Source organism: Oenanthe melanoleuca, chromosome 10 (assembly GCF_029582105.1).
Source record: "Oenanthe melanoleuca isolate GR-GAL-2019-014 chromosome 10, OMel1.0, whole genome shotgun sequence".
NCBI lineage: Eukaryota > Metazoa > Chordata > Aves > Passeriformes > Muscicapidae > Oenanthe > Oenanthe melanoleuca.
The window spans coordinates 18,926,330-19,065,755 of NC_079344.1; the positions used below are offsets into that span (position 1 = coordinate 18,926,330).

General features: G+C 42.1%; 7 protein-coding genes across 9 annotated transcripts; 2 read left to right on the forward strand and 5 right to left on the reverse strand.

The window, feature by feature from the left end:
• Positions 1-1,958: 1,958 nt before the first annotated feature.
• On the forward strand, positions 1,959-15,086 carry CHRNB4 (cholinergic receptor nicotinic beta 4 subunit). Its single transcript, XM_056499788.1, has 6 exons — positions 1,959-2,128; positions 6,781-6,926; positions 8,687-8,731; positions 8,854-8,963; positions 11,525-12,497; positions 14,482-15,086. The coding sequence occupies exons 1-6, from the start codon at positions 2,074-2,076 to the stop codon at positions 14,620-14,622; spliced, it is 1,470 nt and encodes a 489-aa protein (XP_056355763.1). The 5' UTR covers positions 1,959-2,073; the 3' UTR covers positions 14,623-15,086.
• A 4,667-nt stretch (positions 15,087-19,753) lies between these two features.
• CHRNA3 (cholinergic receptor nicotinic alpha 3 subunit) lies at positions 19,754-28,775 on the forward strand. The gene is made up of 6 exons (XM_056500016.1): positions 19,754-20,178; positions 22,149-22,288; positions 22,356-22,400; positions 23,551-23,660; positions 24,764-25,775; positions 27,203-28,775. Exons 1-6 carry the CDS (start codon positions 20,124-20,126, stop codon positions 27,329-27,331), a joined length of 1,491 nt encoding a protein of 496 aa, XP_056355991.1. The 5' UTR covers positions 19,754-20,123; the 3' UTR covers positions 27,332-28,775.
• On the reverse strand, positions 28,389-45,211 carry CHRNA5 (cholinergic receptor nicotinic alpha 5 subunit). Its single transcript, XM_056500017.1, has 6 exons — positions 45,028-45,211; positions 36,272-36,423; positions 35,948-35,992; positions 34,603-34,712; positions 32,832-33,663; positions 28,389-30,871 (listed from the first exon to the last, which is right to left on the reverse strand). The coding sequence occupies exons 1-6, from the start codon at positions 45,131-45,133 to the stop codon at positions 30,710-30,712; spliced, it is 1,407 nt and encodes a 468-aa protein (XP_056355992.1). The 5' UTR covers positions 45,134-45,211; the 3' UTR covers positions 28,389-30,709.
• A 5,930-nt stretch (positions 45,212-51,141) lies between these two features.
• PSMA4 (proteasome 20S subunit alpha 4) lies at positions 51,142-56,600 on the reverse strand. Of its 2 annotated transcripts, XM_056500020.1 has the most exons (9): positions 56,386-56,600; positions 56,109-56,179; positions 55,882-55,924; positions 54,984-55,146; positions 53,593-53,670; positions 53,274-53,362; positions 52,292-52,422; positions 51,928-52,051; positions 51,142-51,545 (listed from the first exon to the last, which is right to left on the reverse strand). In XM_056500020.1, exons 2-9 carry the CDS (start codon positions 56,109-56,111, stop codon positions 51,391-51,393), a joined length of 786 nt encoding a protein of 261 aa, XP_056355995.1. In that variant the 5' UTR covers positions 56,112-56,179; positions 56,386-56,600; the 3' UTR covers positions 51,142-51,390. The 2 variants fall into 2 exon arrangements, with proteins under 2 accessions (XP_056355995.1, XP_056355996.1); XM_056500021.1 differs by lacking the exon at positions 55,882-55,924 and having other exon boundaries at positions 56,386-56,558.
• Positions 56,601-57,068: 468 nt separating this feature from the next.
• Positions 57,069-62,216, reverse strand: HYKK (hydroxylysine kinase). Its single transcript, XM_056500018.1, has 6 exons — positions 61,876-62,216; positions 61,688-61,767; positions 61,067-61,404; positions 60,164-60,306; positions 58,117-58,300; positions 57,069-57,587 (listed from the first exon to the last, which is right to left on the reverse strand). Exons 3-6 carry the CDS (start codon positions 61,395-61,397, stop codon positions 57,118-57,120), a joined length of 1,128 nt encoding a protein of 375 aa, XP_056355993.1. The 5' UTR covers positions 61,398-61,404; positions 61,688-61,767; positions 61,876-62,216; the 3' UTR covers positions 57,069-57,117.
• A 4,126-nt stretch (positions 62,217-66,342) lies between these two features.
• Positions 66,343-86,530, reverse strand: IREB2 (iron responsive element binding protein 2). The gene is made up of 22 exons (XM_056500022.1): positions 86,305-86,530; positions 85,611-85,700; positions 82,407-82,572; positions 81,250-81,387; positions 78,891-79,124; positions 77,220-77,289; positions 76,017-76,200; positions 75,334-75,473; positions 74,795-74,966; positions 73,613-73,713; positions 73,072-73,188; positions 72,360-72,519; positions 71,410-71,545; positions 70,749-70,833; positions 69,992-70,148; positions 69,558-69,682; positions 69,152-69,256; positions 68,786-68,928; positions 68,179-68,326; positions 67,968-68,090; positions 67,284-67,469; positions 66,343-66,751 (listed from the first exon to the last, which is right to left on the reverse strand). The coding sequence occupies exons 1-22, from the start codon at positions 86,321-86,323 to the stop codon at positions 66,641-66,643; spliced, it is 2,910 nt and encodes a 969-aa protein (XP_056355997.1). The 5' UTR covers positions 86,324-86,530; the 3' UTR covers positions 66,343-66,640.
• Positions 86,531-109,423: 22,893 nt separating this feature from the next.
• CRABP1 (cellular retinoic acid binding protein 1) lies at positions 109,424-122,729 on the reverse strand. Of its 2 annotated transcripts, XM_056499642.1 has the most exons (4): positions 122,470-122,729; positions 121,699-121,877; positions 118,868-118,981; positions 109,424-109,752 (listed from the first exon to the last, which is right to left on the reverse strand). In XM_056499642.1, exons 1-4 carry the CDS (start codon positions 122,537-122,539, stop codon positions 109,702-109,704), a joined length of 414 nt encoding a protein of 137 aa, XP_056355617.1. In that variant the 5' UTR covers positions 122,540-122,729; the 3' UTR covers positions 109,424-109,701. The 2 variants fall into 2 exon arrangements, with proteins under 2 accessions (XP_056355617.1, XP_056355616.1); XM_056499641.1 differs by lacking the exon at positions 122,470-122,729 and having other exon boundaries at positions 121,699-122,434.
• Positions 122,730-139,426: the final 16,697 nt, after the last annotated feature.

Genomic DNA, 139,426 nt, shown 5'->3' on the forward strand with positions numbered 1-139,426 from the left:
ATCAGAAAGTAACAACTGAGAAACAGATGCAGTCTTTCTTCCCCATCACCCCGGTGATTTACTCAAACACACCCTATTAACTGAAGGTTCAGCTCTGTGAAAGCAACTCCCTGCACATGAGGAGAGACAATCATGCCCAGCAGGCTCAGGAGTGTAGCCAGGTCTCCATGTAGCAGCCTCTGACAAGGCACATGACAATCACTGTTGAGAGAAGCATGAAGTGGAAGGCTGGGGTAAGGACTTTACTGGGGACACACCGCCTAGGTTTTTTGACTGTTGCAAGAGAACAATTTTCTAAGGTCTCTTTTTACATGCTGTTGATTAAACATAAGAAAAACAGAGAAACACTGTTATATTTTCATGCAGTTAGTCTATTTACAGGTACTCACTGGGACTGCACTGTTTTTTTAGATTTCCCTACCGTGACTGTTCTGTTTGTCTTACTGAAACCACTCATAACCCCCCTCGGGTCCCATACTATTTAGAATCACAGAATAATTTCAGCTGGAAGGGACCTTTAAAGGTCATCTAGTCCAACTCCACCCTGCAATACGCTGAGACATCTCCAACTAGACCAAGTTGCTCAGAGCCTTGTCCAATCTGACTCTGTCTCCTTGGATGGGGTCTCTACCATCCACCACTTTTCTGGGCAACCAATGCCAGTGCTCCAACACCGTCATTGTAAAAAATTAATTCCTTATACCTAGGCTGAATCTGCTTCTCTCAGTTTAAAAACATCACCCCTTGCTCTATTAAAACATATCCTCATCTTTCTTACAAGCGCCTTGAAGTACTCAAAGGCCACATTAAGGTCCCCCAGAGCCTTCTCTTCTCCAGGTTAAACATTCCCAATTTAAACCAATTCTTGCTAATGGACAGTGAATAAGAGAGAAAAGGAAGAGAGGAAAGCAGAAAAAAAGACTGCAAATAACAGGCAGGAACTTGCACAGGTAACCCCTGACACCAGGCTCAACTCACTAAGATCTGCAGCAAACCCAGCACACTAATGTTAGTATGCTTAACAACAAGGCAAGAGTGTGCTGAGAATTTTTTTTTAGTACACAGAAGTCATCAACCATCAATTCCACTAACAGTCCACAGGACTTGTTACCATCTGAGACATTTTCATAGCATAAATACAATAAATGCACCTCTAAACAAAATTGATTACATGTATGTAATCAAAGTTTAGAAGTTACAGGGGATCAAAGCTGGTTTGGTTTCTTTTGTGTATGGTCTTCAGCCTGTCCTACAGAGCTTGCAAAGGGCACATAAGGTCTTCTTGCCCCCTCCTTCTAGGCAAATCTTCCCACAAGTGCCAAAACACAAGAGACTCTGCAATCTGCTAAATGCTTCAGCTCTAAAAGATGAACTCCACAGAATTTCTCTAATGCTCCTCTGGAGTGTCTTTATCCCTGCTACTACTTCACCACAGATTGCTTTAGCTTTCTTTTAAAAATCCTATCAGATGCTAATGACAATTTTTCTGTTCCTCTCTTGGTGCTCCCAAGAAGTTTTTGGAGTTTGCAGAGATCACATGCACGGGCCTTGGAGTGGAAAAGGGCTGGCAGGAGGTAATAAACTTTCTCTAGACACAGAAAATAACCCTCTGCTGGGGCTATAATTTATTGACACTGAGAGGTTTTATGGCACAAAGTTATAACCAGCACTCCCCACACAGCTATTCCCACCCACTGCACTCATTAATCAGAAAGCCTTTTAAATGTTATCTAGTAGCAAGAATTAAGCAGTTGTGTTTTGCACATCATGTCCCTTAGCTTGCTCGTTCATTACCTCTTTTTCAACGTTATCACATTATGTTCACTCTTCTTATTTGCTTTTCCTCTTCACAAAGCTCTTTAAACAGCTGCAAAGGGGGAGGGACCACTATGCTCACGAAAATTCCCCTTTGCAGAACGCTTCTGTCAGGTCCTACTGTCTGTCTCTTTCCAGGCATTTCATACCTCCAAGATTCAGGTTTGCTTTTCCATCTCTTCCCTGAGCATCCCTGCCAGCAGAGCCCACTGCCAGCTGTCTAAGCTGAAGGACAGCAAGCCACATCTTCCTAATGCCATGAGGAAAATGTACACTCTCGTTCTCTTTGTGGTGGGCTCCTTTTGTCTGAACGGTAAGTGACCTTTTCTTTCTCACTCAGTTCCAGAACAGGGAGAGCTTCTGGGGGTACAAGGTGGGACAGTGACATGAGCTCACAGACAATTCATAGCCATCACCTCGGGAGGCTACTGACTTTAGGAGGATGTACAAAATTGATTATTTTAGTGTTGTTTTGGGCTTGCTTGGTATCAGCACATGCACTACGTTGGATACGGACAGACAGATTGGATATAAAATTATATAACTGTAGGAGATGACAATGATAATAACTAAGTAATATCCCTTTAGATGCTCCCAGGATCATCTGTGCTAGGAAAAGCAGATATTGTGCTGAAGGTGAAAAAAACGAACCATGACACGATCCATAAATATGACAGATCTCATCCCTCTACCATTATTTTCTCAAGTTCCTGTATTTTACAAAGTTCATACTTCCTAATTTTTAAAATTAGAATGGAAGCAGTTTAAATTAAGTTGTCATACATAAATATATGCTACAAAAAGCATATATTTATGCTTTTTATGCAAGAACATTTTCCTCAGTCTGTCAGGATTTCTTCCATATGTTTTAGCCAACACAAACAGCCTGACAGCAGCATGAAATAATGCATTTAGCATGGGAGCTTCTTCCCATGGAGAGGCTCCACTGAAGTGCTCTGAGAGAGCACTGGCTGAAACTGAACCAAGATGAGATCACACATTTCCCATTATTACCTATTCATTCCACACTTGTTTTGTTTCTTCTGTCTCTGAAAGGCAACTTTGGAAAACATCTGATTGTAACAAAAGGAGAGTGAGGGCCCACTTTAGATTTTTAAATTGTACACTTCTAAACCCCCGAGTATCTCCTTTTTTATTTGCATTAATTGCAGTGTAAAAATTAGAAGTCTTTAAAATACAGTAAATTCACTGCTACTTCCATTGGAACAATGAGCATTCCAAATCAGCATGTGTTCTTCTAAGAGATTATGAAAACCTTTTTGCTTGAGAGTATGTTGAGAAGTATGTTGACAACACCATGAAGTAATTTCAGAGAAGATAATGGGACTGTTTGTTGCTGCTTTTTACTTGCTCTTTGCTAATTACAGATGGGAACTTATTTGTGAGAAAATAAAGGACTAAAATGGTAACATGCTACAACATTACTTCTAAACAAATATTATTTTACTAATAAGTGAAATATACTAATATTTCACATTTATTACTATAACTGGATTCAGAGAAACACTAGAAATATGTTTTATGTTACATTTTGAAATGCAGACGGTGATAGCACTGAACTTGCCTGTATCTCACAGCATTGCTCCTTATTCTTTTTGGTAGAAATCACTCCAACAAATTTGTCCTTACACTGAAATCAAACAGAATAACCCAGGATGTCTAGTTACTTCATTTTATGTATTTAAATTAGGCCATGCTAAAAGGAAAGTCTCCACAGCAGAGTGAATGAAACCTGTGGTTTAATTTCCTCTGCTGTAAAATCAGAAGCATCTTGGTGCAATTTTTTTTAAAATGCTCATAGTCCCACAAAGAAAACAAACTTATTGAGGAATGTGCACTGCAAGTTATGTGGCAATTGCTCTCCTTGTCACAGAGCAGATGTGTAGCATGTTCAGTGAAGCTGAAATAATTTCCCCAGCTCAGGATCCACCCCAGTGGGCTTTATTTATTACTGCTTTCAGTACCCAAAGATACTCCACTCCCAAATTAGGACTGCTGGATCATTGTTGTTAAATTCATTTGTTAAAAGCATCAGTCTACCCTCTGCAACATCTCTGGTGATTACTGCTATTTGGAAAAAAAAAGAGTTTGTGGGGAAACTGCACTCCCATTTCTTCTAGCCCTGAGAGGAAAAAGAGACATTTCAAAGGCCTGGCTACTGACACACAATGCACATAAAAATGAAACTGGATGCCTGGTAACTTTGTTCTCATTAAGTGCCATCTGGTTTATATGTAGATTGTTAATAGAAAGTAGACTATAAAAATTGGACAAGAAACACTCATTTTCCCCCCGTATGTACAGAGATTGGTTTTAATAAGTTTTAAGGCAGTGCAGGGCTGACATCTAGTGGTGTGTGATACAGGCTTCTGAGTGAGGTGAGCCCCTTTATTTCTGATTACTAAATTCCAAATGCTGGAATGGAATGGCAATTTTGTTAAGGATTATCCCTAGTGAAGGAATTCCTTCACTAAGAACAGGTAATAATTTCTCAAATGGACTCATTGTTGAATAAGTATTTTTTATAATTAAAGTCATGGCTTGTCATTTATTCCATAAAGTTTTCTAACAGTTAGTACTGGGAAATCTGAGCTGTTCTCATCAGACATGCAGACCCCACACCATGTTTGGATTTGCAGACCAGACAACTGTAATTGCTAAACACAGGTTTCAGAGTCAAAACTAATTACAAATCCAGAATTAGCTTTGTGCAAATATTCTACAGTTCCTACTTCTTACTGCCTGTTTAGCAGATACTCCCTGTGCTGGAATATTCACAGACAAAGGCAGCAATGCAGTGAAAACATAGTTACCAATTCAAACAAGAACTCACATCTTTGCTCACAGTTTCATTCACTGAATGAAACAAACCAACTGACAATTTATTTATATTTGAATTATAGCCATGTGCTTACATCACTCACATATGCAACAGTGGGAAAAAAATCTACTACAAAGAAACCCAACTTAAAACTCCACCAAACCACACAACAAAATAACTTTAACAAAGATTCTGTCTTGAACTACCATAGGACTTCTAACCTATCCTTATAACCACAAGAAGATTCGTTCCTAGAACATGGCCCTCAAATTTAGCTTTTCCTTGATTGCTATACACAAAAAAAACACCCACCCCAGAATCTGAAGCTTAGCAAGACTCAGCATAGCTCTAGCTTGAAATACTTTTGATTAGGCACCTTGCATTGAGAAGAAATGTCATGTTAAAATATCACATGGTATAGGGCTTTTATAATGACTTGCAGGGAGGTACAAAGCAAGTATGAATCAAAAAACAAACTGACCCAACAAGCACATCCATTCATCCAGATTTGTTTTCCCAAATGCCTTGGAAAGTATTTGAAAAGCCTGCTGAAGAACAATGTAATTGTTAAGTATAAGTGATAAATTTGGGCTATGAGGCCACAGCCCATGCTGGCCTTACAAGAATTAAATCAGGCCTGGTGTTTGCCTCAATCTTTCCACAGAACTTGAGTGAAAGTTTTTCTTAGATGTGAAATCTCTGTTTGGTAATCTCTGCGTTTACCTCACTCCATTTCTCACTGCATCAGAAACAAGAAGGTCTTCGGATTTTTTTTAACCTGAGCTGGATTCAGAAGAATGTCAAGTTTCAAGAGAGACTTCTTCAGCCCAGTAACTTGCAGCCCAGTTCACAAGGAAATGTAGCACCTTCCAGACATGCACACAAAATTGGCTGCTAATTTGATCCTGGCCTTTTGGTGTCTGTCTTTCCCCAAGCTTCATGGATATACATAAAAAAAAAAAAAAAAAAAAAAAAAAAAAAAAACCCAGAAAAATGAATGTACCACAGATTTAAAATACTTGCATGGCCAGTGTTTTTAACTGTGTGGAATTGTTATGGGAAATAATGAAGCAAGTATGTTATTAGGGCACTACCCCATTTCTACAATATCTACAGCTGAATTAGGTGAACTGAATTAGGCGAGCTTTTCTATGGAAGAGACATTCTGTCAATTGCATTGGAACCTGCTTTCACTAACACTGTGATTTCATCAGCATCTCAACACAGAACTGCCCAACAAACAGCACAGTGTCTCAGGTTCAGTTCTGCTGGCAGGATGTTACCAGGACCTTGCTCATCAGTATTGTCAGGTGGTCAACACTGGTTTGAAAAGTCCACAGGGATGACTTTAAAAAGCACACAAAGAACATGAGAAGAGAATAAACAACCCTGGGGTTGTGCCAGAAGCTACTCTGCTCCAACGGGAATGTTCAGGCTTGTTTAATACTAGTCTGTAGATACTATATTTTGTAGTCACTGGACTCCAGCTTTGGCAATCAAAGATTTACAGTATCTTTACTAGTCCACAAGTCAGGTTTTACTTCCAAATAAAATAAATCTAACATACTGCCTTGTGTTTTCAAATTTTGAAACATAAACATCAGTAGTTACTAGAGAATCCCCAGTCATTAAAAAATCCTTTATGACTCCTACAACTTATGCCCTGGTTTTCTCTACATAAATCAGAGTCTTTACATTTGTATGTGTAGCTGCAACTCTGTCTCCTACAGCACTAAAGAGAGAAATCACAGCTGGACCCCTCCCTTTGGATCATAGAATAATTCTTCTCCTGCTATTAAGAGGGTGGTTTGCTCCCAGTTTCTATTTCTTAGTGTAATCCCAAAAGTATCTACCAATTTGAGCTTCACATTTTATTGCAAAAAACCCCAAAAAGGGTTCTGATTGATCTACTTTGATCTGTGCTCTGTGAAAGGCAGTCAACTTCAGCAGAACAGATATCAGTGCAAGCACCATATCCTCCTGTTCACACAAACCTACAGCCTTTAGAAAATCAAAAGCTGTCATTATTTACCAAAGATGATCTGATGCACAGGTATTCTGTGACTCCTACCTCATGTCACTTTAGTCACCCTTCCATAATGCTGTTTTGTGATGCTTTCCAGGAATCATGGCAGCAGATGCTGAAGAAAAGCTAATGAATCACCTACTGAGTCCTGACAGATACAATAAGTTAATTCGACCAGCAGTCAACTCCTCCCAGCTGGTATCCATAGAGCTGCAGGTGTCCCTGGCACAGCTCATCAGTGTGGTAAGTTCAAATTAGGCTCTGCCCTTACATTCACTACTACCTGCACAGCACTCTAAGTCACAGTTGTACTGGTATTGCTACATCTCTGCTCTTTTCCCATTTGTGTAACACTGTTAATAGGCAGAGCCCTTACATGCAATTTTTATACTTCATATACTGGAGATACAGTGGCAAAATCAGTCTATGCCTAAGCATCAAAGGACTGGGGCCAGATCTCCGTCCAACAGAATTCCATCTAGCTAAAATCCAAAATCATTCCACTTATTTCAGTACAGCTACAGTAAGTTAACCCAGGTCAGGGCCTACCCTGGACTGTGCACACCACCTACCATCAATGCAATGCTAATCCATCTTCCTCTGAAGTGGTCCAATGGCCTGAAAACAAGCTACAAAGCTACTTCCAAATCACATGACATCAAGCATATCAATAAATAATACTGGAATGTTGTAAAGAAAAACACACATTAGTTCTGGCTGGAATAGCTTAACATGGTTAAAACAATCCTCATGAAAGCAACTCCTCATATTCAATAAAAACTACTTCAGTGGGTCTAAAAGACACTTTCACCCACCAGGTTAGTGAGTTTTGACAGTTATTCCAAGGTATAAACACCTCATTATTAAGAGAGGTTAACATTAACTGCAGTGGGAACAAGAGCCAGTATGTAAGTGGGAATAATTTCCTGAACTGGGCCTTTCAACTGTGCTGCTCTCTCCCTGGATAAAAAAGAATACAGATGACTGCCTCCCTGTCAGAACTGATGTAAAGGCTAGGGACTGGACTGCTGAAAACTTTTAGAGACATAGAGAATTTATGTTCTGAAATTCCAGAGGAAATGAGAGACACTGTTGGAATTAAAGGCAAACTGTACAAAGAGCTGAGGTTCCATACACATATGCAGACTAGATATAACATATATAGAGATACAGAGATCCATACATGTATACACACATGATTCAATGCCATGTGTACCAGTTGAGTCTGGTTAAGTGCTCTCTCTCTCTCCTGGGGAATGCCAGGACACAGACATGCCTCTGTATCTCCTGCATTACCACCACGAGCACAGTGTCCCCCCAAACTGAGGAGTCTGGGCACAAAAAGGGAGGTATCTTGCTCCAGAGGCCCCAGTGATCAACAACAGTGATCAAGCAAGGTGGATGAATGAGCCAGGGTCAGGACCAGCACAGCTCACTCCCTATCCCTCTATAGTTTCACTCTTCCAGCAGAATAAAATTAGGTATCTTGTAGGCTCCAACCACCTCAAGCATCTTCAGGATCAGAGAATTAACTAATTTTCCTGCAGAAATCCTCCTGACAGATCTTCTACAGGGAGGTTATTCTTCTGGACTGCTGTCCAAAGACAGTAGTTCATGAAGCAGAGCCTGCCAGCTGAGAGATTACATGGCAAACGTTACACAACCCCATGACGGTCAAATGTCCCTCCTGTTTCAAATCAAAGGTGGAGAAGTGGAGTGGGGTGGGGGAGGAAACCAGCTTAGTAAGGTGGTCATTGTTTCCAAACAATTACACTCGCTCCTGCCACAACTGTTCTTATTAAAAGGCATTTGGAATTCTGTGTTTATGGGGTTACTATTTATCATCACTATGTGTACAAGACTGGCCATCTTACCTCAGAAAAATGTCTGTCTTGAAATTACACTAGACAAAATCATGCTCAAAACCCCACTGAATAAATCTAACTACTGCAATAAGGTGAAACATTTTAGAGGCCAGTTCTTGTCTCCATTTTTCTCTGCAGAATGAACGGGAGCAGATCATGACCACGAACGTCTGGCTGAACCAGGTAACAAACCCACAGAGTAATGGCTCTTGCAAAGCACAGATATGACTGCTTTAACTCCATCACATTGTTTTGTCAGTGTTGCTCTGGAACACCCCCATCACTGCTGTAAATTCTTCTCTTAGGAGTGGATTGATTACCGGCTGGCTTGGAAGCCCTCTGACTATGAAGGAATAAATAAGCTAAGAATACCTGCAAAACACATCTGGTTGCCAGACATTGTGCTTTACAATAAGTAAGTAAAACTAGTGTCATTTAGGCAGACAATAAACAAAATTTTAACCAAGGAACACACATTAGAAACAGCGAAGTAGGTCTGGAAAAAAATTAAAACTGAATTTTGTCACTTTTAGATAGCAGCAAGTGTATCTGACTGGGCTACTGGGCTCAAAGGTAATTTTAGTAACATCAGCGCTCCAGTTGAAGAAATTCCAGCAGAGCTGGAAAATGTCTGCAGTGTGAGCAGTTACAGCAGAGGATCCATGATGAGGCTCACAACTGAGACAGATTTATATGAAAATAGGCTTTATGGAAAGAATAAATTGTATGTCCAAGTGCAGTTGCAAGAAGACATCTGAAATCCTATCAGACATCTTAGGGTCTGAGGTACAGTTTTGTCTTCTTCTTCCCCCACTCCTTCTACCACAGAGCCTAGGACATAAATCTCTTATAAAGTTCACACATACCATAACTCCAGGAGCTCATATTCATGTAGAAAACCAAATTACATTCCATTTTCATAAAGCATTGAAAAAAATCCATTCTGTGAATACATAATAAGTCTGTCAACATTTGACGCTGTTGCTTTATAGTGCTGAGAAAAATATCGTACTTCAGTTCCTCTTTCAAACAAACAGCTAACTGACAGTTTTGTTTTGCTTTGGTTTAAGTCTCTAGCAAAAGCTTGAAGTGGATTATAAACTTTAAAAAAAAAAATCAACATTTATACTTTTATGATACTTTGAAAACCAATGGATTCATGAACACATGATGATTTATGAACATATACAGATGGGAAACCCAGGAAGTTTATATATAACTGAGTTAAGTCCTTGGAATCCTACTACTGGAAACCAGATTTGATGAACACTTAAAACTAATGTATTAGTCACAAAATAACTCAGCCAGTGGATTAGGATGTACTTTGCCTGCTCAAAGCTTGTTCTGGTAAATTGTGCCTTTGCCCTCTGCTTCTTTTTGCTACTGGCCAAGTGATACCATTAAATAGTTTGCAAAAAATAGAAAAACTTTCAAAAGGTTTCTTAAATGCAGAGGATCAAGCCTCGCTGTACTGGATTTATACATTAGTGCAAAGCTTCAATTAAATTTTAGCTGAAGGACAGCTCTGTGTAACTTTCTGCTGCTGAAGCAGAGTTTCATAGGCATCAGTCAGTTCAAGGTGCTCAGGAAAACATAAACCATGTCCCCATGCCCACAGCTCTATCTGTGATTCTGCAGAAGGCTCTGAGACTGCAGCCCAGCCTCTGCCCACAGCCAAGACAGGGCACTCAGCACCAGAATTCACACATTCCCAGCTAGGAGTGTGCCCAGCACGTGGCATGGCAGGATGGCAAAGCTTACTCAGGAAGTACAGATATGTCACAACTCAGATCCAATTCATTTCTCAAAAATAGCTGTTTTATTGGCAGTGAACTAATGACCTTATTAGTGGCTGTAGCTATTCACACTTCTGGATCTGGTTGTTTCACTCTCTGCATGAATTAGCTGCAAAGGTCCCAGCTCGGTGCCAGGTACTCATTGTCTCACCCAGGTGAGCCCTTCCCTGAGCCAAACCTAAGTGATCCAGACACATGTGCCAATCCTTAGATATTTGTAGCATTTCCTGCTTAGGAGAAACAAAAACAAAAACAAAAACAAAAGCAAAAACAAAAACAAAAACAAAAACAAAAACAAAAACAAAAACAAACAAACAAACAAACAAACAAAAAACAAAAAAAAAAACCAAAAACCCTTAGCACTGAAATAACTCTATTTTCCATGATGTCTTGTCAACAAACACAAATACTACATTGGGATACTTAACGGCTTAAACAGCCCTACCTTGTTTGCCCAGAGTGCTGGGCAGGAGAAGATGCTGCTGACTGATACTGATCTTCTCCCTGAGTTAAAGGGCCCATCACAACACAGAAGACTCCCCTGGTGGAAGTTCAGCAGTTGGAAGAGATACAAAGCCAAGATTAATTGTGGGCACTAAGAACACCGTGGCTTGTCTGTTCTGGTTTTATAAGAAGTAAACATTAACTGGAGTGATGCAATAAATTAAAATATAATTATATTTCCTCTGCCTACACTCTCCCTGCATTGCTAACTAATGCTGCTCATCCTTCTCTCCTTGTCCAAGTCATTTAGGAGTGTTGCTCTGTGTTCTTAGCAGTGGCTATGTTCCAGATCAAAGGTACCTCTGTTTTCACATGGTATGATCTCATTTTTGCTCAGCCTTCAGAGATGTAGGAAGCTTTAATTACTTGAGCAAACATTTACAAAATACATTGATTTCTTTGGATGAAATGGAGGTGTGCGCTTGGTATTTAATAATAATTTTATAACTTTTTTTCTGTAATTTTTGGACCATAAATGAACTCTCTGATTGGGAGAAATGTATACTTTGATCTCCCTATCAAGTTATAATTCACTACAGCATAGATTTCAGAATGAATTGTTACTAAAGTTTGATTCTTGGAACAACTGGGGCCTACAAGACCAAAAGTTTTCTGGTTTAAACTATGTTTTTCCTCCTAATATTTCATCACTTTCCCCCTTCTCCCCTGTGGTTAGTGCGGACGGCACGTACGAAGTCTCGCTGTACACAAACGCCATTGTAAAGAACAACGGGAGCATTCTCTGGTTGCCCCCTGCCATTTACAAGAGTGCCTGCAAGATTGAGGTGAAGCATTTCCCTTTTGACCAACAGAACTGCACGCTGAAGTTCCGCTCCTGGACGTACGACCACACAGAAATTGATATGGTGCTTAAGACTTCCATGGCAAGCATGGACGACTTCACACCGAGTGGTGAGTGGGACATCGTAGCGCTCCCAGGAAGGAGGACTGTGAATCCTCTGGACCCCACTTACGTTGATGTGACATATGACTTCATTATTAAAAGGAAACCACTTTTTTATACCATCAATCTTATCATTCCTTGTGTGCTAATTACATCCCTAGCCATACTAGTATTCTACTTGCCTTCAGACTGTGGTGAAAAAATGACCTTGTGCATATCTGTGCTGCTTGCCTTGACTGTATTCTTGCTGCTGATCTCCAAAATTGTCCCTCCAACATCTCTAGATGTTCCACTGATCGGGAAGTATCTCATGTTTACAATGGTGCTGGTGACCTTCTCAATAGTTACCAGTGTGTGTGTACTCAATGTGCACCACAGATCTCCAAGTACTCACACCATGCCCCCCTGGGTAAAGCTGGTTTTCCTTGAAAGGCTCCCAGCCTATCTGTTCATGAAGCGCCCAGAAAATCATTCTCCACGGCAAAAGCCATGCAACTGCAAAAAGACAAAGGCAGAGAATCCTTGTATGGAGCCATCGGACTTCTACAAGAACTCCACCTATTTTTTGAATACAGCTTCTGCCAAAAGATATGAGATGAAAGCCTCTGAGACACTTGACAATGTCAGCAGTCACCGAGATTTTAGGTTAAGAACAGGCACGAAATTTTCTCCTGAAGTGCAAGAAGCGATCGATGGAGTCAGTTTTATAGCAGAGCACATGAAAAGCGATGACAACGACCAGAGTGTAAGTAAAAATGAGAAATCCCTGTCCTTCCAAACTCCATCTCCTGACCTCCTCTGTAACATGCTGCTCCTCAGAAAGCATATTTGAACTCTCTAGCTATTGTCAAGATTTTAGAGAGATTCTAGATATAGCTCATAAGAGGAAACAATTGATGCCATTAATGAACAGCAACTTGGTAACTGCAAATACTCTCCTGATAAATAGCATGGCTATTTCTACAAGAAGAGCTTGCTGATTGCCCAGTAAGTCATGAAACACTCTTAAAAAAAGCTTCGTTGTCACATTCAAGTGCTGATTGGCAGGGGAAGAAAACAATATTCAGTTCAAGGTTAGAAATAGAATATTTTTCACCACTGGGAATCAGTAAGACTACGATTCAACCCATGGCCAGGCCAAGTTAACCAGAAACAAGTAGTACCTGCAGCTTATATATTTATTCACCTAAATGAGCACAGCAGGAGGATTTAGCAAAATTGGCAGAAGGCCTTTGCAAACACCCTCTCTGGGCTAAGACACCTGTATATGGCAAACACCATGGGTAGGATTAAAATCCTCAGCAGGGCTGACACTTCTTGCATGTGAGTTATTTATTTATTTATTTATATATATGTATATATACCAGACTCATAACTGGTTAGGAGAAATACTTCATTTAAGCAGTGCTGCTGCTGCTGCTGTATTCCCCTGCCCTACTCACAGGCCACTAGCTAGCACAATAAAGCTGATAGAAACATGCTGTGAATAATGCTTGCAAAACTCAGGTGGGTTACCACAGGGTTTTTTAGACAAGCACCCAGAGTTGGAAAAACCATCCTCATACCCACCATTGTCCTCTCTCTAATCCAGACCCCAGTGAGACTCCAGGCTCTCTATTCCTGTTGTGCTTCCTCTCCCTCAGCCAAGCACATTAAATTAAATCTGGTTTCTGATGTTGCACCAGTTCCCTAGAGGAGCATGCTGCTGAGTAGTAAATGTTTTCTATTAGCTGAAATTACTGTCAATATAAATAAAGAAGTTCAGCTATTAACATTAGACATGAGCTTGTAAACATTGACTGAACAGAAGCCGACTTCATAGGGCAGGAAAAGGTTTTCTAATAGCTCAGAAATTCTTGCAAGGATGTGTTCACATAGGATCCTCTGATATTACATATAATTTTTCTAGATTCATAACTTTATTCTCTGCTTCCTTCCCCCTTCACAATGATCTGGTAACAACAGTTCATGCACATTTAAATGGACTGACTGCAGAAGCATTCAATTCCTGTTAGCAGCAGTGGGAATTAAAAGTGTGCAAAGGAGGAAAAGTATGTAAAAATCTAATATCAGACATGATTCAAGTGACAAGGATGATAAAGTCACCGATGTGAGGACATCCCACAGGCAACTAGAAACAATGAGAGAGGAAAAATTATTCCTGAAATGCAAATGAAGATTGATACATTTCCCCTTTACAATAATAGCCCAATTAGTCACTTCAATCTGAGACAGAATCTAAGGCCATGACTTGCACAGACAACACATGCAGGGCAAAAAGGGATTTTAATAAAAACAACACTATTAATATGCACTAAACCCCATGGATAAGATGACTGCTGATAAGAACTCTGAAGCTAACCTTGTTTAACAGCAGTAAACACCATCTATTTTTGCCCACTGAGATTAATAGCATTTACAAACTAAATTGAAGAAAAAAAGGCCCTAATTAGATTATAGTGTGGATCCTTCAGGGCTGGCACCACACCAGGCAGCCACACTCAGTATCTGATGTATCCAAGAAAGCTAAGAAATATTTCCTGTATTTTTCTCCACTGCTCAGACGGGTTGTAGGAGAAAAATTCCTTACCGATCCTAAAGCCAGTTCATTCCCTGAACCTTGAGATCCGTTTCCTTTTATTTTGATAAACAAAACCTCAGCATTAGCAAGAGGAAGACCAAAATAATATAGCAAATTGCTAATATCTTTAATTGGCTTTTTCTTTCAGGTCATTGAAGATTGGAAGTATGTTGCCATGGTAGTGGACAGGCTGTTTCTCTGGATATTTGTCCTTGTTTGTGTCCTGGGGACTGTTGGATTATTTCTGCAACCACTTTTTCAAAACCACACTGCCGCCATAAACCCTTAGGTATTATTGGAAATTGTCAATACTTACACAGACATTTGGTCTCATTCTACTCTCAGTTCCCCTTTGTTAACTCCACAGAGATGCCAAGTGAGTTGCACTTACATCCCTTGGAGTAGGAAAAAGGAAAGCAGAACCTGACTTACTAGGATAGGAAGAAAAAACAAAACAAAACTTTTTTTTTTCCCCCCGTGAGTCCAGTACTTCTGGTGATATCTTGCCCTTTTTTAAATAATTTGAAGTCTGAACATTACAGTGAAATATTTTTACTTGATGAAAGATGTCATCCTGGCATCATCATCATCATAATATTATTATTATTATTATTATTATTATTATTATTAGGTATTTAAAATGTATTACCTTAGGAAAGATATTTTCTTTCCTTAGAATACTGCAATTTCCCTGTTGTAAAGAAGGTACTGCTGTGAAGTTTACTTCATTCAAATGCATCAAAACTATTTGTGTCTGAATTACAAAGAGCTTTGCAAGTGGGTTTGATGCTTAAATCTGAAGTGAGAAACAAAAACACTTCTGAGGTAACCACTGAAAGGTTTCTCACCTTGCCATCTATGGTAGCCAATGGATCAACAAAGGCCAAATTAATGTATCATAAACAAACATGCATATAATATTCTGTTTGATGATGAAATGAAAATAAAACATAAAATTTTCCTTTATACAGATTTAGTCCTCAATTTCCTGCAAGTTTAACAGCTCATGTATATGGGGCACAAACACACTTTAATGAGTCTAAGACTACGCACGAGAGCAACGGGAGAACACAGGTGAAAGGCAACAAGAATGAGAGGACACCTGAGCACACATAGACCTGGGTGTTTTTCTAGGGATATTTTAATGTGGATTTAAGTATAACCCTCAACAGATCAGCTAGGGAAACATGCAGAGTCTTAAAGCCTTTGGCAAAGGACAGATCGAGGCCCCAGACCCCCACCACAGGACAATCCCACCACAGTTTGTTCCAGGTAACCTGCAAAAAGAGAAGTGGCCTCCTGACACTTTTCAAGTTAAACCAACCTCAGTTTTTCCTTGCGGACTGTGAAGACACACAACAATTGTACCACTACTGGTAAGTATAACTAATGCCTGGTGAACAAACTTGAAATCCACTATTACTTGTGAAGTGGATTTGAGGCTCACCTGTCCCAGGGGGATTAGCTGACACCTGAACCTGTGTTCTTCAACAACCCACAGCTGAAGACAGTTCCAGCTCTACTTGCCTTCATCAAGACCAAGCTACGTTTCTGCTTGATTGCCATTCCCAGTTAGCCCTGGATAAGTTCACAAATTTAACTGTGCCAGAACAGCCGCATCCACAGCTTTGCAATAGTTCAGAGCAGCTGCAGGACTGCACTCTCCCTCCCAGCCTGTGGCTGAATGCCCCTGCACCAGTGGCACCCCTGAGGTCTGGGAGGGCTCCCCAGGAGCCTGAGCACTGAGCAGGGCTGGGTCCCAAGCAGTCTGAGGAGGTGAGGAAAAGTATCACAAGAGGGATGGGTGGGGCTGTCTTCAGTCCCACTTTAGAAGAAGGAACTGCTCACACTGCCACCCTCCCTTCATTCCCTTTCCTCTGAGCACTGTAATGTTCCTCTCAGGGCAGGGAGGTGAGGGATAACTGTAGCACTGCCTGCCCTCCTGATGCAGGTACACCTTGGGATCACCATATGCTCCTCTCACAGAAGGGGCAGTCCCTGGCCATCTCCCCAGACATTAACTATTCGGGACACTCTCATGGTGTGTAAAGTTTAAATGGGTCAAACAGGCTTTCCCCAGCTAAATATTCCTTTTCCTATTCAGACCTAGAGAGCAGAGCAACTCCGAGAGAGCAGGCAGCTGTAACAACAGCTGTGAGGTGAGATGGGGCACAGCCAGCCCCTGAGCAGAGAGCTGCCTTCCCCAAACAAGGAGATGCTGCTGTATGTTAGGTACATCCCCACCACAGGTGCACACACTGCCCTGCTGCTGAGCAGCTTTTTCTGCTTGCAGAGAAGACACACAGAAGCCAGAGAAGCTGCCAGCACTGTGCAGGCAGTGTAAAGGTGAAGGCCCTTTAAATATCAAAATAACCCTGAACAGGGAATCTGACAGAGGCAGTGCAGACCTTAACGCTGTGAGAGCTGCTGCACACCCTTCAGGGCAGGCGGGACAGGGACTTACCCAGCCAAGCAGCAGTGGATGCAGCAGGGCAGCTGCAGCCCCCCTGACTGAGCACACACCCCCTTTCTATCGTCTTCACCCAGCAGCAACAGCACTTTGGACTCTGTCCCACTCTGACCCTCACTCCTCTCCCACCCTTCTCCCTGTATCCTCCCCACCATTACCTGAATGCAGCTGAAATGAGCCCCCAGGTGCTCCCATCTCAGAATTGGCCTTATCTTTATAAGCAGTAAAGACTGATAATGCTTGGCTCTGTAACTCCAGCCTTCAGCTGAATTATCCTCAGCATAGACAAAAGTTTTAGAAAGGATTTGGCAGCTCAGTTAGCAGCTATCACAGAGCCCAGGCAGATGAAGGCCTCAGACTTGACAAACCCAGAAAAAGCTTTCAAGAGGCACATTGCTGGCCCCAGGGAGATCCCTGCACAACCAGAGCTCCTCATCTAGGAAATGCTGGGCTCTGGTGCTTTCCATACACTGTGGACTCCTTACTCCTTTTGTAATAATGAGTGAAACAATATACTCCTTCCTAGTTATGTTCTTGGAAACCATCCCTTCAGCATTTCCAGATATCATTTAATCCATAGCAAACTTCAGAATGAAAAATTTCACCCAAAGTCCTAAAATTCTGAAAAATCTGACCTCCTAAAACTGCATTTTCCAATTGGCAAATGCTGTTTTTGCCTAATCCTCAGCAGCTCCACCTACATAATAGATAGAACTGCTCCCAGTTTAACTTGTCAAAGAATTACAGGGTTTCCAGCTTTGATTTTTTTTGCAAAATTTTAAAACTGGAGAAAAGGAAATATCAAAAATGTCTTCTTGCAGGCAAATACAAATATGATAACATCCCAGCTCGTTGAACAAAATAAACTTCAATATTTCTATTTTTCAGGGGTTTTACCAAGTTTTAATGCTTTCCATTAAAAAAAGTGAACATTCAGAATGTATTTTACACTAAAATTGTTTTTGAATGGTAGTGTGCAACCAGCCTTGGCTTCCCTACCACTGAGGAAAAACCTCTTTTTGGTTTCTCTCCATTTCCCACCATTATAAAATGCTTTAATCCTGAACCAATTTTGCCTTCCATGGGAACACATAGGGATTTCAACACCACCACTCACATGCACCACCTGCACTCAGGTGAGTTACTGGGGATCCTTTCTGTACCTCTGCAGCCACAACAAACTGGGAACAACTGGGAGCATCAATACCTCAGACCAAAGGTGGGAGAACATTCTTTTCTTCATCACCTGAGCTGATTAAGATTTGATCTCACCAAATCTTAACATACCAAAACCCCTCTAGTAGCAGCATGTTTACTAAATATGAAAGGCTGCACAGTTTATCATTGCAGATCTTCCTGGGCAGATCTGCTTCTCCATACCCAGACAAATTCTTCTTCTGTGTAGTTCTGCAATGCAGTCATGGTGACGTGTTCTCACCACATCACCCTCCCCAGCCATAAAAATAATTCTACAACAATTCTGAGCTGATTTCATCAAGAGATCCAGCATGGGATGTCAGAAACAAAACATCTGTGCCATAAAAACACCACTGAAAATTTCAGTAACTAGGCACATTAAGCTAAAATACCTGTATCTCTTGATGCTATGGCTCTTTGCTTCCTCTGCAGACCAGTGTTTCCAAATTATTCAGGTTAAACACTGACTTTTGGGGAACACAGATTATGATCTGATCTTTGAGCTTTAACTCATTTCTAGTTGGGATTAAGAAGAACAAACAAAATTCTCAGTTGTAATGCTGCCTGTAGCAAGGAGACAGAAAGGGAAAACATTTAGCCTCAATGCCCTGGAAATGCAAAACCAAACGTATCCACAAAGGGTTAAGCTAAAAATCCAAGCAGCCGAGTTCTCTGGAAAAAAAGAGAAATAAAATCAAATGGACAGTAAAGCCTATTTCCTCCATGCTAATAGAATTACAGAAATTATCATAAGAGCATGTGTCTGGGGACAAAGTGAATGATGCTCTGAGAGATAGGGCTAAGAGGATAAACAAGCTCAGTGCCAAGAACTGAACGCAGCCTGGTGCACTTTCTCCCACTGCTCTCTCCTAACACAGCACCAAATGGGGTCACTGCTGATCATTCCCTAAGGGCAGGCAGTGAAGCACCCATTGGTGCACTCCTGTCCCACAGGTTCTAAACATGAGGGTAGAATCCCATATTTCTCTCTCCCCCCTTCCTCCTTGTACACAGATGTAATGTACACCACTGCATGAGCCTTGCATCACCTAGTCATTCCAAATGGGGAGGGCAGTGCAGAAGGTGACATGTGAGTTAACAAGGAAGATGATGGGCACCTAGGAAATGCCTCACTTTGCAAGTCATGATTTTATGGTTAAACTTCAACTCCTCTTTCTTTCTAGTACTTTCCCATGAACAGTAAGGTTTTGTGGGATCAAGTTGAGATCCTGTGCTCATATTCCCCTTCTCAAATTTCACCTTTCTGATCTACAAAATAGGAATGGTCCAAAGACAGTTATTCTCAAGGGTTTGGTCAACTCTGATTTCCATTGAAAGCCACAGATTCTTGCCAGATCCCAGCTGCTATGTTTACCACTCTGGGCTCCAATCCCATCAACAATTGTACATACCTTTAATTACTCCTTGGGAATAGCCACACCCTTTTTTCATGGTCAAGCACCCAGCACATGCTCTTGTGAGATGAGACACAAGCAGGAAAAAAATCTCAACAGCATAATTGGAAATCAGGTCCCACCATCTCAGTTCACTGCTAAATCAGGCATCCCTAATGTCAATATTCATTTCAGAACAATTCAATTACAATATTTGTATTAATTAAGCTTTCCCTAGCAGATTGGCATGAGCTTCTGATAGATAAGGATCCTGTATAGCAGCTGGCTGGAAAACTCTTAAGCGTTGTCAGATTAGCTGGGCTCATTTAAGCACCATTTTAAGGACTCTTGCCCACTATCTGCGCCAGAAGACTGCTCTTTGCCTACAACAACATCTGTTTTCGCTACACTTTATTTGCCGTTTCCAAAGCTCTGACAGCCCGGGTAGCTGGAAAGGGGGCAGCACAGCAGAGCTGATGGGAGCTGAGTGCGCAGAGCCGCGCTCAGGGTCCTGCCGGCTGCTACTTGCAGGCGTTTCACGCACCGCAGCAGCCGAGCCTTCCCCGCTCACTGCGCTCCTACAGTCCTGACAGCAGCCGAGCCTTCCCCGCTCCCTGCGCTCCTACAGTCCTGACAGCAGCCGAGCCTTCTCCGCTCCCTGCGCTCCTACAGTCCTGGCAGCGAAGCTCAGCAACAGCCCCTGGCCAACAGGCAGTCATCCATAACACTATGAAGAGCCTGAGCACTCTCCTTCTACCTGCTGCTGTCTGCTTGCTCTGTCAAGGTGAGTGATCCTTAATTTGTTATTCTTTGAGGGTGAAGGGAGGGTTGGAAAGGGGAGCAGGAGATGGTTTTGGTGCAAATTATTTTTAAGAAATGCAGAAGCGCTCTCCAACCTAAGGGGCAAATGTACAAAATGTACAGCTCTTTCTGCTACGTAGCTTGTTGTTCAAGGGTTGGGGGGGGGGGGTGGTTAAGTTTATCCTGGCAAATCTTTAATCAGGTAGTCCTGATTAAAGATGCCAAACAGGCCATATAAAGCCATTTTAACAGAAAGGAAAAACACCTCACACATAAAGGTTTCATATATTGCAGAGAAGACAAGGAAGCGAGAATGTTAAAGATCTTTAAGTACGTGCTGCAAACAGCACGTCCTCTCTCTGCAGATATGGAAAGCACAAAATATTAAAAAAAAAAAACACATTAATGCACTTCTCTAGAAACAGTGGATGCTAAATTTAATTAGAATGCTAGTGACATGTATAAAAGCTGGCAGCTTGGGATTGACTAGAATAGTTGTTAAAATACAGGTTTAAAATTATTTACCTAAAAGATTGGGATGTATTTACTCCAGGAAATCTATCTAAGAGATAGAAGATATCAAGAAATATTATGGGCAAGACTAGCAGTTAAAAAGTATTCATTTTTTAGTTAGGAAGTTGGCGTGAATGATTTCACTAATCTGAAAACAAAATTGCACTCCAAGTGAACAAGAGAAGGCACAAGGGGTAAAAATCAACCAAACAAAACCAAAGAAGGGAACCCTTGTCTTAGGGAGAGTTGAGGTCTCACAGATTTGACAGTAACACCTGCTTTATGTAGTCTGTCACCTGCACTTCTGCCTCGTCCCTTTCTCTACTAAAAAACAACTGGCAGAAAATAAACATATCCTTACAAATATTCATATTTCATATCCATCCATATTTCTTTTTCAAAGGAACTCTAGAATATATTCAACAGACTTCAGTTTGTGCCTTTACCAAATTTGCATAGTGCTATCCATTAAAACTGACCTTTTCTGGTGTTTCAGTTGGAATTCATGAGGATGTGCTGTCCAGAAGAGTTTAAGAGACAGCCCTCTAAAAATAAAAGGCCACTGGCTTCTAAGAGTGTTAGGATGGTTATTGCCTAGATAGTTTGATAGTAAAATGGCAGTATAAAACACAGGCTCACACCTCATCCTGAAACAGGTGAAGGACCTTGTCGTTTAAGAATTTCAGTTTGAAGGTTTTGTATTGGCCACATGGTACCATGAACTGCACTTACGAGTGGCAAAAGGACAATAGGAATCTATTATTAAAAAAAAACTATTTAGAACAACAGAGGGGTAATTAGCACATTTCTTTGAGTGTGCCGAAAAGTGTTTGAATATAGCAGTTAATAAAATTTTAATCCTATTTTTAAAAATATATATTTTAAGAAGCAGGCTGTTATCCTCACTGTAATCATGCCATCATGACTCAGACTACAAAACAGACTTCTCATTTCCTGGGACTCTTCCTATTGCCAGGTGTTCTGACCCCTTACCAGAGGCCTGCTCTGTTGGCTACACTTTCCTTTTCCTCTGCTCCACAGCCCTGTAGCCTTGCCAGGTCTGGGGGACTGTGAGGTGAAAGGGCTTTTGCACACCTAGTTCTTCAGTAATCCCCTAAAACTGTTTTTTAACTCATTTGCAGGCAGATGCGTGTTAGAAAGCCTCTGTGGTAGCATTACCTTTCACTGCTGTCCCTCTGGCGGCCCAAGCGAATGTCCCCAGGGCACACTTGGCAGGGCTCCTGCAAAGAGGGGGCTGGGGCTCTGCTGAGCTCATGCTGAGCTGTCCGGGCAGTACCGGGGCTGTGCCCAGCACTGTCCGGGCAGTACCGGGGCTGTGCCCAGAGCTGTCCGGGCAGTATCGGGGCTGTGCCCAGCACTGTCCGGGCAGTATCGAGCCGGCCCTGTGCCCACCCTGTGCTCACCCCGTGCCCTCCGCAGGCTGCGGCGGTTCCGAGGCCGAGCACCGGCTCTACTCGGCCCTCTTCGAGAGCTACAACCAGTTCGTACGCCCCGTGAAGAACGTGTCGGACCCCGTCATCGTCCAGTTCGAGGTGTCCATGTCGCAGCTGGTGAAGGTGGTGAGTACCGCCCCGCTGGACACCGCGCCAGGCCAAGCGCCTCTCCCGACACATCTCTCTTTTCCAGGACGAAGTCAACCAGATAATGGAAACCAACTTGTGGCTGAAGCACGTAAGTAGCGCTCAGTGACAGCCCAGACGCACCGGCTCACTTCCCTCCGGGGCGGGGAGAGCCGACCGCGCAGCCGGGCCGTCTGCGGGCACCGGGATCCAGGCTCAGGTCCTCGGGGCACAGAACCATCCCGGGACGGCATGCGGGGAGAGCAGCCCTAGACAGGATCCCTGGACAGCACCCCGGGACAGCAGCTCTAGACAGGATCCCAGGACAGGATCTCTGGACAGCATCCCCGGACAGGATCTCTAGACAGAATCCCCGTACAGCATCCCAGGACAGCAGCCCCGTCCGCCCCGCTCCGCGCCGGCGGAGCCGCCCGAGCCCTTCCCCGGGGCGCTGCCGCCCCCCAGCGGCCGCCGCACAGCCCGGCAGGCAGGGACAGAGCGGGAGCGGAGCGGTGGGAACGGGAAGGGAGGGGACAGGAGCAGACGAAGGCCGCTACACTTACTGCAGACGCTAAATACAAGATTTTGCAAACGCGCTGCCTTAGCAGACACCAACGCAAGGGAAGCACCGCGGCACGGAAGTCCCGCACAGCTGCTTAGTTCTGGTAAAGTCACAAACCAAAAACGTGTACTTTATGTTAAAAAAGCTTTGTAAAAATGCAGTTACTCACTGTTGCAGTCAGCTTAGTAAGCAACTTAGCTCCCATCTTTAGCCCGATATTCAAAATTGGGTTTAACAAGCGCTAGTGCCCATGTTACCTGAGCCATAACATGCTGGAGCTCTCTCTGACCCTCGACTGATGCTCACTTGCACCTCAGCCTCTAGGAACTTGCTTTCACTGTCCCACTGATACCTGTTTATTTGAGATCAAAGTTATTCCAATCTTACATTCTCTGAAAAGAGAATGGCTTATTCCTTCTTCCAGCTCATTCCAGCTACTGACTAGGCATTCTCGGGACAGAGTCACGTATATTTAAGTCATATATGTCTATGACCAACAAGGTCTAGATAGCTAGGCCCACCTACAAGCTGCATAGGAACAAACACCATACATATGTGTTTGCTAAAGAAACATCTAAACACTGTAGTATCCAAAATAAATCAACCCAGGAAGTGAAATGACAGCACTGGGTTCAGATCTAGTCCACTGAATTTCAGTTTCTTCACAAACCTAACACAGACTCATTTCTACTATAATTAGATCTGGAATGATTACAAGCTTCGGTGGAATCCAGCAGACTATGGAGGTGCTGAATTCATCCGAGTTCCATCTGGCCAGATCTGGAAGCCAGATATTGTTTTATATAACAAGTAAGGCTCTTGCATATTTAACTTCTTAACTCAGGGAGACAGGGGTGATGTTATCAGTTCTTAAAAGACCAGCAGCAGAAAGTTCACAGGATGCACTGAAAAGCAGCCTTTAACACACCTGTGTCCTGCATCCTCCACTGCTGTTCTCACCTTCATGCCAGATGTCAGCATCACTGGGCTGGAGCCAGCTCTAACCTGGAGCTGCAAGTGATCAGGCCAAAGGGAAATTGGCTTTTCCCCTTCACAAGTCCCTGCGAGTCACAACTTTAACTGAAATAAATGCAAATTCTAGCCTTTCAGCAGTCAAATTCACAATTTGACACCTTCAACAAATAAAAGCCACAGATAAAGTTTACTTTAGATGTCAATTTCTGAGACTGTAAAGAGCCAAACCATAACTAAATGGATCTGTAAGAAAGCAATTCTCAATGAAATGGACTCAGCTACACAGATCCAAAACTCAGGTATATGGATCAATAGTGATGACACTCCTATTCTAACTGAGGCCTTAAAACTTCAAATTACCCTTTAATTTTACTTTTTCATATACTCAGCTGGATCATATACGTTAGCAAAGTGGGACTTAAAAAAACCTCTTACCAAATACATTCCTTATGCAAAGATACACCCCAACCCTAACCCCTCCTTCCATAGTTACTACCTGCACTGTTCACGGAAAAGGTGGAAATATCAGTAATATTCTTATCATCCCTTGAGTTCTGATGTGCTTGATCAATCTAGAATAAAACAGAATTAAATAATTCAGTTGGGAGGGGCTTACAAAACTCATCTAGTTTGGACTGCCATTTGCAATCTGCTATTTGCCAACTTGAATATTGATTGCACTGAACCATGCTATTAGTAAGGGAGAATATTTACTTTTAACTCCTCCCTGGTGAGTTTATAGAGCTGTTTGTTTCAGCTTAACCATGCAAATTTATGATGGTCACTGACTCAGTCTTGCATGAGCAATTCAGCTCCAAGTAAACAAGTAATTGCTGACTTCCCCAAAACAGATTAAAGAGTTAATGTATAAAATCTGAATGCATGAATTTACCTGGAGTAGATCACTCTAATTTTTGTTATTTTTACTTGCTTTACAGTGCAGTTGGGGATTTCCAGGTTGATGACAAGACAAAGGCCCTTTTAAAATACACGGGTGATGTGACATGGATACCTCCAGCAATATTTAAAAGTTCATGTAAAATAGATGTAACCTACTTCCCATTTGATAATCAGAACTGCACCATGAAGTTTGGCTCCTGGTCTTACGACAAAGCCAAAATTGACTTAGTTCTAATTGGCTCTACAATGAACCTGAAGGATTACTGGGAGAGTGGAGAATGGGCTATAATTAAAGCTCCTGGTTATAAACATGATATCAAATACAACTGTTGTGAAGAGATATATACAGACATCACATATTCTCTTTACATTAGGCGTTTACCTTTGTTTTACACTATCAATATGATTATTCCCTGTCTGCTGATTTCTTTTCTGACTGTATTAGTTTTCTATTTGCCTTCAGACTGTGGTGAGAAGGTGACACTCTGCATATCAGTGCTTCTCTCTTTAACAGTGTTCCTTCTTGTTATCACAGAAACTATACCTTCCACTTCCCTGGTAATTCCCCTTATTGGGGAGTACCTCCTTTTCACCATGATCTTTGTGACTCTATCAATTGTCATCACAGTATTTGTACTCAATGTGCACTACAGAACACCCAAGACACACACAATGCCCGTGTGGGTGAGAACCATTTTCTTGAACTTACTTCCTCGGATCATGTTCATGACAAGGCCTGCCAGTGATGAGGAGAACAATCAGAAGCCAAAACCATTATTCACTTCTGAGTTTTCAAACTTGAATTGCATCAACGGTTCTGAAACCAAATGCTGCAAAGATGGCTTTGTTTGTCAAGACATGGCATGCAGCTGCTGTCAGTGTCAGCGCACCAAGTTCTCGGATTTCAGTGGCAATCTCACTAGAAGTTCAAGCTCTGAATCTGTAGATCCTAGGCTTTCCTTTTCAGTTCTGTCACCAGAAATGAGGGATGCTATTGAAAGTGTGAAATACATTGCAGAAAATATGAAAATGCAGAATGAAGCAAAAGAGGTAAGAACATATTTTACTGTTACTCAAACTGTAGATACCTTCTTGCCATTAGAGTGTTTGGTAAGAAAAAGATTTCAAACAAACGATAAAAGAGACCATTATTTTATGCAATTACATAAGCTGTATTACAAATATGTACAATTTTGAACTTGCATAATTGACAAGCAGCTCTGCTGCACAGTGATCTCTTTATTGACAATACACATACTGAGTGAGGCACGTTAAGGTAACCACTGCTGGGGAACATACCAAAGCACCCATCCCATGAGAGCTGAAGCTAGGATTTTCCAAGTTATAATCTTAATAGTGTAATTTGCTGACCCTATGGCCTTTAGAAAGTTACATTCTCCCTCCCACAGCTTACCATTAGTAACAGAAATGTCAGAGCAAATGTCCCTGACAGTGATGATGGTGCTCATTCTGTTGCTGCTGCACAGTGAAGTGCTAGAGCTAAATGAGGCAACTACTGCAAGACAGGGACCAGCATCTTTCATAAAGCTGCATCTTAATACAAGAAAGGAGAAAAAAAATGAAAAGGTGTTTTTCTACCATGTTCCTCAAACATACTATGAGCAGTAGCCACACCATCACAATTTTTATATCCCCAAACCATGACACTTCATTCTAACTTCACTTTGTTAATATTGAAACCAGAACTCTACTTAGATTTAGTTGGTACAGAAAATACGGGATGCTTTGGGTTTCCCTTAACAAACAAGTTCTAAGCTAAAAAGAACAAATTTCAAAAACAACAAATGCATTATTCATTTCTTATCATTCTTGAAGAAAAAGAAAATATTGGAATTATCTCAACAGTAACTAAAATGATCACTGAGTTACTATTAGTACATAACATACAGAATAGTTCATTGTCCCTCTTGCTATAAAATTCACTGTAAAAAAAAAAAGAAAATTAGAAAAATCAGGCATTTTTTGAAACTTGGTTTCCTTTTTACATGAAAGGTACAGAGATGAATTTTACATCATACATGGAAACAGTCAAATTTCAGTACTACATTGTAAAATAACAAATAATTATATACCAATTAATCTTTGCTTTTTATATACTACCTAAAGACCAGTAGGAACAGTCTGTTTCAGTAATGTTTTCTGGAAAAACCCATTCACCTAAGAATGCAAAGCTTTATTTTTGGAATAGAGAAGTTGTGTCTCCTCAAGTCCAGTGTCTTGGTGAGCAACCTTTTGGATTTGAAGCAGCAGCTTTTGGCATTGCTGCAAAGAGCATATTCAAATAAAGCTTCTTCAAGATGAATTCATCTGTCAGTGAAAACAGACATCTAAGTTGTGTATTCATAAGGATATTTACATACAGAAAAAACTGTTTCTTATATGAAATGGTATTATTGCTAATGCAACTTATTCACCTAATAAACATGCCAATTTGCTATTCTTTTTTGTCTTTTCAGATTCAGGATGATTGGAAATATGTTGCCATGGTCATTGATCGTATTTTTCTATGGGTTTTCATCCTGGTATGTATTCTAGGAACAGCAGGATTGTTTTTACAACCTCTGATGGCTGGAGATGAAATGTAAAGATTAAATAAAATGTTGTGAAATCAAATAAAACTGCCAACTAACTCTGCACCCTCCTCCCAGCACCTCATGTCTCTTCCATGTGTAGTAGAACAAGGATCTCTCTTGGCTTCAACTTTGCTTGACCAAGGCAACTTTGTTCAAAATGTGGAAAAAGAAATTATTTGGAACCTTTATGACAGCTAATCTCAGAGTAATACAAGCTATGCTTTACAGCTACTTCCTGCAATAACTGGAGAAGATGGAGGCAGTTAAACTTTATAGGAATTATTTAAGAAGGGGTTAATAAAGAAATGGAAAATTACATGAATATTCAGAAAGTCAGCATGGGTTCAGTGCTTTGGACTGCTAGGTTTGTTTCATAGTCTGGTGCCTAGCCTCCTCAGAGCACGACAGGATCTTCTGGAAGGAGATCCTAGTGAGTTCCATGAATGCCCTCTTGAGGATGGAAGTGGGAAGCACAAGTACCAAAGCACTGGAATGCAGACATGGCCACCTGCTGGACAAACTGACCCACACAGAGGCAAGAAAGGACTCAGGAGAGGTTTATTACGAAAGGAAAACAAATAGGTAAATAAGAGATGATGATAATAAAGCAGTCATAAAGCAAACTGTGTGTGTCCCCAGGCTACAATGTATGTAAAGGATGTCAAGAAACAAAGCTACTCAAACCGGATGATGTTTAGAATTGTGTACAAGTAAAACAAGCAACAAGCTGATCTGCAAGTGATGCAAAGAATCAAAAGACTCTGACAGGATAGTTCGGATACAGAGGCATCCTGCTGTAGTGAAGTGTTTCATGCCAGGGGAAGGCAGGTAGACAAAAATAGTCCTGTAAAGTGTGCTTAAATTGTTGCTTAGACATATATATCTTCTCTTTTTCTTTAATCAGTAACTGCAGATCATTTAAGAGCATGAATAAATAATACAACACAACACTGTAATCTGATCCCATTTTGTAAAAATATGAACTGTTCTCTCTGTACCAAACTGAAAACTTTGTGGAAATACAGTGTACCAAGTGATGTAATATTTATGAAAATAAAGAGAATCAAACTGTTGAAAATTGTGCCTTTTTTTTAATTTATTTTGAGCAAGTGACAGAAATCTAGATAAGGTAGCATGACCTACAGTTCAGTACATTCAGCATAAGTTACAGAAGTAAAAGTCCATGCTTCTGAGTATATTAACGTTCTTTTGTTTCAGACACACCTGATAAGCAGAAGACTCCAACGATTCCAGTGTCCAGCAGTGTTATGTGAATCTATCATGATCAGACTAGAAGTCACTAAAAGAAATCCATGCATTTGCAAAAACTGTGAGTTACTGTAGTAAAGAGAGTGACTCCACTGGGCAATGTGCTGCCCATCATGATATAACTGGGCACCCTGGAGACACCATTTAACAGGGGGAAAGAGATTAAATGGAAAGTTAAAAAAAAAAATATATATATCTAATCTACAGTTGTACTCTGCTTTCTCTTCAGGTAAATCTCAGTAATTCAAACCTGTGAAAGACTTTCAAAAGAAATGTTGTATTTGAAGAGGAAACAAGCTATCTGAAGTACTTCTACAACTTGAACAGAGAGAGAGTCATTGATGCATTGTTTAACCCAAGTAATACTAAGAAGTTAAAGCTCTTATATTAATTAATTAAATTAGATAATCTTTGCAAATTCACCTTTAAAGTTATGATGGGAATAGAGGAAACATGGATATCCAATGTCAGATGCAATTGTCTAACTGAAGAAGAGTGACTACCCAACTGCTGTTAAAAAAAAAAATTTAAAAAGAGGCCTGCCTGACATAATTTCCTTACCTGTGAGGCTTTAAAAGCTATGCAAAGCCATGAATATCCTGCAGATTAAAGCACTTTGAAATAAATGATTCAATTATATATAAGTTATGACATAAGCAATCACTATTATGATCAGTGCAGGGCTATTCTAAAGGAGATCTGGAAGGGGGTGTGGGAGAAATATGTATCTGTTGTTCAAATTTATAATCACTATAAAAACATAAAACCATTGAAGATATCATGGTTTACAGTAAAAATTGTCACCTAAACATGTTATTATTCATGTAGTAATTTAAGCAAACAAAAACTTCCTAAGATTTTCTCTAGCCTGGCACTCCTGTATTAGGCCTACAGGATGTAATTATATTAAGAACAAAACTGAAAAAACTTTAGTGTAGGAAAACACCCAACTTTTTACAGTCTTTTCCAGAAATAGCTACTAAGAAAGGAAGAAAGGTGGCATTGGAATCGATGTAAAAATATATCTTAATGGAATAACTGAAAAATGGCAAGTTTGATTTCAGTGCTCTTAGGAAAAAGGAAATATCAAAAACTTTGAGTCCTTGCTACTGAGAGTTATATGTGATTTTATAAGTGAAAGAACTAATCCAAGGTAGCTCTCTTAAATTCAGTTTAACAAATATGAAAATCTTTGATCATCTCCATTTGGTTCCACAGCAAAATAATCTATAACCCATTTCCTTCAGAAAGACGCGCCACAAGTTCCTTCTGCCTGTGCTTAAAATCTTAATTCTGAGAAGCACCCAAAGACAGGAAATATTGAACATGTCTGCAAACTTGCATACTGTATCAAATTCTTTATCAAGAGAAAAGAAATCTGAATGTTCCAGCCTCTTAGAATACTTATGCAATTTGGGAACTTTGCCTTCCTTTCCAAAGCTGATGGAGACATCAATCTGCACACATGCTTTAGGCATTTTAAGGCTTATTAAATGCTCATGTTGGTATCATATAATTAAAAAGCTTGAAAATTTAGCGGCAAATTCCACCGAAAATTTATAAAGGACAAACATGGCCAAATTGCTGTTCTTACTTGTATATTACATACACAGGAAGTTTAACTTGTATTTTTATTATTATTTTAAATTATTCTGGCAAAATTTCAGACTTCTACAACACACTGAAGAGAACTGATAAAAATTCTCCTTTGTATACTAAATTGAAATAAGCAACTCTACTGTGTAACTGCAAATATTTAATATTCAGTATAACAATTTATACAGTAATTTAATAATTCGACTACAGTGATCATCATTAAAAAATTGAAATCCTTCTGTATCACAGTAGGTGTCAGTGTATGCTTTTTTGATAAATCATACATGCCATGGCTTCAGCAGGTTCTTTTAATTCTGACCTGGCTTAGCAGTAGCTCAGTAGACTGGCAATAAGCAAATTGACTTCTTTGTGTCCTGGGAATGCCATGCTTTAAGAAAAACCTAATTTTCTAGTTTAGGAATTCTTTTTCTCTCTATCAGAAACATGCCTACAAAGAACATGCATGGAAACAGAGCTACTGCAAAACTTAGAGCCAGATCACTAGGACATTGCTCCAAAAATATTTTATGCATTTGTACTGCCTATATGGGAAGGTACTATTATACTTGCCCATTTATGAATTACAGGAATAAATAACACAAGTGATCCAATTATTGAAACCAGAAGAAAAGCCCATAGGAACATTCGATCAAGCACCTGAGCAATGTATTTCCAGTCTTCAACAACCTAAGACACAAAGAGCACAAGAGTTGGTCAGTGTGTGCAAGTGCAGGTAAAAACACAGCACCAAATCCTGCAATTCTTAGTTATTTCACAGTATGCTTTTTTCAACCACGTCCATATGATAACCCTCTTGAACAACATTTTTTAATTATACTGTGAGTTAGAACAGAAGCAAGCTTCCCTCTGTGAAGATTGATAAGCAATGTAGATTTTGATGCAGAAATTAACCCCAAACATCCTCATCTCTAGAGATGAGACTGGCTTGCCATTTTCTAACATACTGCAGGATTCATGGCACATGACATCAAAACGTGGAATTCCCAAGCAGGAGTTGGAAGCAAAAGTTGTAAAAAAACTCCAACCAACCAAAAACAGCAAACCGCAACAAAAAACTAACAAGAAAACCAAAACAAAACCTCTCAAATTGTAATAATAATTTTTTTTTTTTTAAATCATTAGTACAGAGCAGCTGCTGTGTTACAATCGCTGAAAGCTGCACAGAATTGCACACTGGGGAGAATACTCCCAGTAGTTTCAAGACTACTTTCCTTTTCGATAAAATTATTCCCATCTATACACAGTTTTGCAAGTACTGCAGATATAATTGTGCAAGCAAATTAAAACCTTGCCAAACAATTGTCTTGGATTTGAACTGGAGCTCTCCACATTTCCCAAGCCTAATGCTTCCTAAGATGTAAGGCTACAACAGCACTAGCTGTCTAGTGTTAATACCAACTTTTGCAATTAAAGCTTGCTTTCTCTGGAGCCCAGTAATAATAAAACAAGTGAATCCCCAGTCAGCTGTATATTAATTTCCAAGGTTTATAGTAACAACATTACACTTGAAAAACAAAATGCTTACTACTTGTCACTCAAGTCAACCCTCAATTTACAAGAAATGATATATTTAATAGCAAAGGATTCTTGATTCTGTTGTTCATACAATGCAGGGGTATTAGATGCTGCTTTAACAGTACAGCAGATACAGTTATTACAAATCTAGGCCGTGTCCCTTGTGACAATGTCAGAATCAAATCCTGAGAAGGCACATTAGAGGAGGCACATCACTCCTAGTCTTGTATGGGAGAACACTCTCAGCAACCAGAGCCTTCTGAAGACAGCAATTCCCACATAGACTGAAAGAGGCTCAGGCTTTGCCATCAGAAACAGTACACAACAAACTTCTGTATTTCTACAAACTTCTGCGCTAGACTGGAAACTGCATTTCAGCCTCTGATGCAATGGTGCTAGCTTAAAAAGCATGTAAAGAACACAGATTTCTAATGCTCTTACACAAATGTTGTAAATGTTCATTAAGGATAACTCAAGAGTGCAAATGCACAGACTGAAAAAAATCCTCTGACATCTTTTGCTAAATCCTAGGGACAAGTAACCTAGGGTGGAAGAGAACCCTTAGGAAGTCACTGAGTCCATATTCCATCTGAGCACAAAATGATCAACATATGGCTATAGCCTGTATTTAAACTAACTCAAGTTAGAGCACTGAAACTGTTTCTATTTGGAATTGAAAGCTGCAAGATAAATTTTGGCAGTATTTAATCAGAAATGTAAAGCAAATGCATTTTTCAAGATAGCCTTCAAGTACAACATTAAAGTGAAAAAAGAGCTGCTTCTCCTGTCATCTCAGCAGTGCTGTAGGGAACAGTTACGCATGCTCTTGTCACAGACAATGTATAACTAATGACAAGATCTTCTAGAAGAAAGCAAAAGACTTTTAAAGACTCCAAATACTGCACTGTATCAGGTGAATATTCTCAGTATTGTACCATATTTGCACATTTTTTCCAGTGGAAACAACTACACAGCTCTGCAGCACATCTGTAATATGCAACTGTATATTACACTATTTATACACATATTACATATTACTGCACTTGTAATTTTTTCAATCTTGCTAACTCCCACATGCATAAAAGCAGTGCAGCAGGACTAACACACCCACCTCGCGAACCTCATTCTCCTTCATGACATGTCTTGTGATGTAGCGGATGGAGTCCAGAGCTGCTTCCAAGGTGTTCCTGGATGACTCTGACCCGTTCATATTTGCTGTCTCCTCCTTCTGAGCAAAGTACCTGTCGACATGGCTCCTCATGCAGAGCAGCTTGGGCAGCTTGTGCAGGAATATCTTGCGGACCCAGGGAGCCATGGCATTGTGCGTGGACGAGGAGCGGTGGTGGATATTGATAGCAAAGACAGTGATCACGATGGACAAGGTCACAAATATCATTGTGAACACTAAGTACTCTCCTATGAGCGGGATAACTTTAGAGGATGATGGAATGATTTCTTCAATAACGAGGAGAAAAACAGTCAAAGATACAAGTACTGAAGTGCAGAGTGAAATTTTTTCACCTTCATTTGAAGGAAGATAGAAGACAAGGACAGTTAGAAATGAAAGCCCAATACAAGGAATAATGAGAAACAAAGTGTAAAAAAGTGGCAAACGTCTAATTATAAAGGAATATGTAACAAAAGGATACCAGCAGCATCCATCAGTCCTGTTTCCTTTGCTCCCTGTTGCAGTCACTATTTCCCATTCTCCATTATCAAAAAAATCTCTTTTGTCAACGTCATAATCTTCAAGAATTAGATCAACCTGTGAGCCATCGTAAGTCCAGGAACCAAATTTCATTGAGCAATTTTGAAGGTCAAAGGGGAAGAATGTTACATCAATAGTACAAGAGCTTTTGTAGTTTGCTGGTGGAGTCCAAGCAATGGTGCCATCATATTTGACCACCGTTTTTGTAGATGTTCCCTCAAAACGTCCATCTGCACTGAAGGAAGAGAGAGAAATGCAGGGAATTATAGTGGGGTGTGGGGCTGTATTTAAAGAAGATATGCTCTGTTATTGTCATTCCAGCTGTCTATCTCTTGATAGCCAAAATTTTGTATTGTCTCCATAGCCAACTTTCTTCCTTCAAATCTGAATCTCACACAGGTAAACAGCTTTGGAAGACTGAAGAATATTTTCAAGTCCTGAAAAGATCCATGCAACTTTCTATGGTTCCAACAATTTATGAAAGGATTGTAAAATCCTGATCTTCAACAGCATGACCCAGCTCTCGTGTTTCCATTAGTAAGACAGAGCAAGTACTTTTAAATTTGGCCAAATCATAATTATTGGAGAAAAAGAGTCAGGAAACAGGTAAAATAATACCTGTGTGCAAACTTAAATTTACTGCAACAACCTTTTATCCTGACTCAACGAGTCAGGAAATGTAAAAGCACATTGTATGTGCATCTGAGCTGTGCAGAAGGGCTAATTCAAAAGTTATTGTTCCTGAGGTTTGTTAATTTTCCAAAGGAAAAAACCAAAACCAATCCAACCCCTCCTTACAGTTAAATGTATCTGACTTTAATTCTATGCTGAATATGACCTACAACAGCATAAATCAGTTGCTTCCCTCCCATCACTCTACACTATTTATACCCAGCTTTGTGCAGGATATTTTTTTCCAATTAATAAAAACATTTGCGCAACAAAATGCAAATAACCTTTTCAAAGGGGCTAGAAATCCCATTCAGAAGTGAAGCAAAACATTTGAGCATTTAACATGGCAACAAAGTCCATTTGCATTCAGAGGCAAGTTCTTCCACAGGTTCTTAGCCCACTCAATGTAAACATTATGTCTGTCCCATGAGCCTCCTAGAAGCAGTTTGGTCAGTGAAGTTATAGAGCAAATGCATTTTGTATTAAATTATTCAAATCTTACTTGTCATACAGCACAATATCTGGAATCCAAATAGAATCGGATGGGACACGGATAGATGTTATTCCAGCATAGTCTTCAGGATTCCACCTTAGTTTTACATCTATCCATTCCTGTGGATATGTGAGATGTAAAAATCATTATTATTGGGACTTGGATTTTAGCAAGGTGATACCAGATGAAAACAGATAACAAGGCAATTAACAGCAATCAAACTGGTTTCTAAAATTTGCATAAAACAATGAATTTGCTGAACAGGCACATAGTTACCTCACTCAGCATTTGTTTTCTGTTATAAGAGCTATTTGATACTGTTTCTGTACAGAACTTAAGATATGAGGTTCCTTTTTCAGAGCATGTATTTATAAGTAAGAGCTATTATAATGTAATTTAATTGTATAAATTAAATTTTAAGAAAGCTTGTTCTGGATGAATACCAATGACTGGAAGCTAATCAGAAGCAATTTAGATATTTTCATTACACAAAAAAACCCATCATGCTCCAACTCTCAAATCTGGTTCAACTTCAAGAAGATATGCAGAAATTATTAAAGAGGGCACAAAGAATCATCAACCCACATGGCCATCTTGTATTTGCTGACTAGTCTCAAAGTTTTCCTAAAAATAAAAACTTGGCCTAAAATTACAGTTACTGAAAAGAAGGCAATGGGAAGCAAAAAGAAAAAAAAATCAAATAAACAAACAGAAAGGAATTAGCCTTAACAAAAATAATTCCATAAGCTAGTAAATACACCCAGCACCTGCAAAGATACTTCTCAGTTAAATCAAGAATGACTTGTGAGCAGCATTATACAAGTAAATAGTGGCAATTAAGTTTAGCACTGGACTCTTACAATTACAAAGCTTGAGGCTTTTTCCTGCCCAAACCCAAATAATCTCTATAGAAAAAGGTATTTTCTTCTAGCAAGAGTATTTAAGTTTGAAACTGGAATTCTTCAGCAATATACATCCAGTAATTTCAAATATCCCACAGGAAAAAGGCCTCAAAACTATTATACAGAAGAATACACCAACCATGCTTTCCTTAATAAAGCTTTTGAATGAAAACTTTTGTACTGAAGCAGCAATTTATAGTTGGATATATACACCTTGGTATATTAAATGGCCATGAAATGCTATATCAGATTTCTTTTAATTTGGTGAATTTTTATTTACCTTGTTGTTATTTTTAAGAGGTTTATCACAATTCTGTAAAAATACTATGTGAAATAAACTTTCATGCAAGAACTAAGTTTTTTTGAATATACAATTAACTAGAAAAATTTCTCCCAAATTTTGATTTGCAGTTATGAAGCTTCAGAATTCTTCATCAATATTTTACACATACCTGTTTCAACCATACATTTGTTGTCATCAACTGATTTTTCTCATCCTGTAAAACAAAGCACATATCACAAAAAATTATCTACCTATAGGAAATAGCTGCTTTAGTTCAGAGAGGTCTGTAACTAAAAATACAAAACACACTGTTGAACGCATTCCAATCACTATGTATGTTTATATGAAAACATTAAATAGCCATCTACAGGCCATTTTTATTACACAGAAAATAATTTAAGATGTTTCACCTATTGTGTTTAACAGGCATAATTATTTCATACAAAATTATGCGCCTTTTAAAGTTAATGGAAAAAAGAATTACTAAACATACCACATCTACCAGCTGAGAGATTGCAAGGCCAAACTTGATTTTTATTGTGTCATTCAGGCGTTCCACTGGACGAACCCATCTTTGATAGTCTTCAAATAAATGCTTAAACAAACGATCTTCACTTTTAGCAATAAAAGAAGGCTCAGATACAGCTATATTAAAAAGAATAAAAATATTAATATTTATTCAAATGAGCAGTGTTCATCTGCATTCTTGTGTCCAAACAGTTACAGCATTTTTTTATGCTGAGTTCCATTTCTCATCTCAGCCCCTTCTCTCTAGAATTTTATAAAGTCACTTGGTTTTATTAGCATCCTCATACCATTATCACGCTTTTAAAATTGATGACTCAAGAACATTAACCTAATCTCAGTAGGCAAAAAGCTCTTATATCATTTACCCACTGCCACACAACTATGGAACTCCTCAAAAACTGACAGCTGATCTATATGGGACTGAAGTTCTGTCGAACTGTATATACCGCATAACTTGCAATCCAGTTTGAAACTTCAGTCTCTCCATGTTTAATGAATTTCTTCTAATGTTTGCGCACATTTATCATGTACAAATTTTGCTGCACTTGTGGAGCACTTTTTCTCACACTGCTTTGTGTCTTAGATGCATCTGCCAAACTATTTAGCAGTCAACTCTACCCATTCTAATGTTTCACTGACTGGAATGTACCTTTCTAGTTCTTTTTCATAGCTCTCAAGGGGTATGTTTTGGGGAAGACGGAGAGAGAGGGGAGGGAAAAAGGGAAGATCTGTGTATAGCTAAACAACTTGAGCAATAACAGCTTTCAAAGGAGGTGTTAAAGTCCTGAAGATGGCTGCTGCCTGAGAAGCACAAACTACACATATCACCTTGCATGGAAGAGTCTCCAATTCCCAGACACAAGATGGGATGACCACCAGAAAAAACCGTCATATGTTCTAGACAAAGATTTTTACTACTTATCAACGAAATTTGAAAGGGAACTACTGCCAAAAAAAGATCTAGCAACTATTATCATCATTTTAAGCGACAGCATAAACAAAAGAAAGGAGCTCATCATCATTTCTTTTTAATGCAGACTTAAAATATTATGCTATTACATAAATCTGTGGCATGACCTCTCTAGAAATCATGTGCTCACTAACGGCACCCATCTAAAAAAAGATATATCAGAAGCAGAAAATCACCAGAGAATGTCATAAACAGATTAAAACCACACACAGTCATCCATACAAGCAAAGATTTAAAAGATTAACATTACTTTGTTTGGAGAGGATGTGAATTTAGTCAACATAACAGAAGTAGATCAGCTAGAAATGACACAAGCAGAAAAAACATTGGTGGTGTTTAATCATTCTCATAAAAGAAGCTAAAGGAAAGAAAGTATCAATTAAAGGCAGCATAAAGAACATCTAGTTGAAGTTCATTACCACCAACATGCAGTAAATCACCGATCCACAGGTACTGAAGAGGACTAGGATTTTAGAATCGCCTGGGATGACCCAGTGTGTCAGTGTCACACCTATACAGGGGACCAGTTCTCATTCCCACAAAACTTGCAAAGCTGCCTCAGAGCTGACATGACTTGGCATTTGTGGCAGAGGCTTGGCTGACACCACTTAAGCCATTAACTAGAATGGAACTAAACCAGGCCCACATGACTGCAGCCTAGACAATTAACACGGGCAGCCTAAGGTTTAAGTTCCTTTCCATTCATGAGTGGATCCCTGCTTTATGGCAACAGGCTTCATGAACAGGTCCTTTGGACAAATACCCAAAGCACTGCAGAGCCCATCAAGGCAGCTCCCTGCCTCTGGCACTGCAGGTGTGGGCCAGTACAGTAGAATTATTATTATTATTATTATTATTATTATTATTATTATTATTATTATTATTATTATTATTGTTGTTGTTGTTGTTGTTGTTATTATTATTACTATTATTATTACTATTATTATTACTATTATTATTATTGCTATTAATATTACTATTATTACTATTTTACACACTCACTAGTTTTCTCTGAAGTGCCACAGTAGCAGCAAAAGCAGAACGTAGCTTAAGAAATAGGATCAGCAAAGTGGGAGCAGCAGGACCCCCTTTTTCCTTCAAGTCTTACCCTACATCAACATACTGCTGAGTGGTTCTTGCTGTGGGCCAAATCAACATTTGGGGTGTAAGACAGGTCACACTCTGTTTCAAAATACAGATCTTTCTGTCTAGAGTGCATTTCATTTGCTCACAAACCTACTGTTCTTTGAGATTCGTTATTTATACGTGTTCTACAATTTGACACATCTCCATTTCAAGACTGGGGATTTGTGGGGTGTGCAGAGGGGCCACTTATACTGTACTGCTGGGAGAGCTCAGCTGGATACAGGAAAATTCCCATCACATAAGAATTGCTGCCAAAAAGGATCCAGCAACAGAATGCTGCACATGTCAAGTTATCTTGTAAATCTACAAGTGCCAAAAACATATTTAACAGCTCCAGTATATCCTCATTAGACAAGGATTTTTTCTTGTTTGTAACTATACACAGATTTGCCAAGCCCTACGTTTTACAGACATCCAAAAGAATGCTTCCTGAAGACACAACTTAATTTCTCTATTTATATATCCCTATTTCCTGAATTATGAATGGCTTTGTGTATATTTCAGCCTAATATTTCATAAATACTTGATTTTTATATTAGCATTAATTACATTTCCCTCCTCCAGTTACAGCCCTCAACTGAATTTTTCGTATAATTTAAGACTGACAATGCAGCTGGATATTATCTCTCCATTAATTGACCTTGAAGCAATGCAGAGGCAAAATTGCACTTTCACCATTCCTGTGTTCCTGTAAGATGACCTCCTATGCAAAGATTCAGCATCTTCAGGGTATATGCTGTTTCCACATCAGGCTTCTCTTAAAGCACATTTCCTCTGCTGTGCTTTTATATACTTACAGATTATTTTTCAAACATTTCATACTCAGACCTATAGTATACTCACTAATCTATTACAGTGACTGTTATTTACTAACAATATAGTTCAATTATTTATTTTTTTTTTTTCTGATCACACATGTATCCACACTTTTCAGTAATTCTAGTTTATTCTGTTTATTAATACACTGGGGTAAACTGGTATAGAAAACACATCTTCAACAAAGGAGAGCTCCATGAGGAGGCTGGGAATAGTAACAGTATATTAAGACTTGGCAAAAACAAAGCAAGTAATCATCACTACCTTGTACATTTAAGTTAATAGAGCCATCCAAATAATTTGCTACACAGACTGCACATGTTTTCTATCTCTTTTCCACATTTCTATGATTTTAAGATTGCAACAAGGGGCTGTGATTCTTAGTTACTCCTTGTATTAACATCAATAAAAAAAATTGTGAAGAGCAGGTAACAAGTGGAAAAAATGCAAAGAGAAGAAAACAGGTAAAACAGTTTTAGTGGCTTAAGGCAGCAGAGTAGCTGTGCTGGCTGGAGAAAATCAGAAAGAGGTTAAAACCTGTGACTAGCAAGATTAACAAACAAACAGCTCTGAGTACAATCTCATACTAAATCAGATGGCAAGAGATTATGGCAACACTCCCCCCTGCCACTACCCAGTGTACTAAAAAATACTTAGAGGATCTGCAGCCTTTGAAGGGCAGTTCTGAGCTTGACTGTATTTGTGTCTTCATTTTTATTGACGCCAGGTAAGCTCTGCAGTTTTAACCAAAGGTAGCTCTCTGCACTGTTCAGTGGTAACTCCCAATGGCGATGTTTATTTTATTATTTGTACCTTAAACTCTTCTCACTGCCACTCAGTGTGCTGGGTTTAGACTCAGTACGAGTCCATATTAAGCAGCAAAAAACCCCAAAAAAACCACACCTAAATCACATTATGATGATGGATGGCCTAAATTTTAATTCTGCACAAAGGAGGCAAATGCTTATGCACAAAGCAAAGATTTTTTTAAACTCTGAAGTAGCCGGAGAACACTTCTGACAAAAGGCTAAGTAAAAATTCTAATGAAACACTTGACCTTGAAAACATTGTATTTAAAAATTCAGTTCTACCATTTGCTTAGTAAGTGTGTAACAAATTTTTTTATTAAAGAACTTTGGAAGAACTAGTTAGAAAATAGGATGAAACATTGCATGGGGCTCAGATGCATGAATAGCATGAGGAAACATGTACATGTCTATTTATCTCCTTAACATTCTCAAGTCAAAATTCTGCATGGGCTGCCAATGGCTAACTTTTAAAATGTTGTAGATAAGAAACAAAAGATGGGTTCTACAAAAGAATAACACCGTACCATTATGGAATTAAATTTCCTCCATCTTAATATGATTTAGCAACATTATTCCTCTTATAAGAATTACCAGTGAAATGCTTAGTGTTACAGGCTTGACCCCAGATACATTTTCATAAATCTTTGTTTTCAAAAAATAGGAGAACATCACAGTCCATGTTTCTCCAAATAACAAGCTGTGGGAATCCAGGATATTCCCCTGGCTTCCCTGGACGCCTTGAGACCCAGGCAGGGGGGTCAGAGGCCTTGGCACAGTGCCCAAGACCCCTGTGGGTTTGATTTCAATCCCTGGGAAATATTACCATCATTACGGGAAGAATTACAAGTCACAAAAACTAAGTAGAGCATAAATTAGATTGTTAGAAGGTAGAAAAGTGAATTTATAAAATTGTTTATAATAAGAGGTCCAGAGCTAAGATGGCAGAATTTGGGCATGGTATGTCTTTCTTTCCTCTTCTTCGTGGCATACATCTTTTGGGTTAGGATGGCACTTTTGGATTGGTTTGGGAGAAAGCTGGACAGTGCAATGTAAGAGTCACGTATTGGAAAGTAATTGTAAACATAATTTGTGTAATTTATAGTACAAAAGATAAGACCTGCTCAGAGGGCAGGCAGTATGCCTCCAACTGACCTGCTGGACAGACCTCTGTTGGTCAGAGAAAGAATTCCTTAGATAAGAAAAAAGAAACAACCTTGGAAACCTCAGAAAATTACTTCTGACTCTTCCTTCGGTGCTCAAGCTGGAAAAACATGAAGTCTAAGACCACCAAATACTGTGCGGTGAGTGATCTCAGACTCAAAGAGATGCCACCAATCTCAACAACAAGCTTTCTTGGAACTATGTATTCCTCTGCACTTCCTTAGATAAAGTCTAAGAGCCAGACTGGCAGTGCAGGTGTAACACTGGTCCTTACACATTAAACAGTTCAAAGCATTTCCTAAATTAAACAGAGCAACTCAAAGCATTTTCTAATTGACAGAGCTGAGTGTTAATGATTTCAGGTTTTCTTCATCTCACTACAGGGTGCAGTTTCAAAGGAGGCCCATGGGGAAAGGGTCACTTTTTAGAAGTGTAATGTTAAGGTGTTATTACTAATCCCTGTTTATAATCATACACCATTATAAAAAAACAAAAAAAAAACCCCACTACTAAGGACAATAAACATTGCAAAATATCCATACTTTGCAGTTAACATTATATTCTTTAACTCTGGGCTGTTATAACACAAACTGTTATCCACAAATCTAACTGCTACATACTACAACTAAGAACTTCCTTACAAATCTGGAAGGTGAATGAACATATGCAGTACATCTGCCTTCAATACTCTAGATTTATTAAGATGATCTCCCATCATTATTTCATTAGGTAGAAAAGACAGTTAATGTATTAAATTGTAGTTTTATTTTTATAGAGATTCCTCTGACCCTTTGAAAAGGATCATGAGTCATACTTCCTGCGTAGTCTTTAATTTTTTGGCCTACTTTTCCTCTATGCATTAGCAATTGCCCAGAATCCAATCACAGTCAAGCCTTTAATTAACAGCAAGCATTTAGAAAGATCACAATCATCTTAACTAGGGTGTCTGTAAGTCAAAGCAGCAATACTAACACTATTCCATTTACTGAATAGAGTCAGAAAAACCAGTTATTACATTCTGAACTGTCCAGAACTCTCTTTTCCTCCTCTGTTTAGAAAACAAAGGTAAACCCCGCCACCACACCTACGAGCACGGAAAAGGTGTCTTTAAAGTTACTGGGAGGATTTGTGCCTTCTCTCTTACCTAGCACATCAACCAGTAGCAAAATGAAATAACATAAATTGGGCATGAAACTGTGAGGAATTTTGAACTGCAATAGTGCTTAGCACTTACCAATACACACAAAAGTACAAGAGCTGCCCACAGAAAACAGGGAAGGTGTTTCTTACATCCAACTCAAATTTAAAATGGTAAAGTTATAACTTGATAGCTGTAAAGGAGAATGAAACTATCCCCTAACAGCTGAGCAACAAGGCATAATTATGGTACATATTTGTGAATACAAATTTGGTTAGTAGCCATAAGAGACTGCCATGGGGTTTGTAAACTAACCAAGAAATAGATGTGAACTGGCACTTTTTAAATTAAGAGCTAATTGGGCCACAACTCCTTCCTTTCTGAGCATCTATGGATAGCTTTAATAGAGCCATTCAAATAATTTGTTACACAGGCTGCATAAGTTTTCTCTTTTCCACATATCTTTGATTTTAAGATTGCAACAAGGGGCTGTGATTCTTAGTTAGTCCTTGTATTAACATCAATAAAAAAATTGTGAAGAGATGGTGACAAGTGGAAAAAATGTAAAGAGAAGAAAACAGGTGAATGGAAGTGCAGATTGCACAAGGAGCACAAGTATGTAAATCTGATAGGTAGAACCATATATAAATTTAGAGGCTATGTGTCATGGAATTAAACAGAAATCTGAAATGTACCTAAAAAAACCTTATGGAAATAAGAAACAGGCCAGGGCTTCTCACAAGCTGCCAGTGCAGCCCCGGGTGCTGCAGACATTGGGCTCTGGCCTTACCTTCTGCCTCAGGAGCATTTTGTCCACCCAGCACCATTCCAGGCTTGGATACACTGGAGCACAGAACCCTACAGCTCACAGAAATCAACTACATTGCTCAAAACCAGACAAACAGTAGGAGATTTCAAAACTTATAATATCACATAAACCCCAGGCTCTATCATTCTAAAAAGTAGGAACTGTGCAAGTACTTTCTTCTACAAATCAACACAGACATTTCTCCACGAATCAATGCTCACATTTATCCCCTTAAGGATCTCTAAAGAAAGTATAAAATATCTCAAGAGAAAAACCATAAGAAAGTACAAGCAGGAAGGTTTGCAGCTTTCTGTTGGGTAGGGAGAAGGATTTGATCCATTAAACTGAAAGGAAAGCTTGGGTGGAAAACTTATACTCTGACTGTGTTTAAAATCAGCAAGTATTTTCTCCTGACAATTCAGAGTTACCCAAGATAAAATACTAGCTACTATTAACTGAATGAAACACCAAATTAATTTACAAGCACTCTTATAGCAAATTTCATTTTATTTTAGAAAAAACAAGCTGTGAAAAGAAAACTTTAGCCTCACTATATATGATCAGCTCTCAGTAAAGTCACACTGCTTTTGGCTTGTGCCAAAAAGGCAAAACTTGGCTTACCCTGATGCAGGTAATTCCATGCAGTCATATAAATCATGCAATGTAACACTGTGATATTTCATCTTCTGTCACGAAAACATGAAAAACACTACTTTTCCAAATACTGAGATGAAGAATAATCTTTTAAATCACATTCAGCAATAATAGACTGATAATTTGTAGGCTGAATTAAAACATAGATGTCAATACAATAAACTTTCCATAAACCATATTTACAACCACTTTTCCAATTTTCAGTTAATATAAAAAAAGAAAATTAATGAAAGATAAATTTGACCTTTCTGCCTGTAATTATTGCAGTTACGGTTTCAAGACATTCTGCAAAACTCTTGGCAATGTACTTACAAATTATGTAAGTGCGACGTTTTGAAACAACCATTTCCAAATAAATCTGTGGAAGAGCAGTGATTTTGCTCCTTTAATCTTCGTGTAATTCTATAAATACTCCAGCTTAACATGCTATTTTACATCCTTCAACTGAGAAAGTCAAATCCTGATTTAATTATCAGACTGCCTCTTTTGAAGCAAATAACGCATGATCAAACTAAAGAGAGATCTGTTATAAATTCTTAAGAGGGCTGTTTTCATGTGCAGTCACACCCATACGCGAAATTACAGTTATTAAAATATATTCTGCAAGTTTACCTCTGTAGCAGGTGCAGATGCAGCGCACGCACCACAAACCTACGACTGTACCTCCTCTCAAAAAGTGAGCAAAAACTGAAAGCTGCCGGCAGCTGAGATCTCTAAAGCGTTGTATATACACACACATTTGGAAGTGTATGTAATGCAATGAAATGTGAGGCAGTCAAGATGATAATGCACCTAAAAAGCTGTAATTTAGCAAAGACATTTTCCCCCTCCTGTGTGAGGCGGCAGCCCTGGTGAGCCTGTCTGACAGCGGCCTCCGGAGGTCCCGCTCTTTCCTCAAAGCCCTGCGATGCTCCCTCAGGAGCCACCACAGGACCCGGCACCAGCCTTACCTTCACCTCGTCCAGGAAAAAGTTGCTGGTGCTGAGGACGAAGCCGGTGGGCTTAGGGAGCCTATGGCCGGCAGCGCTCTCCTCTCCCCGCAGCACCCCGCCTCACCTCCCTTCGCGAACCGCTCCCGCTGCCCGCGGCACCACCGCTCCATCCTCGGCGGCCGAGCCCTGCCCTCCCCCGGCTCCTCACGGAGCGCCTCTCACCCTTCGCTCTTCTACCCAGCGGCCCCGCCGACCCTCATCCCCGCGGCTGCCCCGAACCGCCTTACCCGCGTGTGAGGCTGCGGGCCGGCCGAGCAGGGGCGCGCAGAGCCAGGTGAGGAGGAGCAGGGACGGGGGGCGGCCGCAGCGCAGCCGCTCTCTGCTCGCGACCATGGCTGGGGCACGGCCCCCGCTGCCTGCGAGCCCCGCGGCAGCGGCGTACGGCAGCGGCAGGAGCCGGGAGCAGGGGGAGCCGGGGGAGCCGGGTGAAGCTGGCCCCGCCCCGCGGGGGCCGTGAGGGGAGAGGGCGGGAAGCTCGGGCAGCGCGGGGATGTGAGGGGAGAGGGGCGGGAAGCTCGGGCAGCGCGGGGCCGTCAGGGGACCGGGGGCGGGAAGCTCGGGGCCCGGTGCCCACCGCGGAGCAGGAGCAGGTGCCGCCCAAGGGGCTCCCGGCAGCGCCGCGGGGAGGAGGCGGCAGCGCCCAGCCGCAGGCTCGGCCCCCGTGGGTGTCCCGGGCCCGGGAGCCGCTCCCGGCGAGGCCGGGCAGGGTGCGCCCGACGGGCCGGGTTCCTGTCCCACGCGGCTGCAGCGCTCGGTCACTCCGGCATATCCAGTCGGGCAACGCCTGCTGCTGCGCCGTACTTTTGGGAGGGTGCACATGTAAATGACTGCTGGGGGAAAAAACAACTTCTGATTTCCATTGCATTTGAAACACTCGGTAGGTGTTTAAGTTTCTACATCAGTACGATTTTTTTAAAGTTTCTAACTCGGAATAATTTGGAACTTTTAATCTAAAATAGGTGAACTGATGGAAGCTAAAGACTTGGGATATTTGCACATCTTTAGGTATATTATAGATATGCAACATATATAATAAATACAAAACACCACTCTTTTCTTTATCAGATAAATAAAATCTGTTACAAAAGACAGCTTTCAACACACAAACTGTGAAATTTAATCAGTGATTTTTTCCTAAATCATCCTAATGGAAATGTACAGTGTACACATTGCCACAAAAAATAGAAGCATCTGGCACTAATGCATTTTTTACATCTATGACAGTGTTTAATATTTTATAGAGAGAGGAGACTTTGAAAGAAGGGCTAAATGACTTTACAGTGTTAATCAGCTTTTACATGAAAAGTTCTGGATACTGGATTATTCAGGAAAATGGTCCTTATTTAACTCAAATAATTTGAGCAACTTTATAACTTTCTAAAATGAGCACTACCTAAACAGAAATTTCATTAAGCATGTTGTCAATTGTCAAAATTCTTTTATATCAATTGTTTATTTTACAGAAAAACTGCATCTCTCTGTGTAATCGCTGATTCTTTTCAATGACCAAAGCAGAATACTGGAGCATTTCAATCCTTTTCTTAATTTTTAAACTGGTGTTTTTCTGTATTACCTTTCCCTGCAGCCATATTTGGATTGTGCAAGACGTAATGCAATCTGCACGAGCACACAAAGAGCACAGGAGTTTCTTCCAGCATGCTTTTAGTGACAGGCTCTATTGATCTGAATGCTCTGCAGTAAATACGGTCATTTGATATATTGAGAATCCATTTGTGTATGGCATATCTTCCACAATCAAAATACTTGTGTAAAGGATGCAGCATGGCTCTTACTTTGAAATGCTCAGTGTGGATGCAGTGGCCAAGATTTTATAGCAAATGAAAAATATATTTTAGCCCAAAACAGGGCACAAACCCTCACTTTTTCTCTTTTTTTTTTTTTTTTTTTTTTTTTGGTAACACTCTGTAGCTCTGGTATTTTCTGAGTACTTCAAGAATTACAGGGCAATACTTGAACTGAGATTCCAGCTCTGTAGTTTTTCATGCAAGCTGGTTCCCTACTGTACCTGGTGTTCTTAACATGAGTTTATCAGGTAAGAACTGTATTTCTGTGCAGTGCAGTAGATGCATTTTGGAGCCATAATGTGTCACTCCTAATGTTGAACATAGCTGCCACTAGAACGTGCAGGACATGAGAAACTGTTTTTATTACATAACTGTGGATTTGTGTGCAGTTGGGTCCTAACGAGGCAAAACAGATGCTGTAGGCTATAAAAGGATTAAACTGTCTGGGTTACATGCCTAACATTTTGCTAAATATTTTATGTAGCATCATCTGGCACATGTTAATTATGTTGTATTATTAGTGCTTTAGAAAACAGTAGTTATAAATAAGAAGCTGCTTTTTCCTGCTGCTTTGAACTTGGAGCAAAATGATAATAGTATCAGCAGCGTGTCAAGTTTAATATTTACCATTGAGTGAAAGCCTAAACAATTCCGTGAGTAATGCTGTCTTTCAGAGGACCCTTGTCTGCAGGAGGTGACATCTGAATGTCCCTGCTAAAGCACGCTCTGAGAATCTGCCATAAATTGGCTGATGGCAGCTTTTGCTGTGCACTCAAGGGTATTGGAAACTGGAAAGCCAAATGCCAAATTAAACCCGGATAAAAATAGCCAGCTCCTCAGTTCTATTTGTAAAATGAGAAATAGTCTAAAAACTTTATGAAGCTGAATTTCCTCCAGATTAAAGCCAGTGAAGGGTACTCTTAGATCCAGTAACTTTAGTGGGTTTTTATATTGCAGTAGAAATAACTGCAATTAGAACTTGAAAATGAGGATATTTTTTACTGCAGAACTGTGGTGGGAAATACTCTTTAAAGAAAATGAAAGACTAAGTCTTAAATAAGTCTTTTCTTAAATAAGTCTTAGAATCTCCTCCAGTCTGAAACTACACGTTTTGTCTCATGTATGAAGCATTTGAGTGCATCAGCTTCTTGGACTTACATGTCTTGGGTACTTAACTGTGTTATCTGTGTATCACATACAGTCCTGAGCCTCTGAAACCACTGGACACCATTCAACCATTACATTCATTTTCACAACACAGTGAAGAAGTACTTTTCCCTAATTTTAAGGTTATGAACAGAAAGAATAAATAATTACTTGGAAAATACTTAACAAACCAGAAGCAGCTGTCAAATGTAACATCAGGAGTCTTTTGCTGTCTTTTAATTTGGGTGCTTTTGTAACTGACAAATAAAAAGGGACGCATACCTAAAGGAGGTCATATAAGAAGCAGTATTGGAAGTTAATTTGACTTTATTTGAACAGAATACAGCCACCTAGAAAACAAGCTAACTACTTTTAAAACACTGACAGATGCAACAGACAACACAGGTAATTATTGGAGAAGCAGTAGTTTCATTATCTCTTAAGCTACTTAGAATAACAAACCACGTTACAGTTTCTTAGGACAATCTATTTGTGAATATTTGCATATTTGCCCTAACAAGTTCTATCATGCACTCAAGTGAGATATAAGCTATCCAGGTTTTTAAGTTTCCAAACATTATATTATGCAAACAACTTTAAGTAAATACTTTTACCTAATTTGAAAAATCTGTCACCTTCCACAGCACCACATGAAGTTCTTATTTTAAAATAACATTAAATCCACAGCAATAGCTAAATATTTTAAATACTTATGTAATACACTGTAAACTCTACGTAAACACCACATACACCAAAAAAAAAAAACCAAACCCAAAAAAACCCATACAAAGAACAGGAAGATCATTTTGATTAGCAAAGATACCTCAAATGTATCGCCAGAATAATTTTTCTGTTCTTACGACTTATCCCCAAACCACTCCCAGGAAAGGCACAGTTGGTGGTGATTTTTTTTTAATTTTTTTTAAACACACAAAGCCAGAATCAACACAATAGGCCAATGCAGTCAGACACTGCTCTTGTTTCTAGGAGGAACAGGTAAAAAACTTGCAGTAGTGTCCAGGTGGCTCAGGAAGATTCTATGATGAAAGATCTCCAGCATGTGCTTACTGCCCTAGGCTCAATGCAGAATGAATCACAAATGAAATTTTGGTTAGGAGAACTCAGCTGTACATCTTGGACATGACTGCTAGCTAGAGTTACTTGCCTATTCCAAGGCAGTGCTGAGGCTCAGCTCACAATCAGCAATTAATGGCACTCAAGAGAGATGATGATTTTTTAAATCTAATTGGTAATTACTGTTCAAAGATTATACTCATGAAGTATTAGACAATATTTCTTCCACTTTGTGCAGACAAAACCTTTAAATAAATATTTTTAAACTTATCACAATGACTCAATGCATTTATTAAAGTAATTCCAGCTTTTTATTATTACAGTATCTAAAAAAATTCTCCTTTACCAGCAAATGATGCCATGTTTGGCAAAGAAATGATATTGGTAATTCTTTAAACCAAGATATGCATATATGAGTTATCCCCATTTTTTTAGAAAAAAAGATGCTTCTAAGAAAAATATTTTAGTCAGTCTATATTCTAAGCTCTCTGATAATACTTACACTATTACACTAAACAAACTGCCTTTTATGAACTATATACATTGATGAACATAAGCTCAGATGCTCTAACAGTTTCCTAGAAGACAGAAAGCATTGCTGGAATCAATCATGGATTGTTGCAAGTAATCTTTGAGAAGTGAGAAAAAACTCCATTTTGGCATTGCTGTTTTTAGAGCACATTCCAAGTACTTGTATACCAATCATCAGCAATCCAGAAATCTGCAAAAGATGCTGATATATTGCATACATGGTATCAAAAAATAGAAAGATTGAGCACTGAATTTCTACATAAAATGGAGCTTGAGGTATTTATACAATCCTTTGTAATGAAGATTAAATATTGCCCATTGCATAGTTGCATGTTGTCTGCAACTATTCAGGACTTGTTACATGAAATACCATTCCTATAGTTATTTGGAAGACCTACTGTTGCACAAGGTGTAAATTAAAGTCAGTTGAACTTTCATTAGGTATAGAATTCGAGTATTAACAAAATGCTAAGTTCAGTGCTAAAGACTAAAGGAAATAGTGTGCACCAAGACTCAGGGAATGAGCAGTCAGGTCATGCAGAGAACCCACAGCCTCCCCCCTCTCTGTACAGAGACTGCCAGAGTGAGTGCAGGACAACTACACAAGCTGCAGCACAGACATCTTGAGTCAGATTCCTTCCCTCTTCTCAACAGTGACTCTTACAGCAGTGAGCTCAAAAATGGGTTTACTCGAGAGGAAGGGTAATTTCTGGCCATGTTGACAAAGTACATTTTAGTCAAAAATGTCTGAGAAGGATTAAAACCAACAAAACACTGTATGGATTCACTCAGTTTCTTTAAACGGTCATATTAAATCATGTACACATCAGATATCCTTTGGGGTAAGAAAACCAAACCAATCCAGGGTGGGCACAAGTGGGCTGGATCACCACTGTCATAGTTAGAAACTGAGCAAGGCCTCACTTTTAAGCAGGTCCCTCAGGCTTTTCACTTCACTTTTGATATATGAATGGGTGCACAGTAATCTTCAGTAACTTGTTTTCAGTTCTTTTGCTCACTCCAGACTACTTTTTTTTTCAGAAGAGATTTTTGCTAATCTGACAATCATACCCCTATACTGAGTGCAAAAAAGTATGCTGGACAAAAATGACTATGATTCCTAATTCATACAGTTATGATTTCTTACTGGTTAACTGATTCATTTTCTTGACCATTGTGTGTCAGAGAAAGGCACCAAATTCACTGGGGAAGTAGCAGCAACACTAAACTAAACACAAAGCATCTCAATTTCCTTACACGATAAAATGTGAAAGAGCCAACATGGCCTAAGAATCATGCACTATTTTACTTACCTATTTGTACTTTGACAAGATAGATAAAGGATTTTCACATGGCCTTAATAAAATGTCTTTCTAGTTTGTGTCAATATAACTAGTGTTGTATGGTTAATTCCTTAGAAAACACATGCACTTGTGAAGGCTATGATAAACTGAACACATTTGCTACAGGGCATTTTTAAAACACTACTGCTTGCAAGACCATCAGTTTGACAGAGCCTGTTATAGAACAAAATAGGCCAGAACTAAAACTTGGCATGCCAGCACACTTTAATTCTGTATTTGTGAAATGACTTTTCAAACTTAGGAGCTCTTTTCACTACCTTAAAAGGAAAACCCACACATACACACTAAATTCTAACAATTCTAACACCATATTTGCTCTTTACCAACTAGCATATACCTTGTTTGAATGGTTTAAAGCAATTAAAATTCCTCAAGGTTGTGAATATCCACGCATTACTGAGGAAATAAAGACACTCATCACTATTCTTCTTAAATTTTATTCCATAATAAAAAATAGAAGATGAAAGAAAGAGTGTTCAAGAATTAAAGCAATTATTGGTCAATGTAAGGAGCAGTAAACTAATTATCTAAATGATGACTAAGGACCTGGTTCATCAAAAGTACTTCTGGGTCCTCCATGCATAGCTGCAGGCTTCTACAGCACAGAAATGCAGATTATCTTTTGCTGAAGCAGGTCCTTTATTATCTAGAGAACGCTTGATTTCATATTCTATTTATCCTTCTCTTTTTGTTCCTTCTCCTTCTTTTCACGTTCAGCTTTTGCTTCCTCCTCCTCATGTTGTTTTATCAATTGTTCCACCTCCTTTTGCTTCAGAACCCTTATTACTGTCTTTCCGTTCTCTCTGGTCAGTGTTGCAATTTCAACTGAAACACATGGAACAGACAGCAGTGTTTAGGCAGAGCAATCATCAGCAGGGCAAGGTGTGAGATGACAGGTGAGGGTGAGGCAGGAGGCTACAGTGCTCCCTGTGCCCCGCAGTCCCCTCCTGCAGCAGGGGAGCTCCTCTCAGCTTCTGCTCCCACACAAGCAGGCACTTCAATCCCCAAACTGCAGCCTCGCCTCTAGCAGGGATCAGCCTGCACTGAGCTATCTGAATGCCCCTTGGGCTAAGGCTGACAACTGCTGCATCTTCTGAAAACATTTCTGGTGACAACTAATGCTCCAGTGAGCCACATCTGGAGTATATGCACTCACTGTTCCCTTGGTTTAAGCAGAGGGTGCTGTCCCGTGTCAGCCAACGCTCACCTTTCTCGGCAGAGAGCTTGCTGACATCCATGGTTTTGTTTAGAACCTTAATGGCCAAAGCCAGGGCAGTCTTTAACGTCATCTCCCCTTCTTTGTAGTCTTGCTTCAGCATTGACACAGCTGCCTGTAAATTCCACAGAAATTAAAATGGTGTCTTTGGGCAATCAACAACTCAGTTGGGGTTTTGCCAGATAATGAGTTAATAACATGAGTTATTAATAATGAGTTATTAACATGAGTTAATAGCAGCATTTCTACAATTACCTGTAAATCTCTCCCACACTAAGAATCAGCAACTCAATTAATACAGTACCATTTACACTTTTTAACTTGTTTTTTTGAGAAGAAAAAACCCAGAACTTACAGCGCTATTATTCCCAATGCATGTGGCTTTCCACCCTCCATAATTTCCACTAGGATCACTTTGATACAGCTGAAATCCATAATGCTTATCCCAGCCAATATAGAGCAATGAAACACCAAAAGGACGTTTTCCTGTTGAAAAGAAGGCTATTAGCAACCTAAATTTAGTAACAAGATTGGTCATGAGTGACAATTATTTTCTTTGATTTCATTTTTCAATCTATTCTGTGAAGTAGGATTTAATAGACAGTTCTACACTTCTGTTGCTGAGATAAGCTCACCAGCATTTCCTTCTAAGTCATGGGGTGGGAGCTGCAGAGGTTTATTCCATTTAACCTTAAGAGCAGTTCATCTGTGTCTCCACAAATTGTAATCTTATCATCTCAGGACTTTAAATCAAAATTTAATATTTCAAGTATGTAGCTTAGCTGTTAAGCAATTAACTTAGCAGTGTCAAAAGCTAGGTAATTTAAAAGGTAATTCCCTCCCACCACATACACGTAAAACAACAGAATCATCGGTTCTAAGGAACACTGCTTACAATATCATTTTCTAACATGTTCCTTGAACCACACAAACAGTACTTTTTTCAAGTGTTACAATACTGATACCCCTACATACAGCCCTGGTTTTGACTACTGTGCCAATGTGCTGGATGGGCCCAAAATGTTGAAAGGGTGCCTAAACAATTCCCTGCTGGTCTTTTGAAGGCAATCATTAAATGCAAGAGCACTCAAAGCATTCTATGCAATAGGCCAGCATCTCAGTCATCAATTTCCCACGCCATAAGAAGTAGAAGCCTCAGCAACAAAAAACAGTAACCATGACTACCCATTCTCCTCTTAAATTAGGCTATTTTTTCCCTAAGTATTACTTTTTAAGAGAATTCGGTAGAACTGTCCACAGACTTAGATTCTTCATATTACGTAAGAGAATTGTTCTTGAGACACTTAGTAACACAATGATTCATCATAATTCATTACCTCCAAACTGTGTATAAGCCTGCTTGATATCACACAGTGCTGTCACAAGTTGTTCACAAGGAATGGGCTCTTGATACTGTAACAAATACCTAATATCACAGAGGGAAAAAAAAACAGTTTTCAAAACCTGTTTTGCTGACCATATCATGCACAATATTTAAGAGGAAACAAGTTCCCAAGTTAGAGCCTCTGTGATCTAGCTGTTATATTTCAACCTACTTCTGATCAACTAAATGCATGTTCATTTTGATCTAATGCACAAAGAGCTGAATGTGACAGCACAGGTGAGTAAAACCACATTAGCTGTCAGCACACCTACCTCTGTGCAATCAGTCTCAGCTCATTGGTTAGAACATTGGCATCTGAAGTTATTCCTGCAACGCTGCACGCCATATCCCTGTGAGAAAAGCATACAAATTAACTGAATTCCTGTCAATCTCCAACCAGCACTCACATCTTCATACAGGGGTTCCAGCAGAGCACCTGCTGTCAGGCTTTTCTGATCAAAACCACAAATGGGTTCATCAGCTCCTGCCTCTAGGGTGTACCCAGAAGTATGAGTAACCATTTGCTGAGAATAAAGGTGGACAGCAGAAGTCAGCGAGTCAGTATGTTAGTTACACATCTAGCTCCAAGACGAGGGTCATGCCAAGGATGATTAAGTTCTGAGTGGTTTTACCAGAGCCATTTTAGGCACATACATAGAAGTGCCTCTCAGGAGGCTGCCTGACACAGCACACCCTGCACTGCAGGAGCCACACAGTGACAGGCCTTCAGTGGGAGCTGCTGGCTGACACATGGCATCTGTGTGACTGAAATTTCGTGGTCTTCATACGACCCTAGGAAAAGTAAACACTTCAATCCTTGATTTTTCTCTTCGATCTTAATTTAGTACCTCTTCAGCTCAATCTGATATGCTACAAACCTTTTGCTGCACAAAAAGGATTTGTGAAAAGATGGAAGGGCTATTCTAGGTGACTACTCCATTGTGCTGTTACACTGCTTCCTTGAAAATCCAGTAGTTCCTACCACTCCAGGGGCTTTCAGGGTCAACATGGAATGGGAGGCAGACAGAATGGAAAACTATTTGTGTTTATGTGCAGCTTCTGTCAAGGATGAAGCTCTACCTCTCTTGCAACAAGAAAAATCCATAAAACTCTTTGCTCTGACATCACAAATTTAACTTCCAGAAGTTAAAATGAAAATGGTAATAGAAGGATGTTTCATCTCTGCTGCAATTGTGGCAAAGAAGCTCAAGGCATGTTTTACCCAGTTATCTCATACTTTTCAAGGCACAAAGAAAAACAGAGATGTGGAAGGGGATCTGAAATAGCACAGTAATTTTCGTATGCATTCTTTATTCTGCCTTGCCCCCCCCTCCCCGCCCCATGGTATTTTGTAAAACTGAGATTTCACAGTTCTCTTAACTGCTACAATACCATTACTTTGTGTGGTCTAGTACCAACAAACAGGCTATTCCACCTAGAAAATTATCGTAGAGATTAAAAAAAAAAAAAAAAACAACAAAAATCAATACTTCTACTTTAGAAGGGGAACTACTAAAGTGAAAAATGACAGAATAATCATACTTGTCAAAACACCAAGCAAAAGGATTATTTACACTTCCAACAAAGTAAGACCAGGTTATGTGCGAATCAGCACTTTGTGATTAGTAACATCATTGGACATTTAATCACCATTTCAACTTACTCATTAAGTTTGTATATTTTCTCAGAGAAGAATACTTCATCAAGAAGCTTGTGAATGTTGCGCCGCTCTGCTGCCAGCAGAACTCCATCGTTTGCTAGAATTCCCAGGCAGGTGCCTGCGTGGCCGATGGCCTCCATGGCATACTCCACCTGGTACAGGCGACCTGCAGGATGGAATTCCTACCATCAACAAATAACACTGAGCAACATCAGCCACACAAGGTGACCTAAAGTTCTGACAAGAATCTGACAAGTGCTTGTTGTCCCCTCTACTCCTTCAGTCTCTTACCAGTCAATTGTAAATTAATTGGCTGAAAAGGAGGAAGGAGTCAGAGAAGGAAAATAAGGTAATACTGGACATGGCCACTGAGGGGGGGAACCCTTCTATTAAAAGAAAAATAATTTAAAAAATTAAAGAACTCTCTGCTGCAGTAGAATAAACCAAGACAAATTTTCAATAGACAAAATATTTTATACTGTGTTTCTTGGGTTCAATCCATCTAAGAAGTAAGAAAATGTGGTTTGTACGTACTTTTTTCAGCATGTGCAAGAATAACAAGGAGAGGTGTGACTGCACCAGCAGGATATTATCCATTCTCAGGGGATAGTGACAAAATCTAACCATACTCAAACGAGAGATAAATGGTTATTTCAAAAACATGGCAAGTGATATTACTCACTAATAGGACTCAGTCTCATTATTGCTTCAATTAGAATTAATTTGAAGGTGTCCACTTTGGACCCTTGCTGTTCCTACAGAACTGGGCGTGGGTATAATGTGATTTTTGTAACTCAGACAGAAACATGCAACTAACAATCACCCTCTGTGCAAGTATTTTGCTAGTTTTGAGAAGACAGAACAGTCAGAGTTTACTTGAAAGTCCCGGGTTAAAAAATACCTTCCGGAGAAAATATGGTAGTTCTGGAGTCGTATCTTCGAGACTGTAAAAGGAATAGCTCAGTAAGTATCACCAGTCTCTTGTCACCAACGCCCTAAAGACCCTGTACAACAGAGGCAGCCACTCGGTGCCCTCGGGCTGGTGCCCGGCGCCCGGCGCCCCTGCCCGGGCCGTGACTCGGCAGGAGCCACGGCTCAGCACGGCTCCGGGGAAGGCGGGTCACTCACCATGGTGCCGGGGACGAGCCGCGGGCAGCGAGCCGGCAGGACGGCACAGGGCACGGGAAGCGGCAGCGGGCCTGCAAGAGAGCACAGGGCACGTGAACCGGGAACCCCGGGCAGCGGCACCGAGCGCGCCCCGGCACGGCCCCAGGGGGCGCTGCGGCGGCGCCCGCACTGCACAGTCATCCTCAGCGCGGCACAACGCGCGGGCCGCGCCGCCTCCCGCGCCCCGCACACACGCGTCCCGCGCCCCGCCGCCTGCCCGCCGCCCGTCCTCACTCACGGCGCGCCGCAGGGAATCGCTGCGCCGGGCGGGGGGCGGCGAGGCCCGGCCTGCGGGCAGCAACCGGGCGCTGCTGCCGCGCCCGAACCTTCACCGCCGCGTCGGAAATGGCCGCCGCGCCTGCGCGGTGCCGCGGGCCGGCCTGGGGCGGGGCCTGCGCCCTTTCCTACCGCCGCGTCGGAAATGGCCGCCGCGCCTGCGCGGTGCCGCGGGCCGGCCTGGGGCGGGGCCTGCGCCCTTTCCTGCCGCCGCGGGGCGGGGCTGGCGCGCTCGGCCCGCAGCGTCACGTGCGCGTGCCCGCGCTCCGCCGAGAGGAGCGTGAAACGGCCACGCCCACCGTGAGGGCAGCGAACTGTCGGAACACATCGCCTTCGTGTGAGAGCAAGGAATGGTCACAGCTCATCCCTGCGGTGTTGAGGGGGAGGTAATGGTCACACCAACATCCACTCCGTCTCAGGGCAGGGAATGGTCACACCAACATCCACTCCGTCTCAGGGCAGGGAATGGTCACACCCTGTGGCTGTTGTGAGGGTAGGTGATGGTCAAACCTCAGCAGTAATGGCCGCACCCTGTACCGTGAGGGCGGCAATCCATGAGGGAGGAAACCATGAGGGTTTTTTCTCCCCGGAGATGAGCCTGGTCCCGGCCCTGCCCGCGGACGCCCCATGCAGCCCAGGCAGCGCTGCCTTCGTTGCTTTATTCAGTGCATGTCACCCCGGCCCCTCAGCAGTCTTACACCGACAGGACAGGGCTGTGCTGTGTGTACGCCTGGGCAGTCTCAAACCACGTCCTCTCCACAGCTTCCTGGCCCATCTCGAACATCATCATTAAGTGTTTCCAGCCAGTTTTGGCTGTGATTGTGAGGTACTCCTTGTTCTCTGGGTAGAGCAGAGCTGTGTGGGCGGCGATGACAAGGGACTGTGCAAACCTCCCACCGACCAGGAGAAAGAGGGCACCTCTCTCCTCGGCAGTGAGTGGCAGGACGCTCTCAAACCCTGCGAGAACGTGTCCCCCAACACCCAGAGGCTCTGGGCTCTCAATCATCATGTACATGATGGCTATCGCGACCTCAAACACATAATAGCCGTAACTCATGTCACTGAAGTCCAGGATGCCAGACACTCTGTACTGGGGACTTTCCAGGGAAGCACAACTGGAGTCTACTAGAATGTTGTGGTCATTAAGGTCTCCATGATTGATACCTAAACACAAAAGAAATAGAAACAGCAGTTAATAATTATTAAATGGCTGAAACATGTCAAACTAACACTCAGCTGCAAAACCCCACTAGTCCCCTGCAGCATCAAGTGCTGCCTTTCCAAGAGGGAGCATTCCAAGACTGTGCTCCAGGCTGCTGGGACCTGCCATACACTGCATATTTGCAAACACACAACAACTACAGAACTGTCACATCATCAATGTCAATGTCAACTGAATTCCAAAAACTGGAGTAAGTACTTGTTTGGGCCTTTATGAAAGGTAGTACTGTACTCCATACATATTTAGGAAGCATGAAAATCATAGACTTAACTAGGAACAAACCCATGAGAAAGATAAAGAACTGACTCTGACTGGACAGCACATGCAGCACAGTATTTGTCCATGTCTAGGCTAGGGAAAAGAAATTTACTTTTTTGGCTATTTTTATTTTCCTTCTCTACAGAGTCAAACTCCTATAAGAAATTTCTGCGTCTCAGTTCAACATAATAACAGTGAGAATAAAATACTCACAGGCTCGGAAGCTGCTTAGCTTGGGTATTACTTTGCCTTTAAACTGCTCAATAACTTGCTCCACCACTGCACGCTGTTTGTTCTGGCCCAAGGCATAAATGTACTGATCCAGAAGAGGAACATTTGCCAGGTTCCAAATGAACTGACCTCGGTGCAGACTTTTTACTGATGGATGCTGGAATTTCTTTGGAAAAAGCACACAATAATATATAGGCATAAGAAAAATTGCTGACTTTATGATTAAAGGACTTGATTCAAAACCCCTATTAATTTTAACAGGTTTCTAATAAGACTCACTGAAAAGCTCCATGACTTGGACTGTTGTTTTATATCAAGTAAAAAATACCTGAAGAATGATTAAGGCAAGCATCTTAGTATCTACATACAGCCTGAATGTTTTTCTCCCATATTTCAGGTACAAAGATTACCTTAAGTCATTTGTCACTTCAATAGTGTAAAATTGCTGTTGCCTGTCCACAGGGTGACATTAGTAGCAACTTTGAGCCTCTGCCAAGGCCAGAGTCCTTCTCTGGCAGAGCTTAGCCTGCATAGCTGGTGCTGCAGAAAGCTGTGGGAGCACCAGAGACACAAACCCTGCCAGCAGGCTGGGAGCAGGCACACTCTGTGCTTTTAAAGGTGAGACCTCTGGAGGACAAGCCTCAGGAACAGCTGGTGTGTGAAAAATCCTGAGCACAGAAGTTTATGGAGACCCTGAGCATGGCTTTATGCCCATGAAAATGTGCCTTTGTACACCCAGGCCTCACTACTTTAAACATACAAGGTCCTTAACCCCTCTGTCACTAGCAAAGGGAAGGGCTGGCTTGGAAAGTGACGTTCAGGGAGGAAAAGCACCTCTGCCACTGCACACCCCATGCTTATCTTGCACTCCCCAAATGCTTATCAAGGTCACCTCTGGGCCAGATTGGATTAGTGCATAGGGAAAATTAAATAACAAAGAAAAACCTTCCCGAAAGAATACCTGGCTTCCTTTTAATAAAAAAAACTAAAAAAAACCCCAAAATTTATGCTTGTCATTAAGGCTCTTAAAGATAGTCAAATAGCCAGATAGCCAGATATATGACAGTCAAAAATGGATGGTGCATAAACAAGTAAAGAACAAGATCAAGCCTAAACCACCTTGGTGGATGATAATCCATATGTTAAGGGAATAAAGAGCCTTTTCCATCAGAATTGCTTCTCATTAACTACTTCCTCCTTAGCAGGATCAGTCAGAGATGTATTTTGAGACTAGCTTATTTTAATCATACTACAAGAGTGTGACTAGTGTGTCAGAAGGAAACAGTAAGTTATATTTCACAACTGAAAAATGCTCTTGTGATTTAAGAATGTGCTTAGTAAAACTGGCTATTCACATTTCATAACTGAAGCTGGTAGCTTGAACATGAGAAGGAAAGGTTAATGAAAGGTTAATAAATAATGTGAGTTCTTTCATGCATCAAACTTACTTACTGGCTGATTGATCAGGTTTATTATCCTGTGTAACTACAGAGTAAAGATAGAACTTGCTTTGCATTAAGACTGAGTGGCAGTGGTGCAAATGAGAAGTGTCACAGATCTGTTTGTTGGCACAGCTGGCACTGCAGGGAGGGTACCAATGTGAAATGCTCACAGTGCTAATGACAAGAAGAAAGTCAGCAAGTCAAAAGGAATTCAAAATAATGGATCAGCCAGCTGTGCACTACACAAAAATCCTTTAAAATGAGCTTGGCACTCTTCTAATTCGGGAACCCTAGGGTTTATTCTCCTTTATTTGCCAGGTTTGAAACATTAACAGTGAGCTTTGCAGAAGTGAAAAGAACTCCTTATCTCCCTGTTCGTGGTACAAAAATGCCTTGCAGAAAGATCACCAGTACCATGTTACTTTAAAGGCTTTCGTAGCAGCCAGCTTGGAGCCATGAGTCCAACTGACATCTGCAGTCACCAGCTTGCATTTTGCAGGTCAGAAAAGCAGGCACTGAAATGCAGTGAGCAGATGCTGAAGACATTAATTAAGAGAGAAATCTGCGGCTGAAGAACGAGAACTCACCTCTGAGAGCACTTTATCCATGCTGGCAGCGAGCCTCCCAATCTCATAGAGAATCTGAGCATTGGTAGTGATTTTTGCTACTGGTGTACCTGGCAGGTAAGTCAGCAGTCTGACCATGTACTTCTTGCTCCCAGGTCTAGTATCTGACAAGAAGAGATGCAGTCAGTCACTCTGCTATATGCTATTGAGTATTAGTTACTGCAAGAGGCAAAAAAGGTGTATTCCAGTGCAGAAGTTGTCAGATACAGCTTGTAAAACCAATGTCATGCAAATATTTGATTTACATTGTATAATAATGTACAAACCTTAGCACACTTAGAAAATCTATGCTGGATTTTTAGTCCTGGTGTTTGGACCCACCCAAGCACCAAGCAGGGTTCCTCCTGTGCCTGCACAAACCCACATAAAGTTTTGCAGCAGAACAGGTCTCAGGAATCCTAAATGTTGTAATGAAGTTACAGTGACAGTAAAAGCTAAATGCCAACACATTTTTTCTTCCAAAGACTGTTAAAGCAATTTATTCTGGCTTCAGAGATGGGCTAGAACTGTGTTTTACACCACCCTAAAGGCAAATAATTTCAAGCACCGTGTAGTCAATGGGGCGTTTTTAGCTTTTTTCTGTGCATGGACACAGATGTCAGACAAATGTTTTCTCCAATTCCTTAAGCTGAAGTGTCTTCCTAAGAGTTTTCCTAGTTAATTATTATTCTCTCTGGGTTGCTTTGCTTCTGGTATTCTAAGTCTAGACTATGATGGCTGGAATAGAGGTCACCTGGTGCATATCCCTCCCACTGAAACACAGGCCCAGAGTCTCCCTTTAGCATACACATGGCATGCCATCCAGCAAGCTGGTGCCAAGCTGAGGGTGAGAGGGGGGCAGTGAAAGTGCCCCCAGTGGCTCACCTCCTGACTCCAGAGACATGATGTGACCATCCTTTGTCAGGTAAGGAGTAGCTGACGGGAAGCCCTCAGCACTGAGAAACATCATGGCCCGGGTCTGCGCTTCAATGAGGTCAGGCTCCTGGCTGTCTTCTGAATTGGTGATTTTGAGGACATACTCCTCAGTACCTGCAGCTGACACATGCACGTGGAAGTTCTGGTCATCGTAGCTGGGGAGTGACCTGATCCAGGACACCTTCAATCCAAACACCCTGTCAACGAGTTCAGCTGCCTCCCTCTCCCCAAGGGTGGGTTTGGTCAGGCGTTGGGACTGACAGTCATTGCCAGAAGACATCGTGTCTCTAGGAGAAAAAGAAAAGCTGCATGATCTGATCTGTATTCTCACACCAGAAACAGTAACTACTGCAAGAAAATGCATTCAGCTACTGGAGAAGAGTTTCCTACATGTATTAAACAACCACCTGTACCAGCTCAGGTTTCTTACATCATAGCTTATCAAACACGCTGCAGCCCCGGTTATTGAAGAAACATTTCTAGAGAGATGCACTCAGTCTGTTCAGAATAGCACATGTGAAGAGCTTATTAACCGAGCTTTTATTGGCTCATTCCTAGCAGCAGCCTAACCTGGTATTGTTGATAGGCAGGAATGACTCCCTCAGGACGAGAGCTGCTGAATCCCTGATCAGGAGGCCTTCAATTCGTGCCTGCAAAAGGAAAGAAATATTTTAGTAAATCAGAACGTTAAAGCAGATTAAATCTTCCCGCTTGGTCACGGCCTTCCGAATTCCTGCGCTAAGAAAGGCAGCACAAACCTGCAGACGCTGGCTCGTCTCTCGCCCGCCCAGCTGCAGGAATCTCCCGAGCCGAGCGCAACTCTTGGACTCTGCGGGAGCCGCGCCAACCTTTGACCGGCCCGGGGAGCCGAGGAGCGCCAGGGACTGCCCTGGGCCGGGGCCCGGCCAGCCCAGCTTAGCCCCGGCCAGCCCAGCCCAGCCCAGCCCTGCCCAGCTCAGCTCAGCTCAGCTCAGCCCCGGCCGGAGCTGCCCGTCGCCAGCGGAACGCGGAACGGCCGCCCCGGGCCCTGAGCTTTGTTTTCCAACTGCACCAGAGAGGAGGGGAGCTGCGACTTCCTGTTACAAAGGCAGAGCGCTTAAAATCCCTGCGCCCGCAGCGGGCAGGAGGGAAGACATCCGTTTTTATTCTTTTGTTTAAACCCTTTATCAGCACAGCACATCAAAACCTCTGCCAAATGCTTCGACTGAACACCATATATAAGTATATATAACAAACCTGAGGCGTCTTGCTTAGGATGTCCTTTAGACTGTCCCAGAGAAAATTTTTATTGGGACAATAGGTCCAGTCCTAGAAAATTTCACCCTTAATGAAAATAATAGCAAACGTCAATATTAATATAGAAATATCTTCTGAAAACTCCTAATGAAAAAATAGCAATCTGCCATAGTTGAAGTCTTGCTATGACAGAATTAGGAAACTGAAGAAAAAGGAATTTAGGAAAGGCATGCTGAAAAACACCCAAAACCCTAACAAGCCCCGCCCCCCCAACCCAAACAACACCGCCTAAATCACCTTGATTTTAAGTAAATCAGTTAAAAATCCTCTATCACAAAATTTCAGCATTGTTTGTAATATTAAGGACACAGAATTGACAACAAATGTTAATTTTAATCAAATAGGGGATTTAGAAAAAGGAAACTATTTCCCCAAGAAACAGTTTTTTTCCTCTTCAGTTTCAGAGTAGATGTTAATAAAAGTAATTGACCACCTCTTCTCACTAGAAACCACAAAATTAAGGGTTTTTTTCAAAAAGAAAATAGCTCTGTAAAATATTTAGGGCTCTCTCTCCTGGTTTCTGAAGCTTTAGCTCATTGGAATAAAATCAGTAGAGTGGGAAACCATTCTTGCTGTGGTTTGGCAACATGAGTACAGAAATGTACTCCTGCTCTCTCAAACAAGATGCCAATGGACTTTACACATCTGTACTTAGTCTTGCTTCAGCTGCCAGACTGGAGTGCAAAAATCAAAGACTATAAACTTCTGTGCTTCTCCTGCATACCTGCTACTCTGGGGAGGCTCACTGTGGTTGAAGATCGTACTTTGGTCTGTCTTACTATCTGCAGAAAGACAGACTTGGATAATTTAGTATCCACAAGTTGAACTCCAGTCTAATGCCTGTGCTGAAAGTGAGCGTTGAAGTAGGGTAGTGCTGGACATCCCCAAATCACTTCTGAAGATCCTGTCAGAGTTGTAACCTTGGCCAACAGCTTGCTTTAATACAGGATTTCATCTAGACTCTAAATTAGACATTTTTCAGAAGGGAAAGAAAAAGTTATTAAAAAAATATTGATAAAATATCCAGAGTGGTGTCTGGAGCACAGAGAATATTCTTCTACACTAAGCAGCTAAGCATGCTTTGTGAGCCCAAACTCAGTCTTCACAGGTAAATGGAACATGCATTATTATAACATAGATGATACATAATATTATCCCCTTCCCTTTATTCATCCCACCCCTTCACACACACTAACATTTTCTGTGTATTCCATCCTATCTGTTCAAAATAGACAGTAACATACAAGAACTGTGATACAATTTTCTTTATTAAAAATAATTTACAGCATTGGTAACATTGTATACACAATTTTCATCAATTGAACTTAAGATATATCTATACAATACTTACTGAACTTAAAACTTACACTGTTCTGTTGGCTTTAAACAGCAGACAATGATTTGCGGTTGCTTAAATAGGATTAATATATATAGCTTCTTGTCCTTATACTTAGATGTAAAATGTATAAACATCAACACTATCCCAAAGCTTTGTAGTTTGGGAAGGGGAAGAAGAGGGAAGCAAAAAGAGAAAACATTTACAAAAATTTCAACAAGATTCTCTCCCCAGATCCAAATGGAGAGAGGTCTAGGTTAAATACATCTAACACACCAAGTCACTTTTCAAACAGGAACATGTCCTCCTAGGCTTTAGGGTATTGAAGAGAGTCTCAGTGAAGGTTTGGTGTGTGAGCTCAGCGATCCCGAGTGCCCCGTGCCCTGCCTCTGGGCTCCTGCCACTCCTGCCCACCTGAGGCTCTCAGGGCCCCAGAGGTGTGTGCAAAGCTCAATGCCTCCAGTGCCTGCCCTGTGCCCAGGGCAGGGAGCAGGGCTGCGGCCATGGCTTAGCAGCCAGCTGTTCCCCAGCACTGAGCAGCTGGACCCAGCTGTGCTGCCCCACACAGCCGCCCCAGCCCGCAGGGCACAGCTCCAGGGCCAAGAGTCAGCCTGCACACCTGGGAGCTGCCCCTGAGTGGGGCTTGCTCACAGCTGGAGCCTCTCAGAACAGCACAGCTCAGAACCTCTCTGTGGACTACAGGACACAGCAGTGCAGCAGAACCAAAGCAGATGCTCAGGTAATGAAGCCCTCTGTGCCTCTAGAAAGAGCTGAGTTGCTTTAGGCGACAACTTGCAGGTAAGTCATGTGCCTTGAAACTGCCCTTCACCTCATCAGTCTGCTCTTACAGGATCCCTGTCTCCTGAGGCATGAAGAGGGCAGGGGGCTGTGTTTCCTTCAAGCATTAGTTGTTACACAATCTGTAAATAGGCATGAAGTTGCAGTAGTATGATTTGCATGAGGCATCATGATGTACCAGCACTGAAATCCCATTTTCTCCCCAATAACATTTGCTTGAGCTAAATCAAGAATATACATTCAAGCTAAGATAAAACAGTATTAGACACTGTTGTGCAAGAAGTGGGATGTGCCCAGTAACTCTGGATAGAAATAATGGAAGTGTACCATAGAAGCAGAACTCGCTCAGCTTTCAGTTGGAAATAACATTCAAATCTGCATTGATTTATCCCCCTTAGCAGTGGTGGGAGTCACTGGAATGGTTTTCATCTCACCTAAAAGAAAATCACATCAAACTAGTGAAATATAAAAACATTATACAGAACTTCAAGCTTTAGTGAACTCTGTCTAACAAAACAGAAAAATATGTATCAAATTTACGTCAATCAATCAGCCTTTGAACTGTCAAAACATTAATACATTGTATTGATACAATTATGCAAGAGGTTTGGGGTATTTTGGTTTTGGGGCTTTTTTAAAGGAATGTCAAACATACTTTTAAAAGATTTGAACAGTGCATCTGTTAGTTCATAAGTCAACTATCTCAGTGTCTGATTATAAATTAAACACACATGTAAATGAAGCTGATATAGTCCTCTTGAGTGTTTTAAGACAATATTTATCAACAATAAAAAAAAACCTTAAAGCAAAATCTTGACAATTTATAGGCAAGTATTGTAGTTTTGTTCTCCAGCAGAAATTAATCTCTGCACAAGCTGTCAGTGGAGTTATGAAGCTTTTCAAGACCTAGGAGCACAGGAGGAGCCTGCTGGAGCTGCAGACACCACCAAAGCTCTGGGAAGCAGGAACACAAGCCATGCTGCAGCAGCTCTGCAGCTCCTGGCACTGGGAAATATGGAACAGGGGCTGTACCCTGAGTGTGCTGACAGTGCCAGTCACAGCCAGGGCAGTGCCATGAGGGTTTGTTCAGGGCTCCAGTTCCTCCTCAGGGGGGATGCTCTGTAAGAGCCTGTGGAAAGCACTCAAAGGCAGTGAGGCCACCTGGCTTGGACATCTGACCAGTGTAACGTATTAGACAGAAGCTGTATTGAAAGCAAAGGAATTTAAACAGCTGTAGCAAGTGCTCTATAAGGTTTTTAAAGGTTAGAACACTACAAAGAGGTACTTTGATGATATTGCAGAGAGCACAATAAAACCAGGTGTCACAAATATGCATCCCTTGAAGCAGATGTGACAAACTTCAGTTGAAGGGCACGAAGAAACATGGCTTCCTCGCATGAATGAAACAACTGGGAGGCTTGTTTTTAAATGCAGAAATGTTTCCCATGTTTCTAAGCACACAGTATTTCACATATTTCATAGCTTAAGCAGTTTAAATCTGGATCCAGATGAAATATAATCCCATAAAGGTAAGGAAGTCATCATCTGTGATACAGGATACCATGGGCCTTATGTGGACTTCTTTTCTTCAGCCTATAACCTAGAGAAATTGAAAACTCAGTATCTTTTTTAAGCTCTGGATGAGAAAAATAATTAAATCTGTTTGGTCTTTAAGATTCCATGCCATCTGCTACCCTTAAACCAACTAACAGCAGTACACAGATTTACAGGTGCAAAAACTGACTGGAAACAACTGCAGGAAATCTTCTTACATAATAATCTTCAGCACAATCAGTTTCAATTTCGCATAGTTTATTTACAAAATGGTCTGATAAAACATCCCCTCCATACTTACAGCTCTCTTGTCACAATACACATGTTGATTTTAGCAATGTTTAATAGCACCATTAGAATATTATTTAAAATCAGAAAGGATTTCGTTGCAGTTACAATGATTCACAATCTTTTACATCCATGGACGAAGTAACTTTGAGCACACTAGGACTGTTTGCAGTTCCACAGTACAGATTCCTGGGTTCACACAAGGCATGGCTGAGTTACCAGTTATGCAGGGTACCCAGAGTCAGTAGCTACTATAAGAATCTTCGAGCCACAAAGTTCAGACTTCCACCATTCTTGTATAAAGTTATCTCCATACTGTTTTCAAACAAGGCAATCACGCTGAATACTTTTCCAGTGCTTGTCTTCAAAACAAAAGCAAAAAAGAGAAACCAATTAAGCTTTGCTTATTTCTCAGACAACATTCTAACGGGAAGGAAGGGAAGGAAGGGAAGGAAGGGAAGGAAGGGAAGGAAGGGAAGGAAGGGAAGGAATTGGGAGCACACCAGGGACCTGCTGGTAACCAAAGAACACCATGTCCCTAAAATGGCACCAACTGCATTATGGGCTTGTTCACAGAGCATGGAGAGCTGAAGCCTCTCTCACCTATGGAAGACAAACTCAGTTCTACCCTAAGACTGAGCCCATGAGGGGCAAAATACCACTTAGAATGATCAGAGTATCAGGCTGCACACAAAGTTGTGTACAAAGAACATGTGTCTGTATACTTTGGGAAACTACAACAGCCATGACAAAACTTCAGGCAGGACTATAAGCTTACCTTTCAAAAGAATTAAGTTTTGCCTTTCTTCACTTTGCTTCCTATCATCAGAATTAAGGTTTTTTTTCTCTGCATCAGAACATTCAACAGAGAAATTAAAAATATTGCAAAGATACCTTAACATCCAAAGTCATTCTGGGTGACAGGTCTGGAGGGAACATTATAGAGAATTGCTCTCTGCCAGTGAGTCCCAAAGTAGTTGGATTTTCCCCAGGATGAAACTGAAGAGGAGCAATGCCAATTCCAATCAGCTGACTCCTATGAACCTTCTCATAGCTCTCAGCCAGGACAGCTTTAACACCCTGCAACAATGCAAGCAAAGTGAGCACAGAAGCAACCTTCAAACACAGATCATGTCCAACATCTTGCAATTCAGACTCCAGAGCAGAGAGAGTACCCTGTTAACATCTTTCAGCTTCCCAGCTAGATGGAAGCAAATAGCCAGAGCAGGCCCCTGCAGTGTGAATGGAGCTTGTCACAGACAGTGACCATGCTGGGCTTAACAGGACATGCATCAATGGCTGACTTGGGATATATTCTCAGTATTAGTGGAAATTAAGTCTCCAACAATGAGATACTGAACACCCCATGGAGACCAAACACAGGTCAGCATAAACAAATGCCTGATTTGTCTCAAAGTCTGGTATCCAAGACAGTAAATTACACAATAAGGAAATTCAGATCTCTCCTGATCTGTGATTCTTTCCCATGAAGATTCTAACAAATAAATTATACAATGTGTTTTTAGGTATTTCCAGAAAAAACAAAACCACCCCCAAACCCAAACAAACCAGCAGTACCAGTAAAAAAGGTCCTTTTGCAGCCCAGTCTCTTGAGCTACCCAGTCCATACTTCTTTCCTGCTAGAATAATGACAGGAATGCCTTCCTTCTGGTACAGCTCCGCTGCTTCAAACACATCTAGCTGCGGATGATAAAGTAACACATCTTGAGTGAGTTCTAAACCTGCACTCCCCTCTCCAGAATAGCTGTGCAAACAAATATATTCCTACCGTTAATCCTGATGGGAAGTGAACTGTTTTAGGAGCTGGTTTTCCTATGAACTTATTCAGAAGCTTGATATTTGCAAAGGTGCCTCTTGTCATCACAGCATCATTACCTCTTCGAGCCCCATAAGAGTTGAATTCACGAGGTGTGAGTCTGGAATATGAAGAAAATTGAAATAAATCAGTTAATGATGATATGATTTAAAAGGAGGGGGGTTTTGTTATTATTGCAGCTTATCTAAATCTTCAGTGAAGATGTAAAGAACTAGACCTCCAACAAATGTCATTATTATAAATCACGAACAACATGCAAACTACTTCTAGGTTATTAATGAGAAAACCTGCAGTTTTAAATTAATTTCCTACAACTTTTTTATGAAGTGCTGCAAGCAGTGTGGTACTTAGAGAAGAATTATGGGGACACTGCTCTAGGAAACAACCCCCCCTTACTAATCCTCTTACCATTACCAAATAGCACACTTATTAACAGTGATTAAGGATTTTGCTTTTCCCCAAGCAGTGTCCCCTTTGTGCAGAGAGGCATTTCCAGAGGATGGTGCAGTTCTGCTCAGAGCTGAGCACATGCAGCAGCCCTGTGGCACAGCAGGCTCACCCTCTGCTGCTCAGGTACTTGGCAGCAGCACTGCTCCTGGCAATGCTGCCGGCGGGGGAGATGTGATCCGTGGTGACAGAGTCTCCCAGGAACAGCAGCACGTGCGCGTTCTCCACTGCTGCTGGGGGAGCTGCTTCTTTGGCCTGGTGGGGGAACAACACAGGGAGCAAAGGAACATTAAACACTTTCTGCCAGGAACAGAGACATAAAACATAGCTGCAGTATGGGAAGGGCCCACTCATTCCAGAGACACAAACAGTATTTGGGATCATTAAATCTGTCAGTTCAACATTGAAGTTTTGCTCTAATAGCTAGTCCTTTACTTAAATGCAATGCACATAATCTGGTGGATAGAACTGTACTTACAAGTTTATCAAAAAAGGAAGGACATCTAATATAAGTAGATTTCAAATCCCAGGGAAATAAAATTGACTCTGGTGCTTCCAGTAAATTCCATCGTTTGTTTCCTTTCTACAAGAAAGACAATTAATCAAAAATAACAGAAGTTAGTTTTTACTATTTTTACTCTTAAAAACTAAAGATATACTGGTGATTTTATTAATTACTATTATTTAGTAAATAATTTTCTATTACATGTTACAAGTTACAGCACTGGGTATTACTTAGGAATTGCTTTTAAATACAAGTACTCATCTCAGTTAAGCCGTCCACTACCATAACAGAAATAAATGGCAAACCATTCACATTCAACTGCAAGATATTATAAAGCTACAATGAAACGCAACCTTTAAATTACACAGATCACTCTTACCTCCATCTTTTCTTTCAACTCCCTAAACATGGATGATATCACACACTCTTCCTCCACTGTGTGAAGTTCTTGGCGGGTGGGCCAAATGTCTCGTAAGTAAATGCTTTTGCCATCAAAGCCAGTCCCTGAGTAAGATTTTAAACACAACAGTAGTTGGGAAGAATAAAATATCAGCCTTGAGATCTGTATGAGAATATAGATGTGTATATATTCAGGCCTGCAGAGATTGTAGCAGACAGGCAAAGAATCTGATCAGTTAGTGAATGCTTTGCTTTAGCCATGAGCAAACCAAATATGGCTGTGCCTTCTCTTCAAAGAGATTGGCTGTGGGTGCTGAAATCACGTGCAGCAATCTGTGCCCACATGCACAGCAGCATAGACAGGAGCTGAGGAGAACACTCACCCAAGGGCTGCAGGGGAACACTCACACTCACCCAGGGGCTCGCTGTCGAAGTCGATGCGCACGGTGCCTGCGATGGCGTAGGCCACGACCAGCGGAGGGGACGCCAGGTAGTTGGCACGGACACAGTCACACAGGCGGCCCTCAAAGTTCTTTGTGCCAGACAGCACCCCACAGGCAATGATCTCACCCTGCAAGGCACACCCAGACACACAGCTCCAGCCTCTCGGGTACTTCAACAGCTTGTGCTATTTCTGCTGACTAGCTCAGATGTGCTTTCAGCGTTCCACTTCAAGTATTTACTCTGACACTACAACTGAAAGGCATTTTGCTCTCTCTCACTACTGTTCTCATTTCCCCTTTTGACCCTCTGATGTGGTCTCCTGTCACTTCAGTTAACTCCTCTCCTGCCATTTCTTTCTTTTATTTTCCTTCTGCTTCAAAAGAGAAAAAAGCTATAGCTGTTTAGACACAGCTGGTTAAAATCATTCAAGACCGTAGCTCTTTAAAACCCTCCTCTTCACTTATGATACAAAATCTACACATTGCACCCTCTGCAAGATTAATCATATGTATTTATCTTGTAATTTATAATTGTATTCTATAAGTACAACTTATTACATTTATTTTACATGGCAATGAGTTGGCATGGTCTACCTCTAACAAGCAAAGATGCCAACAACATCAAGTTCCAAACCAAATCTGAAGTGCATTTTGCATGGATTACTGTATTTCTTGACTGTGTAACTGGGTGAGAAATACATTTCTGTGTTCAACAGTTAGAGCTGTACCTGTTTTATTGCATTCCTGATGGCTTCTGGCAAAGGGGCTGTGTTCCCAACACAGGTGGAACATCCATAACCAACAACCTCAAACCTACAGTGGAAAAACAATCGAGTCACACGTGGTCAACAAGCAATTTGTCAGCATAACTGCTTTTTCTTTTATGAATAATCCCCAATAATTTTTTTGTCCCTTGACAGTTAAGACTTTTTAAAAAATTAACAGCAGAAACTAGATGTCACTGATGCAAACCATAGCTGGGCACTGTTACAGAATATTGAACATATTCTGTTACTGCTCCAGAGCAGCTAAGAACATACTAAACACCCTTGACAGCAGCAATAATAACAAAAGACTAATACAGACTGTCCTGACAAATTTGAACCCAGCTTCCACTTTTAAAATAAATCACCAAGTACATCCTGTCCTGCAAGTCACTGAAAATGAAGTAATTTGTGACTGGAAAAACAGCTCTGATGTATTAGAGCTACACATCATAAATGCTGAAGTGGGAATACAATGAAGCAGAATAATTTTAAGCCAGCAAGTAAATTATCAGTCTATGAAGGCAGGAATTAGCTAACCCCAAACAAACAGCAATCCTGTCTAGCAGCCTGCACAACCCCCTGTGCACTGCCTGCCCAGAACCAGCCTAAAGCCAGGCCTTACCCGAGCTTGCTGAGGTATGGCAGCACTCCACTGGAACTGAGGTAATGTGTAACCATGCCACTGCCAGGGGACAGACTTGTTCTGATGTAGGGCTTCACTGCCAGGCCAGCCTCAACAGCTTTCTTGGCCAGCAGTCCTACCAAACAAAAAGGAAAGGACACAGATTATGATTTGTATATCCCTTCATAGGACATCCGTATGCTTCTACCTTAGTTAAACGAAGCATAAAAAAACCCAGAGGATTAGACAACTTTCAGTTTATTAAACTATTCAAGCAATCACTGGCCTGAATAAAGTTTCTTAACTCATAACAATACCATGCATGGTTTTATTCCCATTCCTGGAAGGCAGACACCCATTTTACTTTCCCTAAGATAAATCTCTCTGCCATGGTCTAGCTTACGCTGCCAATCCATTCAGTCTCCAGAGATAGAAAAAAGGCCACAGAGCTCTAAGGGGAAGCTCACCTTGGCCACAGAGGATCTTAAAAAGAGGAGAGCAATGTCTGACAGGTGAGCTGTTCCAGCAAAACTATCTGCAGCTTGTGAAGGTGTGGCAGATACTCCTGAAGCAGTAACAGACCAACTGCTTAGCAGTGCAGAGTTTCTGTCCTGGATGTGGCACCACAGCTTGTCCTCCAGGACAGGCTGGAAGCTAAAGCTCACCTCCTGTATCAGCTGTGTGCATCCACCTGACAGAAGCCCTAAAACTGCTTGCCTGCTGTCAGACTACAAGTGTAAAGATTTTATAATGACTCCTCTTAATTACTGCTGTATGGGACAAACTTAGATTGTATTATGGAAAAGCAACTTTCCCTATGTAACCTCCAGAACCTACAAGCTAAGGATACAAGTCTACAGTTTCAAGCCTGTAAAGAGAACCTACAGAAGCAAAGGTGAGGGCTGTGGAGCATGGGAGCACCACTCAGATGCTGCCTGGTCCCAACATACCTGCAGCAAGCATGACAGATGGATTGCAATTGTTTGTACAGCTGATGACTGCAGCAATGACAACGCAGCCGTGGGACAGCTTGTATTCATTTCCTTCATACTGAACAGGCACAGTGTCATTCTGCTTCTCAGCTGCAATCTGAAACCCTTTGACACCAGACTGCATGACAAAAACATATGTTAGCAGCTGTTACAGTACAGAAAGGATGATTTTACAGCAAGACCAAGAGAACAAAGGTTTTGAAATAATATTCAGCTGTGCCACTAGGAACCCTTACACAACTTTAAAAGCAGCCCTCAGTTCATGTCCCTTTGTCTGAATTCTTTAACTTTGCAATAGCTGTGAACAAACATCAGTCTAAGTGTGGCTGTTCCACAACTCTCTTCCTTCTATCCATGGAACAACATCCCCTTAAGAGTATACATCTAATCTACACAACACTTGTTCCTCAGTTAGAAGCATGTCCAAGATTTTAATTGCAAGAGGGTGGTAACTAAACCAGAGTAGGTCAATTACCATTTTCTACACTGCAGCATTCAAACATCCTCCAGAGGTCCCTTCCAACCTCACCCTTTGTGTTCCACCAACAGCTACAATCTCCCTCCAGCATGGCTGAACCACAGCTCAGCATGTATGCAAGGACAGGTAACATAACATTTATTCATGTGAATGATAGGAAATACCTTCTGAAGCAGCATTAGCAATACAAACCTTTTCATTTAAGCAGGCTTGGAAGTCACTTTTCATGTTATTAACAGCCACTCTATCTTGGGATCTCTTGGGGCCACTGACATATGGAATTATAGAACCTAGACTAACTTGCACCACCTAAGAAACCAAGAAACAGAAAGTGCAGGCATTAACCAACTCAAGCCCAGCAGTGCATGGAACGTATTCCTGAGATACCCAGGAACTCTTGTTCCAAATGTCAATGTTCTCAGACATTTAGAGCTCTGGGATTCCATTTTCAACACCACTCACTTAGAAAGCTATTCCTCTTATTCCAAACATTTTAGCATTTTTTCCACCATTCACAGTCCTTGGGATGACTGCAATTCAGTAGCTGTATTGACATAATGTCACCGTGCTTCCCTTCTTATCCCCACCCCCTCCATGTTCTACAAATTCTGCTTTCTCAGAACTGTGAGTTAATAAAAACACCTTGGTTGAAAGCCATGGAGAGTCCAATGGGAGATGAGACTGTGAAATAATCAGTAGTTATTTATGAGACTCAAACAAAACTCCAGCATACCTGGGAATACTCAGGCTCTCTGGAAGAACTCTCATCACTTCTAAATAATTTCACAGCTTTAAGATACGCTTCTGTGACTTCAAGCTTGGCCTTATCAAAGCCTAAGGAATTTCAAACATGAGAAAAGTCACATTAAAGACATAAATAAAACAAATCACACAACTTTAAGACACTTGGACTCTTTTAAGTGTAACATTCAAAGTACTCTTTTTTAAAGTCCACCACTTCCATATCCCAACTTCTATTCAGGAATGACACACAAATTAAAACATTTACAAATTATTACATTTTTTTTCTAAATTAGCTTAACTTTTCTTCAGGGAACAAAATAAGCTATTCCAGCTCTAGCAGTGGTAACTTTCACTAAATTGACAGTTGTGTCCCTGAAGTCCTGTGGCTTTCCTGTGTCAGGGTTTCTGTGTTTAGTACAGACCCTGTGCTCAGCTGACATTAGGCAGTACTGCTCGCTACTCCTCCAAACCCATTCCTCTGCTCTGCAGTGATCAGACAAAAACATTTGCCACTGAAAGCATTTAACTCTTATTTGAAAGTGACAGATTTCAGTCCCGGAAAGTTTCATTCATGAATGAGCTTTTTCTGGCGTCTGTCACCCTGTGGTTTTCTGTTTGCAGTAGCTTGATAAGGAATTGACATCCTCCTTGCTTAGCTTGAGATGCCAGTGAAATCCTGCACTTCAAAGGGAAACGTAAACCACTAGGAAAAATCAGAGACATGTTCAGATTTGTTATGCAGTTTCACTTATTTCTCGAAATAATTTTAAATTTTGATTCTGTAGGGAATCTCCAGGTGGTTATGGGATTCATTTCAAATCAAGAATACTTACACTTCATACCTATTTCAAAATGAGTGAAAATTTCCTTAATATTTTTATAGGCTTACATATGCTTCCAAAAAGCAGGGCTCTGGATGCTGAAAAGCAGTATCATGTTTGTAAAACAGGCATCAGACAAATGGACCAGACTGGACACAAACCTCAAGCACAAGTCTAATTACGCGTTAAACCCAAATCAGAACTCTGCAGAAAAACATCATGTAAGAATTCAGGAGTTTTGAGAAAAACTCAATAGCTCTTACATGGATTTCTTTGCAGAGCAAAAAACATTTATTACCACAACTGAAAACCATAATTACAATGAACTCTTGGTTTAGTTTAACATTTACCTGCATGCTTTAAGTGCTTCAATGTCACATTATCAACAGGGAAAAAACTCAGAATAGCACCGTATTCAGGACACATATTTGCTATTGTGGTTCGGTCTGCTACGGACAGTTGGGAAACACCACTCCCAAAAAACTCAACAAATTTTCCAGCGACATCAGCTTGTCTAAGATGCTGTTGGAAAGAACACACGATACCTGGTATATGAAGAGGTTGTGTCCATCACAATTCACAAGTCATGAGCATTTAAAACAAGAAGTTAAAACACTAAGGCCTATGTTTGCAAAAAAAATCTATAAAATTATTAAAGTATTACGAATTATTTTTAGTTAAAGAGGGTCTATAAGCAAACTACTACAGAGGGGAAAGAAAAACACCCCACCACTTCCAAGAACTAGCAAATACAAGTGGTGAGAGATTATTTGTACCTTTCTGCACTGCCATGATTACAGGTATAGTAAAAGCACTCCCTGATGCAATTCCTTTCTCAAGCAGCACAGGCAGCAATTCCTCTCTGGCTTGCAGAGGGCTGAGCTCTCACCTTGGTGATGCTGAGGACGATGTCGATGGAGGTGGCCAGGGGGCTGGCAGTGCCCGTGAGCTCACAGCCCACCACGTGGGGCAGGGGCAGGCTGAGCGGCATCCCCAGCATCACTGCCTCCGCTTCGATGCCCCCAACGCCTGCAGGGACAGGGACAGACCATGCCTTGGCACCTCGCTCACAGCTCCAGCCCCAGCCCCAAGCACAACCAACCCTCCCCATCACACCCTAACACTCAGCACAACAACACACTCATGAATGGAGGGCATTGCCCCATTTCCACAAAGGACACAGCAAGAAATGTAGAGGTTCCATTACATATTTGCACATCAGAAATAAAATCAAGCAAGACTACTGCCCAAGTCAGACATCACAGTCAACTGGAAAATATTTTATATCTAAAACTAATCTTCTGTGAGAAAAGAAACCTTCACACCAATTTCTGCTGTACAAACAGCACTTATTTGAGTATCAGCTGGTTTTTCGTTGTTTATTCTTTAAATTACAAAGAGTGGTTTCTCAAGGGAAAGAAATGTTATTCAAGATTACTTGTAGACAAAAACACTCAGAACAATAATTCAAGACAGTCTGTTATGCTTGAAACACAAACATACAGTAGGAAGCAATGTTTTTTAGTGAAGCTTGAGTTTCCTAAAGAGCAATGAAGTTGTGAGTATACTTACCCCAGCCCAAGATACCCAAGCCATTGACCATAGTCGTGTGTGAGTCTGTGCCAACCACGCTATCGGGGTGCAGCAAATCCTTCACATCAAAAACCACTCGGGACAAATATTCCAAGTTCACTTGGTGTGCTATTCCAGTCTCGGGTGGAATTATGGAAATATTCTGAAAAACTTTTGAACTCCACTGTAATTTTTCCAAAAGGAGAATAAAAGAGTTGCATTTTTTTCAGCTATATTCAATTCTTAGAACATAACTAAAAAAAAACCCAAAGACATAATAGAAGAGTCCTTGCTGTTTACCCAAGAGGCTTTTGTCCCTTTGTCAAACAGAGGTATGGGATCTCCTTGGATACATTCTTAATCATCAACAAAAGCTTTCACTCAATTCCTCTGAAGGCTGAATCAGTAATTCCTGCCAACCTTCCAAAAGCAGGGCTGCAGAAATGTCTTTCCTTCCAGCTCACACAACTGATTACCAGCCTAAGACTGGTACTCAGACAACAGAACCTAAGCACCTGTATCTATAAAGGATCTGTATTTACAGCAGAACTGAGTCTAGGTGTGACACTCCAGGGTGAAACTGCTTGCAAACTTAGGATGGTACATTTAATAGAGTTGATGTGGAAACTTGCAACAAGATTTACACTGGCCATCTCCTTATTTAATAATGTAAAAGCTAATTTGCAACTTTCAGAAAGAAACCACTAGTCTGCTTGTACGAAAAGAGTTTTAGATCATTGCAGTGAATTCCTAAATCACATCAAAACAGAGGATCAGGATCAAACAGGAATGCTGCAGAGCCTTGCACAGAAGCAGAGAAGATGATGTTCTCCACAGGACTTCCGCTGCCCAGTTTGAGAGCAGCCATGCCTGAACAGTGGTCTCCACTTAACACTTCCAACTTCAGGAACTTTTGTTAACACAGTCATGGATAAATGACCCTTTCAGCCACAAACTCACTGTGACCTACGGCAATGAGGTCATGAAAGGAATTGAAAACACTAAAGCTTCAGAACCAACTGACAAGAACCAAATCAGAATAAACTTTTTCAAGCTGGAAATTCAATTTTCTATTCTGACTTAAATTCAGATTTGAAAACTTGACACTTCCAAATGATTACATTTAATTTATCATCTAAACCTGAATACTGGTAGACAAATTACTCTTAAAAAAGCCTAAACCACAAAGGTACACAGACATACCTTAAAAAATTGAAGCCTCTCTCTATTTCTGCCAAATTCCATCTCTTGATTTTTCAATACTGTCTCAGGCCTAGAAAGGAAACAAGTTTACAAGTGTCGTAATTTATTTCAAATTAGAGAAGAACAAGTTGTAGTCTTAGTTTATTTGATGAAATACTTAAGTAAGCCTGCAGGACTCTTTGAAGAGGTTTATTAGAACAAAGGTAATTGCTTCCCTGCAGCAAGCTTTCTGCAAACAGTGAGAAATAGCTGATTTTGTGTGTGCTGTGTCCAAGAACCTGTTTGTTCTAGGTATGGTTTGCCTAAAGCAATAATACTTTAGGAGATCTTTTCCAAACATGTGCTACAACACCCAGAAGCTTTTTTACCCCCACCAGCTGACTCACAGGCTGCACATCTTGAAACTCCATATATTAAAGAACCAAGAGGTTCACTAGCTCGATTGTAACTATCCTCCATTTTTGTATTTCCCTCCAAGCCACAAGTTTTTCTTCACAAGGACTCATCAGCAGTCTTATAAAATGAACTATGTTTTCTTACTATGTGTTAGTCATTAAGACACTGATACTTGTTGTAACAGAGTAATGCATACTTTAAGAGGAATAACCTCTGCTTTGAGCAGCTGGACAAGGAAGGGAACACACTTGCTTTGCACCAATTTTTAGAAGTATATTTTACAATCATGACCCTTTCCTGTCTTCTCTGCAGCAGGTTAGCGGCTCTCTAAGCTCTGAGGGACAGTCAGTGTTCACACTGCAGCTTCATAACTACCACAGCTAGTGTGCTGCCAGAACTCCAGCATTGTTGCAAACACCACTCCTGCAGCTGGACTGAGCAGGAGCTTTTTCACATCTGTAGGGCTAGCACAGCATTCCACAGCTGCAAACACCACTCCTGCATTCCTGCAGCTGGAACTAAGCAGGAGCATTTCCATATCTGTAGGGTTAGCAGAGCATTCCACAGGTATCCCTGTGGATACAGATGTGATCAGATCTCTCCCTGCACACCTGTCCAGCACTGATAGGGATCTCAGCAGTGCACCAGACAAAGAGGCAGCAGCTGAGGAGATAATTACACATAATTGGCAGAGATGGAACTGTGCACAATGATTGTTAATAACACAGACACGAGGCTCCCCAGCTACTACACAGGTAGGATGTTTCCTGAATTTAACTCAGTAACAGGTGGACTGGGAGATCCTGTGCAGCCTGGGCCATGATGTATGAACTATTTCTTAGTTCTTTATGAGCAACAGACTTCAGAAAAGTTGTTACAAAAATCTACTAATTACTTTTAGAAAGAAATTAATGCTTCATTGAGTTATTTGCTCAGGCTTGCTTTGCAACAGACAAGAGAGTTGTCCCTATGCTTAGCTGCTGTTGTAAAGAAATGAGAAGTACTAATATTTAATTTAAATGTTACAGTCATGAGCCAATAGGTGCCATCTACAGTGGGTTCAGCAAAACTCTTCTTGTAAATAGAAAAATTTATTGTAGACTAATTCTCATTTGCTACATCTGACCTATTTCTAAATACTGAAACAACCTTTCTATGGCATGAGTGGAAACTACAGATGGATGTTTAAAGCAAGAATTCCCTTTCCCCGAGCTGCCACAAGGCAGTGCCCCACAGCACAGAGGTACAGCACAAGGCAACAAAGGAGCTCCATACTCAGGCACGGGCTGCAAGTGGAAGGGGCAGAGGATGGGGGTGTTCTCGATCTGCGCAGAGAAGGCTCCCGAGCTGCGGCTGGCCTCCCCCGCGCCGCATGAGCCCCGGCAGCCGCTCTGGCCTCCGCTCTGGCCCCGGCACGGCGGTGGCTTCCGCAGCGGCGGCTTCAGCGGCGACAGCCGGGCCGGCGGCTTCTGCTCGCCCCCACCGGGGTTCGGGGCGTTCTGGATTGCACTGCAACATCAAACACAGCGTTCACTGAGACACGGCAATCTGCCCCTCCGTGCCTGGACTGCACTGCAACATCAAACACAGCATTCACCGAGACACGGCAATCTGCCCCTCTGTGCCTGGACTGCACTGCAACATCAAACACAGCGTTCACTGAGACACGGCAATCTGCTCCTCTGTGCACGCACCCCACCCCCCGCCCTGTGTTTTCTGCAATCCCTTCAACAGATTATAAAGTAGTATCTGAAAAAACAGAGTTATTTCATTACAACCATGTTGCAAAATAAACTACCACTGGATAAGCTTAAGCAAGTAATGCAGAGTGGTAAGAAGTGAAGAGAACTGGATTGCCTGAAAGATTAACACCATTTGTTCGCAACAGACCAGGAATCTTTACAAACAGCATTGCAAAGGCTGAACTCGGAATTTTAAACTTGGAAGGTGTGGGTAGAGTCACATCCAAATGGCAGACTGAACTTGTTTCTTTTTTTAAGACAGTGCTGTACATGTTCTGTTAAAATCACAGAGGAATGATTACAGCCAAAGCTTTCTCAAGGAAATAAACATAACCTGATCGTAATTAGGTTTTTTATACAAACTCTCAAAGGCACAGATAAATTGTATACCCTATTCAAGCCAGTAAGAAGTAAAAGAGAAAAGACAGGTTTTTTTAAAAAATAAAGTCCATATAGCACACTATCCTCTATTTGTGCAACGTTCAGTCTCTGCAGGAGAGCAAAGAGAGCTTATTGCGAAAAACGAATGACTTCCACCTCTCTCCATAATTATTAAATCACCAAATTGCAATTAAAGCCACTGCTTTCCTCGGCCTCAGTAACAGCAGATCCTTAGTTCCCCAAGTGCAGGGTGCTGCCTGGCCTCAGGACACCTCAGATAAGTTCCCTGCAGCCCCCCAGGCTGTGACCCACGGATGGAGCACTGTACGAGCAGCACCATCTCCTGCAGGGAAGGGTTCTTATCACGGGCAGCAGCTGCTGAGCCCCACAGCTCTGCACAGGGACGCTCCAGAGGCACAGTTATCATCACAAAGCAGCGTATGGACACCTCTTGCCAGCACTTGCTCTGCCTGATAATTTTAGGCTGGCCTAGTGGCAAAGTAATCAGCTGTCCCTCTGGACACAGGCACGGACAGAGCACAGAACTGACACAACACAGATGCAGCACAACAGATCATCTGCAGCTTCTTGCTCTTCTGACACTCAGCAAACTGAAATAGTGTGAGTGTTTGGAAGGCTGACAGAAATGACTCACACATCCATGCCCTTTGACCACAGGCTTTTTCCCCATGAACTTTAAAAATTTCCAAAGAGCCTGAGCAGTTTATTCAATTCTGCATGGGTTTTGGAAGGCTCCACAATTGAGAGGCAGGGGAGAAGGTGAAGGGAAGCTGCATTATTTAGTATTTACTTCAGCAAACACTAAACAAAAGCTCCAAGTTTCCCCCCTTGTGCAGTATTTATACATCAAGCAAAGGCACCCCCAGGCTTTATTCATCACATCACTGCCTGTCAGACAAGGAAAACCACACTCGTAGCTTTCCAGTCCCCTTACTTTTCAAACATCTCCAAGCACACTTATCTCTCTGAAAATATCTGCAGCCTCATTTATCTGGTGTTAAATCAAAGCCCATAAAAATCCCAGAGCAGTCATGAGCCAAGGGCTGCAATGAGAGTCTCTCAAAAGGCCCAGCAGAATTGCAGGCCCCTTCTCTGGAGCTGTGACAAAGCAGCCACGTTTGGAAATAAAGTTCTGTTTAACTTGAACAATAAAATCAGAGCAAAGCAAAATAACAAACACCCTCTGCCTCTTTCTCTTGAGACATGTTATATTCTGGAAATCATGCCAGATCCCATTATTTCAGCAAAATCTCGCCCAGAATTTGGATTATCAGTCAGCTTCACCCGTAAAGCCTCACAAACATTCTTTCTCTCCCTCAAGAGTCCTTACTCATTTTTATCCAGCCCTTTTTCAGATACCACCAAGTCTTGTTCTAGGGATCCACACATGGCAAATGACTAGATGGGTTAGTAACAAGACCTGAATAGATCCACGCTTCAGTGTCAGACAAAAAAGTATGGCTTGTAAAAATAAAAGAAAGGTATGTTACCATTTGCTGAAATCAATCTGCAGAGAATGGTCAACAGTGAGATCAGTTGGGCAGGCAGGATTGACTTTCACCGGATCTCCTCCAGCATTTCTCACAGCTTCCCTCATGGCAGCAAAATCCACCATTGCTGGAATCCCACTGAGAGATGGAAAATCAAAACAGTAAAACATCATGAGACATTAACTCACTGAAATGCACAAACTTGTTTTTCATTTTATTCAGGTCTAGAAGCAGCTATGTCCTATTTCAGAAAACACACCTGTTATTCTCTAAATTTTAAAGGACTTGAACCATTTTAAAGTCACTGGAGTTGTTACACTGCTTGTCTGAAGGCAATGTACCAAACAAGAACATGGGACCAACTCAAAGACAACCACACTTCTCTTGTGTCCTTTGCTGCTCAGGTGTGATGGTACTTCAGCATAGAAAGGACTTTCAGACACTCCTTCAGACACTCCTTACCTTTGCAACAGAATCTTGCTATGCAAGCAAAGCTCTTGCTGTATATCTAACGTGTATCATTTCTCTAACAGAGCCACTTCTGAAGCTCGGGGCATTTCACAATATTGGTATTGCAATACAAAACAGACAGAGGCAATGCTTACAGAACACAGTACTACGTAAATCTTACTGGCTTTGCCTGCTAAGCAAATGTTACCTCGTTTTTATTATCATCATAATAATAATTCCTTTTCTTAATTATCTCACTTCCTAATAAATATACAGAGTCAGCAAGACAGCTTAAATTAAGTATTTTCAAATTGCTGAATGACTGTCCTTTTAGCTATGTCACAGCAAATCATAGAGAGAGTTAACATCCTAAGAGGCTGCTTTTTCAATATATGTATTATTCATGGATTCAACTGGATTGTTCATTGTGGAGTAAGCAATTTTTAATCTTCTTTTATCTCAAGGAAGAACTGTCAGTGACAGTGTGAACTGTCAACCATCTGGCTGCAGCAAAAACATCACCACTTCCATTTGTGTTCTGGCTCTTACCCTGTGATGTGCTCATTGAAGGCCAGCAGTTTCAGCCTTGCAAGCGTGCCCCAAACAAACTGTGAATTTGCACAGGTTCTTCTTTTTTTTGCACACACACTCACACATATTCACACATACACCGACCCACACATTCACACTCTCACACCCACACTTACGTGAAGTCCTGCAGAACAACTCTGGCAGGACAGAAGGGCACTTCGACATGGCTCTGTTTTGTTTTCCAGTCCAAGATGTTCATAGCATCCGTTTCTTTCACCAAGAAGCCATCGCAGTTCCGGACACTGGACTCGAACAGCACTCGGATGGAATAAGGCAGAGTGTCTGGGGTGAGGAAGGGATAGACCCCATGAATGCAGCACTCGCAGCTTACACAGCTTTTTTAAATTGCAATCTCACATTTCTATGGAATTCTGCTTTTCTAGGGGTTGGAAGGCTGAGACCTCCAGGAAGCTGCTTCTCCAGCTGCCTTAGTGTTTGATCTTCCCTACACAGTATGGAACAGAGCTGCACTATGCACACATAAAAATCCTATGGGATTTTAATGGGACATCCCAATGGTTTGGCCACACTGTTCAGACACTGACATTTCATAAGGTCCGTTGTGCTGGCAGGGGAGAGATGCAAGGAATACATACCTGGGATTATTGATCAGAGCAGGTCAAAAACAACAATTACTGGAGTACTAAGAACCATTTTAACTGTAAATTTTGCCATTCAATTACTCAAGATACCATGCCAAAGCAACCAACAAAAATATGATTTTCAATAAAGAGTGAAACAAAGACCAGAAACTATTCTGCCATACACCCCTTTTAAAAGTATCACACTCCATAAAATATAAAGAAGAACATTTCATTAAATACAGTTTGAGTTAGTTTGCTAGATATGAATCAAAGTACTGACAAGCAGGAGTTTCCTTCACAGAAAAAAAAAAGGGAAATGGGAATGAAAATGAAATAAGAGGGAAGACAAAAAAAAACCCCAATGTCACTATTCACTGCAAACAAAACAAAATAACCACTAAGGAAAAAAAAAAAAATCAGATTGACTGACATTTCTCCCCCAAATCCCCCTGTTTTCAGCATCATTCGAGCAGGCAAACAGGTTCAAAAGAACAACAGAAATCCTAAAACAGTTAGCTGGAGTAAGGTGAAACAATTAAGTTCAGGCTTTAACAATCAAAAAGAAGAAAATAGAAAAGAAAGTTTGGTGGTCTCAACCTAATCCAGTGGTTTGTTCACAAACTATTAATATAGAACTTACTGACTGTTCTCACTGTGTCTTTCTGAGATTATATTTACTGTTGTCTAGTTAGCCAAGTCACTATTTTGAGTTTAAGACTTGAGTAAATTTGAATATAAGGATGCCATCCAAAAGGTCCCAGGAACGTTCACACCACCACTCCCTCGATGTAAAAACCAGGCTCACAGAGAACTTAATTTGCTTTCTTGTGTGTTACAAATCTCCCTGCCCCGGGGGCAGCTCAGCACAGCTCTGGAGAAGCAGCTGCTGCTCTCTATAAGGCACGGCAGCTCCCAGGCACAGCACAACTCAGAAAGGAGAGCACCTGGGGCACTCAGGAGCTGCAGGGAGGTGGGCTGGCTCCCTCGAGGGCACACTGCGACCACATTGTGACCAGTGGCCAGCAGCTCCCCAGGGCTGCAGCAAGAGCAGGCTGGCTCAAGCAGGAGTGCCCATGGAAGCACAGCACTAGTCCCAGGGTGCAGGGGGACTCTGGGACTGGGCACTGGGAAAAGCAGCTCACATGATCACAGGAGGCATTGGAATCTCTGTCCTCCCACACTGGTACAGCACAACCAGGGAAGATTTCCCACATCAGCTCCAGCTTGAGCCTGGTCTAGATCTCCACATCCTCTCTGCCCTAAATCCTTTAGAGCTCTTCTCATTTTCCCTGTAAGTCTTAAAACACTAGAAAACTGGCAACTAAACCAATTAACATTTTCATTAGTAATATGATTAACATCAGCTGGCAATTAATGTCAAATTACAGCCAGAAGCCCCAAATGCAGAGGGCAAACAGGTAAAACTAACTGTTCTAGCAAAAAATGCAAGGAGCAATTCCAGATGCTGCATTTGGTGCCACTGCTGTCCCACACTGTGCCTAAAGTGTTTTGTTTTTTTCTGCCTTGAAGCTAACATGAGGCTTCAAGTTTCTGTACAGAAGTTTCTGTTGGAAGACAAAGACCCTCTTAGTGCAGTGTGTTTAGATTCCTGAGAACATCTCCAGGAATGCCCACTGCTGCTGCAAGCCTTATAGTACATTTTAGCAGAATGTTGTATATTGTTGTTTTATTTCCTCTCCTGTCAGGAGGCTTTCCACAGAACTGCTGAGGAATTGCCTGGTTTTGTTACTAACACAGCACTGTTCCTCCCTGGACCAAGCCACCAGCAGAAGCACTGTGTCCTCCCCGTGTGCTTATCTGAAAGATTGACTTTGTTACTATGAGCATGGGACATTTGCAAGAGCACGCAGCTGTTGCACAAAGTTTCAGCAGACACTGTGCCCCCCTCTCTCTTCTCTTAAAACAACACAGAGTTAATAACTATGGTCAAATATGGGTTTAAAGTGAAACTGACTTTTTTTTATTTAAGAAGCATACCACAAATTCTGTGAATACAGAAGAATTCAGACCTTGCAAAACTGAAAAACAGCCTAAATGCCTTTACGAGGTAGCCGATGTAAATACTTCAGTTTAGCATGAAGACAAAGGGAGAGAATAACGCCAGAGTGCTTTGATTACCGGCAGGACTAAAGCCTGTTCCAGCTGGCACTGAGCAAAGCTCCCTCCCCTGGCGTGGACTGCCCTCCCACCACATGTGCAACATTGTGAAAGGCCCTTGGACACAGAGACCCGAGGAAGGAAGGTCTCCTCGGCATAGACAGCTGCTGCATACTAATGACAAACTGAGATTAAGCAACAGCATGAGCACCACAAAACCTCACCCTGCAGCAGGAGCCATGTTCTAGCAAACAGTCACCCACCATGTGAGGCTGCTGGGGAGGAAAACTAGGACATCACAAAGCTGTACAAAACTACTGCAAAAGCTGTATTTACTTCTGAAGCATCAAATAGGAGTTCTTAGTCACTTAATTTTTTTCCCAAAAGCGTAATTCTTCTGATTTGGAATACTGTTGAAAACTGCAGAAACACCCGTACTTTCTCCCTTACTAAAAAAAACCCTAAACTATTATGCCTGCCAACTCCATTAAGCACTAAGGAATTGGGATATGATCGGCTTCCAAGCACAGCATTAGGAATTCCCAGCTGCACCTCCTGCCACCGCAGGGCAGCAGGGGTGCAGTGGTACCACCCCAACACCCCCAGACGACACCGTACCATACTTGGCGCCTCCGAGCTTCGACACATTGTAAAACTTTTTCTCGGGGTGGCTTTCCAAAGCTTCAATGGCGGGCTGGTAAGGGTTTCCTGCGGGACCAAACAAACAAAGTTACAGCAAAAAAAACCCGCGTCGTTTCAGCCCTGACTGAGGACTCACAAAAAGCGATTTTATTTCTGATTGTGCCAGAAATAGCGTTCCTCTAAACTGTAAGCAGATGCAATATGGAAAGGTTTCTAAACGGATTGACACACCTCGTGATGTAGATGTGTGACTAAGGTGAATTTTAAAAGCATCACTAATAGTAGGTACATGCAGGTCAATGCAGGTCGCCAGCACAGCCCGAACACACCTGACCTTTGTTGTCTCAGTCTGCCATCTACACACAGGATAAGACATCTAACCCAGCGCAGATAAGAGACATGGGTTTTTATACAGCAGGAAGCACAAAGCACTGACTGCCAAGCCAATGTCAAGGGAACAGGACACAAAAATAAACCTCACAGAAGCCATTAGGTGCTGGAATAAATAACGGCCGAGAGGGAGCCGACAGCGGGGCGGGGACGGGGCCGCTCTGCCCCCAGAGGGACCCCCGAGGCCTGGGACAGCGCCGTTCGGCGGCGCCGAGGGCTAGACGATGTCCCGACCGCGGTGTCCCGGCGGCGGGGCGGCCCCAGCCCCGCAGTGACCGACCTGTCCTGGGAGGGTCCATCGCCGGCGACCATGTCAGCGTGAGGGAGCGGGCCGGGGGGCGCCGGCGGGCCGGCAGCTCTCGCGAGACTGCGCCCCACGCCCCGCCCCGCGCTCGCAGGACGCGCCGCTCTCGCGAGACTGTGAGCACCGCCCGAGAGGAAAGGGCAACGAGATCGCGCGAGGCTTCCCGAGAGGGCGGAAGTAGCCGGAAGCGGGCAAATCTGCTCTCGCGATAACACTGATGAACCCGCGGGCGGAGTTGCTGGTCACGACGCTCTGGGGGCGGGGCCGTTCTGAGGGCGGAGCCGTGTGAGGGACGGGGCCGTGCTGGGGGCGGGGCCGTGTGTGGGGACGGGGCCGTGCTGGGACGGGACCGTGCGTGGGGCGGGGCCGTGCTGGGGGACTGGACCGTGCGTGTGGCGGGGCCGTGTGAGGAGCGGGGCCGTGTGTGGGACAGGACCGTGCGTAGGGGGGTGGGGCCATGTGTGGGACGGGGCCGTGCTGGGACGGGACCGTGTGAGGGGCGGGACCTTGTGTGGGACGGGGCCGTGTGTGGGGCGGGCCGTGCTGGGACAGGGCCTTGTGTGGGCGGGGCCGTGTGTGGGGCGGAGCCGTGTGTGGATCGGGGCCGTGTGGGGGGCGGGGCCGTGCTGGGGGCGGGCGCACAGGGGCGGGGCCATGTGAGGGGCGGTGGCGCCCCCTGGTGGCCCGGCCCATCCCCGGCCGCAGTTCCTCAGCGCAGCGTGCGAGGCTGAGGGGTGCAATGGGCGCTAAAGTTCATACGCTCCCATTTCGAGCTCCGTCCGACCTGACATTGAATGATTCCGGGTGTTGTAGGTAATAAACGAATCAAACCGAATGAAAAGGTTAAATTGGCAAATTTTATTTTCGCGACCGAAAATACGGTCCTGGAAAGCCACAATTAAAAAGTACAATGCCGAGCCCGGGGTCGGCATCGGGTGAACACACAATGATTCGAACTCTATCGCTCCGAATCCCCAAGTGTTCACTTCGCCGACTTGGTTGGCATCTTTTTTATACTGTTTTTCATAGCCTGGAGCGGGACAGTCTTTGTTTCTTTCAAATTCAGCTTTGGTGTCCACACAAGACAAAGTCCTTCCTGCTCCTTGACGAGATTTTGTGTCCGTTGTGTATTGCTTTTAGGTGGTTGATTTCATCTTTACGGGAACCAGAGTCGGGGAATGCAGTCCTGGTGATGGGTTTTTTGGGAAATGCTGCTCTCCTGTGAGTTTCCAGGCTTCCCCAGGGGATAGGTGCTTATCAGGTAGCAGTCCGGCCTGTAGATATGTTAATTTACCTAGTTCTGAGGCAATCACTGCAGTTACCTGTGGCTCGTTTATTTTGCAGACTTATTTTATACAAAACACGAATTACAATATGATATATATATATCACACGGGGACGGGGCATACACAGTCCCCCTGGACAGCCTGTTCCAGTGCATCACTACCCTCAAAGTAAAGAATGTCTCCCTAATACCTCATCTCAATTTCCCTCTTTCCGTTTGTACCCGTTCGCCCTTGTCCTGTCGCCACAGTTCCTGCCCACCTTCCCTGGTGGTGGAGACGCTGAGGACACTCCAGCCCCGCGGCCTGCTCCTGCCACTGAACACTCTGTGCTCTGCCCTACAGCTGTGCCTCACCTGACGCTTGGTCTTTGTCTCTCATGCTAGACTTCTTCAGAAGGCTCTTTCTTTTTCGTATCTGTCTTCTTTTCTTCCTCTTAAATAAGAGGGTTTTTTCCTTTGCTGGAAGAATGATGGAGTTTTATTTTTGTCTTCCATCTTTAATGCAACAGTAGCAGTACATGAGGCTACACTCAGTGGTGAACAAGTCAAGCAATAGTCATTTGTCCAGGCTACAAGACATAGATAATACCTGGGGTTTAGACACTAATGCAGCCAGAACTCACCACCAGGCTCAGGCAGAAAAGAGGATTACCAAAAAGTTGTCTGCATCTCAGCCTCTAATCAATCAATTTTCTCTTTTGCCTGCATCTCTCTTGACCTAAACTGCCGTTGCCCTCCTGAACAGTGGCAGAGGGACTTGACACACTCATTGCAATAGTTTTGCTCAAAACTGCATGGGCAACCTTAATTCTGGCTTCTTTTCCCCTGTTCCAAGTTGCAGTGATGCCTGGCCTATCTCTGACAGATGCAGGAAGAGGGAACGATATGGTGGAAAGGTGCTGGAGAACGTGACCAAGATGTGTCTAGAGGGGCTCCCCAAATTCTGTTGTGTGAAGCACGTTCACGGTGCCCAAAGCTGTCTGTCTTTGATGAGATCACTCTGGTGTGACGTCTCAGGGGCAGCTCTTACCCTTGCTGGGTCAGTGTGGTCCTTTCCAGCACATCAGGCTGCCTCCCATGACAGCACGTGTGAGCTCCACGGAACCGCGCAGGCGTGTCTGGGCTCGCTGCTGGCAGCTCTGGTGGCAAGCACACGAAGTGTTGGCAGACAAATGCTGCAGCTCTGTCTCTGGACACATTCTGATAAGCAGCGTCTCTAGGGACGTGCTGCACCATCACTCTCGTTGTTTTCCTTCGCCAAAGACACTCCAGTGTCTTTGTGAGGACTCAGTCCTCAGTGAATATACAGCTGCTGGTTATTTCCCTCTGTTGGCTGAAGGCCAGCTTTGGTGTGTCAGGTACATCCAGGGAAAGGAATTTTAGGCAGCATGGAGTATTTCTCGCTCGCATGCAAAATCCTTTAACCCCAAATGTTTAGAGGTTTGTGCCCTTCCTACATACCAGTCAGATTCTTGGAAAGAAAATTGTGTACCTATTTGGCTTTAATATAATGTTTGGCTATCAATTTATACTGAAAATTTTCTTTCATTTTGCTTATTACAACCTGAGCTACTGCACTGTTCTGCTTGCTGTTTTTTATGTGATTCTTTTAGAATTAAGTCACTTCAGGAAATGTGTAACTGTCTAGGAAGAAAGATGGTTTTTCAGTTTCCAGAATGTATTTTCCATTTCCCAGCTGGCATCCAACATCCTGAAATAAGTAAAATTCAAGGGAGAGCTTATCCAGAAGAAAGCAAGAATGGGTATTGCTGGTTTGTAATTAGAGCTGACAGAAGCAGCCTAAGCAGAGTTTTAGTGAAGAGAATGTGAGTAGAGGGAATTATGTTGTGCTGCTTGTGAAAGGCAGTTACTCCATAGAGAGAATTTCAATATTGCTGTTCACCATATTTCAGCCTTCAAGCAGAGAAAGCAGTTTTGCCGTGGAAAAAGCTGAGCTAAATATTGCTCTCAGGTCTGTGTTCCACAGCACTGTCACACAGAAGAGATCATAGCAAGCCAGAGAGAACCCAGCGCAGCGCAAGACACTTTTCTAGTTTTGACCTTCTTTTGTCCTCCTCCGTTTTCCTTATAAAGACAGATGAAAGGATAACAGTGACACCCAGACAGCACCCATGCCATCCATTCCTTTGCAGGAAAAGCAGGTTGATCCAGGAGTCTGAAGTACAGCCCTTCCAAACAAATCACTTCTAATCCTGGCTTCCATATGACTTGAAGTTGAGACACACTACATCTTACATTGTGCTTGTAAAGTAGTAAGAGATCTTCAGAGGAAGGGAGTAAAACTATTCATAACTACCTAGAGACAGAAAAAACAGGACAGCAACCTGGTTTTATTCCCACTGAATGAATACATGAGACTTAGAAAGAAAATTTGGGAAATCTCTTTAGAATATATACTTAAGAAATTTAGGTCAGTCCAACCGAGTCTAAAATCCACAAGTGAAGATACAGAGGAGTGGGTAAGACACAAAGGAATCTATGCGCAGTCCAAGTTGGGGCTTCTGGGGCAGCTGATTTAAAAGATCACAAAGATCACAAAGATATTTTGACATTGTCACATTTCAGTAACAAATGGAAAAAAGGGTTTGTAAAATTCAGATTGGACAATTTGTAAGAAGAAAATCAAATGGTCACATTCTCCTATGTCTTGTGCCACAGCAGCAAAGCCACAGGAATTAAGTGAGCTGTAAACTGAGAACATGGCAGACTGGATACCTCAGTAAGAATATGACTGAATATTTAGTTTTTAGACCACATGGTCTGAGATACAATCTTTATTTCTGTAAATTATTTTTTTTTGTAATACAGTATCCTCAGTCAGTGCTACCATGTCATCTTCAAGAATATGAATGTATGCTTTGCTTTTTGTTGCACATTGCTTAAAATCACTATACAAAATCCCTTATGTCAAAGTAAGTAGATTCATAACTGCCAGAGGAAAAAGCATTTCTTCCTGACACAAGGGTATGGCAAAGAGTCTGTGCTGCGTGAGCCCATGTCATGAAAAGCACTGAAAGTGAAGTTCCTTACTCATGCTAAGGCTCCACTAAGAAATAACACTCCCTAGATTTCCCATACCTGGAATATTTGTTACCTCAGACTGGTGTTTATTAGTTGATTCACTGCTGGCAATTCAAGTTGCTGTCGTAATTTTTCCTCTAAAATGCTGGCACTCAGGAAATAAAAAGATCAGTCTCAATCTCTTCTTACAAGAGCTGCCATTTAAACAGAAGTACACAACTCTAACACCCTTCTGAAAGTCCCTCCCCACCATTCAGCAGACTCTTAGTAAATCAGATAATAATGCTGTCTTGTGAATATCTAGAGATAGCAGCACCTGAACTCTTCTAAGGGTCAGGCTAAGTGTATGAAGAGGCTCAAGGATCATGGAAGCTGCTTTTCAAAACTTATTTCTTGGGCTCAGTACGTTTTATTCTCAAGGTGACAGAAAGGTGTTCAAGAGGATTTTTACTTGAGAGAGAAGTGCTTGTGTTCAGAATTCTGCAGAAAAGTGTTTGGGAGAAGAGTCTTGCTGTGTAGAGTTTAATAGTACCAAAAGTGAAATTCAGTAAACATGCTTACCTCCAATTCTATCACCTAACAGAGGAATAGGATGGTGAACTTTTGCTAATCTGAAACCAGGCACCTATTTTCAGGTTGCAGCACTGTTGGTCCTCCTGTATCATTAGGGAGCTTGAAAAATTGCCTTTTCCAGTTACTCAACAGAGTGTGAGTGCAAAGTCTTTTCCCAGAGATGTCAGGAAGAAGAACAACTCTTTTGTGCTGGTGGCAGATTAACTGAACTCTGAGTTGTGTGCCTGAGTCTTCATTTCAGGAAGTGCAACAATTGACTGGGGAACTTCAAGCTATACTGCCCAGCTCTGAGAGCAGTCTGTGAAGTATCAGGCTTAACAGCCCTGGAGATCACATCTGGTTTGGTTCAGGCTGTGCTTGTTACTGACATGCTTGTTTTAAATGGATGGCATCTGTTGCCTTCTTTCCTCAACGCTGCTGGAAAGGGAGAGGGGAGGCACAGTTCAGCTTTCTACCTCAGGATTTCTTGCAAGCTCAGGCCCTGCTGCCCTCTGGGAACACGTGTTTTCCTTCTCAGGAAGGCAGTGTTTGGAAGGAGAGCCAAATTGCTTTCTTTCCTCACTCACTGCAGGGGAAAGCTTCATTTGGCAAGTACCACTATGGGCATTTCTCACACCTGCAGGGAAGGAGGTGACAGGGGATGGAATCTGGGCACCACTGTTGGGTGATCCCGGCTGCAGAGAGCCCAGAGTTCCATCCCCTCAGAGAGGGGTGGCAACAGGGAACACTGCATACATCCACAAGAAAGAAATTTGGGGGATCTAGTGATAGACAGACCGGGCACTGCAATTCCCTAGTGCATAGGGGAAATATGGATGGTGTTGAAACGCCTTTTAACTGCTGATTGCTATTAACTGCTTCTAATATGATGACAGCTCATCCTGACAGTCCTCAGTCATCCACAGAAACCTCCACAGCAGGACAAGCCACTTGCTGTGTTTGTTTTCTGGAGACCTGGGATGCGGCTCACAGCAAGCTGTGCTTTGAGCTCAGTCGTTGTGGCCCTAAGGACAGAGAGGTGTTGGAGGTATGCTCAGGACTGCTTAGTATACTGCACTGTTAAACTTTTAGCAAAATAACCCTCACCTCCTGAAGCTAATGACCACTCAAAACCATACTTCTTCCTACAAACTGTCAGCAGTGTGAGCCAGGAACACAGTATCCTCTGTCTGAGAAATGCTCCTCAAGTCAGCCCTGGGTAAGAGTCCTGCAGACCTGTGTATGAGGCATACACGCAGAGAAATCTCTGTGTCAGTGGACAACTCCAATCTTTCTGCCTAAATACTACCAGACACACTTTTACTGGAGGTGGGAAGCCCCCAGCTCCACAAGGAGAGACTTTCAACTTAGAACCTAAAATAGGAAGGGTGCCTGAGCAAACCAATCTCCCCCACCCTGGACCCTGGCTGAGAGAGGCATTCTCCTGCCACCCACCATTGCAGTTCTCTCCACAAAAAGGGGCTGTTCTTTCCTTTCTGGGGTGCAGGCAGGGAGGCACATGGAGGCTCTCTTCTGTCACCTCTTTGACTGCTAGACTGAGCTCTTCACAGCTCTTGTAGCTTGCAGGAGGCTGGATCGAGTGGCTCCTGCAGATGGCATCTGCAGCCTAGGGATGGAGTGGAATCTAGGCTAGAGCAACGGCAGTGCATTAGAGAGATATCAAAGGAGTTTAGACAGCTCTGAACCCTACTTCTGTCACTGTTGTTCAGCATCCCCCTAGGATCACCCATCTGCAGCTCTTTAGCAGAAGAGGAGCTGGTCCACTCCTACTGTGTTGGCTTCTTCTGCACAGACACTCTGAACTACTTTCTTTTAAATTTACACTCTCTGTTACTCACTTCCAAGTGCAGTTAGAGTCTTCCAAGCCCCTCTTCATCCCTGCATTACTACTAGAGATTTCTGCTCCTTCCCTTTATCCACAGCAGAGGCAGAAACCCTTGTTATTGCTGGTTTTACAGTCCTCATCATCTCAAAGTTTCACCTCCATGTGGCCTGTTTAAGGAAAGCTGTCCTGTCTGTGCTGAGCAGCTCCCTGGCACACAGCAGAGTTCATCTGTCTATCAATGCAGGGAGAGCCAGTAGAGCATCCAGCCCTGGTGCCCAAGCCCAGTGTCAAGAGGAGAGCAGAGAATTTCCTTATTAGTAATTACCACCAGCCCACTCATCAATGTTGTGCTGAAGGTAGTGCTGGGAAGTGCTGGGGGTATAGGGATGGAGACTGTTTGGTCTACAGCAAGCACACAGGGAAGGAGGAGGAGGAAGATGAAGAGGAAGAGGAGGAAGGAATAGAAGAGCAAGTATTTGAGCTAAGCTGAGCCAGGATGGTGCTGCTTCCAGAAGGAGGGACAGCAACAGCAGGAAGTGGCATTTACTGGAAGCATTTTTAAAGTCAGTTGGGGAACAGCTGTGCTGATTTTAATCCAGATGAACTGAAGTGGCTCCAGAAAAGCCGAAAAGCCTTTTGATACCTACCACCCAGGCAATAAAATGTTAATCGCAGCTGAAAGTCTTTGTTCTCTTAGTAACAGTATATTTCTGTTTAGCAGAAATGTGCTGCTGCCTTCAGTCCCAGAGCCCACTGGAATATGGACTGTGCACATAGGAACAGACATTTCTCTGGCTGCCATGGCCTCAGCACCCAGGAGCAGGCAGGGAGCTAAGGGGGCCAGAGCTGGCAGGGAGCTCAGGGTACCAGAGCTGGCAGAGAGCTCAGAGTGCCAGAGCTGGCAGAGAGCTCAGGGTACCAGAGCTGGCAGAGAGCTCAGAGTGCCAGAGCTGGCAGGGAGCTCAAGGTACCAGAGCTGGCAGGGAGCTCAGGGTACCAGAGCTGGCAGGGAGCTCAGAGTACAAGAGCTGGCAGAGAGCTCAGAGTGCCAGAGCTGGCAGGGAGCTCAGGGTACCAGATCTGGCAGGGAGCTCAGAGTGCCAGAGCTGGCAGAGAGCTCAGGGTACCAGAGGTGGCAGGGAGCTCAGGACACCAGAGCTGGCAGGGAGCTCAGGTTACCAGAGGTGGCAGGGAGCTCAGGACACCAGAGCTGGCAGGGAGCTCAGAGCACCAGAGCTGGCAGAGAGCTCAGGGTATCAGAGCTGGCAGGGAGCTCAGGGTAGCAGAGCTGGCAGAGGGCTCAGAGCACCAGTGACCATCTGGAGCGGTGGCATGGCCCTGGTACTCCCACAACACTGCCATGTCTGCCAGAAGCTCTTGGCCCAGGCTGGTTTTCAAAAGACAGGTGATCTTGTGTCTCTGGGGGTTTTTGCAAATGTGTGAAAGTCTCAGAGAGCTAGCAGGGGGAATTTAAAAAGGAGCAGGCTGAGGTTTCACAGGCAGGTGTGCACTAGATTCTCAGAAGTATTTGAAATGATTTATCAGCAGAGGAGAGGCCTTGCAGGGCCCCATTTCTAATCCATCCTAGTGAAGTTAGCAGTGGGTCTCCCTCTGGGAGGTCACAGACTCCCATGATACATGTATGTGCTCTCCTTGGCTTACAGATTAAACCTTATTAATATAGGCTGCCAGCTGTTCTTTCAGCACTGATCTCTAAGTACAGCTATTCCAGTGGTGCATGTCCCTTACACCAACAGCCTTGTTCTTACCAGACCTTAGTGACAACTTTGTATGTTTTGTACACAGAACAGGCCTACCCTGCTGCTCAGGGTTCACGAGGGCTCAGGCAGTGCCTGCGTTATCAGCCAGGAATGCTTTGAGGAGTTTGACAGAAATGAACCAGGCTTCCTCCTTCCCCAGATGGTTCACCCTGTCCTTGGATTTTCTCAGTTCACTCTCTGGCTCAAAATATGTTTGTTTTTTTTTTTTTTTTTTCTATCCAGTTTCATTTAAATTATGTCCCAAATATTCTTAAAAAATCAGAGGAAATAACACAAAGACACTCCAGCCTTGCTGTGTTATCAGATAGCATTAAGTGTGGACTGATATGGTGACCAGTATTCTGTTTTAGAAGTGCATATAGTCTTCCTCTCAGATCTTTGCATCACTTTCAGGGATTAGGAGAGTCTCCAGGCTGCCAAAAAGCTCTTACCAAAATCCAGCATCTTCCATATCATATGACTGAAGCTCATGGTATCATCTGAATAGGAAGAGGAACTTGGAACAAACTTTCCATGTCTCTTGCAATACTGTTCAGTGCCAAAAATACTGGGATGTTTTTTATAAGTGGCTGCTTTTTCAGTAGAAATCCTACTCTAAAACCGACTGAGTTTTCATAGTTAATCTTCCATTGCTGATAGGAGAAGTTTGGGGCCTGCCTGACAATGTTGGACAACAAAAAGTGTATTTCTGGAAACATTCTGACTGTTTTCCACTTAATGCTGAAATATCTCATTTTGCAGAGGGCACTCTCTCTAAAGAGACATGCTACTCCTTCTAGCTGCAAATAAAGGTAGAGAGGTGATAAGGGATTTCTGATATCCATCATGACTGTTGATGCTTTCATGATCTCAGTGATGATTTCCTGCCTCAGACTTTTGCACACATCTCTTGGAGAATTTGAGTAACCCTTCATCTTGCATTTTTTGTCTATTTCTGCCTCTTACTGTATTAATAGGCTCCTTTATGCTATTACCTTTGTTGCCATAAGAATCTAAAGCTGAGGTGAATTCTAGGCATAGCCTTTTTCCATTATTATCTTTATTTCGAACGAATAATTTGTCTTCATTATCTGCAGCTGCATCCTGAAGGATTTTGAAAAGGTACATGTGATATTTTCCCCTTATGGGAGCTTGGGCTCTATGCAGGGCTTTCCCCTCCTCCTGCCTGCTAAAAAAAGAAGTTTCCGCTCCACTGCTGGCGTGACAGTGTAGAAAGTGTCTCACAGACAGACTGTCTCTCAAAGAGGCAAGAATCCTAAAATCCAACAGATCTATGTCTAAACCTCATTCTTTCCCTGCTCCATTATGAATCAGTGCACTCTGCTGCATTTTCTTTCCCTCTACACTTTTCAGCATACTCCACCTTTTTAATTTCCTCTGTAGCTCTGCCTACAGCTGGCAAACTAATCAGTTTGCATGAGCAGTGCACCTCAAAATATTTGTTTATGTGCAATGAGTCTAGCTGTATTTTCTGTTTCCCATCATCTACTGGTCATCTCTTTCAATGTTTGGTTCATGTACTGAGCTCAAAGAACAATTGTTTTATTCAGGGCAAGGAAGTGAGGCACTAGAAAAAACATAATATGAGCTGGCTGTGAAAATGAGTGTTTGACACACATTTAGCATGAAGAGAAGCAGAGACTTCCAGCAATAGCACAGGTAAGAGAGTTACGAGGTCATTGTATGGACTTACAGAAATGTACAATTAAATTTCTTCTCACTATAGGGTCTACATGGCTACAGACCTCTGTTGCCACAGAATATTTAATGTTGCAAACATCTGGCTTAGACTTAGACAGCTGTTGAACATAGGTAATTTCAGCTTCACTCCTTTGCCTTCAGTCAATCCCTCCCACAGCCTTTGTTGCAGTGACCTACATTGTGAGCAAATGCTTTCTGATGGCATTTCAAAGGAAACTAATCTTGCACTCAAAGTGAATCATGGCTGCTTTGATCTACTCCATATTCTGTGCACATGTAAGTTTATTTCTGCCTCCTCCTGGAGCAGCAAATCCTTAATGATCTGTCCTTATACACAGACTCACCTGCAAGGCACAAGTGCTTGGAAGGAAGACTTCCAGGGCTTTTCTTTCTCCAAAAGCTAAGCTGCTGCTGGCTACAGGGACTAAAGATTTATTAATGCTATTCAATGTTTTTCAAAATTCTAATACGCAAAGGAAGACAAAAGCTCTAATTAATAACTGTGAAAATATGCCATAAGATTATAATGATGCTGCAGTAATTACCACATACCCTGGTTATACTGGGCTAACCAAATCCCCTATCCAATTGTACTGTCAATAATACACCATGTGGAGAGCACGATACCAATGTCAGTGTTTTCCTCAGAGTGAGGCGTCCTCACAGCCTCCAGAGCTCTGGGATCAACAGTGAGACAGAGTGAAAAAAAGAAAGGCAGCTACTCAGAGAGCTCTTTTAAGTTAAAGAATGTGCTGATAAATTCTGCCTGAAAATGGTGGCATTGAAATGGTCTTTTGTTTATGATGTATCAATATTAGTCTCCTAAATGTGTACCTACATGTACCTGCACCCTATGAAGCAACTTCTTTGTTTGTTTATTTATTTCTCCAAAGTACACTGCTCATTCCCTTCCTTTCAAGGTGCTGAAGCATCTGCTGCTGCAAACCTTTAACTTGTCCTTACTGTTTTCACACAGACAGTGCAATTGTCCTGTCCAGGCTTTATTAAAGCCTTGCTATTACAAGGGGACAGTCTGATTCAGGCCTTGCTGGCACTGCCACATTTACACAAACACTCACTGCATAAGAGGGGCTGCTGCAGAGAAAATACTACATTTACAGACTAGAACCATGCCCTACCCCACTCTCTGGTGTGGAAGGGTCAGAATTTGCACCCCTCTGAGCATCTTCTCATAGACTAAGAGCAATAACATCGAGTAGCAGCAGTGTTTGCTGTCCCCTCCCAGGGCAGGGCTGGGATTACCCCTGCACCCATAGGCTCCTTTACCAGGTGGAGTGCCTCACGCTGCCACTAAAGCTGCAAAGGGGAATGAAATCAGCTGCAGTCATTCCTGGCACTGAGGCCCAGGGCTGATGGGCTTCCTTCCAGGGACGTCTGGTCATTAACCCTCACAGAATAAGGGCTTTTAGGTCCTTTCAGTCAGGACAATGGGCTATATGCTAGGAGCTAACTTCATGCAGCAGTGATTTAATCACACCTTTTGGGACTTCACAAGCTGGTAGCTATTGATTGAGGCAAGGGTGATGAAGCGAGGTCACAGCTGCCTTCATCTTTCATATGGGGTCCATGGAGACCACATGCATGCAGAGTACCCTATTGATTCAAATGGCTTGGCAATTAAAAAACCCCTGTTTTCATCTTCTCAGTCATTTACTTTCCACCAGATGAAGCCAAGAGACTCAGCCAACTTCAGCCCATGGCTGCCCAAGCAAGGTGGATGCACTCAGCTGTAACTGCAGATAAAGCTGAGCACAGCTTCATTTCATGCAAGTGAGAGTTGCCTGAGCCACACACACCCCCAGCAGATGGGACAATGTTTCCCAGACACAGACTGAGGCAAAAAACCCCGTGAAGTGAAAAAGGTGTGGCTCTGGAGAAAGGACTTGCTGTGGGCAGAACTGAGAGGGGAGGCACTGAAGCCAGGCTGTGTGAATGATTTATTTTCTGTGCTGCTTAAACTTCCCTCTTGCCCCTCCAGCTTCCCACTGAAATTTAAGAGAAGACAACCTGTGTGTGGGTCATTTGGATGCCATGGGGAAGAAGAGTTGTCTTTCTGTCCTCAGGGCTATTGTCCCAGGGTGTTTAGAGAGGCTGAAGTTGGGAGAGCCTCAAACCATCTTTATTCAGTAGAGTTGGGGGCAGTAAAGGGGTTCAGTCCTCCTGTGCCTCCAATAATACCTATGCTAACAACTGTGGCAAAGGCATGGTCTCAGCCCAGTCAGCTCTAGGTTTGGCTTGAAGCACACATGGACTTCCCATCAGGGAAGTGGATGTGTCTTTTCATAAATGACTTTGTTGCCTAAATAAAATAAAAGGCCATTTCAATTTCTTAGCCACAGTTTTATAAACAATAGCCAAGAATGCCCAGTTTATCGTGCACATGGATGACAAGACAGCAGAATAATGCATTCAAGCTACAAGGATTCCCAGAAGCAATAGCGTGCTTTGCCATGTGTTGTGGAGAAAACATCTCTGGTGAAGGCTCATGTAGGCTGAATGCCTTCTGGCTATTCTTGCAACACTGCTCTTGAGAAGACAGTAGTTATTATACCAATAGAAGACAAATTACGCCCTTAAAGTCCTATATATGAAAGGCACTGTTGCTATTTTTACAGTTAGAAATGCAGCTGGCATTCTCTAAATGGAGTTTGAAAGAAATCCTTTGGGCCTATACCAGTATTTTCCCTGAGCAGCCCCACACCAAGATCTGCTGGTGCTGAATGAAGTGTGTGTGTGCTTGGACAGCACATCCTAAGCAGCTTTGAGCAAGGAGCTGTCTTGCTGTCAGGTGAGCAGCACTGAGCTCAGCTGGCAGGGCTGAAACCTCAGCTAGGTGGAGTGAAGAAGCTGTGCAAGACATGCTTAGGTGTAAGGACAGCCTTGCACCTGTTTTGAAGGGCTAGAAATGTGTCCCACACAGACATGTTCTGTTCATGGCTGCAGTTGTTGACCATTCACCTTCCTGTAATTTCCTCCATTCCTGAGCCTTATTCCCAGACTCAGCCAGGAAGGCATATCCTGCCTCTGCTCAGGCAGCGCCAGAGGAGGAGCAGGGGCTGCTTCCTTGACCAAAAACAAGTTTTGGGTTGCTCAATGGTACTGCCTCTGAATATTGCATCCCTGTTACTCCAGGAGCTCTTGCATTTTGTTGCTGTGGATAACCCTCCAACGCCAGCTAGTTCCTTCCATCTACTGTGCAACAATACTAAACTCTGAGCAGTGCAGGAACTCATTGGATGCTACTGGGAACATTTGTCCAAACTACAGAAAGAAAATTTTATTTAAAAAGCACCTTTGCACATATGTGGGTTACTATGGTAGTAAAATCCTTGCAAAGCAACAATGCAATTTCATGGGAATAAGTTTAAGATTGCTGCCCAGAGAGCAGTACAGCAGGGTGATTATGTGCCTCCAGGCCTGGTTAACTGAGGCAGATTCCCACCATTCCCAGGCGGTGAGCACCATGCTGTCTGTAGGTCCTCATCCTTTCCTTGACACTGATCTCATCTGTTTTTCAGCTCTGTGAGCTGTTGTCTTTACCAGCTGCATGTTAGTGGCTGCCATCAGAGGCTTGTGCTGTGCCCAGGACAAAGCGAGTGCCCCTGCCATGCCCAGGGGCTGCCTCTGCCCCCAGCCACCCCACCCAGCTGTGACACTGCTGCCTGCCAGGGGAACTGTGCCTCTCCTGAACCGGCTCCAGCAACTTCACACTTAACTCCTGCCCTGTTTATAGAGAAATGGATTTTAAATTCTTATCCTGACATCTTCTTCTTCAAGATACCAACTTTTTCTCCTCAATTTCCCTCTGTATTTACTTTGTGTTATTAGATGATGAAAACTGGCTAATGGGCACCCTAATTATTACAGCATGCAAATGACAGGCTTCAGGCAAAATGATAATTACTTATTCAAAAGTATTCATAAAATTAACATATCCTGCATAAATTCAGGCTTAATTTAACAGGCCACTGCACTTATTACAAGCATTTAGCACATGCAATTGTTTAAACTTAGTAGAGAGCAACTTGCTCTTTCAAAAAATATCCGGGTCAGAAGTAGATATAACCATAATTTGCCCTAACAAGAACAAATATCAAACACTTTAGGGAGCTATACAGCAATTTGTTCAAATGCATGTAAGTTAAAAAGCCTACAAAGAGGCTCTTCCCAGGCTTTTAATTATGGCTAAGTATCCAAACCCTTCCTTATATTTTGTTTCTCAGCCAAAATCAAGATGGAAAACAGTTATAGAAAAAGTTGTAAATTCTCTTTCTCTCCTCCTCCCCTTACCTTGGAATAGATTCAGGGCTTTATGCTGAGATCCTTCTATGGTTCCAAGTATTATATTTGAGCTTTTTAGACTTATATACAATGCAGATTGTTCCCCACTGACACACTAACACACTGAGTACTGGCTGTGGTGAGAGGGGAAAGAGCTATTTGTGTTCACATGAAAAATCTCATGTGCCACAGCATTAACCCCCATGGCAAAATCAAAAAGCTTTGGGAAAATACTGGAATGGTTCATTTCATAGCACCATTCACCCTACCTGCAGGAGTGCTCAGCATTCCTTCTGTCACTAAAACTGTCACCCATGCATGTCTCATTGTATTTCAGCCTGGTTTCCCAAGACTGGGGGGAGGTCTTTCAGTCATGCCATCTCTCTATCTTTCAGTCAGGTGGAAGTAAATGACTTTTGAACAAAATGGGTCACTTTTCAATAAATTGAAAGACAAGCAAGTGAGCACTGTATTCATCTTTAGCTAGAGCTACTAGAGCAGTGTGAAAAGCAGGTCCTGTGACAGGAGGCTACTTCACACACACTACACTTCTCTTGCCTCCTTCTTCCCTTCCTTGAAAACACAGTTTTGTGTCCATACCACTTTGTAGCATTTAAGGTGTTGCTTGGGGTGAAATCAGCAGGAAAGGCCTTTGCAGGGTTATACAAAGATATTTATTTTCAGCCACCGCTCAGCATTGTCCAGCGTTCGGGGGAACAAAGGCCCAGAGGCTCAGAGGGTCCAGGCTAAAGTACATGGGTGGGTTAGGCGGGGAAAAGCACCAGGGACCAATTATTAGGTAACACGGGGGTACTACAAGGGAAGGTTTAAAACAGAAGACCAACAGGAGTTTAGGGTGGGAGTGACCAGAAGGCTGGGAGAGGGCACGGGGTTGACTAGGAAACAGAACAGGGGCTGCATTCTTTAGCTGGGAATGCTTTTGTCTCCATACCACTTGGGACCCTGACAATAAGATCAGGAGAAACATTGCACGGTGTGGCCCATCCCAAGTCCTGGAGTTTATTCTTAGATATTTTTCTAGCAGAATGAAATGTGGGCAGTAAATCAGTGGATTACCTAATTCTCCTGTTATTAAGCAATAGCAAGGAAGAAAGCTCCGTCCCCTTTTACAGCACTCTGACCATTCCCATAACTGCCCCTTGACCTGTTTTGAAGGTTTATTTTGTTGCTGCAACAAAATCATCAACAGCAACCTTTCTGTATAACCTGTTGTGCTGGCTCCACATGGAAGGGTGGGGGGCGGAGCCGCCGGGGGGAACGGAGGGGCTGTCTCCTCTCTAGGAGCTTCCCCTGTGGGATGCGGGGACCGGACGGAGGGCTGATTTGGTGGTTGGCATCCCTGATGGCCAATGAGAGGGTTGTTTCATTTTCATAAATCACATTGGTGGGGGGTGGCCGCTCTCTTTCGGCTTCTGGCCTCCCTGGAGGCGCGGTGGCCTCTGGTCAGGGCCCTGGCCCCCCCGGCCTGGCTCCGGGCTCGGGCACGGGCTCAGGCCCTGCACCCCGGCCCCGGCTCGGCGGGGAGCCCAGCCCGGCCCCGGCTTGGCTTGGCAGGGCCGTGGCTCAGCCTCGGCACTGGTCTGGTGGCCCCCGGCTCCGCATGGCCCCGGCCCCACTCGGCTCAGCTCAGCTCCCCTCTCCACGTGGCATGGCCAAGCTGGGGGATCGGGGAGCCATCAAAGGCTCTCCCTTCCTCCCCGCCCCGGTTCTGAGAGAAGAGGCCTCCAGCTGACCACGTGGCTTCTTCACGTTCTAGATGCAATTTTAACTCTTTTAATGCCTGGATAAGATTCCCGATCTCCTGAGCTCCCCTGAATGAGAAGAAATAAAGCATAGAGTCTACAGAAGTCAGCAGAATGAAGTTTTTGATGGGAAGAGATTGAAAAGATGCAACTGATGTGTAGCTGAAAACCTATTTTGTGGGGCTATAAGGGAACTGTGACTACACTAAAATTCCTTTAAACTGTGAAATATACTTGGGGAGGTTTAAGTGCTTGAAAAGAAAACCTTTTTGCTTTGACAAAATGGGGCTCTGTTTTTGGACTGGAAATAGGGACAGAGTCATATAATAGAAAAAGAGATGAAGAGAATTTTGTCTTTCAACAGCTTGCCTTTAAAAGTGGTACCCCAAGTGTGTAACATAACCCATAGCACAGCTCTGGAAGGACTGTGGAGATGAGAGGAGAGTCATAATCTGCAATATTTTCCCTGGCGGATGTAGATTGTGAAGGTGAAGACACCCCCTAAGCCTAAACCAAAAAAGGACTTTTCTCTCTAGATGGAACAGAAATGATTATTGTCCTGGTTTGAAGGAGAGGTGTCTGCCAAGAAAGGCAGAAGTTTTCCTTTGAAGCAGAGACCCGAATTCCACTCCCCCCCCCAAGTATTATAAACGTTTGAATCAAGGACTCTGAGGCAGAGATAAGGGGGTAGGAATAACAGCTCTTTTACTAATATATCTAACTGTACAAGCAGAAACAACAGCAGTTGTTAAAATTACTAACAAAACAGAACAGATTACTCGGTTCCAGTCCTTTCTTTAGCTGTGAGCACGCTCTCTCTCGGCGGGAGCGGAGGCGGGAGGGGGGGCGGCTGCGGCCGCGCCGGTCTCGGGTGGGAGCGGCTGGAGCGGGCAGCTCCTCGCTCACCGTTGGTGTCCGGGTGATTCGCTGTGTCCGCAGAGACTGGAGGCTGTAGCGGGGCAGATGCAGGGCAGGTGATGGCAGAGGGTCTGGCTCTCCTGCCTTCGGCCGCGTGGCTCCAAGACCGAGAGGATCCTCCTCCCAGCCCCCGGAAACACAAGTCCCCTCCGGAAGCACGAGCGCCCCTCTCCAAGCCGATCCCACCCACCCCTTTTGTCCAGAGCCCGCAAAGATCCACGGTGTAACCGGCAGCTCCATTGGCATGACAATGGGAAAAATTCTTTAAATTGACACAGTAATAGGAAAACACTCAACCCCCAACAATTATTTAAGTAGATAACTGACTGAAGTGTTTTCTGTATGCTGTTGTTAAGAAATGTGGAATGAAGGAAGGGAGGAGGGAATAATCTAGAAATCTTAGTCTGAATTCTTTTTTTGTGTTATTAATAAATTTCTTATTATACCTTCTTAAGTTTTAAGCCTGCCTTGCCTCTGCTCCTGAATCCTATCTCTAAAAGAAACTAAATAAATTAAAATTGGCAAACCTAAGTCACATTGTGACACCTGTACTAATGGAAAGCATTACAGATCCTTACTGTTCATTCTTCCTGTTCATCAGATAGTATTGATATCCAGTTCATTAAATGAATTATGGAGTAAATCACACTTGAAAGAACATGATGCCAGTCAGGTCCAGATGCTTCCAATTTACTTCACTAAAATACTTCTGATTAAAACACATTACTAGTGTCATGCCTTAAAAGGAACTTGGACTTCAAGCTCCATAATAACTGCAATATGTTCTCAGTCTCTAGCCTTGCCACATGCCTAAGCTCAGTGTTAAAATTTCCTGCAAAGAGAGTTATTAGGTGCTTACTTCAGAGGCAGGCTTTCTCACTGCAGACATTGCTGATGTCCTGGCACACCCTACAGAGGATCATGTAAATTAATATCATTATTTAGATGTTCCAAACTCATAATGATGCCATGCATCATTATGACATAGTGTCAGTTCTACATAAACTTCCACATATGGAACATTTTAAAACTCTCCCAACTGCAGCAAGAGAAATAGAAAGTAATAGCGTCAGCAATCATCAGTGTCTGAAAAGCAGCAGAATCTCAGTGCTGATATGAGCTGTATATTAGTGCTTAGAAGACCTTTCCCAGTAACTTTGATATGCAGGCTTCCAGGAGTCTCAGGGAAGACCCTTAGGCACCGAGCTCTGGAGGAGAGAGCACCTTTACACTGACCCACTGTAGCTATTCCTATCTGTAATTCTGCAAGAAGACTGCAACTCCAACTGCACCTTTGTCTCCAGCACCAGCAGCTCCTTAGACACCAAAGCTTCAGCCCTTTGAAAACCTTCTGTGAACTCATCAGACTGGTGGAATCAGTCCCCCAGCTCCACATGAACATCCTGTGAAGATTAACGTTGAGATACATATCTGCAGGGCTTTTAGGAAATCTGTAGTTCAGTCAGTCACCTTGGCTGTTACATCCTTTCTGCTCGAGCAACTGAGCTGCCTCTCCCTGTGAGCAGCTGGTTTGTGCAGGAGAGAGCAGGATCTGGTAGAAGACTGTGCTATTGTCTGCTGCAGAAACCATTTCAAAGCTCACCACCTTCTTCTCTGGCTGCAGTGTGTGACCATACAGCAAATTCTAACAGAAAATCTTACTCAAGCTTGTACAAGAGTTTAGCTGCCATGTTCCTCTTTGTTCTGAGAATATGGTGAAAGAACTGTGTGCCTGCTACAGATCATGTGAGCAGAGCATGAGGTGTTCTACTTCCGACATGGCAGTGCTCTGAAAGCATGTATTCTAAAAATATTCAAAGACTCTGGATTCTGCAGCCATTTGGGATCTGGGCTTCCTGTTAGCAGAAATGTTCTCTTTGCACTCAGGGTGCAAGCAGTGATCACTTGAGCTAAAGCAGCACTAGGTCTCCAGAATGTAGAGCATGCAATGGGACAGCTCTGATCCACACCAAAAGAGCTGGTGAGACAGGTATCTGTGAACTATTCAATGCACTATCACATTTCTGGCTGAGAATTTTTTTCACATTTTGAGTTTCCCACAGTGTATTATTTTGAATCCAGCTTCACTGTCTGATCTGTTTACTGGTTAGGATGTTTATTTTTCCTGAAGAAAAACAATAAATGTTTTATGAAAGCAGCTTAAGAATAAAGTATGGAAAATTGCAGGAAAATCCCCAAATGAACTCTTCTTGCCTTAGGGCAGAGAACACAGCCTCTGGATCCTAATGTTCCACTCCTGTGGGCAAGTAGTGTTGTTGTGAAAGGTTATCTATGTGCCAAGTTGCTCCAGATCCCCATGTAACCCTTTGTTGGTCTCACTGTAGCACTTGCATATGAGTGCTCAGCCCCAAGCCTGCAGGCAGTAAGGCTGGCACTCACTTGCCCAGTCCCAGCCACCCCAGCTGGGCTGTCCTCAGGCTTTGTCCCTGGTCTGCTGCTGCCCTTCCACAAAAAAGGTACAGCTCCCCTGAAGATCCTGCTTGGTGCAGATGGCTTGGATGCAGAGGATATCTAAAAGAGCTGTAGAAAGTTATGTTTAGGCACAACATTGAGTACTCACTCGTACTGCATCCATTCAAGGACAGTGTATGTAATACACTCTCAAGGAAGGGTCCCTCATGCATTAATTTCTAGGGTCAGAAAGTTCTTTGGCCATCAGCCCTGAGCCCTGCAGAGCTCGGCAGTCTGGCTTGCAGGGCACAGGGATGCAGGACAGCAGATGGGCACTGGTGTTTGTGCATCCAGGGGTCAATCAACAGCAATCCAGGTAGCACTGGGCCATGTTTGTCACCAGCCAGTGCCTGGAACCTCAGAGGGTTCCCAGCCCAAGTGACAAAGTGCTGCTTAAAACATAGCAGCATGAGGGGAAGTTTCTGCTTGTCCACCCATACACATAACTGAGCCAGGCTCTGTCCCTGGCTCATTACCCAGAGCCACAGACAGCATCTCTTTGATTTGAATCTGGAAGACAGTAGCTGTGAAATCCCTGGGGCCCTTTGCAGACATCCACATGCAATCAAATAATCAACAAACCACTTATGTAACCCTTAGGTGCTCCATTGTCCTGGTACATTTGCCTATAAAAGTCCCTCCCTCCTGTGTGCAGAGAGCTGGAAGCTTTCAGAACTTAATTCTGCTAAGGAAGCATTTTACACTCAGACAACATGAGACTTAATTTTTGTGAATGCAAGCTACAGTAACTCTGCTTCCATCACCTCATCTTGGGGGGGCGGGGGGGGGGGAGCAGTGAATTCATGACTTTTTACACAGAAAGTGGATAAAACTCTCTGTTGGCTGCCATGGCATTATTCAACTTCTATGTTCCCTAAGAAGCTTAATCTCAGCAATGAAAAAAAAAAGCAGGAGACAACTGAAAGGCTTTTGGCCAATAAATTCACTCCAAATCCTTGAGTTCCTAGATTTGAAGGCTTTTAAATCCAAGAGGACTCATAAAATGCAATTTGGCCTTTGCACTTTCAACAATGAACCATAAAACTAACACTCTGGACCAGTTCTAGTCTCTGTTCCTAAAAATTTACCCATACACCAGTAAGTTTATTATAACTTCACAAAAGTCAATCAGTGGTGCAGCTTCCACACTGAAATTGTTAAAGAAAGAACTTCTGTCATGCTAGACTGCAAACAAAGCTTAGGGGAACAGCTTCAAGCCTGGAAGAAGAAAGTTCCCAGTTACTCAGGGTAGCTCATATCTCCAGAGGCTGTTTTTAATCATAACTCCTACAAGCTCATCACATAGCTCATGCTTTATTACTTGGATAGCAGTTGCCAACTGGATGGAAACCTGATTTGGTATTTTCCAGTTGATGGGAAAATTTTCTGAAGGACATTTGCTTGAGCAACTTAGCTTGAGCCTTCCTAGAAATGAAACACAGCAATCGCTGCTTCCATGAAATGGAGTCCCTGGCTTTAGACAGTGAGAGGCTCATGCTGAACCTTGCTGAACCCTCACAAACTGTGCATCAGGGCTGTTTCACACACAGCTGGAAAAGGTAATTGCTAAGACTGGCATCTTCCCTTGGAAGGGCAAAACAGCCCTGCCACTCACTGGCTTTGTCTCTCCTCCTTGCCTCTTTCAGCTTGTAGCAGCCCCACATCCACCACACACCTTGCTAGAGATGGAGGCAAAGCCTTTGTGGTGTTGGTGGGCTCCTGGTGCTCTGGGATATGACTTGTGCCAACATGTCCTTCAATACAGTCTTACTGACTGCTCATCTTTGATGTGGCAAGACAGTTTTGTTTGCATCCCTGAGCAGCTCTGAGCGAGCTCAAAGTCTGGCACGTTTTGTGGAGTCCCTTTAGCACAGCCGATTGCACAAGCAGATGCAGACAGTCCCGAAGTAGAACTTGTTTATAACAAAACACCCAACTATTTTGATTTGAATCTTAAAAGTAGATAGACAATAAAGATAGATCTCTGCAATCCTCCCTCTTGGTTTTGTTCTTACTGGGGGTATCCAAACCTTAACGAATTAATTTCTGCCCTGCCTCAGTGTGGGCCAGCACACTATATTTAATTGATACCAACAGAACCAAGGTCTTGGAAACAGCATTTGGCTTAAGGTTAGAGTGTGGAAGAAAAGAACCCTCTTTTCAGCTGCAATATTCTCTACCTCTGGCAGAGAAAGCAAACATGACCTATCAGAGCAGAGGAGACAACAAACCACTGTGTTTCTCTCCTCTTGTGCTTCTGTAGGCCACAATGCAATAAATGGAACAGCTGGCTGATTTCTCCATGGCAGTTTGGCAATCTTATCAAAGAGGATTTCTCTGCATAGCTATGTGAGGGATGAAGAAACAGACTAATTTGTCATGGATGTCCCAAGATGAGTAGGTTTTGGTCCTATTTTCCTGTTGTGAGTAGTGAACAGAATCCGGTGAGCAGGGCATACATTCTGCTAACACTGAATCTCTTAAAAATCTTATATGATTGTGTGACATGAAGAAGAAAAATCATTTTTGCAAAGGTAAAAGCTGGTCAGATAAGATTGGATATTGCAGTGAAATGAGAAGTGCTCCTAGTCTCAATCTCCAGACACTTCCAAGGCTGAAGAACTAAAGACTATCTGGTTCATTAGTGGAATGTCTGTTCAGCTTGAATCTAATACTTGACAGTGCTGCAGCCAGAACTCAGAGCCAGAATAAATACATTAAATTTGGTTTTCTTTCATTCTTGAACTATGGCCTTGGTTTGTGAAACACTTAGTTGCTCCAAGAATGAAAGGTTGAATCACCAGAAGTAAGAGTTGTAACATGGAGGGAGAATAAAACCACTGGAAATTCTCTTTGTCACAGGTGAGAAGGTAGGAGAAAAGCAGCATTCCTCAGCTTTATTTTTTATGGCCAAAACAAGTAAAGTCTGTCAGATTCTTCTAGCTCTCTGCTCAAGCCTGAGGTGCTTGGGTGTGATGACAATAAGTATTAGTCATTACCACGATGGTATTTGTCCTACAGATACAGCTGGGCTTTGTACTTGGATACTGTGTCTCTCAGTGGGAAGCTTTGGGCATCTTTCAGGGGAAAGATCTCACCTTGTCTGGTCTGGTTCAGCTGAATCACAGTCCCAGCAATCACAGCATACACGAATTATTCCTCTGCAGGGAGGAAGAAGGACAAGAGGGAGAGAGGAGAAAGAAGGAGAGAGGACAGAAGGAAGGAAAGAAGCAGAGCTCTTGGTTCAAGAGCAGCCTGTAGCTCTGTGGAAGGCTTTGCCATCCACTTGCTTTCCATCCCTTTGTGCTTCCCTAGGAGCACAGGACCTGCCAGCAGCAGGGGAACTCCATACTGACTGCAGCAGAGGGTTCAGAGTTTCAGTCCCAACCAAAGCACTGCTGGGTTTTCAATTAAAAACACTCCCAAACAGCTGTGAGTTATGCCAAATAAGTTTAATAACCAAGGAAACCATAGCAAGTGACAACTACAAAATACAAAGCAGACAAGAGAACTGATGGCATAAAAGTGGGAAGGAATGGTGTCTGAAATGAAAATGGAGAGCAAAATACACTTAACAGAGGATCTGGGTTCAGCTACAACACACACGGTCACATACAACACCGCATTAGTAAGAGCACACATAGATACTCCTTGTACTGGGGCTTTTCACAGTTCTCCACTTCATCCCAGATGACAAGTAAATGGATGTTTTTACTCTCTTACATAAATTCTTGTGCACACAACATCATCAGCACCAAAGGTCTGGAAAAGAAAAAAAAAATCGATCAGAAGAGATAGAACTGGCAAACATTTAACACCATTTCAAAGTGTTATTTTTACTAAAGTAACTAGTTCTGCAGCAGAAAAATTTCTTCTTATGTCTTCTGACAGATGAGAGTAAAGAAAGAAATAATTTTGAAAGAGGAATGCAATGTAAATGACCTGTTTTTCAAGGCAGGATAGATTTTGTCAGAATGATAAATGATGCATAAATTCTCTTTTTCTGTAGTTTCTTGGCATGAATTGATAAATAAACATGAGAAAATAAAGTGAATTTGGAATGTACTGTTATTATATTTAGAAACAGCTGCAGCACTTTGAACTAGAAATGCTGAGGGTGGAATTCAGATGGCATTTTCCAAAGGTATTCCTTGATATTTGCAGATACAAATCCAAGCAGGCAAATGAAAGCAGTGGAGGGAAGATGAAGACCAGGAGAATGTACACCTGTAAACATAATTCTGCTGCAAGTGGTTGATAGCCCATGCTAGATCCCAAACCCTCCCTTCTAGGCTGTGTGTGGACAGTGCCAATGACAATCTTCCTTCAGGACACTGTGCCCTTACCAGTGAGTTTGTTAGCTGTGATAAGGCTCTGGAATGCCCTACAGATAATCAGGACATGCAGGCAGGACAGTGATTGTGGGGCTGTCTGAGAAAGCCACCTGAATCCTAAAGTGTTTGTATGTCATTTCAGTTCTGGCAGGCTAAAATTTAAGCAATTAAGCATGAAGGAAATACTGGAGGCAAGAGTGAGGAAATAAAGACTGCAGAAACCTTCCCATTCAGCTGTGCTGAGAAGGTTTTGAGCTCAGCACTAACAAGCTCTGAGGTGAGATGTCTGGCTGTGGTCACTGCCAAGGTCTCACTGAAATGCATGCAGTAAGAGCTACCCCAGTGTGTTATGAAAATTCAGCAAGGCTATTTATTTTAATGCTTTCTACACCTGTTTTGGCCAATATTTAGAAAAGACTTGGCTTTAAAATTGACTCTGGCTTATATTTTGTTCACTTTGTTGGGGACACAAACCTGTTAGTATTTTGGAGATACAGACTTTGTTTTTATGCATATCAATATCATATCAGTGCTTATTATATATTTTTAGATTATACATGGACACATCTGGAAATGAGCATTAAAGGATGCGGATAGTTCTCTCCTGTCCACAGTACCAGCTGCAAGTTCCCTTATTATGGCTTCCTTCAATATTTCCAAATTATCCACAAAGGCAAAATTATTTCAGCAGGAGCTCTGACAGAGAGAGGAAGTAAGAGTCAAGACCATCCAGGGCTCGAGGTTTTCTTAGGAGCCTGTAAGATCCCTGCAACAGTGATTGTCCTTCACATTAAGGCACTGCTAAGCACAGGGAGGTTTGGGTCCTGCTGCTACTTCTACACAAATCGTAAACAGTAGTGAACCAGTTCCTGTGCAGTGTTCTCCCAGAGCTGGCACAGCCCCAGACTGCCAGCTGGGCTGCTCAGCCATGCAGCCACACCTGAGATGGGAGTGGTGCCACATCAGCCAGTTCTAAAGGGAAAGGCTGCAGCAGATGTTTGCCAAAACATGTGAAATCTCCCTGACAAATCAATGTCTGCTCTTTCAGGAAGGTTAAGAGAGAAACTCCTTCCCCTAAAGCTGTGCAACAGCAGTTATTCCCAGAACAGATCAGCAGTTCTGTTGAGGAGGAACACTGCAGAGAAGAGCAGATTGAAATACATGTGATCCATACTGCAAGGGAGCCACTGTAGATCTGAGCATCTGAAATTGCAGTGTCCAGTTCTGAGACTGTGCTCCTGGGCAGATCCTGCCCCTAAGACAGGAGAGTCTGGTTGGCAGCTTCCTTGAAAGATGCACAGGAGGGAGTGTGGAAATAAAGATTACAATTTGTGGAGGAAGAAACAGAATAAGAGTTTCTGGGAAAGCTCAGTGGTATGGATCAGTAGCAGCACCACAGACTGACTGCTGTGCACTCAGAGTCACAGCTTAGCATGTTTGTGATACAGGATCCTCATTTTGTACTTCAACATCCACCTCCAGCAAGACTTCTGAACTTCTGAAAATTTCAGGCAAAGGACTACATTCAAATTACTCTGGACAAAAATCAAGTGCAGAAAATGTGGACACATTTAGGGAACCTAAATTTTAAAAAATCAGTTGCTACATATAAGGACTCCACAACACACCAGTCTCGCAGTCTGGAAAACCACTATAATTTAACACAATAATATTTTTAAATCGAGATTGCAAAGAGATAGAAATCATGCAAAGCATAATTACAATTTTTCTGGAGTACCATGTAACCACTGGGCACTTCTCAAACACCCAAGACATCCTTTCCTTGAAGACCCAGCTTAGGTTATGTGGCTTCTGACCTGGTTCAGGAATAAGCTGCATTTTTTAGGACTTAGATTTCATACATTATACACATTCAGATGATCAACAATGGAATTGAAGCACATAAATAAAGGGCTTTATTGTCATGGCTATGTACAGATTTAAATGTGGACTTAAACAAAAGGTGTTTTCCTATCTTATTGTGACTTACTACCATTTGTTGATAAAACTCCACTCAGTGTTACTAAAGAAAGCAAGGAGGAAGATGTTTAAACTTGCTGCATTCCTTTTCTTGTGGTAACTCACAGAAATGTCTAATGTACAGCTGGGCCCAAGGTCAGGGGAGGATCCAAATCCAAAGGGTGTAATTCCTCTATTCTTCACACTTAAATCCTTGTATTCAGTGGTAGGATAAAGCAGTTTAGTGTCTCTGGTTCTAATTCTAGACTCAAAAGAAGTGATAGCTCCTGTTCCAACAAGCAGACTTTAAAGATTTCCATGACCCAAAGCACTAGAACTTCCAAATGAAAAGAGAATGAGCAATCCTGGCTATTTGGTGCTGAAGTTCCATCAGAGCAACTAAAAAAAGTACAAGGCTACCAAACTGTAGTTCAGATGTAATGAGAAGGTGCAGGATTTTCAAACTCCACCTTTTCATCAGCTTGGAAAGGTCTCACTTATCTCATAAAATGCTGCAAGGCAAGGGCTTCCATCTAAATCTAAAATAGGATTTAAAATATGCAACGACTGCAAATTACAGAATTGTTTTCTTCACTTAGCTTGTCATAATCTGTAGCTAAGAGTCCAAAAGCACACTGCAAACAAAGCCCTGCGCAGGGGGATAATCCAATAAATTGACCTCTCTCAGTTCACTCAAAATCTGATGACCACTGACATCATGAGAGATTAAAAGAGAATTACAGGGCAGTAATATATTTCTGTAGGAGCAAATCTGCTTTTTGAAGGTCTTCGTTATAAACATTTGCTGGTGAGCCTTTGTGGTAAGTGGAGCACACAGCATAATGAAGAAGTGTCATTGAAACAATCACCTGGGAAAGATCACTTCTGTCAGTGTATGCAAAAATCCCTTTACCTGCTCATGACTGATCAAAATGCAGAGGCAACTTACAAAAGGAAGACAGAATCCATCAGCAAAGTGATGGAGAAAAGAAGGTATTACTTAAATGAATCTTCAGAAAAGGCTTTGTCCACGTGCAAACTTCCATGTTATCTAGAATAAAGACGTAAGACTTCACAACAAAGGCATGGTGCCTATTTCCATTCTCCTCCTGACTGCCGTAATATTTTAGGAAAGAAGTTGATCCTTACAAGGCCATAGTCACTGACTGTGCAGCCCCCACTTTCAAACTTGGCTTTTGATAGCAAATCACCCAACAGACAACCTCATGTTCCTCAAGATATCAGTTGACAGTACCATGCAAAATTAGGTTATTTCCCAAGGAGCCTAAATGTCAGGATTTGTGTTTGAGCACTGCTGTACTATACAATTCCCCCAAAGTCATGCAGCAAATGGATGACAGAGATCTGAGACCATGGTATCTCCATTATTTTGGAGATAGTTATAGTTACAGTTGAAAGCAGTGCACATCTAAGCTACAAGTGATGTTACAAAAGGCTGCATTTAGAATCAGCTGCAGCCAAAATGCAAATGGCTTTGGCTTCTTTGTTTGGGATGTGATCCAGACAAGGCTGTAGCAGTGAGCAGGGGCTGTAGATCCCTAAGCCCCCTTGTAAATCTGCTCATGGCAAAGAGTAAATTAAAGCATTAGGCCCATGCAACACACACGTGTGCATTATTACAGGCTTCTGAACTTCTGTCAAGGCTGCTCTAATGAGGACAGCAGCAACCCCCTCATTCTGAGCTTGATATGACTCGACCCTTCTTTTGACAACTGGTTTTATAAAAGATCACTCTCCAAAAGTTATAGAAGTTAAACACTTAGGTGGTTTGACACTGTTTGGTACAAGGCTGAGGCACATCACACATTTCAGCATTCTGCTGCAAAATCTCTTTCCAAATCTTCACTGACCCTTCTCACCTACGATGTTTCATTTCGGAAGTCAGCAAAATAATTTTAAAAATGTTCACTCGCTCATGTAGGCTCCACAGTTCACCAGTTTTAATCAACTATGGCATGATTTTCCTGAGGAGGGAATGTAGCACAGAAACCGTGCTTGAACCCCCACCAATGTTCTGATCTTTGACCCTTGCTACAATTGATTCTGAGAACCCCTGTGTGATATGTGAACTGTGTCAAATGTGGTCAGAGGCTGTTTTTAAAGCCCCTCTTCAGTAATCACCCACTTTAAAATGTTTGTGTGTTACAGATTAAACTTAAATCTATAGAGACCTGAGCAGCCGTGAAAGCAGCAATACACCTCAAATCTGAATATAAATGTGTCTCATTTGAATAGGCAATATTTGTAAGCAGCATCCTTTAACTTTGCAGAGAGTAGACCTTTTGTTCTTCTGATTTACCTAAGTGATTGATAGCTCATTAATGTCTCTGATAAAAACACATAGCAACAACAAAAACATTGAGTGTAATAAAGGGAAGAAAAGGCAAGTAATTCCAGACCATAATTTTCGAACAAATGAAATAAATATATATTTTTATGTTATATTCTGATCTTGAGTGCACAAATGCTAATCCAAGTATAGCTTATGAATGTAGAGTTGTAAATACAGATATCCTGACTCTGTGTATGCATTACAATCCTGAAGTACACTATAGTATAAAGATACAGTCAAGACAAATAAATGTGGGGAATTACCCTTTCCACCCTCTCTTGCTTGCAAATTCCATGTAATTTTTATCTACATTGTTCAATAATTCCAAATATGCAGCACTGAAATCCCAGCAAGGGCATCAGATGAGATTAGAAAAACCAGCTCTGATAAAAGAAATTGCAATGTTCTAGTTTTAGATCAATGTTCTAGTTTTCAGAACAGCTTTTTTTTAAAGCAGAAATTGATCCTCCTTCCTTTCCTCAGCTGAAAGAATTCTTTTTCTAACAGGACTTCAGGCCTATGTCTGTCATTGTATCAGCCAAATATTGTTTATCTACTAATAAGAGCAATTTTATTCTCTGTGCTGCAAGGAGCTAAGGAGAACTGAAGGCAACTGAAGTAAAGAAAACCTTTGCTAACTTAATAATGTGTGCTCATCATCTGTGCACCAGAGGACATGATGTGACTTGAAAAACCATCATTTACTCCAAGGAAATATCTTTGAAGAAAATAAGGAATTCTTCTGCCAGGATGCAAGAAAGATTGAGAATTATTGAGTAATATGGTTTATATTTTGGCTCTGGGGTAGTCATGGCAATTAAAGACTGATTTTTTTTTTTATTATATGGGATAATAAATACGTTTTATTAATATCTGTGTTGGAGAGAAAAATATATCCTTACACTAGGAAAATACCACAATCAAATGGATCCCCTAAGCAATGCAGAGTTTTAGATCACAATTATGTGGCAAAGTTCCAACATTTATGCAGCCAATACTAACAGAGTAAAACTTCCTTACCCCCTCCTGTTACCCCAAGCCTTTCCTCAATTCATGCCTCTAACACAGTTTACATTCTTTCTTGCAACTTCTTTCAAACAGGGTATGACTTCTCTTGATTTCTTCTGCAAATGCATCTAACAGCAAATAAGGAGTCTCAAGACTTCTTGAAAGATTTCTTTGGATGGAGAAACAGAAGCAGAGTCTTATGGAAGCACATCAGAGAGAGTAAAGAACAGAAAACATTTCTTAGGTAAGCAGGGAGATTTGAGAAGTGTGAAGGTAGGAATTGTCAAATATTTGAAGCAATATGGGCAGCAAAACTGAATGAGAATGAATTTCAAGTCCTAAAGATCCCTAAGGAAGCTCTGAGGGTGGAAGAACAAAAAGAGGAGAAGACAGAGATCTCTTCTCATTGTAATCTTGGTTTTGAAGAAGTAAGATATAAATGGGAGTTAGCAGACTCAGACCCAAAGAAAATTTGCCAAGTATAAAATAAAATAATCTAATACTAAATCTTTGTTCACTGGAGCGACGAAAAACCCAAACACAGTAGAGAGGCAAGAGATCAAAGGAGTCTTCTCACTAAGGGCTCCTATTCCTACCTTGTTCCCTTTTATAGCTGCTGAACACACCTCAGCCAATCCCTTCAAATAGTTTAGCTTCAATTCTCTGAAGGAATGTTCTGGGCTTTAAAATTAGGGACCACAGACAAGAAAATGGAGCTTATCCTCTTCTGTCACTCTCCAAACAGAACCTTTTGTTGCCTCCCAGAAGGGTTAATTTTGGCCATTTCAGCAAAGGACTAGAGGTCTCCCTCCCCCGTTACTCCCAGAAACAAACACCTCATTGCTGAGCTTTTGGTGTCAGATCTTAAAGATCAACCCAGGTATTTAAAAGATCTGTACATTCAACCCCATCAAATGTCATGAGGGCTTGGAGCACCAATTACTTTCATAATAATAAAGCAAAAGAGTCTGCTATGCTCAAAGAGGTAGGAGAATGAAACTGCATATCATATTGAATAGTAAAAAAAACAGAGAAAATTATCTGGATAACTTGGAAAGAAAGATCAAATTTCATAATGGCCACAGGAAAATCACACATTGCAACCAATGAACACATTTCCAGCTTGTCAGAGACAGGAAGGGAATTGGGGGAAATGGAAACCAGAAAAAGAGCTAACAATGCCTTTGCATATAAATCTGCATCATTTTAGAAAAGAATAGGGAGATGAAGTCACCATAACATCAGGTGCTAGATCGCTAGACAAACAGTAAATGCCATTCTGGCTTTCTTAGTTCAGGAGGGAAATTGATAATTAGACAGGGTTAAAAAAGCACTCAAATAACGATTCAAAGCTTTCTTTACATTGAAAGACTCAAGGTCTTCCAGTGGTTTAGCTTCAAAACCAGAAGTAATTCTAAGAGGTGGCTTAATCAGTGGTGTTAAGAAAAGTATTCGCAATAACAAATTTTAGGCATATTATTTAGGCTCTTTTATACACAATATGTAATGACTGGAAGTTGAATCTCCACATACACAGATTAAAAAAAATGTGTATATTTTAATGGCAAGGAAATTAACCAGTAAACCAAGTTATCGAAAGTTTTGAGTTCCTATAAATGGAAATATCTTAATAAGAAACTAGCTGTTCTAATTTATATCCTAACTGGAAAAATAATTAATTCAAAAAAGTTCAACGGACTGTATTAAACAAGAAAAAGGGTTAGATGGCTTTAAATCTTGGAATCCTTCTGGTTTCTTATCCAGCTTCATTATTCTTCCCCAGCAGGGTAAGTTCACATTGCTGCTTGCAGGAGGTAATTGTATTATGAGCAGCTTTCTTGGAGCAGTGCACTTTATTTAACAGCTGCCTCACCAGCTTGCTGCTTAAATAATAAATTAGAGAAATGTATTGTTAGAAAGCTGGAGAAGTTATAGTTGAGGATATATTTTGTCCACTGCATTTCATCTAAAGATGCAAAGCAGAGATCAAAGTACTTTGCCTCCTAAAGTGATAATACAAAGAATTCCAGTGGTTGAGTCAAAAGAAATGATGCAGCATTGGAGTATTCATTCATTAGAAACCAGTGTGAGTTCACTAACAGCACATGTCCTCATAAGGGGTGGATGAACAGTCCCAAGATGTCTAGAATAATATTAACACCTTAGAAGCTTTTTGTTTATACTTGGCTAGGTTTGGGTTCTGTCTTTGTTTCAGGTGCAATCTCAAAACCAGAACTCCATCTGCTTTAGAGAAGCACTGGGCAGGCTGTTTGTTTTTTAAAATGCAGAGGTTTAGTTAGTGTGATGGTTCAAACTAAAACCTCCCCGCTTTGATGTTTTCTTACTCACCACTCCAGGAGCCTGTCATCTATGTCCAAACTGATGAGGCGTAACAGTCTGATCAACTATTTATGCAAAATTCACCAGAAAGGAGTGCGGTGAAGTGATTCTGAACTTGAGCTGAACTGTGCTGCTGTGTCTCTTCTCAGGTATGGATACTGGTGAATGAATGTGGAGTGATCCCAGAGAAAGAAGCAGTGAGGAGAACTCTAATGATGGAAGCAGAGCCCGAACAACAAAGCATGCTGCCAATGGCAGCTCACACACCACTGTAGGCAGGGGGGCTGGCAGCAAACGTGCCAAACTCTGTGCTTCTAAGAAACTCATGAAGGCAGCTCTGAATGACTCACAGGGGATCAGGGAACTGGGGAAGGTGGCAGAGGTATGGAGGAAATTACATCTTTTTCATCAACAGGAGAGACTAGAGCATGCTAACAATATGCAGATCTTTCCTGCTATATACCATGTGACCATGGATAAGAAGCAACATTACGCACATGAATGAAAAGAAGATTCTCCAGAAATGAGGTCAAACGCCTTGATCTCATTTTCACCGGAAAAAATCTGTAATAAATGAAGCAAACTCCTTGATGATGTTGTGAATCTACAGAGCAGAAGTGGCCGACTTGTGATTATTCTACCAGTACAAGTATGGAGAAAATGTTAACAATCAAATGCAAGTCAGAACATGCATATATCTCCATTTGTTTAAAAAAAGTAAAAAGAAAGGGGAAAAAAGCAATGTATTAATTGTAAGGTAGAGGATATGAAAATGGTAGTCTTCCAGATGGATTTAAGTGAGGAAAAACAGTAACTCACATTACGTGGCAACAAAGAAACCTGTTAATATGGTGCACGTATTGAGCTAGTTCAAGGTTCTTACCAAAATCAGCTCATCATTAGCCAGTTCTCGAGTCCAGTACGTTTTGGGACCATCTCCCTCAATAAGAGTTTGTTTGCAATAGATCTTGTTTTCATTCTCCCAAGTGGCCAAACTCTGCAGGCAAGAAAACCATTAAGAAATACATTAATTATACTCCCCAGCAGCATGAGACAGGGACAACAATGAGCAGAAGTGAGAATAATTGCTCCACTAAAGGAGCAACACATAGACCAATAAAGGCAAAGGGAAAAAGTCATCAGTGGAAAGTGGTGAAATAAACATTAAGGTGCATTGAGACATTTTGAAAAGAGGTACATATGAGTAACAAAGTAATTGCTAATGTGTCTTTATTCAGTGTGGAGCCACTCAGTTTCCATCAAATGCTTGATGTTGAAAAGTGTAATTTAGGAACACACTAATGTGGTGTCTATATTCCCAAGCATCTTTGTACACACATAATTTGATCTGACATGTTATTTATCATTACAGGATCCCCGAAGATTAAAAGCATAAACAATTGTATATATCATGTTGTGGTCATAAATAATGCAGTATTTATCACTTACCATCTTTCCTGCTCTATGGCACTGTGCCAAGTTAACTGTGTATTAAGCATATTGAGCTAATAAACTAGAATAAATCACAGCTAAATAAAAGAAACATTAGAATTCGAGTGTTTGTGACATTACTTTTTTAAGGTTGTGAGTCTGGAGATTGAAATGCCCTTGGGCATTTTTCAAAGCATTTGAATAATGACTATGAAACCACTGAAAAAGAAAAGAACCCAAAACTCCAGGATTTTGTTGAACAGGCAAGCCCTGACTCTTGCTTTTCACACAACCACTGAACTATTACTCCTCAGTGCAATGGAACAGCTGTGCAGATGAGTGCCCTGTAATGAATGTTCAAATAATTACTTTATAACTGCACAGTGGGTACATTTATTAGTCTGTGATTATATACATGTACATATGTATATACATACCTATATATAGACGTACATATGTACACATATACACGTGTGTGTGTGTGCATATGTATGCCTAAATACAAGTTAACACTTCCCAGACTTTCCAAGGGAAAAAACTCTTTATTTTGATTTAAAATCAGCTGTTTACTTTTTAAATATTTTCAAAACAATAGATTTTATAAGCCAACAAGCCATCTCGAATGGCAGTTTTAGAAGCTGTGCCTTGAAGTACGACCACATGTGATTCCCTCTTTGTCTGCACAAACAATGGATCAAGTTAGTTGGCGGTACAAAACCCTCCACCCCATAAAGTATATCGAAATCTATCACCAGTCAGCAGTTTTGCCAGATACTGCAAACTGCATTCTGGAGTATTATTTTATTATCTGCCAGGTTCTGCTCTGTGGCCACATCTTGGTTATATACACATTGCAGTACAACTTATTCCTGAGAGTGGACTATAAATAATTTCACAACACATGGAAAAAATTTACTACTTCACAAAACCCATTTCTTTCAGGTTTTTCCAACTTTCATAGCTTACAGCCGTAATTATTGTTTTTCCATCTGCAGCACTAAATCCTTCTCTAGAAAGCGGGTCACATTTATTGTATATGCATTATGTATGAAGACACTTTTGCTGAACAAGATAAATTAACAAAGCCAGCAACATTTCCTGGACAAACTGTTAAATATGCGATAACTCATCCTAGAGAGAAAGTGGATGTTCTAAATATTCACTGATTCCCAGAACCTGCTTACTTTTTCATAAATTTATGTTGACATCAATTGCACTGAAGACAGTAAGTTCTGAATTTTTAGTGATAAAAATGGTCTCAAAAACCATCCTAAGAATTAGGAGGCATCATATTTTGTAAAGTAGATTATTTCACCAACACTGGATACTTTTAAAACTGGATCCTCATTTGAGACTACATTCTGATGATCTTTATTTGTACTTCTTTTATAAGAGGTTTATATATAATTTAACATATTTCTTTATAATTATGAGAGTAAACTGCCCGAAGAAAGCATAACTAACCCATGCCTTCAGTAATAGCTTTCAAAAGGCAGCTATGGCCACAGCCTAGTTCCCCAAACCTCAGACCCCACATATCTACACCAGCAAGAGCCTGGTGTGAGATGCTGCCGAATTAAATTCCCCTCCACGGCCACAGGAGTGGTTACAAAGGCAGAGGAGCAGGGTCTCACACACAGAAACAAGCCCAGAACACTCCAGGTAATGCCCTCAGATGCATTCAGCTCAAGAAGATGGTGTAACTGTGGCTGATATAACACCAGCTGAAAGCCTGTCTCACACTGGTAAAAGAGCTACCTGTCATTAAACTGGACACATGCACTTGGCAAGGGTGGGAAAGAGCATTTCAGCCCCAAACTACCAACAGTCTGTGGTCCTGCTCATCAGAGAACTCATCTGATTCAATCTATGACGAAAGTTGTGTCAGATTTGTGCACTAAACCCTGACTCTTGCTCCACCATTTCCCATGTTTCTGTTAGGGACAGAAGCTGGGAAGAGCTTTCACTGCAGCTGAGGTCTTCAGGGGAGAGGGAAGCAAAAAGAGAAGAATTAAACCCTGCCAAGCTGGAAACCAGATAGCTGAACTCTGCTTTCGGGACCTGCCATGTCCTATCGCCTTCAGATTTCACTTTTATCCCAAAAGAGGGACAAGAGAAGTGGTGACCATCAAGAACCCCTAAGAGTGCTTCTGGTAAGAAGGGTGGAGGGCAGCAATGCCACTGTCTGGGGACATGGGCAGCACATGCGTTTGTCCCATCTAAAAAGAACTTGGTAGCACACACACCCCCCCACACATGCACATGCCCCAGCTCTCCTCCTACCCTGCACTTTCGTCCATCCACCGTCTCCTCCTCAAAGCTCTCCCCGATTTTGAAGTTGATCTCAGTGGTGCGGACAGTAGTGGAAGTTTTGATGTAGAACTGGTCTCCGTCCTGGCGGATCTCCACATGGGGTTTGGAGGCAGCTGCCACCGCCACCTTCCTAAGCATGGCATTGACACCTGGGCAAGGCGGGGAGGAAGCAGAGCTTGAAGTCGCCAGCCGTGCCCTGGGCTGACCTCGCCCAGCATCAGGCAGACCGGGGAGCGGGGCGAGGGGCCGGAGGAGCAGAGCGAGAGGCCGGGGCACCGCCCGTAGCCCCGCGGCACAGCTGCGGCGTTCGGGCAGGCTCTGAGCTGCCGGCACACTCAGGGAAGCTCCGCACCGCCGGCATACACCAGGCAGGGTCCGCACGGCAGGCACACACCAGGCAGGGTCCGCACGGCCGGCACACACCGGGCAGGGTCCGCACGGCCGGTACCCGCGGGTTCTCGCAGAGCTCCCCGCGGCAAAGGCTCCACAGGCTGGACCGCTGGCGCTCGTAGGTGAGACGGGGACCGTGCCGTGCCTCACCGACCCTCCCCGGGTATGGCTCTGAGCCGTGCCCCGCACAGGCACAGGGAATCTCTCCTGCCCTGCCCGCGGCCGACGCACGGAGCTCTCCGGGAGCCAGCGGGCAGCGGAGCGCGGCTGCGGTGCCATCCCGTGTGCCAGCTGCCACCCCGTGTCCCCTCCCGCGGGACACAGCCCGCTTCCCGGCTTCCCCGGCCTCACCCAGCGCCTTGAGCAGCTCGTCGAAATTCTCGCTGCTCCTCATCTTCCAAGTGCCGGCGAAGTTGGGCATGGCGGGGCGGGCGCTGCGGAGGGCGGCGAGGACGCGGCGCTGCTGCTGCTCTCCGGCTCAGGCACCTTGTGAGTGGGGCGGACCTCGGCGGCAGCGGCACGGAGAGCCGGGCACACCCACCCGGCCCCCCACCCCTTCCACCGGGCCAGCAGCACGCCGCCAGACAGCCGGCCCCCTCCCAGTCACGGCCATCCATCCATCCATCCATCCATCCATCCATCCATCCATCCATCCATCCATCCATCTTTCCTGCCCTCTCCATCCATCACCGGCTGCCGCCTGCCTTGGGGCTCCACAGCTGCCCCACCTGGGGCTGCCCAAGAACGAGAGCCCGACTGTCACTTGTGCCACAAATGAGGTAGACAGTGAGGACTGGATGAAGAGCCCAGAGGCAGGCAGGGAAGGCAGAGGGCAATCCAAGCCCGCGCAGTCTGTCCAGGAGCACAGCCCTTCCCAGGACGGGGAACTGAAGTAAGGAAGCTGACAATGCCGAGTGTCCCCTTGGAGAAGGGTGCAGGGCAGACACACAACGCCTAAAGCATTCCCCGGCCACAGCCATGCATTCCCTCAGGACTCTGTGGCACCCTTGGCAGCAGGAGGATGGAGGTGCAGGACTGGCATCAGGAAGAACACAAGCCTTAATGGAGAATCACAGCGAGCTATTTCACACTTACTGAAATTACTACCAGTGTGCTAAAGATTTTGAGTGCTGTTCTGAGCCTCTCATACCTTCCATGGCCATTTCCATTGTCTTTGCGTTGAATCCCTCAGTTTCAGGTCAAAGATGCTAGATTAAAGTTCCTCATTCCTTATCCACATGATAAAGTGCAACAGAATTTGACAGCTTAAGGTGTATGGAGGTTTTCTGCTGCTGCTGAGCATAAGGAAATACTCAAAACATTCAGAGGCCTGTGATTTCCCACTCAGAGCAGAGCCAGATGTATTTTAATCATAGGAAAACCTTTGCTGAGCCAATTTCATGGTACCTTCACAACTATTCTTGACTAGTTAGATTCTATAAAATGAACACGTGGGTTACTTGAGTTATGTATAAAATGTGTTTACTCCTGGGAAATGAATAGTTCTGGGAGTTACTTTAGTATGTTAGGCAGGATTCTACATATGCTGAAATTTGCTCTCATTTTTTATTCCAGGTAGAACTTCAGTTCAGTAAGAACCACAAAGCAGAACCAAGTGCTTGTCTGTTGATTGTCACTCTTTTTCTACTGATTTTTGTTTCTGCCTTTTCAGAAGAACACCCTGGAGACCTGGCATAGTTCTTTAACTGAAATATTTTGATGAAAAATCGGGAAATGAACATTTCAGAGAGGAATATCTGTTTTCAATAACAGGGTTTCTTTAAAAAGAGAAACAGAACAACACAAACCAAAAACAAAAACCAGAGCACGAAGCATCCTCCAGTTGTTTTAGTAAATGACAATAAATTAGTCTCCATCAGAAAAACTTTGTTTAAAATTTCAAATCCCCTGAAAGAAAAACACTTGTGGAAAAAAAAAGACAGACATACAAATAATTTCCCATTGCAAGTAGATTTAAGATTTTCAGACGTCAGGCTGCAGGCCCAACAAACACACACCAAGCCTGTATACTGTATGAAAGGCTGAAGAAAAACCCTGCTCAGAGCCTCAGTGTCAATCTCCCAACTGCACAGCTGAAAACATGCTGCCATGGTCCAGCTTTGCTTCCGGGATGCTGCAGAATGTGCAAACCTGGAGCCCAGTGGAGGTGTTATGGCTCACTCTCTGCAGCACAAAGTCCTTAGCTACCTGTGACAATGAGTATGAGCAGCATAAACTAAATGGGAACTCCTGTCTCTACATGAGAAAATAAACTTGCTCAGAAGATTTTAAGGAAGGACAATTCATTCTCTAAAGGAACATCAAAGTTCTTTTGTTTGCTGACCCTCTCACACAAACAAGAACTATTCCAGCAGATGTCACCTGAGAGTGTCCCTAAGGTGTAGGACATGTGTTCTAGGTGTTCACTGTGGCCATTGACCTGTTCCATGAGGACCAAGAGGGAGCCTTCAAACACGCCTCATCTAGAAAGTGCATCAGGCTGGAAGGAAGAAATGCCTTCAGTCAATAAAGGCTCTATTCTGTAATGGTAGCACATTGAGTTTTTATCCTAAATACAGAGATATTAAATTACATTTTGATTTATGTTATAATCTTACCTAAATACTACGAGGCACTGTTCTAAAACAAAAACCCAGTTACACTCTGGAGTATCCAAATGGGTACAGATTCACACCTTATTGATACAGAGAGGCAGTTTCCCTTCAGCACTGCAATAATGCAGGCTTAGCCGCTATTCAGAACCCCAGAAGGGGCTGCTCCCCTCTGAGAGGGAAGATCCTCTGCTGCTAGCACAGAGGGAGACAGGCACGTGCATTTCCAGAGCCAGTGCTTCCCTCTCACCCATAGTTCTCATGTACCCACGGGGAGCTGGACTGATCACCAACAGTCATTAACCTCTGAGCTACACTTCTTTTTGTATCCTTTCTGCATGCTGCTTCTCTTTTTATTTAAATAATTGACGGTTTTCACATTTCTCTGGCTTTAATAATTAATTTAGAAGTCATCATGAGTTAAACTCCAAACTCAAAAGGAACCTAATTTCCTTCCAACAAAAGTCTAAAAGCAAAACATCTCTAGAATTTATGTCCCACAGCCAAAGCTCAGTGAGGAAAATGGTTTGGTTTTCCATTTGATGTTTCATGAAAACATTGTGGACTGTAATCCTCTTGCATGATGGGACACAAATCCCCACTCAGGCTGATAAGGCAACAGAGTGAGATGTAACTTAAATGGCAACCAATTTCACATAGTTTATACATAAGTTACACCAATTAATTATGTATCAACTGATAAATGATATAAAAGTCAGTAAGAGCTGAGTTTCTATTTTACAAGCTGTGCTCATATCACTTAGCTCAATGCTGTGACTCATTTGCATGCTGAATTGTTTGAAGGAAAGGGAAGGAAAGATAAGGAAGAAAAGATTGAAAGAAGCTTAAAGAAAAGGAAAACAGATGTGTGATGTAAGACCCGTAAGAAAGATAGCAGCATTATAATTAAAAAAATAAGACAGAATGTGAATTAGGATCAGTTTACTGCATGTTGGATCACTCAAATGAAGGACAGAAATCACTGGCAGACACGACTCAAGTCTCTGCTGTTACAAAGTGCAGATCAGAAACTTATACTGATTTGTATTAGCTGAGAATTGCCCATGGACTTTACTTTAACCCACTTCATAGATCCTTTTTCCTAGCACTGTGGCAGTAGGAGATGTTTATCAGGCCATGCTGAAATAACCCGGACTAAATGACAGTTTTACTTTTCTTCCAATCTCCTTCTGTATGTAATTTCCCCATTAATGTTATGAAAAAGAGTTTGAATTTCAAAACATGCCCCACAGCACTTTTTCCCCTTGGCATTTATTTTATTTACCTGAATCCCCCAAGGCTGATCCTTTCCCACAGATGGACCTAATTAATCTTTCCAACAGTGCCCCTAAGACAAAAGAAAGTAATATATGTACAGATGGGACCAGGGCACTCCATCATCTATACAAATAAGTGACCAGTAATGTGACCAAAACTATCCCCTAGAGGTTACTGACTGACCACTGTGAAGTCACACAAGGCTCAGTGTAAACAATAGATTTTATTTACTAAGGTGGTACCCTAGGAAGAAAAAAAAAAAAAAGAATAGATTGGTTTAAAGGAGAGTATAATAAATTATTTCTGACATGAATAAATTATACAACTGGAAGGCAAATTGCCATCGTAAATTTATCTGCCAAATTAATTTACAATGGGCCTCTAGCATGACAATAGGTGAAATGCAATACCAATGTGCGCAACATCACCAGCATTTCTGCAGTGTTGCACTGTATATTCTACTGCATTCTTATTAACCTGAAAAAATACTGATCATTCCCAAGCTGAAATGTTAGAGTGATTTCCAATGCCAAGTTATCCTTTTGGTTTTTGAGATCTAACTAATGGGAAAGTAAATGAATTCTTGCATCGTTAGGGGCAAACAGTAAAGTCTTTGCCAGTTTTATGTTCATTAAGAAAAATAGATATGATAATCTTAATTCCTTCCCTGTAATATTCCCTTTCATGGGGAACTAATCGATCTGTGTTCTTTCCCACAATCAGGCTTTAAGCTGGCGACCTGCTCTATCTTCTGATGTGCTACGAGGATACAATAAAACTGAGAATTGTTCCCTTAACCAAAGTAAAATTTGCTTCTCAGACTCTGAAAACAAAGGGAGTTTGATTGTCGTTTCACTTGGGCATATATTCTGCAGACTGCTGAGCAATTTGATCCTGATCCAGCAATGTGTAGTGGCAATGTAGTAACACAATCACCATGAACTGTGCTTTAGGGATGCTCATGTTTTCCTTGGCCAGTACCAGAATAAAGCCACAAATATCAGGAAAGAGGAAAATCAAGATCACTCTGTCTCAGACTAAATAAATGAGTTTAGAACACTGTTTTGGAAAACGACTTACAAACTGTTAAATAATTCTGTAGAAGGGCCATGCTGAATAACCAACACCCAATCTAGATTTTCAGTAGCTGGACCTCTTCACATTCATTTGAGCATCTGTAACATAACAAATGTGAGTATTGACTGAGAATGTGAGGAATATAAGTGACATCACCTTCTGTCCAAACTGCCCAGCTACCACCAGCTGCCTTGAGCAGTTCCTGCCTCCTGAAAGTCAGATTCTACTGGTGGCTTGGCAGCTGAAGCAGAGCCTCAATCCCCAAACCCCTCTGGTTCAGACAAAGCAACACAGCAGAAAGCGATAGCTCAGAAGCAACATTAACAATCTGACAATTTTAAAATACAGTATTGTATGAACAGGAAGAGAAAAAAAATCTATTCACATGATTAAACAGAGCTTTCTGTTTTATTGGGCAAAACAATGTACTTCAGAAAGAAAAAACTAAACGAAGGATTTATTGATTTCAGAATCCATGGCCTGGGGTGAAAGTCATCCTCTGTGAAGAGCATTACACATGTTTTAATGGATTTTTTTGTGGAACTCTTAGTCAAGGATGGCTCTGAATGAAGGAGTCCTGGGAAGTCCCAATAGGTTTTTGACAAACCAGCACATAAGACATTAGCGTCCTTTTCTCTTTCCCCAACTTTCCTTCCCTTTAGCTGAAGGAAGCTATTCAGACTGATTTGACTAATTTTGGGAGTGCTTCCCTTTAGCACAATACCTTCACTTCGGACAAGATAACATCTCTTTAAGCACTTGCTCACAGGCAGCCTAAGACAAGGACTAAGCCAAGAGTGTAGAGGGTCTGAGGCAGGAATTTCCTATGCTCCTGAGGCTGGGATACACTGGTCTACAGAAATCTCTAGGAGACAAAATCAAGCCAGCTCCAAGCCAAAGAGTCCTTCACAGGCATGTCCAACAGTCAGGACCAAAGCTGATGTTCCCCTATCAGAGACTTTTAAGGAAATAGCTTTTAGGATGTGTTTATTAGATGTCTCCAAATGTACACTTCAGTCAGGCAAAGGAGAGTGGTGTTGATAAAGCCGCTCTTAAAACCCAGCCTTTCCTTTGAGCTATGTCTGGTAGTTTCCCCAGGTCACCAAAAATCTGAGAAAAGTGAGAGCAGTGCTCTGGGCGTCATAGCCTTGCTTTGCTGTTTCAGGCTGTGACACTGCTGAAGTTTGGTTGTTAAATTGGAAACCTCCTTATAATTACTAACGCAGAAGAGTTGTTTCTTTTTCATTAAGGGGTTACCATTTGAAACCAGGGATTTTCATAGACGCTTTCAGGAACCCAGCAATTCTCCTTTTCTTGAACAAAAGGCATTAATAAAGCCCTAGCTGTCAATGGAAAAGCAATCAAACTGTGTCAGCTCTCTGAAGACAATGCAGGTCTATTAAGGGTGACTTAGGCAGGCAGATGGACTGAGCTGATGTGTGGTCATTAGAGATTCTTAAAGGACCTTCGTCTCCAGGGACAGAGGACCATGGCATTTTTTCCAAATGTCCAGAAGAAGAACGATTGAATTCAAAGGAATATATTCTCATTTAAGTCTGGACTGAACTCCCAACAGGGCCATGTCCTGCAGCTATAGAGGCGTGCCATTTGTACAACCTCAGGTTTTACTCTGGTGCCCTGACCTTTGTGTATGTGCTAAATTCAAAAGTTTTCCACTACATCTGGCAGACAAAAAAGAAGATGAAGGAACTTCATTTTCTCTTTCCTAAAAAAACAGAGTATTTAGCATTCCACATAAATTAGAACCAGGAAATAGGGATCTTATCCATTAATTCAATTTTAAATTCCAAATGTCTTTGAAAGGTTTTTCACCAGCCTATTTCAAAGCAATAATCAGTCTAAGCACTTGAGCTACCAACACAAACAGCTATAACTGTGCTAGTTCCAAGGAAGACATGACAATTTACACCATGAGAAGATGAGGTCTACAAATATGTAAACCATAGGTGTTCTAACTCCTATCAATTCTTCTGCCAGCCTTGTTTTGTCCTGCTAAGCTTTGCTCAGAAAATGACCTTGAGTACAACTGCTCCTTCTGTTGTTAACCCCCTGACCTTCTAAACTAACATCCTTTGCTCTTTCTAATTCAGAAGGTTTCTGGGGCTTATTAATTGAGCAGGCCAAGTGACTGTTCCCAACAGAAACCAGAGTCCCCGACAAGGAGGTCATTGTTTCCCAGGCTTCCTCCCTAGTACTAGATCTGCAGATTTCAGGCTGAAAAGGAATAATGCAGACATTCTTTGTCTAAACATTATCTGGAAAGCATCAAGATAACTCAAGCCACTTCCTCACCAATTAAGATTAGAGGGGTCATCTCTAGGGACTTAAGTGATTACAGCCACACTTGGATGATGAAATTTGTAGCAAAGTATATCATGAGGCATCTAAAAAAAAGAACCTCAGTCTTCAGAATTAATAATAATGTCAGTCAAAAGAGAGGGTACTCAGCACTCCTATGAATTACAATATTTTTACTTATGTCCCTCATTATACACTTACATGAACAGCCAAAACCAATCAAATTTAGAAAGTGTGAATACATTCCTCAAAAGAAGATGCTGTAATTAGGCTTCTAAGTTTAGAGTTTAGGATCCACGAGATCCTCGTATAACACATTCTGGAAAAGCAGAAATTCTGGCCAAGATACAGGGGCATACTACTATGGGCTTCGTCCCTCAGCAGCAGCAGCCCATGTTCACACAACCCATTAGCAAAAAGAAGTCACTTTTCACAGCCTTTGTCCCACTTTTACCACAGCCCCTCCCTCACAAGAGGCCATAAAAAAGCTAAGGATCTAGGGAATCAGTTCTCTCAGGTTTTAAAACTTCTTGGAACCCCTCTTACTCCAATCCCCGAGGAGGCTGCAGTTGCTCCCAGCAGCACCACCTAGTGCAGAGCTCCGTGTCCCTCCCAGCTCCATCTGCATCCCAGACAGCCAGAGACACAGCCAGCCCCGAGCAGTGCCCTATGAGCACCTCCCAGCAATAATGGGAACAGGAAAAACATGGCACAGCGACAGGATGTTATGTCAAGTAATTTCAAAACATCAGCTCTCAAAGCGAGGCAAGGTGAAATACTATAGCTGAATTCCAGGAGGATATGTTTAGAAAAGTTGACAAATAAAAAGTTCATTACAAAAGGTACACTGTTAAAGGGGAATTGCTAAACTTTACACTGGTTGTGCTGATGCAATCTCTTTACTTTTTGGAAGAGCTGACAGAAAAAGGGACCACAGTGAAGCTGCAGGGATATTAAAACTTTTATTTTAATGTGTATTAGTTCATTTTGCAAAGAGCAGCAACATCGTTCCATGCCAGAAACCTAAACAGCAATCCCAAACTGCAAATTTTTAGAGCAAAAAGTTAAACACTTCCATTTTACCATTAATTACTGTGGGTCACTGAGTAAAGAGCACTCTCCTCATCTGAACTCAATTTCTGCCACCAGACTGTCAGATGGCTATGGCTTCCTAGCCATACAAAAGATTCTCCCTTTGGAAAACAGAAAAAGAAAGGCATTGTTTTTTATAACATTTAGAGTGTTCGTGGCTGAGCAGATAGTTTATAAAAGCAGAAATGTCATTACATGCACATTTTAAAAGCAATAGTCTACAACTAAAGAAAAAAAACTTAATAGTTCCATGTAAACAACCAGACCTAAATCATAAAAGGGCCGATGACCACAGACAACACTCATCTTTTCCAACTAAGCACTGTTCTCTAATGTTCTCTAATTTAAGAAGTCCTCCCAAGATTAAAGTCCCCATTATGTCATATGCTATAGATGTAATTCTGTCTCCATTTTCCCATTAATAAAAAATGGTAAATGCTATTTTCTTGGTAGAAACAAATCAATGTCCATATCTGGGACCCAAGCTGTTAAAACTCTGCTAAAACGAAGGCTACAAGCCTAAGCAGAATCTGTAAAGAGAAATGGAGCCCATATGTCAGAGACACAGCTTCAGATTATCACAGCTGGAAATGAAGAAATGGTGGAATATTGATTAATTTTGATTTTGCTTAATGAGCTATGACAGAAAGCCACTAGGATGAATGCATCTTCCCTTCTGGAACAGAAGGGGTTCTGCTCACAATGCTACTGACTTTGAATGGGGTCTCTCTAATGTTTTTTTTTTTTAATTTGTTCCTGAAATTTTGTGATCTGCTGCCAGTAATGAAAAGACAGACCAACCAACTTAAAGAGTAATGGAGGCTACTTTTTTGAACAAAGAGATGTTCCAGTATCAGAAGCAAGCTAACTGGGAGAGCTCTGTGATCTAAAACAGCAGGAAAAGTGAATAATATCAGAGCAATCAAACTGCATTCAGGAGCTGCTTGTGCCCCAGGAATCTGAACTCACTGTCCACCGCAGATTTCAGTGGCAGTAGTGACACAGTTGTAGCACAGGTGTGGCACAGGGAGCAGAATGCCCAAGCAGCCTATGGGACACCAAATACCTCTGCTCCAAGTGCCACAAATGGGAACTGTATCTTCACAGCAAGAAACTGAGAAGCAGAGCCTTGATTAAAGGAGGGAACTAAGAACTGGGTAGGAATCAGCACCTTGTTTCAGTCCCAATGGACTCATTCTCCAGACCAGCACACAAGGACACATTGTGACACCAGCTACCATTATCTTTGTCCACTGTTACACACCTGGCAGGTCTCCTCAAACAGAACAAATCTCCCTGCAAAACAACAATACCTTGCTGCTTATGATTTTGAGATGTCCCAGTTTTAGAAGCAATATTTGCCTTTGGGATGTGGGCTAAACATCATGGACTTAATGAATAATAATGAAACACTTCACTCATTAGAACAATTATAATAATGAAAGAAAAGTTTACCATCCCTTTGAAGGTACACAGCATATAAACTCCTGACTTTCTGCTGTTAAATAGGACCTTCATTCTGATGATTTATTTCTTGCTTTGGAAAGACACCGCCTGTAGCTGTGATTAGACAGGATATGCTTTCACAACAATCTCTAATGTGCTTCCCATGTTTTTTAGACTAATGACTGTGACAGCATAGTTTGCTGCTGGCTAAAGGTTTCAAATTCTGTTTTATCTGGCAGATCTAAAGCCTTGGTTGTACCACACTCACATGTAGTGAGGGTTGTGACACTGGCTATATTGTAGTATGCCCCACCACGAGTCACTCTGGGGAGGAAGAAACCCCACAAATACCTGTGAAGTGTTAGTGACTTAAGCCATTCTCTTCCACATCTGGAATGACCTCTGTGGCCAGTTCAGCTGGCACACTTCTCACATGGAGTCCTCAGATCTGGAAAAGGGCAGGCAAAAAATAGGTGATGTATTTGACAAGTCATATTGTATGATCCTGATGAGGGAAACAGCCTGTGCAGTCAGCTCCAAAATGTCATTCTCTGCTAAGGATGCTGTGACATTAATTACATCTGACAAGAAGAGGAGGTGGCCACCATGTTAAATACAACACAGACTCCCAGTAGTAATGGGAAGGGAGACAGGAGCAGGAAGGGTAAGTGATGCCCTGAAAAGACAAACCAAAGCTGACTACCTGTGTCGGACTCTAATTGAAGTTGTACCCAATGTATACCTTCCAAAACAGCAACTAAAAGCCCTCAGTACCTTGCAGAATCTGTAAAACTTGATTTATTTATTTTTTTTTTGGCATGAATCTTAGCTCTTCACGGAAAACCAGCCAGTAAACTGGAAAAAAAGATCCACGGCATGGTACCCTGATTCTAAATTGTGTACCAGAAACATGCAATGTAAATAGTGTGTAAGGCCAGCTAGAGCTCAGCTAGCTCTAATTAAGTACATGACATTTCTGACTGTTATATCCAGATACCTGTTCACTGCTGCTTGTTGCAGCCCAGCAGCAGCACACCGGCAACCCTGGTTTCAGAATAGATTAAAACCTTCCATTTCCTGGCCTTGGGCACCAACAACAATAGGAAAGAGAAGGTCATTTACTCATGATACCTCTGCTTGTTTTGGAGTAGCTGTGCTGGACTGACTCTTTGAGATCTCTAGACATCACGTACTGTTGTAGCGGTTGAGAATATGAGAACACTGTGTGCATGTGTAGAAAGATGATGGGACTATTAGAAATACTTGCTTCACAAAGCCATCAGGCATACAAGCCAACACATTGAAACAGTTTTTTAAGTTCTTGGCATCTCCCCCAGACTAATTGTTTCACTTGTGGGACAAAATGAAATAATTGATATTTGGAATCTTACCAGAAGATTATGAAGAAAAATCATGTCCCTTTGTCTCCAACTTAAAGGAATGCTACTCTAGGAATCTAATGCTTTATTACTACCTATCTGAGTATTATGCTTACATAAAGCTGATACAATTTAGAGGTGCCACAAACTAAGAAAACAAATCCCATCTGTCTGTGATTTTCTTGCACATTCCTGTAAATGTAAAGAATCAGAGAGCATTATTCTGATACTCTTCAACTCATCTGCTCTGTGAGCAGTTGGCTCCAGTAAATTCTGGTGCTCTGCTCAAATCCTCTTTGGAGCCAGCTCTGCCCTGTGGGGTTAGTTTCAGTTTGGACCTGGGAGGGACAATCTTAGCCAGGACTATGTGTGTTCACTATGGTTGCCTATGAGCATGCAGTAGCAGTGTCACAGCTGCTCAGCTGTTCCACATCCTCTTTCATATCTTCACCAAATAAACAGTAAAGAGAAAAGCATGTGAAAAATAAGAGAAGTAGTAACAAAACCACAGCCTTGCAGGAGGACTCCCTGCTGCACCTACTTCAGCTGTAAACTCATTGCTTTAAATTGATTTGGTTTTCTGCCAGCTATATCTCACTAGGGTGCTCATTTTCAGCAATAGCATGAAAGCAAATTCACACTTTTAAGCAAGATGCCAGAGTTGGATTTAGTAAAGAAAACAAATTGGAAATTGAATTTTAAAACTCCTTGTTAAATCCCCATCTTCACATGAAAATACAGTGCCAGAGTGAGCCTCTCGGTCAGGCAAAAATAGAAAATAAAGATGAGACTACTGCAACTTCACACTTGTAGAAGAACCCCTGTGGCATAAAGCTCTGCATAAGGAATGTGCAGAAACACAGACTTTCACTGCAGATGCTAATATGATCTGCTGCTCTAGGAAATAATTATTTCTCTAGAACTTTGATCTGTTCTATGAAGATTAACTCATTGCAGAATGGATGTCACTGTACTGATACCTAAGAACTTCATCTGACAAAACCCCAAATATATGTTCTTCACATACATACACTTTTGTGAGCAGTACCTCCTCAACATTTCTCCCTGATACACAGAACAGTGTAAGACAGAAAAATAAAACTTTATTTATGAGGCTGGTTGCTGTCTCTCACTGGAAAGCCATCTGAATGCAATCCTGTACAATATTCTCTAGAGTGACCCTGCTTGAGCAGGGAACTTGGAGCACATGACTCACTGTGGTCCTTTCCAACCTCACCTACTCTGTGATCTGGTGATCTCACTTCTACACAAGCTCCTAGGAAAAGGCACTATTTTACCTGGAACATTATGAAAATTCAGCTATTTGCTATCACTTCCATTAAATGCATGTCACATTCAGACACAGAGTAGTTTCCAAAAGCTTAGAAAGGCACTTTGATATGAATACATTCCTAATGCAATTGAAAAGGGGGGAATCTGCTCCCAGGGAAAAGATAAAGAAAAGCAGGAAATTACTTATTTATGCCACTTTCAGAATTTTAGATATACATTTTTTTTAACATCAGAATCTACCTAAAACATTGTTTTTTACCCTACAACATTTCAAAAATAAACTATATTAATCTCTAAGGTTTTAGTTATTATCTACTCCAAAGCAGCCAAGTGCTAACATTCTGATAAAACATAATACACACCGAGAAAGACCTTGACACACCACACAAACAGACAAACCAAACAGAGAAGTACTATTCATCATGGCAATGAATCTCAACTGCTGTTTTAGCAAAGTCTAAATCTTGGACTTGAAAGGAGCTGTTCTGTTCACTGAAACTGTTAAATCCAATCATCTCTCTGTGACTGCATGATTCTCTGTGGCCACAAGAGCTATTTCTAGTTTATTTAATGATGTTTAATTAAGTCTCTGTTAATGCTCATTCTAAAACAGATTCATCATTACCAAGAATGACTGCTATTAAAGAGGGTAGGCCTGGGCACTCTGAAAAATCAGAGAGCAATAAATCAGCTTATTGGTTGAGCAAGGCACTTTAAATCTGTCTATAAGTGGCTCTGAAAACGTTCTAAACTTGCTAATAGCACAGTATTGTAGTTCTGATTGCATTTGAGTTGACTTAATTATGCTAATTATTTACAGTTTTCTCACCCTGACTGTTACAAACCATGAGTTGCACAGGCAAACATTCATGCACAGGTATCTATTTACTTCATTTCTAATGCATGCTAACATGCTGATACATCTGTTCTTGTTACTCCACTGTTTCAAAGGGTACTGATTTTGACATGGATCCAATGATTTCATCTGGAGATTATTTATTATATAATAATAATAATTCAAAGCAGATCTTCCTGCCTGACAGACTCAGGCTGGGCTGTCTGCAGTCTCTCCAGTGTGCCCAGTGAAACCAAAGAGGCTGCTCCAGGAGTAATGTACTGTTGCATAGAAAAAGAGAAGCAGACTCCAGCCCATTGTTAGAGGTTTATGGCAGAACCAGTTGTCCTGAGTGCCAGATGATAAAAGGGCCAGCGTTTGTGGCTAGGAACAGTCCTGAGAGTGAAGTCAAGTAGCTTATGCTCAGCAAGATACAGTTACAAAAACAAGTGAGTCCGCTCAGATGAGTCAGAATTGTCATAGGAGAATTGTGGATAGAACAATCTGAATCACCAAGACAAAGAAAAGAATATTACAGCAGCAGAGTCTTGAGTCTTAGGATGAAAGCTTAGCCCTGTGGCTGTTATTATCATAGAAATACTACAGGGAAAATCTCTGAAGGTTTGAGAGACAGGCAGATAAAAACACAAGAAAGAGGCAAGTCAAAAACCAAGTCCAAGTCTGAGAAACAGACCTGAGAAATACACTGAATTATTGTGATTTCCTCAGTGACTGGGAAAGATATAGGGAAGATAATGAGCTCTTCTTGGCTAGCTTGACCTTCAGCTGCTTGTGAAGCCTTAATGAAAAAAGGCAGAAATCAGTACAGTGATTCCAACTGAAATTATAGGGGAAAATCACATTACTCAGAGATATGTAGGAGATGATAGTTATTTCAACAAATATCCTTTGATAATTACAAGCTGTTATGAATTTTGCAAGGTCACTTCTACCTACAAACACAACTGAACAACTAGAGCTACACACAGGATGTATTTCCCCTAAAATAGCGGGGAACCAGAAATATCAAAGGGACACTGACCTTTACAGAGATCTCCAGAAGAAATCTACAGTCACCTACTAGAATGGGGTCCTTGGATTCATTCTGAATCTGCAGGTTTGTTCTTCCTTCTCTTTTTCAGATACATGTTTAAAGTTCTCTTTTCTGCAGTGCTTATTGTTTTGTGGTGCAGACTTTATTTACACTCTACATGAATCCTTTATCACATCCAGGACTCATAGGATAAAACAGGATGCCAGATCAACATTCCTGGACCTCATATCAATGTTTGTAATTAGAACAATTTTTCAAGAGAATATGCACCTAAACCACAAGTACTATGTGTTCAGCAATATTTTTTCTGGGTATGTATGTTTGCCTTGAATACACTGCAATGATGGGATAAAACATATTTTGTGTTTTGTTGTCTGATCAGAATTCAGTACACAGGTAATGTTTCAGAACACAGAACATGGAAATTGGTTTAATCAGAGATGAAAACAAAATACAACCACTCTAAAACGGAAAGGTTATAGCTGTTCAATGAGGAGTTTGGCATAATAGAAAAAAAATTCCTTGTCTTGATTGGATTGCATTAGGGCAGGATCCTCTAGGAAACATTGGGATTTCTCATATTTTGTAATAATTACTTGAAAGAGTAGAGGGGGATGAAGGAAACTTTGGAAAGGGGTAAACATGCTCCCCAGCCACCATGTATGCAGCACCATCAGCTCATGGAGAGCAAGCAGCAGCAGTACCATGGGGAGCAGAGAGCAGTTTGCTCTCTGCCTTTCCCTCCAGCCTTCCTCCCCACCACTAAATATGAAGTTCTGCTTCCCTGGAGCCCAGCATCTGCCCATACTGCCCACTTTGTCTCAGCAAACAGCCTCAGCAAAGAGGAGTTAACATGGCTTGCACTACTACCACAAAGAAACAGGGAAAGAAAGAAGCAGCAGACAGAGGCTGTTTCCTTTCTTCTTGCACAATGCAGCAGCCTGAGAAAGTTCAGACCAGCCTGGCAGTCTCCCTGCTCGTTTTCCCCTTTGCTTATGCACTGCCCCCCAGATCTCTTTACCAATCAAAACACAGTCCAACTAGGCTTGCAGCAGTTTGCTGGAAAGTCAGTCAATAATGATCATGGAAGGACTTGAGACTGTTTATTCCAAGAGATTAAATTCCTTCAAGGGCAGAGCCTTCCTTTGCTGCCTTACACCTCTTGAAAACATTGAAACATTTGGGAAACTGTCACTTTGGATTTTGTTACCATGCTCTAATGCAAGGAGACTGGAAAGTGACCCAATTCATACAAAAAAAAAAAAAAAACCAAAAAACAAACCACCTAACAGACTAGCAGTAACAAAATGAATTTGTGCAGACTGCAACACAGAGATGGCAAAGCAGAGGAGACTGATTGTGTTTACTTAGCAAGCTGATAATCCCTTGAAGGTGCTAGATAATGTAAATCCTCAAAGGCAAGCTCACTGTTAAAAACTGGATTTGCCCGCTTGCATTTGGCAGAAATCTAGTCTCAAATTCAAGATGATCATTGCTCAAGGCAGTCAGAAATGCTTTTGCCTTTTGTTCACTCTCTAAGGTAAAACTGCCCAGTGAGACCATGACGTAGAGTCTGCATGTCTCTCAACCAGTACCTTATCAGCTGTTACTACAATATATTTATATTACCACATGCAATAAACCCAAAACGTTCCCATCTCTGGACAAGAGGCTGTTCTTGCAGTGATTTGCTCAGAAGAGGTGTGCACACAACGCAACACCACTTTCCCCAGCTACCATAGCACTGGACACAAGCAGCCAGCCAGGTTTAGCATTGCCACACACAGGCTCAGAAGGATGAGTAGATTGTGGACTAGGGCTCCAAAGGCTGTCAGAGTCCAGCTCACATCACCCAGGGTCCTTTAGCTGCTATGCATTCCTCTCCTAGAAGAGGCCTTTTCCTGAGCCTTGCTTGCTTTCTCAGAAGACAAAACCTGGCAAAGGGAGCAGTATATGGAAACAAGAGATGACTGCTCCTTCATACTTACACTAGAAATCTGTCATTTGTTTTTTCTTCACATTGTAAATTATTCCAATTCTAAACACGTGCTGGAAAAGCTGCTTTTCAAAATCTAAAACTGCTGCAGAGGATCATGTGCCAATATTTAGACCACCGGCTGTGAAGCTGAATTTTCCATTTTCTCTTCTGGTGTTTGATAGAGCACCTTTTATATTGAAAAGTGACTCTTCTCAGAGAGGGCTCCATAGCCCACACATATTTTATCAAAATGCATGGAGACTCTACTAGGAGCAATCCCATCTCAGGAACTGACAAATCTGACCTAGGCAAAAATCAGTCTAAAACTGATTCTTCATGACTTGGGTAACAATCTTCACTGACACAATCTTCACTGAGGAGATGAGAAAATGCTTTTATTACCTTCATCTCCTGTAATTAAGACTGATAACTGGCAAAATACTTTAACATAATGATTTCAAATATTTGTATTTCAATGCTAAAACACTTAGTATATGCTTAAATACCGTGCTGGATCAGGACTTGAGCACACTTATGTGTGTGTACCCAGTTCAGACAAATCCCTCCACTTCCTGAGCACTCCCATAAAACCCCTGTTTATAATGTCAGTCCAGACAGGACCACTGCTGTCCTTTCTCTGGGCCAAAACTCTGGTTCTCTGCTGTCTAAGACAGTGTATGTGCTGTATGTTTGCACTTGTCAGTGCTGTGCCTGCCAACATATTTTTACTCCTACCTTGCTTGGTGTTCAAACCCCTATGATTCAGTTTTTGCTGCCGAACTGCTGTTAGGGGCTTATACAAGTCCCATGCACTCCTACTGTGATCCATGCATGTCAATCACAGCAACATCCAGTGCTGGCACTCAAATTCAAAATATCCCACTTATTTCTGTGATGACTGTAGCACTTCAAACCATGACCTGCCAAATCTCTGCCATTGAGCAA

Coding starts and splice junctions, on each gene's coding strand:
- CHRNA5 (XM_056500017.1), bottom strand. CDS start 45,133: ATGGTCGCGAGCAGAGAGCGGCTGCGCTGCGGCCGCCCCCCGTCCCTG. Junction 34,713..35,947: donor CAAATGTATGGTTGAAACAG/GTATGTGTAAAA, acceptor ACATATCCACAG/GAATGGATAGATGTAAAACT. Junction 33,664..34,602: donor GATATTGTGCTGTATGACAA/GTAAGATTTGAA, acceptor CTCTTCCTTCAG/TGCAGATGGACGTTTTGAGG.
- CHRNA3 (XM_056500016.1), top strand. CDS start 20,124: ATGAAGAGCCTGAGCACTCTCCTTCTACCTGCTGCTGTCTGCTTGCTC. Junction 20,179..22,148: donor TGTCTGCTTGCTCTGTCAAG/GTGAGTGATCCT, acceptor TGCCCTCCGCAG/GCTGCGGCGGTTCCGAGGCC. Junction 23,661..24,763: donor GATATTGTTTTATATAACAA/GTAAGGCTCTTG, acceptor CTTGCTTTACAG/TGCAGTTGGGGATTTCCAGG.
- HYKK (XM_056500018.1), bottom strand. CDS start 61,397: ATGTCTTCTGGCAATGACTGTCAGTCCCAACGCCTGACCAAACCCACC. Junction 60,307..61,066: donor CATGTCTCTGGAGTCAGGAG/GTGAGCCACTGG, acceptor TCTTCTTGTCAG/ATACTAGACCTGGGAGCAAG. Junction 57,588..58,116: donor GCTAAGCAGCTTCCGAGCCT/GTGAGTATTTTA, acceptor TTTTGTGTTTAG/GTATCAATCATGGAGACCTT.
- IREB2 (XM_056500022.1), bottom strand. Junction 81,388..82,406: donor GTTGTTCTGCAGGACTTCAC/GTAAGTGTGGGT, acceptor TCCATCTCTCAG/TGGGATTCCAGCAATGGTGG. Junction 77,290..78,890: donor CACTTGCAGCCCGTGCCTGA/GTATGGAGCTCC, acceptor TTTCCTTTCTAG/GCCTGAGACAGTATTGAAAA.
- PSMA4 (XM_056500020.1), bottom strand. Junction 53,363..53,592: donor CTGAGACTGATTGCACAGAG/GTAGGTGTGCTG, acceptor CTGTGATATTAG/GTATTTGTTACAGTATCAAG. Junction 52,423..53,273: donor GGCTTATACACAGTTTGGAG/GTAATGAATTAT, acceptor TCTTTTCAACAG/GAAAACGTCCTTTTGGTGTT.
- CRABP1 (XM_056499641.1), bottom strand. CDS start 122,397: ATGGCACCGCAGCCGCGCTCCGCTGCCCGCTGGCTCCCGGAGAGCTCC. Junction 118,982..121,698: donor TGGATGGACGAAAGTGCAGG/GTAGGAGGAGAG, acceptor TCTTGCCTGCAG/AGTTTGGCCACTTGGGAGAA. Junction 109,753..118,867: donor CTAATGATGAGCTGATTTTG/GTAAGAACCTTG, acceptor TTTCTTTTCCAG/ACCTTTGGTGCTGATGATGT.
- CHRNB4 (XM_056499788.1), top strand. CDS start 2,074: ATGAGGAAAATGTACACTCTCGTTCTCTTTGTGGTGGGCTCCTTTTGT. Junction 8,732..8,853: donor CGAACGTCTGGCTGAACCAG/GTAACAAACCCA, acceptor TTCTTCTCTTAG/GAGTGGATTGATTACCGGCT. Junction 12,498..14,481: donor GCGATGACAACGACCAGAGT/GTAAGTAAAAAT, acceptor TTTTTCTTTCAG/GTCATTGAAGATTGGAAGTA.